Source organism: Rattus norvegicus, chromosome 1 (assembly GCF_036323735.1).
Source record: "Rattus norvegicus strain BN/NHsdMcwi chromosome 1, GRCr8, whole genome shotgun sequence".
NCBI classification, from domain to species: domain Eukaryota; kingdom Metazoa; phylum Chordata; class Mammalia; order Rodentia; family Muridae; genus Rattus; species Rattus norvegicus.
The window spans coordinates 192,701,146-192,845,324 of record NC_086019.1 but is presented as its reverse complement, the minus strand read 5'-3'; the positions used below and the strand labels follow the sequence as shown (position 1 = coordinate 192,845,324).

Sequence of the window (144,179 nt, the reverse complement as noted above, 5' to 3'; positions counted from 1 at the left end):
CATCTTTAGTCATAAGGGAAATGCAAATCAAAACAACCCTGAGATTTCACCTCACACCAGTGAGAATGGCTAAGATCAAAAACTCAGGTGACAGCAGATGCTGGCGAGGATGTGGAGAAAGAGGAACACTCCTCCATTGTTGGTGGGATTGCAGACTGGTAAAACCATTCTGGAAATCAGTCTGGAGGTTCCTCAGAAAATTGGACATTGAACTGCCTGAGGATCCAGCTATACCTCTCTTGGGCATATACCCAAAAGATGCCTCAACATATAAAAGAGACACGTGCTCCACTATGTTCATCGCAGCCTTATTTATAATAGCCAGAAAATGGAAAGAACCGAGATGCCCTTCAACAGAGGAATGGATACAGAAAATGTGGTACATCTACACAATGGAATATTACTCAGCTATCAAAAACAACGAGTCTATGAAATTCGTAGGCAAATGGTTGGAACTGGAAAATATCATCCTGAGTGAGCTAACCCAATCACAGAAAGACATACATGGTATGCACTCATTGATAAGTGGCTATTAGCCCAAATGCTTGAATTACCCTAGATCCCTAGAACAAACGAAACTCAAGACGGATGATCAAAATGTGAATGCTTCACTCCTTCTTTAAATGAGGAAAAAGAATACCCTTGGCTGGGAAGGGAGAGGCAAAGATTAAAACAGAGACTGAAGGAACACCCATTCAGAGCCTGCCCCACAGGTGGCCCATACATATACAGCCACCCAATTGGACAAGATGGATGAAGCAAAGAAGTGCAGACCGACAGGAGCCGGATGTAGATCGCTCCTGAGAGACACAGCCAGAATACAGCAAATACAGAGGCGAATGCCAGCAGCAAACCACTGAGCTGAGAATAGGTCCCCCGTTGAAGGAATCAGAGAAAGAACTGGAAGAGCTTGAAGGGGCTCGAGACCCCAAAAGTACAACAATGTCAAGCAACCAGAGCTTCCAGGGACTAAGCCACTACCTAAAGACTATATATGGACTGACCCTGGACTCTGACCCCATAGGTAGCAATGAATATCCTAGTAAGAGCACCAGTGGAAGGGGAAGCCCTGGGTCCTGCTAAGACTGAACCCCCAGTGAACTAGACTATGGGGGGAGGGCGGCAATGGGGGGAGGGTTGGGAGGGGAACACCCATAAGGAAGGGGAGGGGGGAGGGGGATTTTGCCCGGAAACCGGGAAAGGGAATAACACTTGAAATGTATATAAGAAATACTCAAGTTAATAAAATAAAAAAATAAAAAAAAATAAAAAAAAATTAAAAAAAAAGAAAGATGAAATTGTATCTTTTTTTTAAATATAATCAAATTCATTCTACCATTCAATTTCTGTCTAGTTGCCTATTCACGGGTATCACACTTCAGATATATTATATTTAAACCTACAAAACACACACTTCAGAACAGCTTGCAAGGTCTTGTGTGTTTCCAAGAATATGTGCACATATGTGATGGTGCACACAGATGCCAGAGGTCTCTTCACCTCTTTGAAAGAGACAGGGCTCACTGATTGACTAGGTTTGACTGGCTAATGAACTCCAAGAAGCTGCCAGTCTTCATCTGCCCAGCACTGTGGCTACAGACCAGCACGGCTGTGCCTGGCCTTTACATAAGCAGAGGCCATCCAAACTCATGTTCTTGTACTTGAGCAGCAGGCGAAGTGTCCACCAACAGAGCCGCCTCCCCAGCCCTGATAGACAGCTCCTACTACTGCATCTCAATCCTGCCAAGTGCAGCATCTGCAGATATCACCCTAATGTGAAGAGGCCTCTAGAGCCAAGCACCGGGTCACAGACAGAAGCGGGGAAGTGTGGTCACTGAGAAACACTAATGCTTTACTCGAAAACCCATCAGCAGTAAATTCAGGATCAATTGATCAAACTGCCCCGTCTTCGCCTTTGTGATTTGTTGCTCGGATCGTCCTTGCACTCCCAAAGCAGGCCCATTGCAGACAAAGGCAGAGCCCTCCAGGTCGTGACACAACTGCCTTTGTTAGGAGAAGGATCAGTAGACAGAGGATCATCCCCAGGTCAGGTATTTGGGGTGTGAATCATGCACTCCCTGCCTTGAGTGCCATCTCCTCTTGATGGAGCAGCCTGCTTGTTGACTGCCACCTGTGAGTGGGCACCAATGGCACCCAAGAACCCCTGAGCCTCTGAGCAAACCCAGCACTACCCTTAAACCTTTCATCTTGTTACATCCAAGTTTATGTCCTTGCAGTCTGTTGATTTTTAACTACGCAGATAATCTGTGAGCACGTAAACATTACCTCAGGGCTAAAGTCCAAATCTTCCATTTATCTCTCTCTGTTGTAACAACTTCAGCTACAAGTTCAGTACAGGCCTTTCCAAAAGGTTCTACGTCATCATAAAAGTCATCGCTCCTAGTTAGACGTGGGTCTAAGCCAATGCTTCTCAACCTTCCTGATGCTTTGACCTTTCAACACAGTTCCTTATGTTGTGGCGATCCCCAACCATGAAATTATTTCATTGCCAGTTCCTAACTGTAATTTTGCTACTGTTATGAATTGTAATGTAAATGTCTGATATGCAGGACATCTGATTCACAAACCCCAAAGGGATCTCGACCCATCGGTTGAGAACCACTGGTTAAACACTTTAGACTTAACAACTCTTTATCCTTTTAAAAGCATTCTTAGGAGATGGAGAGAGAGGCCTTGGTGGCTAATAGCATGTACTGCTCTCTGCTCACAGAGAGACAGAGTTCTGTTCCCAGCTCACAGCTCTCTAACTCCAGCTCCAGGGGGTCTCTCTTCTGGCCTCTGAGAGCATTGCATGTGTGTGCACAGCCCCACCCCAACCCCACATACATGCACTCACACATTTTAAATAAATATAAATAATTCTTAAAGCCTTCTAGCAACTGTTTGAGACAGCTACTTTGTGTATCTGTATTTACACATACATTTGCAATATAGAAGGTCTATGGCAACATGCATGTGTTTCTATAAGTACATCCTAATTAGGCCAAGTCCTGAATTGTATTCTGTCCTCCTAATACATCTCCAGAGACATGTCCACGTTTAGATGGTTCTTTTCTGAGGAACAGGAGGTCCTGAATATATGCAACTTTAGCTTTGGGAAGGAAGAAACAGTTGCTGAACGTCTATATAATTTCCCTTGGCTGAGAGTTCTGATTTCTTGATTTCAATTCCTTTTCACTTCTGAGATGCACAAGCAATAAGCCACCAGGTGAAGGGTTAGTTAGTTACACAGCTGGCCAAGCAGAGCCTCCCCGGTGGTGGGGGAACCCTCCAATTCACTCCCATTGGAAACAAGACTGCTCTCCAAATAGAAGAAAGAGAAAACTACTAAGTCCCAATAGGTTACTTTAGAAAGATACTCTTTTAAAAAAAATACATATGAAGAGGCAGAAATTGCAATATGCATATAATTATTCTTTAACTGGAGAAGCCTATGTCATCTGGACTAAATTACTAAAGAGCCAACATGAGTCTCAGCCCTGCCTCCCCCTCTGGCACCTGTGCCAGTTGGCACAGCGATTCTTCCCATTATGAGATGGCAACTGCACTCCAGTGGTCCACCATATTTCCTCCTGCTGCCTGCCCCCACTTGCTTCTCTGCCTCCTAGGCAGATCTGTCCCGAGATGCAGCCTGTTTCACAGTAAAATGCTGTCCAACTGTCCATTTAAACAACTCACTGTTGGGTAAATTGAGACTTCAGGAGACCACCCCATCCTCCTTTTGCATTGCTGCCGACAGGGAAGATACTCTAGCTCATTCATATTTATGAGACATTAAACAAGATGAGACCAGAGCCTGATACAGGAAAGAGTGGAGGATAAATATAAACGCGGTGATCAGCAAGAGGTAATCCAGGTTTCCAGGACCATAAACCTTCCTAACTGGACGTGCAGTGAATTTTAACGAGACCTGGCACCACAATCCTTTCTTCTCGCAGTTTCCTCATAAAGCAGGGTTTGTTTTTAGCAAGCAAGAACACTTTTAGCATCTTCATGGAGAGACTACTTGGGAAAGTTTTAATGCTGACGACTTGGTTATTTGCCCCCTGAATCTCACAGAAGAAATTTGTCTCCATCACCCAGAATCAATTGAAAAGTAAAGTTCCTGAAAACATTACCCACCTAGGATTTCTCTCAGGAACTCTCCATGGTTTCAGGCTTCCTCTTCCTCTAACTGAGACACTTAGAAGCAGTTCTTGGGTAAAGTTCTATCAAGCGAAACACAACAACTGTAAGAGCACTGGGTTCCTGGACAACCCTGCCTAGAATGCCCGTGATGCCCTGCCCCTCCTTTGAGGCTCCTCCCACAGCCTCTGATGCCCCTCCCCTCCCACCAGGCTCCTCCCACAGCCTTTAAAGACTACTCTTCAGGCCAGACTCCTTTCAACACCTTCAATGCTCCTCTCTTCCTAAGAACATTGTGCAGGCTCTGCCTCTGGTATCTCATTGTCCTCTATAGCTCAGGTAAGTATGCTGCAGTCCGCAGTCCGCAGTCCGCAGTCCGCAGTCCACAGTCCACAGTCCACAGTCCACAGTCTGTTGGCAGCCTACAGACTCCAGACATGGGGAAGATATGGAGGGACAACACTCCCTTGTGCTGGAAGATTGGTCTTTCCTGAGCTTCTCCAACAGCAGCTCTTCTCCTCCCAGCAGACACTTCACCAGGTAAGGTGCTGCTTACCTTTGCAGCAGGGCACTCAGGTAACTCCGCCTAACTGTAAGCTCTCCACACAGTGGTCCAAGTTGCTTCCTAAACAGGAGGGAAAAGACTCCAGCCATGACTAGAGGGGAGCAGGAGTGACCTCCTGCCCCTAGGGACAAGGAGATATATGGGTAAGAAAAAAGAAATGGCTAGCCTCCGGTATATTGCCTTTGCATCTGAGTTCTGCCACTCACCTGTTGTGCTCAATTTCCCATTGCTGAGATTGGCGGGACAGCATCCACAGGTGACTTGTAGTTTGTTGTAAGGATCAAGTGAACTGGTGTAGGTGACACTTCTGTGCCTTGTGGATATGCCCTGTTGTCTATCAACACACACTCAAGACTATTTGAAACAACACAAATGCCCAGGAGACCCTACATTCCCAAGACCAGGACAAGAAGCAAACCAAGTCCTTAGCAGATTGCTGGAGACACGGAACTTCAGTTAAGAGCATTTGCTGCTTTCCTGAGGACCCGAATTCACCATAGTCACACAAAAGCAACTCACAACCATCTGTAACTACAGCTCCAGAGGATCTGGTGTCCTCTTGGACTCTGGATAGTTTTGTGGGCAGAGAAAAATAAGTATTTTTTTAACTAGGGGATATGTAGGGAGAACACTCTCATCTTTTTCTCCAGAGTTATTTTTTATCTATCAGCAAAGAACACTGGACCCTGGTGATGGAGAAGGAGATTCCAAAGCCTTTCATTCTGTAACTTATGCTGCCATTGTGTTCGGTCCATGCAGGGGAATGACATCATAAAACACAAGTCAATTCAGGATGAATTCGCATCACATCGGGGAAGTAAACACAGCTACTGCTATCTCCATTAAAAAATTGAATTTCCGTTCAGCCTTTTTACAAGACCTCAGAATGCATTCCTGAAGCCAACGTCTCATTAGCATAGCTTAATAGTACATCCAAAACAACAGTTAACTTTTTGTTTTCAGGGTTTGAAAGTTAGCCCATCTGTCCCGTGAGGTTGAGTTAGAGGGAGCTGAATGTGAGAACTCATCTGACTGGCTCACACATCAAGGCTGCAGTCAAGATAAGGGCTTTGACACTCCAGAGATGATGGGGGGGGGGTGTTTGTTTGTTTGTTTTGTTTTGTTTTTGTTTTCATTTTTGTTTTTTGTGGGGTTTTTTGTTTTTGTTTTTATGTATGAGAAGATAGAGAAAAACCAGGACTAGAGAAGATTCCATGGTTAAGAGCAGCTCATGGGAAATCCCAGTCTCAGGGAATCTGATGCCCTCTTCTGGTTTCCACAGGCACTGCATGCATATGGTGCGCAGACAGGTAACAGGCAAAGCACCCATACACTTAAAAATAAACTTATAAGGAACACACAACAAGGTGGGGTGGTGAAAAAAATCCCTAAACTGTCACATGTTAAAACAGACATTTTCCCAATGCTGAGGTGACACCATCCTACACACTGTATCTCCATGGATACCAGACACTGGAGAGGTGGGATAAAGGAATTTTAACCCTGACCAGCCACCGTTTTTTACTGCCACAGACACGGTTTTGTGCTTGTACTTTCTGATTGTTCCCTTCTGTTCTCCTATATATAAAAGGCTGCTGAATCTGAGGCAGGAAGCCAGGACCAATAGAGAGATCTGGGCATGACCCACCTGCTTAATAAATTTTGCTCTCCCCATTGAAACCAGCTTGGTGACTCAGTTTCCCAGAAATGCCCACCACATTCTGGAGGTCCCAGTGAGATTACACTACAGCATCCCTTGTTGCCTCTAGTGGCAAGAAGAGGGAAGGGTTAGATGACCCCATGGCCCAATAGTTCCTTCCTTAGAGGTCACCTAAACTGCTTTAGGAGTTTCAAGGTACAGATCTCTCTTAACTGCTTTGAGCAGCCAAAGGAGCAATGTAGAAAGAACTGCAGTTTGAATGCCTCAGAGGACCATCCATTTAAAGGACCATGGCAGAGATCCAGAACATAAGTCAGCCATTTGGCGATAACATATATTTTTGGACTGCGTTACATGAGGGAGGTAATAACTGCATGATCTTGTGGGGAACATTAAGAGACAAAGTTAATGAGGAAAGTGTTTTACATCAAGATTAACATAAGTTTTATTTAGTAAGGTTAAATGCAATTACACTGCAGGCTGGACCACGTACCAAGTTCTGTAGAAGGATACAATAACCGTAATTAGCTGTTTGCTACATCGTTCTCTTGCATAAAAACAAGCACCTGGAAACTCTGTAAAAAGAAGTCAGTTTAATTCAGCATCTAAGCGATGATTTAAAAAAGAAACAGAATCCTTTGGAGTTGTTTTCACAGGATTGTCTAGCAGCATTCCGAGAGCACTGCTTGGGTGTACAGAAGAATTTTCCAAAGCTGTGGATTTGATTACCAGGTATCTGGCGGCCTCCTTTAATCAGGGAATGTGGGTGGCTGGAGTGTGGACCCCGGGATTAGAGTTTGCTAAGAGTAAGAATTTAAAACCAGAGTAAAGGACATGGCCAATTGAACTAGTATGCAGATCCCACACCAGTTAGGTACAAGGTGGGCTAGGGACAAGGTCACCCTGCTCAGAGCATCCTCACCCATAAGCTTGGGAGACACTGACGGCAGAGTAATCACTCTTTGCCTCTCTGTTGTTTAAACATTTAGGATATGGGCGCAGACTCTAAGATCCTCCACTGGCCAAGAGAATCCATCCCCCTGTCGTGTGAGATGGGAGGGATTCTTTCCTGTAGATGAGGAGGAGGCTTTCCTGGGTTGGCCCGCACATCAGAGCTGCTTCAACCTGCATAGCTGGAGACAGGAGCAGCAGACTTCTGGCAGGACCTTGTCCCCGAGCACCCTCATCCCGTAGTGAAGCAGGCATGCAATCTGCTCCGGCAGAGTTGTGCCCCACCCGGGGGAAAGGATAGCCCCCGAGCCTGGGAACATTCTGCAATGCAAATGTATTGTAAATTTAACGCGTTTCACTTCAACATTCAATTTTTATACGCAGGGCTTTTTAAAAATGTACCTGGGTTTGAATGCTATTTTACATTAAATAAACTTTAGGTGAACTTTAAACTTGTTTTAAGTTAACTTGCTTCAGGCATAAATCGACAACATATACAGAAGACTGCGTAACGGGACATAAGGGAAGCTATACATTGGTCTCTGTAGATGTAGTTCATCTAACCACGGACATAGTTCTGAGCACACTGAAGGCATTTGAGCATTTGTAAGTGACTGATAATTTTTACATCTTAACTATCTTTAACAATTTTCAACAAATTAGTAACTCTCATAAGATTGGGATTTTACATTTTTATCCCTGTTAAGAATTTGAGCCTTAAAAAAAATTGCAAACTTTAACTGAAGTTCTTTTAGTATCAAAACAAACTGTAAACCATTGATACCGCCCATAGAGAGACTGGAACCTCCTTTTCCTGATCCTTTCGTAGTGTACTTTTATAAAATATTGCAGCCTTTCTTATTACTCAGTTTCTCCACAAAGCTAAAGTTGACAAAGATAGGCTATCAGACACATGTCTTTAAGTGAGCCCTGGTTGACATGAGACTATTAGAACCTTGGGAAATTATAAACATCAAACACATTGTTCTTAAGTCCATCTACAAACTCTGCATAACTTCCTCCGACCCTCTGTGATTCGGTTTTAAGTTTTCATGGTTTTGTCCTGATCTGTTATTTCTTCGTTCTTAGTACAAAACCTCATTTTATGATACAAAAGCCATTCTTATCCAAAATGTCTTTTAACCCACTTTTTTAGCAAAAACATGCAGAAGTCTTTGAGTCATTTCTGTTCCTGTAAGTAAGTCCAATAAAACTCCTTGGTTTGCTAAGCTGAATCTGTACTCTGGTCTGTCCTGTGCTCCCAGTAGACAAGAGTTGTGTTGTGACTCCATAGGAAACACACAGCACCCATGCCCTTGTAGGAATATTCAGAGGGGGTGGGGCTGGGTGTCCTGTTCCATTACTCTTCCCCTCATTCTCTCAAGATGGGGTCTCTCATTGAACCTGGAGCTTCCTGGTGGCCAGCAAGCCCAACCTAGGAATCCTCCTGCCTCCACCAACCACAGTAATGGGTTGGCCTGCATGCCAAGTTGTTGTTGTTGTTGTTGTTGTTTTGTTGTTTTGTTTTGTAACATGGGTACTGATGATTCAGACTCAGGGACTCAGGTCCCAGTGCCTGTGCAGCAAGAGCTCCTAACTTCTCAGCCACCTCCCTAGGAATCTGAATTTAAAAAGACGTGAAAGGCCAGGTGCGCTGGCACATGCATATAATCCTAACACTGAGACAGAGAGCTGTGGGTTTACGATTTGCTCTATATAGCAGATTCTAGGCAAGCCAGAGCGACACAGTGAGAACTGGTCAAAGCGACAACAAAGAGGACGAATGTTCATAAAGGTAGAAGGCGGACTATTGGAGAAGAGGACGGTGAGTGCAAGAAAGGGTGGTGGGGGTGAATATGAGGAAGGAGCATCACATTGTATGAAAATGTCATGGACAGATCCATCACTTTGTGTAATCAATTCCAGTATCTCTGTTCAACCTCTAAACCAACTCCAGGTATCTCTCTTACCGACTCTGCAATTTCTCATCCTCTGGTCTCTAGAACAGCCCTGAAAAGATGGCAGGAGTCCATTTGGGAATTGGACTGTCCCAGGTTAATACGTGCAGAAAGTTTTGGAAACATGTGATGTCATTCAGAGGTCCCTTCCTGACCATACCCAGTGATACCCACGGGTCTGGAGATACTAAGCAATAGTTTCTTGGGAGTTTTCCCAGCAGGGAGGAAAGGGATTTTTCTTCCCATTTTCAAGGTATAAGGGAGTTAATGTGAGCAGCCTTGGAGGGACCACCATGAGGATGCAGGGTTCTTTGGGTTGGGCCTCTTTGTGGACAGCGGGAATAGGGACAGGACCTAGTTGGCACTCCTGGGACCCAGAGACCTTGAGAAGCTCATTTTCATGCCTCAAGGGAGTCCCAAAGTGGGTGTGCAGAAGATGGAGATAGATCCCAGGACCATGAGAAGTGCACAGGACAGGTGCTTCTCTAGACTCCCATTTCCTTGAGTTCCTGGCTCTTTCTCAGGCTTTGGCGAACCATGGATGAAGCCTCAGTGAATGGCAACTACTCCTATTTCTTCTTAATGGCAAATGATTAGCCTGGAGCACATTAGGCTAAACAACTGCTTTCTACCAGATGTCATGGTTTCCCTGAGCCTCGTGTCTGCATGTGCCAAATTTCATATAACCCCTTTTCCCCCTTAAAACCACAGAAAATAGTGGAGGACTTTTAGAGACGTACTTCAAAGTTATATCATAATTTTTAATCCTCCATGAGTGCACATGAGTGACTTACAGAACTAGTAGTATGATCCAGGGTCAGCAATTACTTTACAAATGAAGACAAGGAAATAATATATTACTAACTTTGTTTTACACAAGAGTAAAGTGAAGTGTCAGAACATTCAGAACATAAATAATAACCCCGATAAGAGGTAAGTGAAGTATACATTAAGTACTTAGTATACAAGACACTATTCTGTGTACTGATAAAGTATAGTAAAGCCACTGTGTCTGGCTTTGGGAGAAATGTTTTCCCAAAGCCTTTGCTATGTTTGGGTCAGTCAGTAGAGAGTGAGAAATCGTTTTGAGATTGTTTGACCCTTGAAGAAATGTTGTCTCTAAAGAATCTGCACTTGGCACTGTGTGAGAACTTGCAGTTGCACCAGCCTTGGTCCTAAGACACTCCTGGCAAAGCTGAAGGTCTTACTTTTAATTATGGTAGCCATGGTCAAAAGAGATTGGGATCTATGGAGTTGTCTGCTCTCTTGGTCAGCAAGGTCAAGATAACTTTGGTAGCTGGAACCTTTCCCAGCCCCAATTAACCTTGTATAATGTTTGAATAAAATAACTGGAGTGAGCTACCCTGGGTGTCTTTTCCAAGAAACCTGAACCCCTCTGCTCCGTCAGAAAATGAGTGCTAACATCTCGGTGAGCTTCTACATCTACTGAGCACCTACAACATTAGTCAATAACTGCTCATGCCTTGCAAGTAAAAATGTAAGTGTGAGCTGGGTACACTGACATACACTTATCATCACATCACTTAGATGGCTAAGACAGAAGGATTGCCATCAGTTTGAGCTTAGTCTGGGCTAACACGAGCTTCAGGTCAGTCTGGGCTACAATGTAAGAACATGTCTCAAAACAAAGCAAAAATTATGTATGCGTGTGCATGTATGTCTGTCTGCCTGCCTGTCTGTCTGCCTGTGTGTGTGAGAGAGAGAGGGAGAGAGAGACAGAGACAGAGAGACACAGACATAGAGACACAGAGACAAAGACACAGAGAGACAGAGACAGAGAGAGACAGAGACAGAGAGACAGAGAGAATATTTATACACGCCTGGTACAAAGTAAGCATTGAATGTGTGCTGGTAACAGTACTGCAAGAGCTCCTTCCTCCTTCCTCCTTCCTCCTTCCTCCTTCCTCCTTTCTCCTTCCTCCTTCCTCCTTCCTCCTTCCTCCTTCCTCCTTTCTCCTTCCTCCTTCCTCCTTCCTCCTTCCTCCCAACAGTTTGGTGAAGTGGATACTTTTATTAACCTTATTTCATACATGAAAAAAATCATCTCAGAAAAGTTAAGTATATTGCATCGGTCACATAGTTCCCAAGTGACAGAACACAAAGTCAAACTTGGGGACCTAGCTCGTCGATGGTTTTAATTCTCTATTGAAGGTCACCGCTGGTAAGTAGCTGAAACAGAATTTGACTCCAGAGCCTAACTCTAGAGCCCATGCTCTTGACCACCTTGACAATTTCTGAGGGCCTCAGTTCATGCACTTGAAAGAATCAACCTTATTTCACTTGCTCATTCTGGTTGGAGCTGATCCACACACACCCCAACCATGTGGGGTAATCCTTTTGAAGCCATAGGGAGCAGTGTGACAGATGTCCACACAAAACCAGCTGGGAAGTTGGGGCTTTGTAAATAATATCGGTGTCCATCACACTATCCATTCTCCTCCCTAGAGCACGCTGAATTCTCTCACCCAGTTCTAGTTTTAGTTCTGTTGCTGGGTTAAAGCATCCTGACAAAAATGACTTAGCAGACGAAAGGGTTCATTATACTTAGAATTCCAGGCTGTAGACCGTTGTCCAGATGGGAAGTCAGAGCAGCTAGACACATCACATCCAAGAGCAGAAAGAACAATACATAGATGCTGCTTGCTGGCTTGCCTGTCCTCTCCACCAAGTTCAGGGTCTAGCCCATGAAATGGTGCTGCCCACAGTGGACTATATCTTCCTAAACCAAGTAACAAGGCAATCCCTCAGACAGCAACCTGATCTAGGCACTCCTCCATTCATGCTCTTTCCCCAGGTGACTCAAGGTTCTATCAAATGGACACTTCGAATGAACTGCCACTCTCCGTGAACAGCACACTTCCAGACCCTCAAACCACTGATCAGCCTCCCCTGTAGGACATCTTATATCCTGACTCACACCAGGGTTATCAGAGCCCATTCTTCTACTTAATAGTCTAGAGCTAGTTGGTTGGTTAGAAGACAGATCTCGTCTGCCTGCCTGCCTGTCTGTCTGTCTGTCTGTCTGTCCCGCAACCTGAATTTAATCCCTGAGGCTCACAGGGTTGAAGGAGAACCTGATGCCCAAAACCTGTCCACCAGCCTCCGCACATGCAATGTCATGAGCGTGCGAGCAAACACAGTAAATAAATAAAATGGGGGTTTGGGCTCGTTTTGGTGTTTTGTTTGTTTGTGGGTTGGTTGGGTTTTGGTTTGGTTTGGTTTGGTTTCTTTGTTTTCAAGACAGGGTTTCTCTATGTAGCCCTGGCTCTCCTGGAAATCCCTCTATAGACCAGGTTGACCCCAAACTAAGGGATCCACCTTCTTTTGCCTCCATAAAATGTTTTTAAAGGTGAAAAGACTGTTACTGTCCATGTCGAGGAAGGATGTGATGCTTTTTAGTCAGCTGCATAGAGAGTAACCCTATCTTAGTAAACACATTCAAAGATACCCTCTGCATCATCACATTGAGGTGCAGTACAATGTTTCTCCATTCAGTAACCATGTTAAGATCCCACCATATGCAAAACATGGGTACCTAATCGTCAGAACCCAAGGGAGGTTCTGAACCACTGGGTAAATAAATGGATGTGGCCTTCTTACAGAATTGCAATCTGGATGTAGTAATGAAAACTCTCAGGAAGGCAGATAATTTAAAACGCGAACAAGAGTAATTTCTTCCCATAGAGGGTCACAGATAAAAACAGACATATTTAAAGCCGAATTTTCTGTGGCCTCCTAAAAAATATGGAAAATCAATTATAAAGTAAACAAACAGCCCCGATTCATCAGGCTGTACTGCCACCAGCAGATGTATTAGCGTCTCGGTCCTGGACTTCCATTACAAAAACTTTTTTCTGTCTTTCACTCTGAAATGTATTTTTATTTCTTCCACATGCAAAAAACAAAAACAAGAAATGCCACTTACTGAATTTAAATAGATGCAAGTCAAGTCAAAAAGTGTATTCTTTTTTTGTTTGTTTGGTTGGTTTATGTCTTCTGAAAGATACACGTTGAAAGGATTCAATCTGGAAGCCTGTCAGAGTCCAACTCCAGTTTATTATCATTTATAAATTATACTCAAACCACCTCGTGATTTAATAATGTCGTCAGCTGGGCTGCCACAGACATCACCTCACCTCGGTTCCAAACCCCATTAAGATTTATTTTCCTATGTCACCTCCTACCTCTCCAACCATAAACTAATCCAGTGAATGAGGAACACTAACTAAACCACCCATACCTATGTGCAGAATAACATTAAAGGCAGAGAAAATTAAATCCCAATATTAAAAGATGGAAAGAATTCTGCACTGGATCAAAATACCATACACTGTATTGAACTAAACCGGATGTGGGCATCAGGTCTCACAGAGGCGGGGGTGAGTCTAGAATTTGAACGTTTTGCCCCACATGGTTAACACGTGTTGTTTTTCTCTGAACATGCTGCTGCTGAGAGATCTGACCTAATGTCCGCTGTCTTTCCTTGCTGGGCTTCCATAAACTAAAGCTAGAGTAGCAGCTGTGACCAATCTGGAAGCTTTTTCCTCTTCAACTGCGTGAGACTTAACTAAGTAGAATCATTGGTTCTCAAGAACCAAACCAGATTTTTCCAGCCCAGGCAGAGTCCTCTAGAAGAATTTCACAACTCTTATTTTATGTGACTAAACTGGACCCCCCCCCAAGCTAGTGTATGTAAATACAATGAGTCTACTGCAAAGCAAACAGTTACGATGCTGGAGGTCTTAACTGCCATCAAACCTTTTTGACTATTCATTTAGCATTTTGAGGCTAGGTTTCTTTACGTTCTCTGGCTGGCCTAGAGGTCACCATGTAAACCAGGCGTGCCTCGAACTTGAAATGATCCTTCTCATTGTCTCCCTAATCCTGAGATTGTAGGCATGTGACATCACACTTGGCTTAACTAAGGCATGACTCTAAGTCCTCCGAATGCCATAACATATAGAACGGGATGGTCAAGATGGCTCAGCAGAGAAGAGTGCTTGATGGGCAAGCTTGCCAGCCTCAGCTCAGTCACCAGAACCCACAGAAAAACCAAATGCAGTGGTGAACATCTGCAATTTCAGCACTGGGAAGTTCAGAAGGGGGGATCGCCTGGGGCCTCGTGGGCCATCTAGCCTGGAGTATGCAGTGTAGAAGAATCTAGAGACTCTGATCAGCAAGGTGAAAGACAAGAAGTGACTCCCCAAAAGTGTCCTCTAACCACCACCTTCCCACTACAGCATACGCACACCTGTGCTCACACACGTTATAAGCATATGTATGCACTGCAATAATACATTTTTAATTTATTCATGCAAGTCCCCCACTGATTCCACCTTCACCCTCTGTTTTAAAAAAGGGAAGTTCCCCTCTGGGTGTCACACACACACACTAACACACACCCCTACCCCACCCCATCCCACCCCAATCCCCAAATCAAGCTGCTCCTAGACTAGGCACACCCTCTCCCTTTGAGGGCAGGCATGACAATCTATTTAGGGGCATGGATGGGATCCACAGGCAGTCAGGCAACAGGGACAGCCCCTGCTCCAGTTGTTAGTTTCATCTGACACATATGTGCAGGGAGCCCAGTCCAGCCTATATGCTCTTTGGTTGATGATTCAGTCTCTGGGAGCCCCTAAGTGTCCTAGTTAGTTGACTCTTGGTCTTCCTGTGGAGTTCCTTGATCCTTCCTCCAACTGCTCTGTAAGACTCCCAGAGCTCCATCTAATGTTTGGGTGTGAGTCCCTGCATCTCTTTCCACTGGCTGCTGGGTGGAGCCTCTCAGAGGACAGCTATGCTAGGTCCCTGTCTGCAAGCATAACAGAGTACTATTAATAGTGTCTGAGATTGGTTCGTGTCTGTGGGATGGGTCTCAGTTTGGGGCACTCATTGATTGGTCATTCCCTCAGTCTCTGCTCTATCTTTGTCCCTGTATATCTTGTAGGCAAGACACAATTTTGGGTGAAAGATTTTGTGAGTGGGTTGCCTTCCTTATCCCTACATTGGGAGTCTGCCTGGCTACTATAGGAGGTGACCCCTTAAGGATCCATGTCCCCCACTGCTAGGAGTCCCAGCTAGAGTTGGCCCCCTAGACTCTCTGGTGTCTCCTCCCATCCCAGCCCTAGCATGCCCTAGAGATTGCTCCCCCACCATCGATTTCCCTTCTCTCTGCTCTCCCAACATATGATCTCCGCATGCCCTCCTCCCCTCCCCACCCCCTCTTCTACCCAGTTTCTTCCTTCTATCAGCCTCCAATATCTATTTTGTTTCCTCTTCTGAGAAAAATTTAGCCATCCTTCTTGGAGCCCTCCTTGTTATCTGGCTTCTTTGGGTGTGTTGATTATAGCATGGTTTTCCTGTATTTTATGGCTAATATCCACTTATAAGTGAGTACATATCATGCATGTCTTCTTGATTCTGGGTTACATCATTAACAATATTTTCTAGTTCCATCCATTTGCCTGAAAATGGCATGATGTCCTTGTTTTTAATGGATGAGTAGTATTCCATTGGGTAGAGATAGTGCATTTTCTGTGTCCTTTCTTCAGTTGAGAGACATATAGGTGGTTTCCAGTTTCTGGCTATTTTGAATAAAGTTTCTATAAACATAGTTAAGCAAGTGTTCTTGTAGAATGGTGGAGCATCTTTTGGATATATGCCACGAGTGGAATAGCTGGGTCTTGAGGTAGAACTATTCCCAGTCTTCTGAGAAACCACCCAATTGATTTCCAGAGTGGTCGTACATGTTTGCACTGGCACCAGCAGTGGAGGAGTGCTCCCCGTGCTCCACAACCTCGGCAGGTCCTTTGAGTTTTTTTAACTTAGCCATTCTGACCAGTGTAAGGTAGAATCAGAGTCATTTTGATTTGCATTTCCTGGATGACCAAGGACACTGAACATTGCTATCAGTGCTTTTTGGCCATTCAAGATTCTTCTGTTGAAAGACAGAAAGCTCTGTGCCCCCATTTTCTAACTGGGTTACTTGGGTTGTTGGTTTCTAACTTATTGAGTTCTTTATATATTCTGGATATTAGCCCTCTGTCAGATGTGGGGTTAGTGAAAATCTTTTTTGAGTCTGTAGGCTTTCATTTTGTCCTAATGACAGTGTCCTTTGTCTTATGAAGCCTTTCCGTTTCATAACGTCCCACTTACTAATTCTTGACCTTACAGCCTGAGTCATTGATATTATATTCAGGGAGTTATCTCCTGCATAGATGAGTTCAAAGCTATTCTCCACTTTCTGTTCTATTAGATTAAGTGCATTCTGTTGCTTTTATGTTGAGGTCTTTGATCCATTTGGACTTGAGTTTTGTGCAGAGTGATACATATGGATCTACATGCAGACATTCCATTCTAACAACACCATTTGTTGGAAAATGCTTTCCCTTTTCCAGTGTATGGTTTTGACTTCTTTGTCAAAAAATCAAGTGTCCATAGGTATATGAGTTTATTTCTAGGTCTTCAACTCAATTCCATTGATCAACCTGTCTGTTTCAATACCAATACCTTGCTATTTTTATTACTATTGCTCTGTAGTACAGCTTGAAATCAGGGATAGTGATGCCTCCAGAAGTCCTTTTATTGTTCAGGATCATTTAGCTATCCTGGGTTTAAGAAGTTAAGAATTGCTCTTTTAAGATCTGTGAAGAATTGTGTTGGCATTTTGATGTAGATTGCTTTTGGTGAGATGGTCATTTTTACTATGTTAATTCTACTGACTCATGAGCATAGAAGATCTTTCCATTTCTTAAATCTTACTCAATTTCTTCAGAGATTCGAAGTTCTTGTCATACAGGTCTTTCATTTGCTTGGTTAGAGTTACACCAAGATATTTTATATTTTTGCATCAATGTTTGAAAGGAAAATTGATCTGAAATTCTCTTTGTTGAATCTTTGTTTGGTTTAGATAGAATGTGGCCTCGTAGAATGAGCTCTGCAGTGTACCTTCTGTTTCTACTGTGTGGAATAGTTTGAGAAGTATTGGCATTAGCTCTTCTTTGAACATCTGGTAGAATTCTACACTAAAACCGTGTGGCCGAGGACTTTTCTTGGTTGGGAGAATTTTAATGACTGCTTCTATTTCCTTAGGGTTTATAGAACTATTTGGATAGTTTATCTGGTCTTGATTTAGCTTTGGTAACTGGTATCTGTCTAGAAAATGATCCATTGGGGTTGGGGATTTAGCTCAGTGGTAGAGCGCTTGCCTAGGAAGCGCAAGGCCCTGGGTTCGGTCCCCAGCTCCGAAAAAAAGAACCAAAAAAAAAAAAAAAAGAAAAGAAAATGATCCATTACATTTAGATTTTTCCAATTTCGTGAAGTACAGGCATTTGAAGTAAGACTTAATGATTGTTTTAATTACCCCAGTGTCTGTTGTTATGTCTTTTTTTTTTCCATTTCTGATTTTGTTTATTTGGATATTTTTATTCTGACCTTTTAGTTACTTTGGCTAACAGTTTTTCTATCATAATGATTTTCTGAAAGAACCAGCTCTTGGTTTCATTGATTCTTCATATCGTTCTCTTTGCTTTTAATTGACTGGTTTCAGCCCTGAGTTTGATTATCTCCTGCTGCCTACTCCTCCTGGGTATGTTTGCTTCTTTTTTCTCCTAGAGTCTTCAAATATACTTTTCTTAATATGATGACTCTCCAATTTCTTCACCAGGGTACCTAGTGCTATGAACTTTCCTCCTAGCCCTGTTTTCATAGTGTTCCATAAGTTTGGGTGTGTTGTGCCCTCATTTTCATTAAATTCTAGAAAGTATTTATTTCCTCCCTAATGCTGTGACCATTAAGTAGACAGTTGTTCGGTTTCCATGAACATATGTAGGCTTTCTGATGTTTCTGTTATTGTTGAAGTCCAACTTTAATCCGTGGTGATCTGATAAGATGCATGAGGTTATTTTACATCTTCTTGTATCTGTAGAGGCTTGCTCTGTGACCATTTATGTGGTCAATTTTGGGGAAGATTCCACAAATTACTGGGAAGAAGGTCAGTACTTTTTGTGTTTAGGTGAAATGTTTTATAGATATCTGTTAGATCTATTTGAATCACAACATCTGCTAGTTTCATTATTTCTCTAATGTTCAGTTTCTGTCTTGATGACCTGTCTGTTAAGAGTGAGATGTTAAGACCTACCACTATCAATGTGTGGGGTTCAATGTGTGGTTTAAGCTGTAGAAATGTTTTTTTTAATGTATGTGGATGCTATTGCATTTGGGCCATAGATGTTCAAAATTGAGGTGTCTGCTTAGTAAATTTTTCCTTTGATGAGTATGAAGTGTCCTTTCCTGCCTCTTTTGATTGATTTTGGTTGAAAGTCTATTTTACTGAATATTAGAATGGCTACTCCAGCTTGTTCCTTAGGTCTATTTGCTTGGGAAATCTTTTTCTATTTCTTTATACTGAAATAATAACCATCTGGGCCTTTGAGCTAGGAATCTTCTTCTTCTTCTATTCCTATTATTCTTAGGTTTTGGTTTGTTTTATTTTTTTTCAGAGTGTTCCAAATTTCCTGGCTGACTTGTGTTATGAGCATTTTAGATTTTGCATTTTCTTTGACTGATATATTTATTTCTTCTATCATTTCTTCTACACCTGAGATTCTCTCTTCCAACTTCTGTACTCTGTCGGTGATGCTTACGTTTGTAGTTTTTGTTCTCTTTCCTACGTTTCCATCTGTAGGATTGCCTCAGTTTATGTTTCCTTTATTGCTTCTATTTCCCTCTTCAGGTCTTGGACAGTTTTATTCATATCCTTCACCTGTTGATTGTATTTTCCTCTATTTCTTTATATTCATTTGCTTCCTCTTTTAATGCCCCTACCTTTTAAAAATGTATTTCCTGTATTTCCTTAAGAGATTTATTCATGTCCTTTAAAGGCTTCCATCATCTTTATAATACTGGTTTTTAAATCCTCTTCTTGTGCTTCAGTTTCACTAGGACATCCAGGGTTTGTTGTAGGAGGATAACCAGGCTCTGGTGGTGTCATATTGTCCTGGGTCTTGTTGATTGTGTTTTCAACTCTGTCCTTCAGCCACCTTGTTTTTCCCAGTGTTGTCTTGACAATCCTGATGGCATCAGGACTTCTTAGGAAGGTGGGGGGAGCTGAGGGTCAGACAATAAAGGTGGGGGTAACCAACTCTGCTGTGCTTCAGGCAGACACCACTCTGCAGGTTGTGGCCCAGTCGGACCCAACTGGGATGGTGAACAGATCCAAATAGGATGGGATTGGTGAAACAAGGTTCCAAGATGGTTGGTTTTAGGGTCCTCAAAGGTTTCCATGGGGAGGCAGCATGCTTTTAGGGTCCTTCACTGTTGTTGTAAAAATATAAAAAATAAAAAAAGTATTGTTGTCTTTTACCTCGCTAGATCCAGCACCACGGTGCCCCAAGATATCTGCTTGGTGGAAATACATCCCAACTCCACGGCAGCCCAGTGTCTCCTGCCGCCGCACACTTTGCTACACTCAAATCGTCACATAAAAGAACACACAACACAATAACCTTAGATTCAATTGATAAGATATAATTGCCCACCTAAACATACAAAGCCCAGTACCATCCATCCCTTAAGAACATTTGTAACAACCTGTAAAGGTCCAGCATGGAATCTCTTTTTTTTTTTTTTAAGTACTGTGGTAAAATAATGTTTTGGGGTTTTTTTTTTTCATCTTTATTAACTTGAGTATTTCTTATTTACATTTCAATTGTTATTCCCCTTCCCAGTTTCTGGGCCAACATCCCCCTAACCCCTCCCACTCCCCTTCTATATGGGTGTTCCCCTCCCCACCCTCCCCCCATTACCACCCTCCCCCCAACAATCACATTCACTGGGGGTTCAGTCTTGGCAGGACCAAGGGTTTCCCCTTCCACTGATGCTCTTACTAGGCTATTCATTGCTACCTATGAGGTTGGAGCCCAGGGTCAGTCCATGTATAGTCTTTGGGTAGTGGCTTAGTCCCTGGAAGCTCTGGTTGCTTGGCATTGTTGTTCATATGGGGTCTTGAGCCCCTTCAAGATCTTTCAGTCCTTTCTAAGATTCCTTCAACGAGGGTCCCGTTCTCAGTTCAGTGGTTTAATGATGGCATTCGCCTATGTATTTGCTGTATTCTGGCTGTGTCTCTCAGGAGCGATCTACATCCGGTTCCTGTCAGCCTGCACTTTTTTGCTTCATCCATCTTATCTAGTTTGGTAGCTGTATATGTATGGGCCACATGTGGGGCAGACTCTGAATGTGTGTTCCTTCTGCCTCTGTTCTAAACTTTGCCTCCCTATTCCCTCCCAAGGGTATTCTTGTTCCCCTTTTAAAGAAGGAGTGAAGCATTCGCATTTTGGTCATCCTTCTTGAGTTTCATGTGTTCTGTGCATCTAGGGTAATTCGAGCATTTGGCCGTGGAATCTTAAGGTCACCCACCATATTGTCCTCCATGGCTTCTCTCTCTCCCTCTCCTCCTTTCCATTCCAGTCTCCTCCTCTTCCTTCAAACTTCTCTCCCACCCATCCTTCCTTCTCCTCCAATGACAGGCCTCCTTCTATCCTGTACCTGCCCCTCACCTGTATTTTACAAATTCAATGGGGAGAAGTTTCTGGTGAAGTCACCTGATTCCTGAGTACGTGACTAGGCAGCTGTCCTTGGGGCAGTGGAATTAGCATCAAAATACAGATAACTCCATTAGTGGAGCAAGGTTCCAAGATGGTTAGTTTTAGGGTCCTCAAAGGTTTCCATGGGGAGGACAGCATACTTTTAGCGTCCTTCACAGCTCCTCTTACTGAAGGCCAAGCCCAGAGCTAAACAATGGGTCTCAGGGGACTGCACACCACTCACCTCTCACAATAATACATTTTAATTTAATGTATGGAGTGTTATTTAACACATGGAATGTGCTGGATAGTAGTTCTGTATCAACTTGACATGAGCTAAAGTCATCTGAGAGGAAGGAATCTCAATTAAGGAAATGTCTCCATAAGATCAGGCTGTAGGCAAGTCTGTAGGGCATTTTCATAATTAGTTATTGAGTGGGGAGGACCAAGCCTATTGTGGGTGGTGCCATCCCTGAGCCTGTGATCCTGGGTTCTATAATAAAAGAAGCTAAGCAAGCCAGGGGGAGCAAGCCAGAAAGCAGCATCCCTCCATAGCCTTTACATCAGCTCCAGCCTCCAGATTACTGCCCCATTTGAGTTCCTGTCTTGACTTCTTTCAAGGTAAACAGTGATATGGAATTGTAAGCCAAATAAACCCTTTCCTTCCAAGTCCTAATTTTTCATCATAGCAATAGAAACCCTGAGACATGGTATATGTATTAATTTATTTTGCATATATTAATGGAGTCGCTGTGGTACCAGGCATCATGCAAAGTTTGCAAAAGCAAGCATGGCCCAAGCTTCATAGATCTTTCCATCTACTGGGAAGGAAGAAATCAAATACTTTGGCAAATGAAGAGAAAATTTATTAGTGAATGGAATAAATATTGCAGCCTATATGAAGTCTGGGTCCCTGTCAAAGAAATACAATAAAAGTATCTTCAACACCCGCGGATCCCGGCCCGCAGCAGCTCTCTGCTCCCAAACCCCGTGGGAGAGAGACCTCACCGCCTGGTCAGGTGGGCACTCCTGAGGCTGCAGAGCGGAGGAGACCACCAACACTGCCCACCCCTGCCCACATCCCTGGCCCAAGAGGCAACTGTATAAGGCCTCTGGGTTCCCGTAGGGGAGGGCCCAGGAGCGGCAGGACCCCTGCACCTGAGACACCGCCGGAACCTGAAGGAAACAGACCGGATAAACAGTTCTCTGCACCCAAATCCCGTGGGAGGGAGAGCTAAACCTTCAGAGAGGCAGACACGCTTGGGAAACCAGAAGAGACTGCTCTCTGCACACACATCTCGGACGCCAGAGGAAAACACCAAACGCCATCTGGAACCCTGGTGCACGGAGGCTCCCAGAAAGAGCGGCGCAGATCTTCCCAGTTGCTGCCGCTGCGGAGAGGACTTAGGCAGTACCCCACGAGCAAACTTGAGCCTTGGAACCACAGGTAGGACCAACTTTCCCCCTGCAAGAAACCTGCCTGGTGAACACAAGACACAGGCCCACAGGAACAGCTGAAGACCTGTAGAGAGGAAAAACTACACGCCCGAAAGCAGAACACTCTGTCCCCATAACTGGCTGAAAGAAAACAGGAAAACAGGTCTACAGCACTCCTGACACACAGGCTTATAGGACAGTCTAGCCACTGTCAGAAATAGCAGAACAAAGTAACACTAGAGATAATCTGATGGCGAGAGGCAAGCGCAGGAACCCAAGCAACAGAAACCAAGACTACATGGCATCATCGGAGCCCAATTCTCCCACCAAAATAAACATGGAATATCCAAACACACCAGAAAAGCAAAATCTAGTTTCAAAATCGTATTTGATCATGATGCTGGAGGACTTCAAGAAAGACGTGGAGAACTCCCTTAGAGAACAAGTAGAAGCCTACAGAGAGGAATCACAAAAATGCCTGAAAGAATTCCAGGAAAACATAAATAAACAAGTAGAAACCCATAGAGAGGAGACACAAAAATCCCTGAAAGAATTCCAGGAAAACACAATCAAACAGTTGAAGGAATTAAAAATGGAAATAGAAGCAATCAAGAAAGAACACATGGAAACAACCCTGGACATAGAAAATCAAAAGAAAAGACAAGGAGCTGTAGATACAAGCTTCACCAACAGAATACAAGAGATGGAAGAGAGAATCTCGGGAGCAGAAGATTCCATAGAAATCATTGACTCAACTGTCAAAGATAATGTAAAGCAGAAAAAGCTACTGGGCCAAAACATACAGGAAATCCAGGACTCAATGAGAAGATCAAACCTAAGGATAATAGGTATAGAAGAGAGTGAAGACTCCCAGCTCAAAAGAACAGTAAATATCTTCAACAAAATCATAGAAGAAAACTTCCATAACCTAAAGAAAGAGATGCTTTCCAGATGATGATTGAGAAGCTAATTTAAAAAAAATGGTGCCAGGTACCACAAGAGTAACAGAACTGTGCTGTTTTCTCGGGTTTTGTTTTTTTACTTTTTTTTTTTAATGGAGTGTGCTGGATGTCTCTACAGTTTTGTTCAGATGACTGCAGAACCTGGAAAAGCTGTTGCTGCTGTTGATGCATAACACACTGCTATTATTGGTCTTTTTATATAAATATAAATATATATATACAGATATATAATTTGAATTTTTGGAAACTTTAGCTGTGCTGTCAACTTTGGAAAAAAGTATCCCCGTTTACTGTGTTGAGTTGGCACTGTACAGAAATTAACAGCCATATTGGTCTAGAAATGTTGAACTTAAGTTTTTTCCATTTGTACAGGGGTAACGCACTGTATTAAATATGTAAGGTCTTATCTACGTGGGTTTGATTACAAAAACTAATAAAGTATTCTCTAAATTAAAAAAAAAAGAATAAAAAAAAAGTATCTTCAACACAGATCATACTCTGTCAAGGCCATGATGAACAAGGAGCCACCAAGATACAATTACTACAGACAGGTGATCTTCACTCTCCTTCCTGCCTTCCCATTCCAGTTCCTGAGGCTCATCCCCAGCATTCTTACAGACCACTTGCAGGGCCTGTCCTCCCTCTCTTACTCCACTCCCTGGGACTCCACAAAACCTCATGGAAGACCCACCTTTTCCTTTCTGGGACCTTTTCAACTTCCCCACCTCCTAGCCCATCACCATGCTTTGTGTCAGCCTACAATACCTAGAAATACATTCTACCCAGACTACAGTGGCCACACCTGGAAGAGACTCAGAAGCACTCCCTACCAGGCAATCTGCAGCCACCATACTCTTCTAAAATTCAGAGAGGGCCACAAAAAACAAGGAGTGGAACACCCAACCAACAAAGACTAGACCCAATATTAACATTAGAATCACAATCCCCCAAGCCCTAGATACCTGAACACCAGTGTAAAAACACAATCAACTAAGACAATATGCCTACACCAGAACCCAGCAACCCTACTATAGGAGGCTCTAAGAAATAAAATATAACTGAAGCACAAGACAAAAACTTCAAAATAGCTACTATGAATATGTTCAAAGACCTTAAAAAGGAACAACTCCACTAATGAAATCTATGAAAACATAAACTAACAATGAAACAAAAAAAAAAGGCAGGTCAAAGCACGGAAGCAGAAAGGGGATTATCAAAGAAAACCCAAACAAAACTGGGACTGAAAAGCTTAGGAATGCAAACAAAAACCTCAGAATAAGCCTCCCTAACAGAATACAAGAGATAGAAAAAAGAATGTCAAACATTGAAGATAAGATAGAAGTGGATAAGTTAGTCAAATAAAATGTTGAATCTAAAAAATAAAAATAAAAAATTAGGTACAAAACATCCAGGAAATCTAGGATAACTAGGAAAAGACCAAATCTACACATAATATACTAGAGAGAGAGAAAAAAAGTCAAAGGCACAGAAAATAATTTTAACAAAATCATAGAAGAAAATTTCTTTAACATATGGAAGATGGTTCCTATCAAGGTACAAGAATCATACAGAGCATTAAATAGACAAAACCAGAAAAGAAACCCCACATGACACACAATGATCAAAACACTAAATAAATGAAGAAAAATATGAAAAGCTGCAAGAGAAAAGACTGAGTAACTCTAAAGGCAGACCTATCAAAACAACACTTGACATTTCAATAGAGACTCTAAAAGTCATAAGGCCCTGAACAGTTGTTCCATAAAAATCTAAGAGATCACAGATGCCAGCCTAGACTTCTATACTCAGCAAAGCATTCAATCACAGTAGATGGAGAAAGAAAACATTCCGTGATAAAAAAAAAAATTTAATCAATATCTGTCTATAAATCCAGATCTACAGAAGGTGCTAGAAGGAAAACTTAAACCTGAAGAGGTTGCCCACACCCAAGAAAACAGAAGAAATAAATAATCTCAGGCTAACAAATGAAAAGGTGGGGGAAGCCATGCCACAACAACCAAATATCAGGAATCAACAAACACTGCTCGTCCATAACCCTCATCAGCAATGGTCTCAGTTCCTCAATAAAAAGACACAGACATGGGGCTGGAGAGACGGCTCAGTGGTTAAGAGCACTGACTGCCCTTCCAGAGCCCCTGAGTTCAATTCCCAGCATCCACATGGTGGCTCACAACCATCTGTGATGGGATCTGATTCTGGTGTGTCTGAAGACAGCTACAGTGTACTCACACACATTAAATAAATTAAATAAATAAATAATCACCTCAGGAAAATGAGATATTCCAAGCAAATAGATTCCAGAAGCAACCTGTGTGGCCATTTTTCTATCAAACAAAATAGACTTTAAACCAAAACTAGGTAGAAAAGTACACTATATTCTCATCAAAGGAAAAAAATCTACCAAGAGGATATTGCCATTCTTAACATCTATGTACCAAATAACAGAGCACCCAAGATCATAAAATAAATACTACTATAGCTAAAAATCACACATTGACACTCACACAGTAAAGGTAAGTGGCTTCAATACCTCACTCTGGCCAATAGACAGGTCACCCAGACAAAAGCTAAACAGAGAAATGCTGGAGCTAAATGACACCATAAAGCAAATGGACCCAACATATTTACAGAACATTTCACCCAAACATAAAAGAAAATGCTTTCTCCTTAGCACTCATGGAACTTTCTCCAAAATTGACCACATGCTTGGATATAAAGCAAGTCTCAACAGATACCAGAAAATTGAAATAATGCCCTGCATTTCACATAACTACCACAGATTAAAACTAGATATGAACAACAATAGAAACAACAGAAAGCTTACAAACTTGTGGAAATGGAGCAACTCACTGCCGAGTGAAGAACAAACCAAGACAGAAACTTAAAGCTTTCTGGAATTGAATGAAAAAGAATCCAAAAATACCCAAACCCATGGGACATGATGAAGGCTGTTCTAAAAGACAAGGTCATAGTAGAGGGAGAGAGAGAGAGAGAGAGAGAGAGAGAGAGAGAGAGAGAGAGAGAGAGAGAGAAGAAGAAGAAGAAGAAGAAGAAGAAGAAGAAGAAGAAGAAGAAGAAGAAGAAGAAGAAGAAGAAGAAGAAGAAGAAGAAGAAGGAGGAGAAGGAGGAGGAGGAGGAAGAGGAGGAGGAGGAAAGGGAAGGAGGAGAGGGAGGGAGGGAGGAGAGGGAGGGAGGGAGGAGAGGGAGAGGGAGAGGGAAAGGGAGAGAGATTTCCCATTTTAGCAACTTAATAGCATACCTGAAGTTCTAGAACAAAAGAAAACATACCCAAAGAAATAGACATCAAGAAATAACCATACTCAAGGTTGAAATCAATAAAATAGAAACACACATGTGCATACACGCATGCGCGCGCATGCGCACACACACATAATTGCAAAGAATTAATGAATGGAGTTGGTTCTTTGAGAAGATCAGTAAATTAAATAAATCAAATTTAAGTCAAATTAAAGAAAAGGCAAAGAGAGAGGAGATGCAAATTAAAATTACAGACAAACAGACGTAACAGAAGACACCAACCAGGGAATTCAGACAATGTAAGGTCACACTTTAGAACCTGCATTCCCCCACTCTGGCCATGCCAGCCTGCAGTGGCAGGAGGAGAGACATCCAAACACCTGCTGTGGGCACAAATGGACGAGCGTGAGATGGAGAGATGGGAAAGACAATGGACACGGTGGAAAGATGGCAGAGGAAGCAAAGCTGAAGGAAGGGGTCATATACTGGGGTAAAGTGAAACTGGAGACTCAACAGCAGTGAGGAATAGGCAGATATGAGGTGGCCTGGGCTGCCACCAAGGGCCCTGTCTGGGTCCATAGCTGTGCTGTAACTGAGATGTATGTCAATGTCTATGGCCTGAGTTACTACCAAAGGCCAAGCAGATGTCCTACGGTCTGGGCTGCCACTGAAGACCATGTGGATATCTGAGGGCCATGCTGCCTTGTGGGGAGGGGAAGAGAGACATGCTGATCTGAGTGGCCTGTGCTGCCACCTGAGGCCATAAGGACATCCAGGCCCAGGCTGTTCCTGGGGGGCCATGTCTGGGTCTGTGTTCCAATGGCAACCAGAGTCTGTGTTGATGTCCCAGGTGCAGGTTACCACCAAAGGCCATGCAGATGTCCCTGGTCTGGATTGTCACCTGAGGCACTGTGTAGAACTGGTCCCACCCCTTGTCGACCACCTCACTTGGGTAAATTGGTCCTTCCCCTTGCCTGGGCAATACAGTGGAGCTCACCCTGATGAGGGGAAGAGGATGAGCCAGGTATGAGTGAGGGAGAGCTTGTACCAGTGAATTGTCAATCTGCTCTGAGCTCCCAGCGGAGATCATGCATGTCTGCACCCACCAAGTGCTCTAGATTCAGTAATGAAAGACACACACACCACACACACACACACACACACACACACACACACACACACACACACACACACACAGCTCAATGGTTGGACACTTCCAAACCTCCCCACTGCTAGCACACACTCCCTTCCAGTATTCCTGAGTTAACACTTTCTAAATAAATATTTTATCTTTGCTGCCCTGTTTCCTTCTGGGCAGCCCTCCCATGGGACCGCTTTCTCTTTGCACCTACATTGCTGGATGATTTCTCTCCTGCAGCTCTTAAATCTAATCTCTCTGCTTCTGAGTCATTGTGATTCTATCCTTCTCTCCTCTTGTGTTTCTTGCCTGGGCATCCTAAAAGACCTGCCTCTTTCACCCTGCCCAGCCATTGGCCATTGGCTCTTTATTGATTAATCAAAAACCAATTGGGGACAGGGACGCTCAGCATCTGGACATGGAGAGCCAAATTAAAACAAAGCATTAGAGCCAATCTCCAACAAAGCCAGCCCTGCCCCTGCTGTGGAGTGACTTGGGTGAAGGAGAGATGTTTTCCTTTCTTCTTGCCCCTCACTGGCTGCAATACTCGAAGCCCTGCTGGGCAGCACAGAAAAATCCTGGTGGAAATGCAAACTTCTACAACCACTACAAAAGTCAGTGTGGAGGTTCCTCAGGGAGCTGGAATAGATCTACCTCAAGATCCACTCTTGTGCATGTGCTATATGATCACACTGTGAACCCCAAGATTGTGTTATTTACTGGAAAATCCTATTTTTAGTTGTGTGACTCAGCCCTAGCACACATCTTTGTTCAAGAGCTTTCTCTTTATTGTAAACAGGATTAAGTAAAGTCGACTATGGGACAAGAGTCAGAGCAAGCAATCAGTTGACCTGGAGTGAACATAGGGGAAAAAAAAAGAGAGTAAGAGTAAGTCAGGAGGACAGATAGAGAGACGCACCAGAAGTAGAAGGGAGAGACATTCAGTCTGAAGGGGTTTGAAAACTGCATGGAGGAGGAGACTTTCTTTCTCCTTTTAGGACATCTGCTGATAAGGAAGGTCAGCTGGGTATTCTCTGCCTCTCCAAGCAGGTTTGACCCCAGCATCTGATTCCAGATTCTTCATCACTAAAAATCAAACAATTGAGATTTTGTTAAAAGCAATAGTCATATACCCAAAGGACTACATCCTGCTACAGAGACACTTGTTCAACCATGTTCACTGAAGCTCTATTCATAGTAGACAGAAATTGGAAACAACCTACGTATCCATCAATGCAAGAATAGATAAAGGAATTGTGGTATATTTACTCAATGGAATATTACTCAGCCATTAAACAATGAAATCATAAAACTTGCAAGTTAATGGATGGTGCTAAAACTTCATCCTCAGTGAAGTAACTCATACCAAAAAAAAGATAAATATTACTTTGTATTCGCTTATAGGTAGCTATTAGCTGGTGAGTTTTCCATAAGCAGGCTGCAATCCATATGACCACAGAGCTTAGGTAAAGGACTAGGAGAGGGATCCCCTAGGAGGGGGAATTGAATAGTTACTGGTGGATGAAGGAGGGAGAACTAGAACTAAAACAGGCAGATCAGCTAACCAGGGAGGGAAGAAAGGGCAAGGGAGTGAATATAGATAGAGACACTTACAACTAAGAGCTATTTGAGGGGTCATATGTACAGCAGAAACTACTTAAAGTATATACATATGTGAAAATAATCACCAAACAACAGAAGTGAGTCCCAACTAGACATCTCTCATCACCAAATGGAACCTCCCAGGTCTGGAAATGGATTACATTCAATTGAGTTGTTAGCCAAAGAAGACCTATGGAAATCTCCAAACAACCTGGGCTATTGCCAAGACTAGTGGTTGCTCTTCACAAAATGGTGGTGAGGCCCTATTGTTGAAGACAGCACTTACACAACTCATTGAACACAGAGAAATCCAGCTGGTCCCTACCTAGAGCCTTCATCCCTACTGACAGTGCTCATGATATTAGAAGGAACTCTGCATGCCACCAGAGGAGAAAGGTAAAGACCAACCCAGATACAAATGCTTTGACCTACAATGGTGATCTGTCTACAAGATATGCTAGTGGCAGAAAGCGTGTGGGAGTAACCAACCAATACTTGATTGGACTTAAGGCCCACTTGATGAGAAAGAACCCATGCCTGACACATAGACCAAGGACCTAGGGGAAACCCAAATACCACTGTTCTGCTAACCAAACATAGCAATAAAATGATTCCTAACAACATTCTGTGTTCATAGACCAGTGTCTCACTCAGCCATCGTCAGAGAAGCTTCCTCTTGTGGGAGCCGGGAACTAATGCAGAGATCCACAACAGGACAGTGTACAGAGTGAAAGACCTTGAAATGCTCAATCCTAAATGAGATGTCTCCATCAAGCCCCTGCCCTCAGAGCTTGGGGAAACTTGCTGAAGAGGAGATGGGAAGGTTGTAAGAGCCAAAGTGAGTGGAGAATACGGGGGGGAGGGGGGCTTTCCAAACACAGCAAGACAAATACCAATATGAACTAACAGAGGCTGTGGCAGTACACACAGGGCTGCAGGGGTCTAACCCAGATGGGGTCCCAGCACTGAGAGGGGACAAGCCCCCGATCCTAACCCAGAAGCTCTCTCCAATTGTGTCAACTTGCTCACAAAGGAAAAAATAATTTCCTCTAACAGAATTTCATTGGGTACGCAAACCTCTCTCAAGGACAACTCCCAAGCCCAACAGTAAATGGCCAACCACAAAATGAATTTAGTGGTAATTTGGGGGAGGGGGTTCAGTTCTCTTACATTTCTATTTATCAGTTCACCTTTGACAACAGTCAGGGCAGGAACTCACACAGGGCAAGAACTTGGAGACAGGAGCTGATGCAGAAGCCGTGAAGGGATGCTGCTTACTGGCTTGCTCCTCAGGGCTTGCTCAGCTGCTGTTTTATAGCACACAGGACCACCAGCAAAGGGATGATGCCACCCACAGTGGGCTGGGGCCTCCTACATCAGTCACATTAAGAAAACGTCCTACGGAATTGCCTAGTCTTCTGGAGGTATTTTTTTTTTAAATTGAGGTCCCTTCATCCACATGACTCTAGGCTTTGTCAAACTGATAAAACAAAATTAGCCAGCACACTACCCAAAGCAGTTTTAAATGTGACTCTCTGATAGAATACCTACTTGACTCGTATACAGAATGTGCCAATTTAAAGAAAGCTTCATTGGTTGGGTACATGGCTCAGTCAATAAAGTACTCACTATGCAAGAATAAAAACCTTAATTTGACTCCCAGCACCCACATAAATTGGATGTGGGGACTTTGCATCTATACAGCTCTGGGGAGGGGGACCCCAGAGTTGCTAGCCAGCCAACCTAGCCAAGTCAGTGAGCTCCAGGTAGGGCAATTGAGGAAAACACCATTGCTGACCTCTGGCTTCTACATACTTACACGCATGCGTGCATACACACACACACACACACACACACACACACACACACACACACACACACACATAAACCAAAAAAGTAAAAAGAACCAGCAAATAAATAAATAGAAACTGTCCAAGCCCAAAATAAAAAGAACTGACTTACCTGGTAGCATGAGTCTCCTTCTTATACTTCTTGTCCCCTAAAATGTCTAGTAACTCACGAAGCTTTGTTTATCAGTCTAATTCAAAGAATTCTTTTATTAAGTCTCCGAAAAACAGGTTCTGGTTTTTAATTGGAGTTGCATTGAATTTATAGACTAATTAGGTGAGCCTCAACAGGGTTATAATTGTGTCTTCCCACCCACTGCTCTTCGTTTATTTACATCGTATCCTTCCTTCCATTGGGTTTCACATTTTTCTTCATAAAGGTCTTAAGACTTTTTATTATGTTAATTCCTAGAAAACTTACAGATCTGTTGGGTCTGGGAGCTTTCATGATTTTAATTGGTAATTTATTTTCATGCACATTTTATAATGAGTTATTTCTAGACTGAAAGTTTCTACTAGTATTGGTCTTTTCACCCCCAAATCTTGCTAAAGTTTAATTATCTTATTAATTGTAATGCCTTGTCTACTCTCTCCAGTTTACCATGTAAATTTTCATACTATTTAAAAAGGCATGACAGTTTTGTTTCAATCCTTTATTACATGTGATATAGATTCAGCTGTATATACAAGAGACATAAATAACCATGGCTCCAAGAAGACATAAATTCAACCAGGTAGGGTGGTGCACACCTGTAATCCCAGCATTTGGAAGCCTGCGGCAGAAGGATCAAGAACTAGAGGCCAGCCTGGGCTATTTGGTGAGTTCAAGGCCAGCCTGGGCTATAGAGCAAAACTGTCAACAAATGACATTTATTTTGTTTCCATGTAAGAGTCTGAGTGTAGATTTGGGAGAGTTGATATCCCTGCAGCCATTAGGCTGCTGGCTAGACCACCACTCTTGGATGCAGCCTCACCATCTAGTTGAAGGCTTGGTGTCTTCATACCTTTCATGTTCCCTACAGCAAGGCATAGGGCAGATGGAAGAAGTTACACACACATTCTTACTTCCAACCCACTAGCCAAAACCTAGCTTTAGAGTCTGAAAATCCATTTACTCACTTCGCTCTTCCATAACTTTCTGCTTATCATGAGTTCTTTCAAACTTCCTGAATTTTTTTCCCTTTCCTAGTTATTTGAATCAAAAACTAAGTCCACTTATTATCTCTCTCGCTTGTTTCAAATTACACTTATATCTATGAATTTCTCTCTTAATGTAGTTTTAATTGTATCAGGAAAATATCACCATGTGCCACTTTGGCTCACTAAGTCCTAATAATTCTGCATTTCCCCCCTTGTGACGGGTTCCCCAAGACTAGAGTTCACCAGTGCTCCGTCTTGCTTGCTGCAATGCTATAAGAAACTGGCATCTCTGAAAACCAATGAGGACTAGTTGAGAGGTCAGAATCCTGCCACCAGGAGTCAACCTCAGACCTCCACAAGCATGTGTACGTACACACACACACACACACACACACACACACACACACACACAAACATGTGCCACATATACACATCCCACATAGCCCATACACACACATATACAAATATATACCATACATACACACCACACATAGTACATACGACACACACCACATACCACACAGACACACATAGACGTGCAAACATGTAACACACACACACACACACAGAATCATCTAGGACAGAAAGCTTTGAGTACATGTAAATGTGGGTGGTGCCATTTCATGGGCCTGAATCCCAGACTGATTAAAGAAGCTGGAGCTGGAAACATGGTTAAGTAGTTTAGAGTATGTGCAGCTCTTGCAGAGGTCTCAAGTTCGGTTCCCAGCTCACAACCACCTGAAGCTCCAGGGGATCTGACGCTTTCTTTTGGACCTCACAAGCACCTACACTGACGCATGCACACACACACACACACACACACACACACACACACACACACACACACACATAACCAAAAATACCTTGGGGCTGGAGAGATGGCTCAACAATCAAGAGCAGTTGTCATTCTTACAGAGGACCCCAGTTTGATTCCCAGCATCCACACGGTGATTCACAACCATCTATAACTCCAGTTCCAGAGTGCACATGATACCTAGACATACATTCAAGAAGAAAAACATTCATATACATAGAAAGATAAGTCTACAAATAATTTTAATTAATTTTTTTATGAAAGGAGAGCGCTGTGAGCAGGCACATCACTCACCCACCTCTGCCTCTTGACCGTGTGATGTAACCAGACACCTCAGACCCCTGTGTGATCAGCTGCTTGTGGGCCTTCCCCACCATGGTGGACCGCACCCTCAAAGTGTGAGTCATAAAAAAAAATCCTTCCTAAGGTTACTCTTGTCTGGTATTTCCTCACAGCCACAGTAAGTCCCATACACTCCCACAGCATCATCTGCCCCCATCTGAGAGAGGTTCACCCCCACAGCCACAAGATCCAGGCCCCTCTCCCTTAACCTTGATCTCAGCTGCCAAGTCACCTTACCTTGAGGGACAACACAGTCAGTCTCTGGGGATCTAGGTGTGAATGCCCAAATAAATGTGCAAGCTCTGAGTCCTCCTGCCTCAGGTGACTTGTGATTTTCTTACGTTTCCGACACAATATTCAGAACACACAGAGTCATTTCTCACAAATTTGCTGAGACTCTCTTGGTGGCATTGAACATACATTAATGATTTTATAGCTCTTCTGGGTGTACCCAGAATAATATATTCTGTGTCTAGCCTGTAAAGTTAGATTTACCTCCACTCATTTTAAAGAAGCAATCATGGTGTTAAACCTTTCTCTGTTGGGAGCAGGGAAGTCGGTTTGACTTGTCAGCCGTTGAGTAGTACATGCCAAAATCCCAAGTGTGATCCTTGGCTTCTGTGTCTCCTCCTGTTTCTATTACAGGGGACTTTCAGGATTTCAAGGCTGCGGTGATGGGCCATATGCCAGCGATTACTAGATCTTCTAGGTTTGCTCTTCCTACATCCTCGTGAGACACCTTGCCCTGCCTATCATTTGACTGTCATTTTGCCATAGTTTTATGAGATTGGGTTTGTTTGGGGTAAGGGGTGCTGACCAGTCTTATGTCACCTTACTACAAACTGGAGTCATCAGACAGGAGGGAACCTCAGCTGAGAAAATGACTCCATAAGATCCAATTGTAAGGCATCTTTTAAATGAGCGATCAATAGGAGAGGGCCCAGCTCATCCATGGGCTGCTCATCTTGGATTCTATAAGAAGGCAGGCCAAGCAAGCCATGGGGAGCAAGCCAGTAAGCAGCACTCCTCCATGGCCTCTGCATCAGCTCCTGCCTCCAGGTTCCTGCCCTGTCTAGGTTCCTGTTCTGACTTCCTTCGATGAAGAACAGCAATTACGTAAGCCAAACAAATCCTTTCCTTCCCAGCTTGCCTTTCGGTTATGGTGTTTTGTTACAGCGATAGAAACCCTAACTAAGCCAGGGTTTGGGGGTCTAGTTGTATTACATTGTTGCTGTTTGTGTAGCTCAGAGTAGCCTTGAACTTCTGGTCCTTCACCTTACAAATGCTAGAGCGCAGGCATGTGTTACCATAGCCGATATTATGCAGCGCTGGGGATCCCTCCTAGGGCTTTGTGTTTGCTATGCAAGTAGTCTGCATCCACGGCCCTGGTAAGTATGCTTTGTGTGATGCTGGGCTACTGGGTTCTACTTCATTCATCTTTGGCGGGCGTCTCTTCTCATCTATTCATTCCCATTTAGCTACTGCCTCCTTTCTCAGATGTGCCTACGGAGATAATGTATTGCTGGGTCTGGGATTTGTTCATTCGGCACATCAGAGCCTCTCTGATACTTGGTTGCCATTTTTCTTTCACAGAGTGTCTGCTCTGAAGATATTTAATTATGTCTGACTTGGCCATGACTCCTTTAAGGTACCCTGTCCCGTGGCTAGTGTTGGTTCTGGGATAGACGAGAGTCTAGGTGCTTGAAGAGACATCCCTGCTGACATCCATTCTGCCTTGAGACTCTGCAGTGGTAGCAGTGAAGGTCGTGACCTCAGGAAATGGGCATAAAATCAACGTGAATGCATTTATGTGCTTGTTGACCTGCTGATTGCTGAGCTGTTGTTGATAATGTGTTTATTCCAGTTCTGGGGCCCTGTGTGTCCACTTTGCACCTCACCTCTGGGGTGCTGGGGTGCTGGGGTGCTGAGGTGTGGTCACTTGGGGAGAAGAAATACAGGGGAGCTTTGCTACATTCCTTCCTTGTGGACATTGGGGTGCCAGTCTCATGGCATGCCAACACCAGATCAGAGAGGCAGAACACAGCCTAAAATAAGGGCCTAGCCCATGTCTCTCCGGATGAGAAATGGCATGGACTGGGGCCGAGGCTGTGGTTCCCAAACTCCTGAATACCCAGATGCTGCTGGGAACCTTGAAGAGCTGAGAATGAGGGGACCTGTGGTCCACTGATGAGCCCCTGTCAGGTTGGGTGGAGTGGGGCGAGGGCTTAGCTCAGGGGTGAGTGTCAGGAGTTCAGAGGGACCTTCTGCAGGAGACTCAGGTGGTGCCAATTGGTAACACAGGCTTCCCCCACCTCCGTCCTTGAGGAAAGAGACAGCCCTTGCCTCTCCAAACTGTTTATTCATGGTGAAAAAATAGATACATATAACTTACCCAGGGTGGACCAGAGATTAAATACTAATTGCAGGAAGGAATGTCCAGGAAGGGAAGTTTATTGACTAAACCTTCAGGGTGGTCCATCTAGTTACCTCATTAGCATGGAGAACGCTGGGCTCCGTGCTACAGTGACCAATTACTATGGTCCTCTCGGTGGGGTGCTGTTGTCACATGCTCCAGTACAGGAACTGAGTCAGGAGCAGATTCAAAGACCTTTCATCTCAATTAGGAGAATTGCTGGAGTTCTTTAATCTGCTCCATCTTGTCAGTTTTTCTGTCTGGTGACATGGTTCCACTTGCCCCACAGGTCCCCTGCCCCATACAAGCCAAGGTCTCCTTCTGTACCAAGCAATGCCCTCCTCCTACCAAAGCAATCTGCAGAAAAGGTGGGACCCAAGTAAAACCAGTTCTCACCCCATCCTGCCTTCAGTTTCCTCCTCTACCAACTCCCCATTCCCTGCCCTGCACCAAACAACCCCTTTTCACCAAAGACTTGAGGGCCAGTGGCCAAATGAGACTCGAGCCCCATCACCCACCCTCATCTCTCCTGGGATACCTGCAGAGTGGGGACCAGAAACTGCTAACTTCTTGATCAAACAATAAATTCAGCTTAGCTTATAGCAGATTTGTTCTCCATGTAAAGAAATCATACAGCTGCTTGTGGTCCATAAATCAACCTCATTTATATGTCGAGAATCACCTACAGGGAGGCTGTTGAGAAAATAGAAGCCCTTTTTATTTTTGTTTTCGGTAAGAGATATCGTCACATGATTCAAAATAAGTACATGTATGAAGTGCTGCCGTGAAGTCCCCTCCGTATGTAGCCACTAACACTGGCTCCTCCCTCATCTCTCCTGGGTCTCAGGAGAGGTATACAAACGAGCATGAGGATGAATTAGACGTGCAGGTGTGCAAATGCACCCTTATTTACCTTCCCACACGGGCCTGCGCTCTAGCCACCCTACCCACTGTTTGACCTTTGCTGTAGCTGTCTGCCTGCTTGTCCTCCTCAGGAAGGTTCGTCATTTTTTGCCACAACTGTCTAGGACCCCAGGCACAGAGGGCTGCCGTGTATGTAGCGATCTCTCTCAGGCAGACATCGCAACTGTTTCCAGTCTTCTGCCGTCACAGTGCTCCATGAGATAATAAAGTTTAAACAGTGGGGTGGAGAAGATCTATTAACCAGTCTTGGCATCTTGTTACAGACACATTTGCAGTAACCTCTCTCCCCCACTGTTATTTCCTCCCCCTGTAATTTTTTTATTTTTCTGGATGTCAAATGTTGATGCTTTATTGCAGTTTACCACATCGTTCAGGGTCATTTCAGTGGTTAGACATGCACAATAAAAGAGAAAAATGTGCGTCTGTGGAAGTCTTGAAAGTCAACAACAGAAGCAAATCTCCCATTTGCTGGATGCCTTCGGCAGCCCTGGTGGGAACCAGCAAGGAGACAGGGATTCTGCAAGCTCAACACACAGGGGAACAATCGGACACATATGCCACTCTTTTGCCACAGAAAGCCGTGTCTGCCAGTCAGGCCTCAGTTCACAGAGTTAAGGACACAACAGGATACATAGGAACTTTTTTCTCAATGCACTATAGCTTTCAAAAACCCCATTGCTGCACACTTGTAATGTTCAGAAAACTGAGGCAGGGGCATTGATTATAGGCCACTGTGGGCTACAAAAGGGACCCTGTCTCAAAAAAAATTAAAAATAGATGCCATACTTCTTCAATACCCAAGAGCATTAAAAGCATTCTCTTGTACAGCTGTGCATATGCACACGTGCGTGCACACATACACACAACACAAATGTAATAAAAAGTCAAAAGCTAGACGAAGAAAACAGAACAAAATTTAGTTGGCAGCCCCTTCACTGATGCTGTTCTTCTCAGCGGTAATAAGCACCAAATCACTTTTCTCTATGATCCATTTTGTCACATGTTCATAGGAGTTGAGCAGGAACGACATCATGAGGGTGACATCATCAAGATGACATTACAAGCCGCTTAGCTAGATGCCTGTAGCCTTACTAAAGCACTGGGAGCTGAGCAGCATTTACATTTCACAGATAAAGAAACCAATGTTCCATTGCTCCAAGAACAGCCAACAGTTATGGACACCAATAGGAAGGAGAGAAAATGCAGACTAACAAGCAACCGTGAGGAGCAGTCACACTCTCCTGTGTGCTAACAGTAACTATCTGAATTTTTTCTAATTTGCAATGGGGGCTGGGCATACAGACCTGGTGGCCCAGCAGGTCATTCATCAGTAAACAGGGTCCTAATGGGAAGGTGCCAGGGGATAAGAAAGCTAGAGAAGATACAAGCTGGGTCAGGAGGTCTTGCATAAGCTATGTCTCATGCCAAGGAAGTTTATTAAATATAGTATCTGTCGTGGTTTGAATATGCTTGGCCCAGGGACTGGCACTATTTGGAAGTGTGGCCTTGTTGGAGTATGTGTGTCACTGTGGGTGTGGGCTTAAGACCCTCACCCTGGCTGTCTGGAAATCAGTCTTCCACTAGCATCCACTAGATGAAGATGTTGAACTCTCAGCTCCTCCTGCACCACGCCTGCCTGGATGCTGCCATGCTTCTGCCTTGTGATAATGGACTGAACCTCTGAACCTGTAAGCAGCCCCAGTTAAATGTTGTCCTTTATAAGAGTTGCTTTGGTCATGGTGTCTGTTCACAGCAGTAAACCCTAACTGAGACAGCGTCATGCATCCTGTTTACAGAGGAAGAACGGCCAAGGTCTGCAGAGAGCTAAGTTAGACAGCATTAGCAAAGAGAAGACAGGTTACCTCCGACCAGGACCGATTACCTCAGCCCAGAAGGAAGAGTTAGATCTTCTGAAGCAACAGCAGCATTGACTCCTTCAAGGCACCGGCTCCAGCCTCAGACAGACCCTGCCAAGCCCACTCCTGGACAAGGACAAAGTCCCCTTTGTCCCCCAATCAGAGCCTATGATAAAAAGCATGGGCTGGACTGGCATCCCACAGCAGAGTTCAGTGGGTACATGCACACATCATACACACAAAAAAATAAGAAAAAAATGCTCATGGGTCAAGACACAAAATACTGAACAGGGACTGTCAACATTTACTGAAGAAATATAAACCAAGAGGGGAGAGAGAGAGAAATCACATGAACCCTGGCACTGATCTGTGCAGGTGTGCGCTTCTACAGCAATGGTTTTGCTATATTTAGAACAAAATATCTTAAATAATATTTAAATATCTAAAAATCAGGCTTAAAATGTCCATTCTTTTTTAAAAAAGAGAGACAAGACATGAAATTGGTAGTTGGGGGTTGGGGATGCATGGGTGATTTGGAAAGGGGAAAGACAGTAATGAACTAAACACATTGCATTTATGTATGAAATTAGCAAAAAGCCAAAAGAGCATCTAAAAGTCATGCAGAGAGCAGAGTGGGCAGGAGATCAGTGTGAGCCCAGCGGCCATTGCTTAGGATAAACTTTGGCACACACAGAGTTCTATCCTGAGAGGACAAAATGTATTTGACGACACTCGGAGGTCATAAAAGAGAAAGACTCAATTGGATTGTTAACTTCAGGGTGAGGACACTGGGGGTTTTCTGTTTGCCCCTGCGGAGTTTTCCCTTTTGTCCATGTTTCTGTTAGAGTTTTCTTAGGGCGCACCGTAAAAGCACAGACACAGAAGCCAGTCATCCTGTGGGGACTCAGCGGGCACTAGCCAGCAATCCGCTTACTCCAGTGTGAGCAGTGCTGTGGAGTCTCCCTGTAAGGAACTTTCACAGCCAGAACACCATGAGGCACCAGTAAGCATGCTGGCAGGACACTGCACCCTGTTCTGTTTTTGCTAAAATTCCCTCCCTGGGGGAAACGTAAAGGAACATCACCCTCCTCTCAACAACAGACCAAGCTACCATTCTGTCTAAGTTCTCTTCAGAGTAACAGTGAATTTATTGGGCTCCTTCACGGAGCCTTGCTGTGTAGAAACAGCATGACCTAGGTAACTCTTAGAAGAAAAAAAAAAAGCCTTTAATTGGGGCTTGCTTACAATTTTAGATTAGTCCATGATGATCATGGTAGGAAGCAGATGGGCGTGGCACTGGAGAAGCAGCTGAGAGCTTTACATCCTGATTCACAGGCAGTGGGCAGAGAGAAACTAACATGAGCCTGGTTGGGTTTGTGAAACGTCAAGTCCACCTTGCAGTGACATGTTTCCTCCAGGGTCCCACCTCCTAATCCTTCCCAAACAACTCCACTAACTGGAAACCAAGCATCTATAAACTTATAAGTATAGGTCTCATTCTCATTCAAACTATCATATTCTATCCCCTGGTCCCCATAAGATTGTAGCCATACCAAAAATGCAAAGTGCATTTAGTCCAAGACTCAAAAGACTCCAAAAGTCCCCATAGTCTTTCACAGTCTCGACACTGTTTAAAAGTCCAAAGTCTCTTCTGAGACTCACGACAGTCTCTTAAACCTTAAACCCTTATAGAATCAAAATCAAAACGCAGAGCACATTCTTCCAACATACAATGGCACCAAATATACATCGCCATTCCAAAAAGAAGGAAAGAACCATAGTGAGGAACACTGAACCAAAGCAAGGATGAAAACCAGCAGGTCAGGTTCCAATCTGTGACTCCATGTCTGACGAGAAAGGGTTCATCAGATGGCTCTTCCCTTCCAGCTCTCCTGACTATCACACACTTGTCTCTCTTGGGCCGGCTCCAGACCTGCAACTCTCCTTTATATGTGTCCCACAGCTCTCGTAGATCCGACATCTTGGGGTCTCCAATGCGATCCAGCCTTCAGAGCTTCATGCAATGGTCTCTCCGGGTCTCCATGTAGGGACTCCCCTGCCACATAGCTGGCCTCAGTGGTTTTCCTTCCCCACAGAGGGAGGTTCCACAGCTTCTATCTCGTATGTTTCTTAACTCTAAAGCCAGAAACATGTAGCTGAAGCAGCCAAGTTCTTCCGCTTGCTAGGGCTGGAACCCAGACCCACTCCTTGGATTTCGTATGTTTAAGCAGTCCATTGCCGATGGTTTTCCTTGCTGCTTAAACCTTCCTTTAATCCCGTTGACAAGTTGGGAAGCTTAGCTGGATGAGGTCTTGCCCCAAGGGCACTACTCCCTTTATTCCATTTTGATTCAGGATGGATGGATAATCTCTTGTGTACTAAGTGGAAGCATCACCTGTCAATAAAAACCTAATAGCCAATAAGCTGAGACAGGGTTAGAAGGTGGGACATCTGGCAGAGAGGAGGGAACTCTGGGAAATAGCTAGGCACCCAGACTCAGAGAAGTTGGATATATGAAATTGAAGACAGGTAACCAGCCATGTGGCAGACGTACAATGGTATAAATGGATTAACTGGGCTAGTTGGGGTACAAGCCTAGCTTATGACCTAGGCATCTGTTAATAACTAATATCCTCCAAGTCATTATTCAGAAACTGGGACACAGGTGGAAAGGGCCACACTTACATCAGCCCGTACTTTTACCCCCTTGAGCACAGGACCTGGTTCCAACATTACACTTCCTGCTGTTCTTTTTCTCCTCAAACGGAAGTTTGTATTTCTCTTCACACCACTTGCTCCTTTCTGTTGTAGGCAGGCATTGTAGATAGATCACTAATAACCACATGACACGGTCACCACTGGGCCATCTTAAAAATCTCTGCCAACAATCTTAATGCAAAACTCTTCAATTTAGCCTCAAGCACACTTTTAGGGTAAGGGCAAAAGACAGCCACATTCTTTGTCAAAATATCAAAAAAATGGACTCCAGGCCAGCTAGTAATATTCTTCTCCTCTGCAATCTCTTGAGCTGTGACCTCAGAGTCCACACTGCCCTCAGTACCACTGCCTTCCACACTCCTCCTAAGAAGGTCCATTAAGCCCTGCTCAAAGCATTCAATCTCTTCTCTAGGGCAAAGTCTTTCATATTCCTCCAAACAATAGCATGGCCCTACCTGACAGTCAGTCCCTGGTACCCGAGCCCCTGGTCCCAACTTCTGTCTCTGCTCCTATTCTATTGCTACAAAGACACACCATGGCCAAGGAAGCCTTTAACTGGGGACTTGCTTACCTCAACATCACACTGGTGCATGCTGTCTAAATGCACAGGGAGCTTCTACTTGGTGTTCATCCGAAGGTGTTAAGTGAGACAAGGGTGACTGCCCTTCCTTGATGTTCCCTACACCCAACTCTGTCGTGTAAAATGAAAACTGCCACTAGAAGAAGCTGAGAGGGAGGAGGATGGCCTCAGTGCCAGTCAGGGAATAGTCCTCACTTACCGTTGCTCTAACTACTGGCACTGATGGGTTGGACTCTAAGGACCTTCTTAGGGCAGAGCAACCTTCCCAGCAGCCTCAGCCACCCTAAGACCCTGGATGGTACCATCCTTGGACCAGCACTGGCAAAAGCAACAAGTACCACCATTGGGTTAGAAAAATCCTTTGGGATGGAAGAACCCAATCCAAAAGGCAAAAGTCATTCCAAAAATTTAGCCTCAAGCACACTTTTAGGGCAAGGGCAAAAGTTTTGTTTTGTTTTTAATTAGAACTTTTCCAAATAAAAATTAAAAAGGGATACAGTTACCCCCAGCAGTGTTCCTCATACCCTATGCTGGTTAATAGTGACGAGATGACAAGCTATGAGAATCACTTAGGGGACAGGCCTCGGGGCTTGCCTGTGAGGGGTTATTTAGGTGAGGTTAATTAGAATGGGAAGACACATATTAACTGTGGGTGGCACCACCCCCTGGGCAGGGCACTGGATTAAATATAATGGAGAATGTTTGCACAGATGCAAAGTGACCAGCTGCCTCCTACTTCTGCCCACTTATCATCTTTCCCTCCATCATGGATAAATTCCTTTGCACTCTGTGTTGAAAGAACTCCATCTCCCTTAAATTGATTCTTGACATGTATTTTGGTTACAGTAGCATACATTTAAAGATACATTTTTATTTTTTTAATTGTGCGTGCGTGTGTGTGTGTATGTGTGTGCGTGCGTGCGTGCGCGCGTGCGTGCGTGTGTGTGTGTGTGTGTGTGTGTGTGTGTGTGTGTGTGGCAGGACTTGGAGGCTATGATCCTGTAAGTACTAAAGGTGCCCTTGAAGGACAGAACAGCAGATCTCCTGGAGCTGGAGTTACAGCCAGTTATGAGCAGCCGCACACAGGTCCTGAAAACTAAACTCAGGTCCTCTGCAAAAGCCACACGTGCAGCTGGGAGGTAGTGACCCAGTCCCTTCACTCTGGAGGCAGAGGCAGGCAGATCTCTGAATTCAACGTCAGGCTGGTCTACAGAACAAGTTCCAGGACAGTCAGGACTACACAGAGAAACCCTTTCTTTAAAAACAAACAAACATCCATAACATGCTACAGTGATGAAGGAGTTCTCAGGGCTACCAACCTTACAGTAGAGGTTGAGTAGTAGTATATTTCTCCTACATTGAAAAAAAAAAAACAAACAAACAAACAAACAGAAAGCTCTCAACTGTAGTTAAAGCCATAAAGCCATTTCTTTTTTTTTTTTTCTTTTTTCTTTTTCTTTTTTTTTTCCGGAGCTGGGGACCGAACCCAGGGCCTTGCTAAATCCCCACTGAGCTAAATCCCCAACCCCATAAAGCCATTTCTAAGCTCGTGCTTTTCCCACCCGTTTATTTTGTTTCCCAAAATAACAACCCTGAGACTTCTTATGTATGAATAAGTGCTTAGGCCAATAGCTTTGCCACTAGCTCATATCTCAATAATCCAGTTTATTCTACTGAAAGTGTGCCACATGGCTGGTTTACTTTCTTCTGAGTTTCATGCATCTGTCTTCTTCTCAGAGTTCAGGGCAAGTCTCCCAAGCCTCACTATCTCCCAAAATCCTCTTGGTATACCAGAATCTCCACCTCCCTATTTCCTGCCTCAGCTAATAGGCCAACAGCCTTTTATTGACAGGTGATGCTTCCACACAGTAGAGATTCTCTCTATACTTAGCCACCCCCCTTTTATCTCCTTTTATTCTATCTGGAATCCAAGCCTGTGGGATGGCACTGCCCACATTGGTTAGGTCTTCGGTCCTTGGTTAAACGTATCTGGAAGCAGCATCACCAATACATTCAGACACAAATCTCCTAGATCAGAGGTTCTCAAACCTGTGGGCTGTAATACCTTTAGAGGGTCAAATGATGTTTTTACAGGGGTCACACATCAGATACCCTGCATGTCCGATATTTACAATATGATTCATAACAGTAGCAAAACAGTTATGAAGTAGCAACAAAAATAATTTTATGGTTGTGGGTCATCACAACATGAGGAATTGTATTAAATGTTCATGGCGTTAGGAAGGTTGAGATTCATGGCTCGAGATGGTTCCAAATCCAGTTAAACCGACAAGGAAACTTGATCATCACCCGCTTGGCCTCTCACATTTTGCCTGATTTGTACTCAGCAGAGCAAAGGGCACCAATGTCCCCTGACAGTGCCACATTCTCTTTCCAGACTTTACCATTTAGGCCCCTTGTCCTTGATCCTTTGGTGGTCTCTGTTACCTTCAAACACTGTTTTCTTCCACCTTGGGCTTTTTAGTTGGTTTTAGTGGCGAGCTCACGTACAATAGGCTAGTTCAAGCCCTAGGCTAGTTCACCGGATGTGGAAAGCCCTAGGCTAGTTCACCGGATGTGGAAAGCCCTAGGAGGCACGGAATGGAAACACGCACTAAGTTGGGCTCTCATGTGAATGGGAAAAGGGCAGCAAAGCTGTAACCTGAAAGACAAGATTCTGCAGCAAGGGGGAGCACTGCCTGATTCTGGTCTCTTCCCCGCTCTTAGGTGGATCATTTGAACTTAAGATCTTGTCCAAGGGAAACCGGAAGTTCCGAGCAGATCCGTAGGGAATAATACTGGGCTGGTCACTTTGCTTATCCTGTGACCAAATATTTGTAAGACAACTTAAAGGAGAAACTATTTTGGCTCTCAATTTGAGAACAGTCCATTGTGGTATGGAAGGCAGAGCAGAGGGGGATAACTCAGGGCTGTGGTGAAAAGAGTGCGCAGTGAGGCTGGGGACCAGGAAGATAGAACCAGAAAGGGCTATAAGCCTCAAAGTTGACACTCCTAGGGACCCAGTTCCTGTAGTGATGCCCCAACCTCCCAACGGATCCATAATCTCCCAGAACAATGCCACCAGATACAGACCAAGTACTCCTAAACACTTGAGTCTGTTGGAGAAATTGTACACCCCAAATATGACAAATACCTAGAGCTAGCTAATAATTAGATTTCCCTTTTGATATCTCCTTGTTGCTTGCTTGCTTGTTTTTGAGACAAGGTCTATATGTAGCCCAAGCTATCCCTGAAGTTGTGATCATCCCGCCTCTACTTCCTGATGCCAGGATTCCAGGTGGGAGCTACCATACCCAGTTTTATTATTCAATTTTTCTAAAAGTAAGCTTTGTGTTTGAGAGTGAATTTCATTTGAACATGAGAGGAAATGAATGAAATGCCAGAGATACTGTGAGAATAATTTAAAATATCGCTGGCACTCACTATGTGAATCAGACTGAATCCGAAAGTAAGACACATGCACTGGAACAAAACAAATAAACGTGATATTAATCACAACACAGAAGACACAAGATATTATGATTCAAAACCTCCCAAAACACAAGAGCCTTTCCTAGAGATTCGGAATGGTTCAGAAACAAACCAGTCAAGTTCCCAAGAGCATACATATGACTCATGGGCAGGCCAGTGTGTAAGATCGGCTGTTCCTTTTTAATAAACTCCTCTTGCTGAATCAGACTTGACGGATGCTCCAGTTAGAGTGTTTGCTAATGGTCACTGTGTTCTAGTACACGTTCAGCCTTGCCAAAGACACCTGACTTTTCTTACCCTATTCCTCTACAGCGCAGGCCTGAGCCACCCTCAGGCTGTGATACTCAAATGAAGTTGCTCATGTGATTTGGGCACAAGATGGTCATGAATGGTCTTGTACCCAGAAGATTGTCCCTATGGTCTTGAAACTGGTATATGGTGACCACACCTGCTTCCCTTAATTGCCCAGAACTGTATAGTAAGAATTTTGGTTTCTTTAAAAATAACACAGACATAGAAGAATGGTTTCATTTTAATCCCAGGTGTGGGATATGGGACTGCTTCAGATTGTCCGCAGCGGCTGACTATGATTTGACCCATGCTCTAGCATGGACGTGATTTGGCCAGCTGCAGATAGTTTCTGTGATTGTGTGACTTTAGGAATTCTGGAGACTTTTTAGAGGGTATATAAATCCTAGGGCCCTGAGGTGGGGTGAGGTGGGCTGGGCTGGGCTGGGCTGGGCTGTTGGTAGGGTTTTTTGGGGTTTTGGGTTTTTTTTTTGTTTGTTTGGTTTTTGTTGTTCATTGGTTGCAGTTTGTTAAGTAGCTGTGTGCAAAGAACAAAGAAGAAATTAGATATTCCAGCTGCGAAGATTAAATTTTCCCATGGAACTCCATGCCCCTAATCAGTAGGAAGTAGTCTGATTATAATGTCACCCCCTTTCCTTTCTCAGCAGGAAGTGGTCTACGATGCCATCCCCTTTCTATGCTTTTTTCTCTATCTGCCTACCTAGCATTAGGGGGTGGAGAAGGATTGAAGAAGGCAGGCCCCACACAGTAGCCAAAGACAGCTGCAGACCTGGTTATGAAGACTCCTAGTCCACTTCAGGCTGGAAGTATGCACTGGTCTCCACGGCTGCTTTCCTCCAGGTGACTCTGCCTTGGGATGACTTTGCTTTGCAGTGTTGACTTGTTTTGTTTTGTTATTGTTTGAGCCAGTGTCTCCTGTATCCCAGGCTGACCTCCATCTGGCTATGTAGACTTCAGTGACCTTGGACTTGTGATCCTGCTGCCTCTGCCTCCCAAATGACAGGATTACAGACTTGCACAACCTTGCCAGTTTATTAAATGCTGGAGCTCCATCCCAGGGTCTTGTACATACTGAGCAAATCCCCAGCCCTGGAGTGTGGACTTTAATACAGATCTGGCTGCCAACTGCCATTCACACGAGCAGTCTTGAGCTGTTTCCCTACAGACGTCTCCTGACCTGCCATGGGTTTTTATTGTCTGATGTGACTCCTGTGACCACGTCTAGAAATGTCATTTTAAACTCACTTTCCTCCCCTTCCTCTGATTTCTCTCCAAACTTTTTATTAAGATTTATTTTCTGAGTGCTTTGCAACATGTATACAAGTGTACCGTGTGAGTACCTGGTGCCCACAGAGGTCAGAAGAGGGCATCAGATTCCTCGACACTACAGTCATAGATAGTTAGTTATAAGCCGCTATATGGTTACTGGGAATCGAACCCAGGTCTTCTATAACATGTGCTCCTAACTGCTGAAACATCTCTCCAGCCCCATCTTCCCAGATTCATATTTAACCACTGAATATTTTCTGCCTTTATTTTTAGGTACCGATATGAAGAGTTTTTATTTGTTGTTTTTGACACGAGGTTTCACTGTGTAGTCTTAACTGGCCTGGACCTTACTGCTCAGACAAGGCTGAATTCAAACTCACAGAAATCCACTCACCTCTGCTTCCAGAGCACGGAGATTAAAGGTCGATGCTGCCATGTCTGGCTGTGCATGTTTTTGGTTGTTGTTGTTTTTTTTAAATAGATAACTCTTTAAATTGTATTTAATGAGCTTGAAAAAGGTTTGGCAGTTAAAAGCTTCTGGAAGAGGGTGAGTCCTTTTTCTTTAAGCGTATTGACTGTGGTAAACTGACCACGCTCCAGTGGAAGACCACACAACAGAGGATGTATGAGCAGCACTCATCGGATGTGATGCTGTGAAAGGGGGTGGATGTGGAGAACAGAAAACTGGGTGGACAGGGAAGAGAAACGATCTGAAAGGAGTTTGGAGAGGGGTCAATAAGATCAAAACATCTTACAAAATTCTCAAAGAACTAACAAAAATTTTAAATAAAACATTTAAAAATTTAAAAATCATCTTTATAGTATCACATGTGATATTCCATTCACATACACACCCTACTGCACTTTCTCGTTCTCTACACAACTCCTTCTTTCCCATGAGGTCTCCTCCTCTCCCACTCATCCCCGACCCAGGCCTCATGCAGGCAGTTGAAGCTGCTGTGTATTCAAGATGCAAGCAACAGCACGCCATGGCCGTGAGACGGTACCCACACATTCCGCCCAGCCTTCCCTTCCCACAGCCCTTTTAGCCCATTTTGTGAAGTTCACTGGATCTCAGAGTGATAGAGACACCCCATTTGGGGCCAAGCACCAAGCAACCTTTTTCTCAGGCCTCTGACTAGACACACGTTCCTATTTAGTGACGGCCAATGCTGAAGAGGCTTCTCTAGACTCCTCTGACCAAAGCCAACAGCCACACTAGCCTACGGGTATGAGTATAGATAATTAGAAGGCAGTTTAATGAACATGTCCGTGTGGCAAAACAGCAGAGGAAGTCCTCTTCGGGACTGTGACATCCAGATCACAAGACCAGACAGATGTGCCAGGCATGTGCCCCCCTCACTGAGGGGCCTCAACCCCACCACGCCCCAACTCCTGCCTTAGTTCTATTTTGGATTAAAGCATCATGGCCAAGAACAACTTTGGGATGAAGGGGTGTATTTCAGCTTATAGTTCATAGTTCATTATGGAGGTCAGAGAAGGAACCTGGAGTCAAGAACTGAAGCCGAGGCCATGGAAGAACGGTGCTTATTGTGATGATCAGGAGCAGAAGAAAACAGGGGCGAAGCAAGAATGGAGAACCAACCTTCAGCAGTGACTGCCATGAGCTCAGGGCTGGGGACACAAGGCTAGGGATACCTCCTACACCAGACATAAGTGCATGGCCAAGGTCAGCTTCTGATGGCCTTCCTCATACATACCATCCACCCCATTTTGGGGGGCAGGATCTCTCACCGCCACTCAGGACTCACCAGTTAGGCTATCCTGGTCTTTGCCTGTCCCTACTTCTCCAGTGCTGGAATTCCAAGTATCAAGCCTAGGTTTTCATGTGGGTGCTGAGGATCAAAGTCAAATCCTCATGCTTGCACAGCACTCTAAGGATCTCCCCAGCCCCTTTAAAGAAACTCTTATTAGCATGTATAATGGTACAAAATAGTGGGTTTTGTAGCAGCACGATGCACTTCTAGAATGTGCACCCTACCCCCAATTCTTCTCCTCCTCCTCCTCCTCCCAGCACTGTGGTCTCTGTCTTCTTCTATTTTTTAGGATTCATATTCGTTATGTATGTCTATGTGCAGGTATGATCATGTGAGTGCAGCTGCCCACAGAGATCATAAGAGGGCACTGGATCCCATGGAGAAACGGGTGGTTGTGAAACACATAGTATACATACACTGGGAAATGAATTATGGTCCTCTGCAAAACCAGCCCCAACTCCTACTTTTTAAATTCTAGATTCTGTCTATGGAAGAGAGCATGCAATATTTGTCCAAGTCTGGCTTATTTTATTTATTTTATTTAGCACAGTGAATGACTTCCAGTTCCATCCTGGATGGGTGGACAGTAAAACATTTTATTATGGGAAAGTAAAACTCCATCACACACACACACACACACACACACACACACACACACACACACACACACACACACCACTCATGAATACAGGAATAGTGGAAGTAGTCATAGTAATATATATGTGTATATATATATTATACTTCCTCTACCCCAAAGACAAATAGAACATCTTGTACTTAACCCTCCTCTTCAGTTCAAAGGGTATTTATAGAAACAGCTAAGTATTAGAGAACCATCATTAATACAAGGCTTTAATCTCCATTTTTTAAAAAAGCATTCAAGAATTTGCAAATTGCCTGCTTCGGTTTTTCTAACACCTAGGCAGTCAGAGCCCACTTCTTTCTTCATAAGCAAAAACCTTTTCAAAGGATAACTTTGGAAAAGAATGTTAGATGTGAATTCCAGTCTGCAAACCATTGATCCAGGTGATCCGCAAGGTCTCTTCCAAGTGTTACCTGACTTTACACTTCTAATTCCCCCAGTCAACAAAAGTTTGATAAGCAGAGGCAAGACTCTAAGGCTCAATGTAAACACTGTGCTAACAAGACACAGAAACCAGAGATGGGGCTGAGATGTTTCGCAGCTGGTTCAGCTGGTTCAGTGTTTATCCAGCATCATCAAGGCCTGGGTTTGATGATACTCAGGACGTATAAACCAGGCAGAGAGACACATACCTGTAATCCCAGCATCTGGAAGAGGCAGGGGAATCAGAGGTTCAAGGTCACCTTCAAATACAAATTGAGGTTAAGGCCAGCCTGGGCTACATGAAACAATGTGTTGGGGGAGAGGGGTAAATAGTGATAGAAATGTCTAAAGACAAGTTTACCAAAACAGTCTATTTTATGTTCCCTAACTATTGAAATTAAGTGGCACAAAAGGACATTCAGCTAGCATGGACTTCTTGCTCCAAATGTCCCTCCTCTGCCCAAGGTTTGGAAGACAAAAGCAGAATGATACAACTCAAACTTGTTAAAGTTGAAAAGGCTAAATAGATTTTATTAAAATACACACCAAGAACCACCCTTTCCCCTTATTCTGACAGTATTGGAACTCACATGGGAGCTGGAGTAGAGAAATGAAGGCGGAAGGGAATCAGGAGAACCCACTTGGCTACGTGCCTCCCAGGTGGGGACAGGCATTTAGTGTGGTGTCCTCAGGTAGACAAAGACATGATTGGAAACTCTTGCTAGGAAGAGAGGAAGCTCTAAATCACTGGTTCTCAACTTTCCTAATCCTGCAGCCCTTTAATATAGTTAGTTCACACATTGTGGTGACACCCATCCATAAAATAATTCTTGTTGCTACTTCATAACTGCCATTTTTCTACTCTTAAGAGTTATAATGTAAATATCTGATATGCGACCAGTGCGACCATTCCACAGGTCGAGGACCACTGCTCTGAACCTTCCTGTTATAATTCCATCTGGTGGAGGTCACAGGTTGACAAGGAAACACCTTAAGAAGGGAGAAGACAGGGGTTGGGGATTTAGCTCAGCGGTAGAGCGCTTGCCTAGCAAACGCAAGGCCCTGGGTTCGGTCCCCAGCTCCGAAAAAAAAAAAAAGAAAAAAGGAAAAAAGAAGGGAGAAGACAACAGTTTGCAGCTTTAAAAAGAGCATCAATGTCATTGTTTTATTCACACCAGGTAGAACACATACACAAAAATGTGTATTATAGGTTGCTTTCAAAAAAATTCCATGTTCCATGAGAACTATGTAAACGACATAAAATGTTTCTGCTATGTAACAAGAGAAGGAAGTCAGCATTCCCACTGTCCGTTAGGAAATACTTAGAGAATGAGTTTATAGTAAACAGAATCATCATTACAGAGCAGTCTCAAGCAGCTCTACATCCTTTCAAACACACTGGTGCAAGTCAAACTAAACCCGAACCACAGCCCTTCCACTTTGCTTCTCACGTTAACTGGACCTCGGGCGCCGAGTGCTGGCACGGAAACCTCGGTTCGCTGTGAAGCCTGCTATTTGCTCACCTCCAGGGGATGTGGACATGCCAGGAGAGGTCAGATCATCACAAGAGTTCTGGAAAGTAAAAAGTGCTTCACTCCTGCAACTAGGTTCTCGGTGATGGCATTCGACTTTATGAACGCTGAGATCAGCCCGGGATGAGGAGGCCTTGCCACAAGCAGGAGCGACTCCGCCCCAGGCCAGCCCCAGCTCTGAGCTGTGCACATTCAGGACAGCAGGCGTTTGTCTTTTCGTTTCTTAGGTGGTCTCACTACATAGTCCTGACTGTCCTGAAACCTGTGATACAGACCAGGCCATCTTCCTCTCAGAGATCCACCTGCCTTTGCTTCTTGAGTGCTGGGATTAAAGGCATGTGCCACCATGCCCAGTCTAGCATAAGTTTCTTAAAAATCATGTTACTACAGTTTCTCAAGAAGTCCATATTTAAATAAAAATAACATATTGCATTAATACAAAGAAAAATAAAGTTTAATAGCCCATTGACAATAGTTTTAAGAAATAGAAATAACCATTTGCATGCTACGAATATCTCTTCATTAGTACACACTTAATTTAGATAACTACTTAACTAAACAGATCGAGAATTCCCCACAGCATCATTTCATGGTTGCAGCTCTCCTTCTAGACTGTCCAAATATGATACTGACTTTTCCCAGCATCTTTATGTTCTGTTTTAAAAACCGATCCCTGCATCTGAGAAGTCCTCGTTAGCAGTTGTTGCTGAGTAACGATTCTGTCATCCTTCATCAGCCACCAAGGAGCCTCTGAGCAGTGACACTCAAGCTGGAGCTTCCTGTAAAGACAAGGGAGTCTTTAAAAACAACCCTCAGTGAGTTTCACACACTCTCAGCAACAGTTGTCCCCATCTAGCGTGAAGCCAGCCACATGCTCAGCTTTGTTACCAACACATCAAGCAATGCCAGAGACCAGTCTTCAAGCTCAAGCCTTCACACACCTTCCAAAAGGCTGGGGTAGGCATGGAGTTGTTGGGGAAGTGTGGGGCTTGTGCCAAAGACCAGTTCAGTGAAGAAACACAACCAAGCTGGACGTAGTGGTGCACACCTTTAATACCAGCCCTGGACAGGCAGGCAGATCGCTGAGATCAAGGTTAGCCAGATCTACATGGTCTACATACCCAACGAAGTCCCTACCCCACATCTCCAGAAAATGCAAAAAGATCAAGAGGCAATTAAAAGATGGGAGGAAGGAGGGAGGGAAGAAGGGAACAGGGGTGGGGGAAGAGAGGGAGAGAGAGAGAGAGAACACTCAAGTTCACTAGTAATAGAAATATAACCAAAATGGTGAGTTGACAATTTCTGGTGATTAATTGACCAAAATTTAATAAAAGCAACAACTAGTGTTGACAAAGGGTCAGAAAAACTGGCAATTTACATTAACACTACACATGAAAACTGAGGGGCCTCTCTAAAATGCAACTGAACTACAGCACACCAGAGCTTTCAAAATGTGTAATATTCTAGACTAACAATGCTACTCATGGATTTATCTCAAGTCAGAGACAGGCAAACACATGTACAGCTGCATGTCAAAATTATGTATAATAATGAAATTTGGGAAGGGAAATAATTACCTAATACTAACAATGGAGGATAAATTAATAAATAGAACTATGAAATGGAATGCAATAACTTGTTCAAAAAGGGCCAGTGAGATGGTTCAGAGTGGGTGAAAGTCCTTAGGACACAATTTTACAACCTGAATTCAAGTCCCAGGACCCCATGATATAAAGAAACTATCTACTCCAGCTGGCTCCCACTGGCTTCCACATACACACCATGCATGGCACACACATACACGTAAAATAAACAATAAATGATCATTGAAAAGCTTTCATAAAATTCATTTATAAGGCTGAACATGTAGTGTAGTGGTACAGCATATACAAGGCACTACGTTCCTATAAATATGTCTATATAAATGTACACCCCAACACATACGTGTACGTAGACTGAAGTGGTAAAATCATACACTATCTGACATAGAAAGGACAGACTAGAAGACAGCAAACAAGATGAAATATATATATAGAGAGAAGCTGGGACTTAGATGGACCAGCCACTAAAAGCACTTGCTGCTTTTGCAAAAAACCAGCAGATCTAGTCCCCGCACTCAAGTCAGGGCGCTCACAAGTACCCGTATTTCCAGTTCCAGGGGATCCAACACCCTCATCAGGCACCTATCAGCTCCTGCATGCAAATAACACATACACACACACACACACACACACGCGCGCGCGCATACACACACTCAGGCACACACATTCAGGCACACACACATATACATAAAATAAATCTAAGATAAATGTTTGAGAAAATTGCTTCCAAGTACATGAGGTATTTGTTGAACAAAGTATAACAGCCCCAATGGGCCCTGTCACAGGACAAGCCAGAGCCTCGGCAATCGCTACTCCACACACCATACTCTGTCCTTCACTGGAGGTTAATGTCTCAGGTGACCACATTGTAGGAGTCCACCCCACCAGAACACAAGCTCCCACATCACCCACACTTCTCCTCCCATCCCACCTGCCTATCCCTGGTAAACACAAGGATTTGCTGACTCTAAGCCTTGCTGAGATGACAGAGCGTGGCTAGAGAAGCCCGGCCACTTCACCAAAGCACTTAACTTCACATTTCCCAACAAAGTATCGGTGGGCATCCAAACCTGCAATAAAATCCAATCACACCTGGCTGGTCAAGTCCTTTCTTCCACACTGAGGTACACATCTGCTCTTCAACTCTCCCAGCAGCCCTTGCCTTACTCTTAGCAATGACCTTCCCAGCATCTTCAGAGAAGGCAGAGCCGTCAGAGAACAAACACTTCCCCGTGCCCTGCCAACACAAACCTGCTCCTTTCCTTCAGTTCAGCTCGTGACCACACTTGGCTCTGTCTCTCTGCCTTTCCAAATGTCCACACCCCAGTATTCCCTCCATCCAAAATGACCAGTTCCTCTCCACTCTAGAACATCCCTGCTGACAAACACCTTTCTACCCCACCCATTCCCCACCACCTTACTTGTACTGCTTCATGCCAAAGCGCCTTCTCACTTCTGACTACTGCCATGACATTAAAGTAACTCTCATCAGTCACCTGCCTGAAGCCAAAGGCCAATTCTTGGTTGCACTCTGGCCTGGCCTCAGCAGTAGCAGGCAATGGTTGAACACTGCCTCCCCTGACTTCCCGAGAGCTCAAATCCTAGAATTTTCTTCTACTTCAGGGACTTTCCTCTTCCCCCACATTCCTTCAAAGTGACCTTAACTGAGTCTTTAATGCAAATATATGCCACTGCCTCCAAAGTCATCTTTAGCTCTTTGAGCTTTCTTTTGACCTTCAGACCAGGATTGTCAGCTACTGACTCAAGAAAACAGAACCAACTCCCCATCACTCCCACACCCAAACACCATCTTCCTCACTGTGGCCTGCCAGGAAAACATCAGCACAAACCCAGCAGTTCACGTGGAATCCCACAGGAGTCATCACGGTGACTTCGCCAGACCTCTTCATGACAATCACCTCTCACCAGTCCTGTCCTGTGACCAGTCAACACTGGCCTCTTAAGTCCCTCCCTCCCTCCGTCTTGGTCCCAGTAATTGTCTACCTTCTACCCAGGACCCATGCAGGCTTCTGAAGTAGAAACATTTGGCTAGTTTTATGTCAACTTGATACAATGATACAAGCTAGAGTCATCTGGTAAGAGAGAACCTCAATGGAGAAAATGGTCCAGATAAGCTGGCCAGTGGCAAGCAGCCTGTGGTGCATTTCTTGACTGAGGATTGATGTGGGAAGGTCTGGCCTACTGTGGATGATGCCATCGTAGGTGGGTTGTCCTGGGGCATTTACCACAACAGAAAGCCCAAGTAAGACATAAACTAACTCATGTTACCCCCCTTGTTAAAAGCCTCAGTGTCTTTATGATGCTTAGAGCCAATGTCCTTGTAATAAGAATCCTTGCCTCACTCCATCTCTGACAACTCTGCTTTCTGTCCCTTCACCACAGCAGGGCTGTTCCTGACTGGAACCTCAGCAGCAGCTTTTCCCTCAATACCCACTTGTGCTCATCGACCGAGCCTTCACCAATAAACAACACCCGATACCACGTCACTTCCTGTATAGCTTTCCCATCAAACCTGCCAATACTGGCATTGGCTAATGTCCTGGGGTACAACTTTCCTGCCAATTCCACCCGACGGAAGGGAGGGAACAAATCCCTTGAAGGTGAGGATATTATCCGGTTTACCATTCTCCCCAGCCAAAAACTGGTGTCTGCAGCCACTTAAAATTGTCTAATTGTTCATAACAGTAAACTAGCTAACTAGACTATAGTCAAAGGACTGACTTCTATGTCACTACTAAAAAGAATAAAAAGATCTGCAAGTGCTGATATGAACCCCTGGATATGACTGACTAATATGAACCCCTGGATATGACTGACTGCTGGTTATCCCAATTGCAAATAATGTTGAATGACATTATCTTCATTTTAAAATGTATAAATATCTGCACAGAAAAAATTCTTTAAGGAAATCAATCCCACTACAAATGTTTAGCTTTTTAAAATGAGAAGGGTAGGAAAGACAGCTCAGCGGGTAGGAGCAGAAAGAGCGCAACATGTGTATGCTCTTGCCTCCCGAGTGCTGAAATTTTAGTGCACCGCCACCGCCCAGCCGGGACTTTTCCTCTTATAGTAAAATTGTCCTTGAGCTTCCATTTGAGTCCAATCCTAAGTTCTTTTATTAATGAGTCTAAAATATCCGAAAGAACCTGATTTCCCTCAATCATCTGACAATCACAAAGGGACCCCAAAATTCCAAGAACACAACACGTACACATTAAATAAGGATCAACTCACCTGGTAGAATGCAAGTCTGCTCAGTGTTGGGGCTGCTCTGGACTAATGTTCATTGTCCGATAAATTTCTTTAAGTAACAAGAGGGCAGTATCTTCGGACTCCCTGTCCGAAAGAAAACAACACTTAAACAATTAATTAATGTTACACAAAAGAGGAAAGCCACATCTGCTCTTCTATTATCTCTGAGACAGGGAGAGCAGAGCACAGCAGTGGAGCATGAGCAGTCTGTGGGCTGTATGGACTCAACTCAGTTCCATAACAATCACATGGGAGTGCTCCTTAGTGATGAGCATATACGGAAGAAGGCCTTGTGATGGCCTCACACTCCTGCCAGGACAGGCACAACCTACACACACAGTGTGATACACACAAGTATCAATGGTCTCTGGTCAAAAGCACGTGACACACTGCCACCTTGTGGATAACTTAAATCCTATGCAGTTTTTAGAAAGGTTGTTGGAGTCAGAAATGTAAACAGCTGACCAATCCTTCCTTAGTGTCTCCACCCAGAACGTAAAGCAAACAGACACAGCCTGAGAGGGGAGGGAGTGCTTTTGAATACATGAGTTCATGAGTGGAATCTATTAACAGGCAATTAGTAAAAGACTTTCACCAGGTGACAACACTGTACTAGTCAGACCACTCAGAGAGAACCAGAGTGAAGAACACTTACCAATAGCACAAGTGACTCTGAAGAGCGAAGAGATACTCATTGAAGCTCTCGATTGGCTTCTCTTGAAGAACATAATCAATCCGGCGGCCTCCATTTAACATCCCAACCTTTCCTAAGTAGTCCTCATCCTTGGAAAATTCTGGACTTTCAACAATCTTTTCTGCTAGAATTTAAACCATTTCAATATCAAGGTCAATCACTTAATCATTATCCTCTGACTTTAGCTGACTCGCTGGGTTCAAGGACTACCGCTTGACACATGTAGCAACTGAGGAGCTACTGGGCTCATTCCCCATTCCTCCAGAGAACAGGGGAAGAGGGGCTGGTTCCCCAAGACAGAGGAAAGAGAACCAACAGCTGACAGAAGTTGTGAACGGGTAAGAGAGCATTGCAGAAAAAAAAGAAACAGAATCAGAATCTGAATGTCACGAAGGAGGGTGACCTGACACTGCATGCGAAATTTAGGAACACAGTTCTGCAGGAGCAGGAAGACAGAACCTGGTAGAGTCTTTACAAAGCCTGAACACACACTCAGCTCTCAACTCTACTCCCACCCCAGCCTGAACAATCTAAATAAAATCTTCAAATTGCAGCAAAAAGCCAAGAAATAACAGATAAAACTTAATTAGCAGCTGCAGCTGACATTGCAGGATGTCAGGACACTGTCTCCTTTACAGAATGGGTCTATCCAGTCTGACAGGATCCGGAAAGAAAACCTGTCCAATGACGTACAAGCATTATGCTCTTCAGGCATCATCTGTCCTGGAAAACGCTCCCACTATCAAATTTACCTTCAACTACTTGCTTTTCCTCTTCCTCTTTGATCTGATTGGCCACCTTCTCCAATTCTTCTTGCAGCTGAGTAGAAGAGGTGTGAGCACGTGCGAATTCATTGAGTGTCTGCCAAGCACTTTTCAGAGAGCTGATAAAACCCTGCTTCAAATCAGACCCCATTCGAGAAAGGCTTTCTTTCAACTCTGAAGAAATTCAGATAACATCCCAGGTTACTTAGCCACTACAATTCTGTGCTCCAGAAATTAAAAGTTAACACGCCCCCCAAACAAGCAAGGCTCTGTTCTTCCTCTTCCTCCTCCTCCTCCCACTTAAATACCATAGGGAGCCTCTTGGAGCCAAGAACCCTCAATAGGATAAAGTGTTGACATGGAGTTGAGTCTTTCGAGACACGGTCTCGCTATGTAGGGCTGACCTTAAACTAGGAATCTTCCTGCTTCAGCCTCCAAGTACTAAAATTGTAAGTATGCACTTGCATGCCTGGCTTTTTGCTTGTTCTCTGACACACGGTCTTGCAGCTTCAAGCTTAGGGTGATCCTTATGTCTCGGATTCCTGAGCACTAAGATTACATGATGTGCCGCTTCTTTTTAACAATTTGATCTGTTCCAAACCTACACAATTTTTAAAAAGAAGTTCAAACACCATAACCTAAACATGAGCCTATAAATTTTTATTGAAATTATTAAAACAGGCCTGTAACAGCTGGGTGCTGGGGCATACGTCTTTAAATCCCAGCACTCAGGAGGAAAGGCGCAGATGGATCTCTTGTACGTTCAAGGCCAGGCCTGGCCTACATAGTAAGTTCCAGGACAGCCAGGGCTCTGTAGAGAGAATTGGTTCCTTAAAGCTATCCTTTGGGTTGGGGATTTAGCTCAGTGGTAGAGCGCTTGCCTAGTAAGCCCAAGGCCCTGGGTTCGGTCCTCAGCTCCGAAAAAAAAAAAAAAAAAAAGCTGTCCTCTGCTCCCCACATGTGCACAGTGGCATGCATGTGCCATACACAAAGGTATCACCATGAACTCTTCAAATGTTCATCACTACAGATGGCAGGATACTGTTTTGCTGTGACTTTCAGTCACTCTGCGTCAGGAACTACCGTGAACCCCTGACCTCGGCCTGCTCTGCAGCAAGTGGACACAGCATTGGCTTCTCACCTAAGTGAAGTCTCTTTCTGCCTTTGTGATGTGGAATGAGAACAGCTTTTAAGTCCAAATCTGGAGCAATCATGGGCTCTAATCTGTATGCCACGGGGTCGAGCTGAAGGAAGAGAAGTAGGAACCATAAGTTACTCAGAGGTGCAGGCCACAGTCAGGGAAGCAGACAGCTACTTGGCAAGCCAGAGTGACATTTCTACACCTTCCTCAGCTACTGCTAATTATAAGATTTGTGATTTGTAGGGGAAATTACTTGCAAGCAAAGCAACAAACATTTTTTTTTTCCTTTGAGTAGAAGCTTTGTGGTAGAAATACTTAAGGAAGTGTCCCAGACTCTCAGGGTGGAAGCTGAGCTTTGCGTATCATGACTGTTACTCATTTCTTAGTAAGAACCTAAGAATCTATCTGGATGAAGAGGACAGAACTTTCATCTTTTTAAAGCACAAAATAAATTCAAGCCACTGACCGGATGGTAAATATTGAAGAAGCCTTTGCAGGTAGGGAGGCGATAGCTCTCATCAATCCTGTCCACGCCGCGAATAGTGAGAAACATGCCAATAGGAGAGCCCAAGGCAAAGAAAATCTCTGGTTCAAAGTCTAACGAGCTGTAAGCAACAGAAACCTAGGAAAAAACACGACAATAAAAAATATTTCTACAGACACATAAACAAAACCTTTGAATTTTTAAATGTTCTTGGATCTGCACTGGCTCCCAAGCATCCAAATACAGAGGCCTCTCAGAGATGGCTGCTGGGGAGCTGAAAAGGCTGGAATTTCTCATTAGAACTTCAGAGTGTGCAGCACTCTGCTCTGCTTCTAAGATAACAAACAGCACAGAAGCATGACAGGGACTGTGCTTCAAACTGCAGACCCTAAACTCGCCCTGCTGGGCCTGCTTCAACTCTTCCTCAAGTTTCATGACATCTTGCCTCTGCCAGAGTTATAATATGGGGTCGGATCTTCACAGTACCAAGGCCACAGAAAGCACTTATCAGCACAAAGAGGGGTTCTGGTCTTCAGTATTCTATTAATCCTATTACCACTCTATCTTCTCCTTAAAGACTTGCAGGCAGGAGAATAAGCGCAGGGTCACATTTGGATGCATAGTGATTTAGAAACCAGCCAGGATACACAAGACTCTGCCTCGAAAAAAAAAACCCATTTAAGGCAAATTTTCTGTCAGAAAAGGGATTTGTACGAAGGAGCATTATTTGAGATAGTTTGCATGAAGTCTCTCAAGGGAAAGCACAGACATCTGGGTGGCAGGCAGCACAGTTTATGAAGTTCTTCCTCTTTATTTCAGGGACAGGAAAATGTCTTTTTGGCATGTTGGTGTGAAGTGGAAACTTAAGGGTTCTTTGGAAAGTCAGTTGGATAGTGTTTTGCTAGGGCAAACACGTGAAGGAATGTTTCATTAAAGTGGACACTGGTGTGAAAGGCTAAGGCAGACTTGTGAAGAGACGTTGAACTGAAGCAGACATAGGAGAGAGGCTGTTCTGCTAAAGCAAGCATGGGAAAGGACACGTGATGAAGGAGTCTTTACTAACCACATGTATTGGTCCGCCTTACAGTGTGTAATTGAGCTGCTTTTGTCAGGACTCCATGGGGAGAAACACACCAAAAAACTTCTGGTGGTGAGCTGCAGTCTGCTGCTGTTTCCAAGGACTCGGGCTGACTGGATACATGTGCTGAGGCAAGGCACATGGAGGACACGTGATGTTTGGAGGGTATAAATAGGACTCCACAGAGTGACAGACACAGAGCTTGGCTTGCAACACTTGTGAATCTGTCTTCTCTGATCTTCACTTCCCTGAGAAAGGCACGGCTAAGAAATTCTCCTGGTGTTCCTACTGGTCCCCTCTAGGTCGTGTCACTGCTGTTGCTAACCCGACTCTACTGAACTGCACTGCTGGTGTATCCATGAGGTGTCTGCGAGTGGACTGAGCTGCCACTGCCTGCTGACCTGTGAACTGATCTGCTGATTTCCAGACACAGATGGGAATTGCTCCAAAGAACCTTTCTAAACAGGTCCACTTCCCTGTATCCTTTCTTTTCCACTATCTTTGGAGGGTGGTGGGCTCCAGGCGAGGTTAGTGTTTAAGAACCATCATTAAGCAAACTGAGGAACAGAACTCAAGTGAGCAGCACCGAGACAGAAGTGACTGGGATGAAGACCGCTCCGAGTTCTCCTGTATGACCAGAAGCTTGGGTTCACCTGTGAGCAGGCCCAGGAGCCAAAGCAGCACTTCGAGGGACCCCAACCCTGAGGAGACTTTGGAGGCCTTAGCTGAGGCACTCAAACTGACAAAAGGACACCTTAGGGACTGGGTCTTCAACAAGCGGCTGTCTAAGGACCACAAGAACTGGAAAATGTGCTGTCGCCACTGTACATCAAGAGGGACACCAGGCAGAGCCCCGACAAGTCCTCTCGAAATGACCCTAGACTTCCCACAGCTTTGGAAGCCTTGAAGAGTCTCACACTCTCTTCTGGGTAACAAAGCAGAGACGGCATGTCACAGGATTTCTGATTTTTCAACTTCTTTGTTGGGGCAGGGAGCTGTTGGGATTTATGTCTATAGAAGGAACATTAATAATAAAGCTTGCATTCATAGAGAAAAAAAGAACCGTCATTAAAAATAGGATTTGAAAAAATTAAAGTTACACTGGTGTTTTGGGAACAATATGTTTTGAAAACAAAGAATAATGAATAGCATGGTCCAAAAACAGAGTTCCTCTAACTGAACAGATGGGCAAGACCCATGGCGTCCTCTTCACAGGTAAAACCATGGGACATCTGAGAAGTGACATCACTCACCCGGAGTGCAGTCAGTGACACTATGTAGACGTAGGTGTCTAATTCCAAATCCAACACTCCTACATACACTACTAGGCTGCCCTTCTAAGAGTCTACATTCCATAGCATTTTATCTCTGCCTACACTTGCATTTATCTTTGAAAAGTCAATGGTTTTAACTGGGTACTGGTGGTACATACCTGTTACAGGATATTGGATCGCACTGTGAACCCTGAGATTGTATTTTTTACTGGAAAAACCTGCTTCTAGTTAGAGTGCAGCTCAGCCTTAGTACACACATTTAATCCTAAACAATGTAGGTAAAGTTAGTTTGTAGAAGAAAGCAAGCACCTTACCCTGACAAATAAGAAAAAGATTAGACAGAATAGACTATGCCCAACTCACAGGAGAACAGAGAGGAAAGAGAGGAGACTTGAGAGAGAGCAGTGAGAGAGGGGGATCAGATTTACTGGGACACTTGTACAGAGACAGACTGCAGAGAGAGAACACGCTAGACACAGGTGAAGACAGAACGAGTCAGAGAATGATAATAAGCAGAAAGATTAGAACAGATTGCCAAAGTTAGTATGAAGCCAAGCAGAGCAATTCAGTGAGAAGCCAAGAGAAGCCAGTTTGAAGAAGCATGGAGAGGAATTTTGAGTCAGAAGAGCTAAGTTGAACCAGCCAGGGTTCAGAAAGTTAGAAAGAATGAGATTACTCAGCAGTAAACCTCAGAGGCTGAAAACATTCTAGGCCCAGACGAGATTGTACGGAGGCTAGGAGCTTCCAGGACTAGGCCTAGGTTAGCAGACAGAGGCAGTGACCCTTAGAAACAACAATACATCAGGAGAATAAAGATCCTGTACACACACTTTTAACTTCAGCACTCAGGAGGCAGAAGCACTCAGATCTCTGAGTCTGAGACCAGCCTGGTCTACAGAGCAAGTTCTAGGACAGCCAAGACTACACAGAGAAGCCATGCCTCCAAAAAAAAAAAAAATAGTTTTACTACATCATGAGAAAAAAAAACTTAAAACAAAAATCACAATGTGTAAAACAAACTTTTACAACTTACATAGCAAGGGCCAAACATCCTTAATATTTAAAGATGTCTTATCTTTTATTTCTTTTTTCTTCCTTTTTTCTCTTTTAAGTTATATTCTCACTGTGTACCTCAAGCTGACCTTAAATTACTATGTAGCTCAGGATGGGCTAGAATGGGCAACGCCCTGCCTTAGCCTTCCAAGTGCAGAAAATATAGGCACATAAAGCCATGTCAAGCTGGAGGTTTTTTGTTTGTTTTTGTTTTTGTTTTTGTTTTTGTTTTTGTAAAGAACTGAGTAATTCTATAGAAATCAGATAAAATCAGTACCTTACTGTAGAGAGATCATCTTTGTGTTGTAAGGATGCCTCGCCTGTCAATTAAAGAGCCAATGGCTTATGGCTTAGGCAGGGAATAGAGGATGGACATCTGGGAAGCAGAGAGGATTCTGGGAGGGAAGGAGCCAGGGAAAGGAGCCCAAAAAGATGTGAGAATAAAGCCTAACTATATGGCCAAGGTCTTTGTAAATATAATTTGAGTCTCATTTCTGAGAGCATGGGGCTGGGAAGCAGAACTGGTGCCCAACTTCAATACCTTATGGTGAAAAAAATGCCTTAAGAAATATAAGTGAGGAGGTGTGGGACGGCTTAGTGGGAAACAGCAGTTTCAAGTATAAGAACCTGAGTTTAATCCCTAAACCTAGAGCAAGATGCCAGATGCGGTGGTGCAATGTGAAACCCCAGTGCTGGGAGGTGGAAACAGGAGCCTCCCGGAAGCCTGCTGGCCAGTCTAGTCAAACTGGTGACTTACAGAGCATGAAGAGACCCTGCCTCAAATGAAGCAGTCATTGTTCTTGAGTATCACACCCAAGGTTTTCCTCCAGCCTCCAAACACAACACATTAAAAAGAGAGAGAAAACAGCAAACATCTCAGGTGCTCAAAGAGATATGTGAGTGACACCGTTTTACCATTTTCCTTGAAAGAGCATCAGAAACATAAATGAAATACAAAAAAGGAAAAGAAATTCGATTTATATGTTTAAAAGTTGCTTCTTTAGAACAAAGTTGTAAAAGTGATCACGAAGGCTGGAGAGATGGCTCAGCAGATAAACTCATTTGATGCAGGCCCGGCATGGCAGCACACGCCTTTATTCCCAGCACTCAAGGCACTTCGAGGCCAGCCTGGTCTACAAAGCAGGTCCAGGACAGCCAGGGCTATGATGCAGATAAACCCTATCTCAAAAAAAAAGAAGAAGAAAAACCAAAAAACATATTCTTGCAAAGAATCTGAGTGTGTTTCCCAGAACCACATAGTGGCTCACAACCATCTGTAACTCCTGTAGGACCCAAAGCCCTTCTCTAACCCTCAAGGACACATATACACATGCAAGAAAAATACTCATACACATAAAATGAGTAAATCTAAACAGAAAAAGTTGGTGAGTCACACAGACAAACATGCAGGCAAAACACCAATGCACATAAAACAATTTAAAAAAAAAAAGCCTCCATAAAATGTTCTTTACTAGACCTAAGGAAGTGGATTCCTTTTCTCCTGTGGACCTACCACTCCATGAAGATGAGTCTCACTTCATGGAGTTGGAGAGGTGTGCTGTAAGCATCCAAGGGGCTCAGAGCCCTATGGCACCACCCCACAGGGAGGTTAGGAAGTTTCCTTCTTTGTTAGCACTGGTCTGGTTTGCTCATGATTAAAAAAGAAAAGACTATCATTAGATAGCTCTGGCTGGCCTGGAACTCACTGTGTAAACCAGGCTGGCCTTGAACTCAGAGAATCTTCTGAAGGAATGCTCCACCATACCTGGCAGCATTTTAATACAATGCGAGGTTATCGAGATAGCTCAGCAAGAGTAAAGGTATTTGCTGCTAAACCTAAGGGCCTAGTAAGTTTGAACCCCTGCCACAGATATTAAGAAAGAACTAAGTCTTACAGGCTGTCCACTGACCTCCATATTGAGGGTCATGGTACGCATGCACAAACACAAAGTAAAAAATATGCAATAATAAACTTAATATAGTCTGTGAATTCATGTGTGTACATTTTTCTGTGTAAGTTTAGGCAGATGCTTGCCATGTTGTGTTTGTGTAAGCTACAGGCCAGCCTTGGATGTTAATATGCTCCTTCCTCTTTGTTCGCATCTGCATATGCCGGGCTAGCTCACCTGTAACTCTCTAGGGATTCTCCTGTGTCCACCTCCGTATTCCCCTTAGAACACTGGGACTCCAGAAGTGCCCTGCCATACCCGACTTTTCCAGGCTCTGGAAATCTGAACCCAAGTCTTCATGCTTCCACGACAAGCACTTTTCCCACCGAGCCATATCCCAACACAGAATCTTAGGAAGGAACTGGACTTAAAAGGGTGAAGAGGCCAGATCAAACATCAAGCTTCAAGTCGTACTTTCTGGACGCTCTTAGACTAACAGGTTCCTATATGAACGACGGTAAGTGTACTGAAAGTGACATCATCCCAGAGTAGTTCCACACTCTGTGGAACTGAAAATATTGGATACTCTTATTAAATACAGCACTGTCAATGGCTTGCTCGTTTTTTATAGGAACTCCCCACACATAAACTACAAGAAGTAGTAGGACACATCAATTAAGAGAGTGTGCCAATTCCTCAAGAAATGTTCTGAACTCCAGTCCTTTGTGTTGTTACCAATTATGAGACTTAATGCTACAAAATTGTGAACAGTGGAAAGATTAAAGGACAGTTACAGAACTTAGATGACATGCTCTGAATATATGGCATCTCTTGAGCATTACCAAAGAGCATAAAATGTTAACTAAGAGAAAATCAGTTTTCTGTGTACAGCTCCAAATGTATGCTCCATAGCTATTTCCAAACATATAAAATGATAAATGTGAATTTCCGACCTAAAATGCTAGCCGCATTAGCACACACTTACCTGTCCTGTGCCAACTTCAAAAGATTCATAATCGACACGTACAGACGACACATAAGCCCCAACTGAGAGCTTCCTCTTGGACTCGTTTGATTCTGAAGATGGAGAGGCCATTTCCTTAGTTTTTGGAGCACTCTCACCTTGTCCTTTTGTCAAAGCAGCCAGCGCTGCCTTCTTTTCTGATGCTGCTTTTTTCTGCTCCTATAAAACACCACAACAGTATGAGACGATCTTGAGGAAAGTCCAGTTCTTAGATACCACAAGATATACTGCCATGCAATTAAGAAATTCTTAGTGATTTAGGCATAGCAATAATACTGGGATTATTGGGGAAAGGTACTTTTAGGAAATATTTATTTTTTGAGCTGGGCATAGTAGGCTAACACCTTTCATCTCTGAGTTCGAGCCAGCCTGCTCTACAGGGTGAGTTCTAGGACAGTCAGGCCACTTTTACTTATGTGTTATCTGTCTATACACTGCTGTATGAGTAGATGCCAAGGGTATGTTGGTTGCCATGAAGGCCGGAGAAGGGCACTATTTCCCTTGGAGCTGGAGTGAGGGCAAGTGCAGCCAGCACGAAGGTGCCAGGAACCTGGCCTAGCTCCTTCTACAAGAGCAGCAAGTTCCCTTAGCTGCTGAGCAATCTCTCCAGACTCCCAGAAAAAGTACACTTTTCAGAGACACGTACTATCATCAGGAAAGACATGCTGTCATAGATATAATAAACTATACAATTCTTATAAAAATAAAGATTACAAAAGACAAGATGCAGTAAAACAGCTAAAATTCAATCTAACATAAAACTCAAAATTATTAAGTATAGGAGGGCAAACACAAAAGTAATACACTCTACTGATTCTACTTACATGATTTAGGCAGAAACATTTTTGTAATAAAAGAAATCACCAGGCACTCAGTGAGAGGGAAGAGTTACTAGGAAGCACAGTGATGTCGAGAGACACATTTTGTTTGTTTCTTAGCTGGACCCAGAACACTTTAAGAGCTATGCATTTCCACACAGCAAACAGCAAAAACTATGGGGCAACTATATAAAAGACGCCAACGCTGATAAGACAAAGCCCATTTCCAATGGTTGGTAAGTACGCCTTGACTGCACCTCTATCTACCTCATCAGAGCTCCCTAGGCTGGGAAGGGTTAGGTTAGTTTCTGCTTAACAGCAGCTAAACTAAACAGTTGACCAACTGTTCTTTTCTATTGATTAATTCCAAAATACTAACAAAAGAGGAAAGCAGTCCAACCGGTTAATATGAAGGACAATAAGGTCAAAGACAGCTCAGTCAGCAGCATGGGTAACTCACTCCACCCCTGGTATTTTGGACAGCTTTGTTATCTCAACCCTTGTCTGTGAGGTGGCATAATCTGAAACCTAAAATCAAAAATTCTAAGGGTTCTGCTATTTACTTTCTCATTCAGCATTACCTTTTACTATATTGAGAGTTTAACATTCTAAATGGTAAGAGAGCAACCTAAAGAAATCGTGCACTGGGGCTAGAGAGATGGCTCAGCAGTTACGAGCACTGGCTGCTTCCAGAGAACTCAGATTCAATTCTCAGCACCCACATAGCAGCTCAAAACTCTCCATTTCCAGGTAATCCCACACTCTCACAGTGATATACATTTAAGCAAAAACTCCAATGTACATCAAATTTAAAAAGAAAAAAGAAATCATGCACTGGTAATATTCCCAATCCTACAAACCACTGCTTTTCAAATGAAAATGACAAAGATGGTTTACAGAGGAGAAAGAACCCAGATCATGCATATTTGATATCCTTGCTAAAAAGAAAAAAAAAAAAAGGCTACATTTAATCCCATCTTTTCAGTGATACAAAAGTCACTAAGACACAGTATTATCTTCACCTGTCAACCATTCACCTGTGAATGATACAGAGCAATCAAAGCAAAGCGCCTGGCAAAGTCTTGTGGCTCATCTGAAAGCAGTTACATTTGAATTTAAAAAATGAGATTGTACTATCGATCCTTAATCACTTCCAAACATGCTTAAAATTCTACAGCTTAGATTTCCAAGTCACTGCAATCTATAAAACAGGTTCCTTCTGAAAAGTTTTTCAAAGAACTTTTCTTTTTGTTTCACGTACACTTTCACTATCTTAAAACACACCAGAAGTGGACATCAGATCCCACAGATGGTTGTGAGCCACCATGTGGTTGCTGGGAATTGAACTCAGGACCTCTGGAAGAGCAGTCAGTGCTCTTAGCCACTAAGCCATCTCTCAGCTCATGAAATATATTTTAAACTTTTTAGTTTTTTTAAAAGCTATGGGAATGTAGCTGAGGTGGCAGACTACTTGTCTAGCATACACAAGGCCCTGCCTGTGATCCCAGTACTGCATTACACCGGGCGTGGTGGGACATGACGGTAACCCCAGCACAGGGGACTGCAGGAGGGTCAGAAGTCAAGGTCACCCTCATCCTCAGCTACACAGTGAGTCTCAGGCCAGCCTAGAACACATGAGACTGTCTCATGTCTCACTATATTTTATAAAAATGTAAACTTATCGACAAGATAGAAGAATATGTGCTAACCTGTAACCTGGCAGGGTAACACACAAGTCATGTACACTATTCATACTCATTCACCTATGGCTGAAAGAGTACAGCTCCCATTTTAACCGCGTCATCATCTGTGTGTGTGTACATGTGTGGGAAAGAGATGGGCATGGGCATGCCACAGTTTGCACATGGAGGTCAGAGAACTTGCCAGATCAAACTCAGGAAGTAAAGCCTAGTGACAGTTGCCTTTATTTGCTTAGCAATCTTGCCAGCATGTGGGCCCCATGTTAGTGATGAAAAAAACCAACAAAATCAAGGATCAGAGAAATCAAGTCAGTGCTCATAAATGTGCTGTTGCTAAGTAGCTTCCCCGGGAGCCAGGGCCTCTCTCATTCATTGTCAAGAACCTCACAAGTTTTTGCACCTGGAAATCCTCAAATATCAGTTTTAAAGACAAAGCTGGAGCTGGGGAGATGGATTAGCAGTTAAGAACGCCTGTTCTTGCAGAGGACTCAGGTTCAATTCCCAGGAATCGCATGGTAGTTCACAACCACCTGTAACTCCAGTTCCAAGGGATCCGACACCGTCTTCCGACTTCTATGAACGCCAGGCACGCATATACTGCACATACATACATATAGGAAGACAAACTTCCATACACATAAGATAAATCTTTTAAAGAATATTTACATAAACTAGTGAAAATGAAAAGTCCTTTGTCCTGGGAACTCCCTGTCCCAGGAACACCAAGAGGTTCATCTAGTGCAATGTGACTACAGTCCAGCCCCAACTGACTCTGGAGCCGGGGCTTCCATTATTATAATCCTGGGGGTAAGTAAAATAGTCTGCCCAACCAAAGGGGTATTGCAAGCTTCTAAAACAAAAATGAGAGCCAGGCACAGTGACTCACACTGTGAATTCTAGGAAGTTGAAGAGGCTGAAGCAAAAGAACCATGCTACACAGTGAGTTCTATAGCATGGGCTATAGCATAAAACCCTGCCTTAAAACACACACACACACACACACACACACACACACACACACACACACACACCACAAAGGTCAGGTTACAAAATGTGTTACTTCCTCTGGGGCAGAGACGAGTCTTACCAGTTTGGCTGCTTTAAGTTTTACAAAATTGGCTATCTTCTTTCTGGGCCCAAGGGGAATCCCCATCTCCTTCAGGTCATCAACTGTACACATAAGCTTTAAAGGGAAGCAAAGAACATGTTAATTAACCAATCTAGAGACAGATGAGTTCAAATGATACATAAAAAATATTAAAAGAATCAACTTCAAGAAGCTTGGGCTTTTGTTTTAAGCAATAAATTATTTTAAACTTTACCATGTTTGCAGAGCATTTGCATAGCGCATGTGAGGCCCTGACTTCAATAATCTAGCTCTACAAAAAAATTGTTTCAATTAGCCTCTTCATTAAAAATTCTATTATTGGGAGCTGGAGCGATGGCTCAGTGGTTAAGAGCACTGACTGCTCTTCCAGAGGTCCTGAGTTCAAATCCCAGCAATCACATGGTGGCTCACAACCATCTGTAATGAGTGAGATCCGATGCCCTCTTCTGGTGTGTCTGAAGACAGCTATAGTGTACTCACATACATAAAATAAATAAATCCTAAAAAGATTTTTTAAAAAATTCTATTATTTTTAATAGAAAATATGTTTATGTCATGTAAAATTTTAAAAACATACAACAAATCTTTCCCCTCAAATCTTTCCTGTCCATTCTAGTCCCAACTATCCAATTCTTTCAGGGACAACTGTAGCAATCTGCCCTCTCTGAAGAAATCCCTCAGGTACACATGACATCGACGTCCTCTTCTCTGTCTCTGTCTCTGTCTCTCTGTGTGTTGGGGGGTGGGGGCCCTCAAGCTTTTTCTCTTTTCACTGGAGTGCCTTAACAGATCAAAATCCATGATGACATAGGTCATTCGCCTGCTGCAGTCCTACTGCAGGGCTGGACAAGCGAATCCACCAGCACCCTGTCTGTGTGCACTGTGGCTGCACAGGTCCCACAGTGTTAAAGCAGTGTGCAGTGGACGTCCTGTAGTCTTCACAGGCATTCAGACTTGTTCCACCGAGGCACGAGGCCGCCTGTTACATTCTTTCCTATGAGCCATGCTCTTGGTTACACTGCCCGTGTGCCTGCTGCTTATCCTTAGTCTGGTACAGGCAGGCCCTGACTATAAAGCCCTGTCTGTCTGGGTCCATGTGCTTTACCTAATCTGTCTCTGGCCATTAGATACTGTCATACCGTGCACTACAGTGAAAGTCTTGTCCACATACAGTACTGGGTTTTGTCTCATGCCTGAAAAAAGCTTCACACATTTTTCCCCTCAAATTTTAAAATAACTATTTTTTATGTATATGTATGTTATCCTGGGTCTGGGTGTGTGTGTGTGTGTGTGTGTGTGTGTGTGTGTGTGTGTACATGAGCATGTGTACATGAGCATGCGTGTGAAAGAGGGTACTTGATCTTGGAAATGGAGGTAATAGTTGTGAGTTACAATGTGGATGCTAGAAACCCAAGCCCAGTCCTCTATAAGAGCATCAAGCATTCTTAACCACTGAGCCATCTCTCTCTCCCCAGCCCCCTTCTTAATCTATTTTTTTTTAAACATTTAAGTTTTGGCTTATATGGAATAAATTCTGATATAAAAGTGCTTAAAACTTTCTTCAATTTTCAAGCTTACACAAAGGAAAAATAATTTTAAACAAAATAAATCAGGCTATTATCAGTACCAGAGATTCCATATCAATCTTTTCCTTTTCAAAAGTGCTAATGTAATCAAACAGGCTGAGTGCTTCCAGGGTTCCATGCAAAGTTAGGGGTTCTTCATCTTCAACATCAAGGTCACATGACTCGTCTGACATCAGCTTTGACTCTTCGGAGACCTTAATACAAAGGAAGAAAACAATGCAAAGCTCAGGCAAAACTCCCATAACAAGTCTCCTGATCTGCATGAAATCTGAAATAATTTGCTGTACAAATGAACTATAGTTTTAGCACTCTTTCACCTGAATTATAAAATATATACATTTAATAAATCATTCATGCTCCCATTTCCTATAATAACTTACTTTTAGAAATCCTAAGCCTTCACATTAACTTTATAATCCATAAGGAAAAGAGAGAGAACCTCCTATTTTTAGAGATGGCATCTTCTGTATTGCTCCGGCTGGCTTTGAACTCATCACCCTCCCACCTCAGCCAGGACTGCAGGTGTGTAGGTCAGCTCTTCTACTGTACCTCTCACACTATCTTAACAACTGGGAACAGTTACAGGGAACAGTTCAGGTGTTGGAGAAGAGCTCAGCTCCAGCTTTACCTCTCAATGTCAACAGGGTAACTACAAACTTACCTGCTTTTCCTGAAAATTCGAATGTTTCGTAACTCCATTAGAAACAGCCACAGATCCTGGAGACTTAGAGATACTCATATCTTTCTGATTAGACAATATGTCAAACAGTATCAAAGAGCCTAAGAAAAAGATATTGTACTTTATAACAAAGTTAACCCAAGTATTTTTCAACACTAAATAAACTCTCCTGCTTTTTTTTAAAAGTCATACAAAGATGAGCTTCTGATTAAAACCTGATAATCAAAGCCAGCAAGATAGCACGGCCAATGCAGAATCAGCGACCTGAATTGGATCTCCAGTTAGAGTTATGAGAAACAGGAGCCCTCCACTGAGAAACACCCTATCACTGGTAAAGACCCATGCGGAAAGGCCCGTCTTAGCAGGTAATGCTGAGAGTGCTAAGCAAGCCAGGAAGAACAAGCCAGTAAAGAGCTTTCTTCCACGGCCTCTGCTTCCAGCTACCCTGTACTCAGGAAGTCCTGCCCTGAACTCCCTTCGGGATGGACTGCAACTATAAACTAAAAAAAGCCCTCTCCTACACACACTGCTCTCGATCACAGTGTTTATCAAAGCAATAGGATCCAAACTAAGATACAATGTAAAGCTGAAAGGAAACTGACCCTACCAATGGCTCTACAGGGTGCTCGAGTACACACGTCCATGCGTGTACATGTGTGAGTCTTGTATACGCTCTAAGTTTTGCAGCCAAGAAAACAAACTGAACAAATAAAAGCATCTGAACAAACCAAACAAGCAAATCCACACTACATGGGGTGCTACCTATACATTTCTTTAAAGAGCAACAATATTCCTATTTCGTCTAATGACAAAAAACCACACACAGCCTACCAGCCAGATGACAGCTCAGGGGTGAGTGCACACTGTTCTTCCAGAGGACCTAAGCTCGGTCCCTAGCACCCACATCTAACCCTTTACAAGCACCCATAACTCCAGCTCCAGAGATAAGAGATAAGATCTCCTCTTCTGACCTCCAAGGTCGGGCGGGCGGGCGGGCGCACGCACGCGCGCACACACACACACACACACACACACACACACACACACACACACACGGCATGCATTCAACAGACTAACAGACTCTAACTTATACACACACAAATAAAAGAGCAACCACAAAGCCCACAGCCTGCCTCCTCTGCTACTGCATTTGAGAGCAAAGGCAATCTCAACTGCAAATATTGTCCTCTGTTCACAAACCAGAGCTTCCCAAGTCTTTAAAGGAGACAGGCAAAGTACTACATCTGAACCAACCAACAGCACATCTGGGACTGTGGGAAGCTTTACCTAAGCTGTGACCAGCGACCGAGACCTTCCCTTTGAAGTTTGGGTTCCGACTCATAAAAAGCGAGTGTAGCCGGTTTATCTCCACTCCCACTTTCTCCACAATTGACTGACAGTAGGTAGGGCTGTTGTAAAACAACACATCCAGCAGAGTTTCATTGGTAAAGTGCCGGAACCGACCAATACTTGGCAAAGTAATTTTCTTGATGTTCCTGTTTTAAAAGAAAAAAAAGAAGTTACTGTCAGTGTGTACCTTGAACTTTTGAAATTTTAACTTTAAATTTTTATTTATTAAAAAGGAGTACTTTTTTAATAAAATATTTTAATAAAGAGTATTTATTAAAAAGAGTATTTATTAAATAAGAGTACAAGGTATAGATTATACATTAATTAGTACAATCAACCTTAGATATCACAGGCTAGCTATGTGCTGATTCTATTGGCAGAATAATTCATAAATAGTTAAGGTAAGACAGTTCCGTGTGCCACAGTGCACTCTGAATTTGAGACTTCTACCACGGGCTGCTGTAAAACATGGCCTAAGTGAAGACTTTACTTCCATGTTTAAATGGACAAGCCCACTATCCCACTTTTCTCACGAACTGAAAATCTGGATGCCTGACAAAACTGTGGCAGGCAGAGATAAGAGGCTGTCACACTTACAATATGAAAGAAGTTACCAGAAATAAAAATTCTCTAAGGGCAGCTTGTGAGCGTTCACAGAGGGAAGGGAGCACCTCACAGCACAGCACAATGCGGCCAGAACACGGTCTGCAGGATTAGCTTCAGAAAGCACGGGCCCCATCACATCACAATGTCAGCAGCTACAAACATGCTATCAGCCGTGTGTGGCAGCATAAATACTGTCTGGACCTGTGGCTTTGAAACGGGCGCATCCAAAGCTGAAGGGGGGAATTTCTGCCACAGTGCCTGGTAAATGCTGTTAACATTCAGTGGCATCAGTAAATGGCCTACAGTTTAATAATTTTATGTATTCCCCACCAAGAAACTAAAAATATAAGTCTCAAAGAGGGGTGATTTTCACCGCATGAGGAAATTCGACACAATCTGAGCATGCTTGCTATCACATGGAGAAGATCTGTTTGACTGTCAACTAGACAAGGGTGCTGCTGGGCATTCTAGAACATTCTCCACAGCCCCCTAACCCATAGCAGCTCAGCTGTTTTAAAGCCAGCCTCAGAACATTAGGGTGTATTCATCACATCCGGGAATCTGAGTTCAATTTCCAGCATCCAAAACAAACTGTCTAAAATTTCCTAGATCCTTAAATATTTACACTAGGAATACACAGGAACAGTGAGATAGTAAAAGGCTGTTATTTGCCTATGTTGGAATAAGCCATTTTGTATTACAATTTAAACTTGCCTCTAATTTCAGCTACTGTGAAAAACAAGTCATCAAAATCTACAAACCTGTCAACACCCGTGGCGTGCCCACCCAAGGCGCTGTGCCAGTGAACTGGCAGGAACTCCACTCTGCTGACTTTCCCTTCATCTACAGACTTCTTGAAGTGTGTCTGCAGCAACTTGAGAGAAACCACCCTAAAATCATCCACTTTAAAAAAAAAAAGAGTAAATTATCTTACCATTGTAGCTAATTAACTAAAATCTGCTGGCTTTTTACAAAAAGATAGATGTTTTTAAAAAGATGAAAAAATAGTAAATGAACAAACACTGACTGATCAGAAGTACGTCTTAAGTTATATTGTATTTAAGGCCTTAAAAAACTTAGTTTAACTTCCTCAAACTCCCTCCTCAGCACCAGGTTCCAGAACCGACGTGACCCTGGCACACTAACTCAGCCAGGGCCTCTCCTCTCCTAGCACTGGCAGTAGCAGTGACACACCCACACCTGAAGGTGTATCTGAGAGGCTGAGGACAACACACGTGCTGGGAGCACTGAGTCCTCAGTAAGCTCAGACAGTTACTACAGACAAAGCCCTAAGCAGCTTCTCGGAGGACTCCCTCTGTAGCAGCTCAGTACACAGGAGCTCTATGCTGCTCCGAGGGCTCAGCCAGGTTGGCTGTTGGCCAAAACGGTGAAATCATTACCCAGATGCCTTCTAATTCTTCAGAATCCAGGAGTGTATGCAATAAGAGCAGATCAAACACAGATCAATACTTCCTATTGACCACAGAAATCTCCACTCACAGTCCCCAGCCACAAGTACATAGCTAGCAACTACCATAACAATGAACACTAAAGAGCCCCTCTACCAGCAATCGGAGGTGTCTATAAACCAAGATGTGGCGTGCACTTACCACATTCAATAATGCTTCTAAAGCGCAAGTCACACACTGGCCCAATGCCATGCACCATGAACACCAAATGGTCAACTTGAGGCATTTCCCCTGGTAAAAACAAATAAATTATCATTATCATAAAACACACATATACACAAAGCTGAGTACTTGGTATTGTTAATTAAATTGCTAAATTCTTGATATTCTTATTATCATAAACTAGTCAAAGAAATCCATTACCCTCCCAAGCAAATATCTCTCATTTCCTCATATTAAATTAGAATAATTTGTCTAGTTTGGCAAATAATGGCACACTAAATGGAGAGGTTAAGAAAACATCAGTTCAGGCTGGAGAGATGGCTCAGCGGTTAAGAGCACCCGACTACTCTTCCAGAGGTCCTGAATTCAATTCCCAGCAGCCACATGGTGGCTCACAACCATCTGTAAAGAGATTTGATGCCCTCTTCTGGTGTGTCTGAAGACAGCTACAGTGTACTTATATAAATAAATGAATAAATCTTTAAAAAAAAAAAGAAAAGAAAACATCAGTTCTTCACAGACCTACTGACCCTCATAATGTATATTTTTTTTTTTCAGAACTCCACATAACTGGGATGAAACTGTAGCTGTGTGGAATAAAGTGTGTACATGGCCCTGAGCTCAATCCCCTACACCAAACAAACAAGCAAAACCAAACATCCTTCATAGAACTCTAAGCCCAACATGGACACACAATCTGACAATATAAAACTTTAAAGTCTTTATTCCCAAAGTCCCTCCCCTTAATTCAAAAGCATTCTAAGACAGCCAGCCAAGGTCCTGGGACCTCCCTCTGGAGAGAGAGGCAGGTAAATCTCTGTGAGCTGGAGGCTAGCATGGTCTACAAAGCAAGTTCCAGGCCAATCAGAGCTATACACTGTAACCCTATCTCCAAACAGAACAAAAACCAATAGGAGTATGGTTGAGTAAGAATGGACACCATAGGCTCATATATGAATGCTTAGTCGCTAGGGAATGGAACTGTTTGGGAAGGACTGGGAGGTGTGGCCTTAGAGGGGTTATGTCATGAAGTGGGCTTTGATGTTTCAAAAGCATAAACCAGGCCCAGTCACTCTCTTTGCCTTCAGAACAGAATCTAAAGCTCTCAGCTCTTTCTCCAGCCCCATGCCTGCTTGCTTGCACGCCTGCCTGCTGCCATGTTTCCTACCATGATAATAGTAAAAATTGAAAGCAAGCCCCCCAATTAAATGCTTCCTTTTCTAAGAGTTGCCTTGGTCTTGGTGTCTCATCATAATAACAGACCGGTAACAAGACAAGATATATCTCAAAGTTCAATCTATTTTCCTACACTATTTCATCCGGATCTCATAACACCTATTTATCTTATCTTATTAGACAATGAAATGTCTAGTATCAAAATAAAATATGTTCTTCAATGGCAGAAAAGAGGAAAACCAAGTGTGGAGGTATACATCTGTCACGCCAGCTCTTGGGATGCTGAGACAGAAGAACTGCTGTAGGTCAACTTTGACTACATAGTGAAAGGCTGTCTCAAAAAGGTTGGGGACAGGGTTGCTGGCAAGATGGGTCAGAAGTTAAGAACATTTACTCCTCCTTCTAGAGGACCCAACTTTAGTTTCTAGCACCTACGTCATGTGGTCACAATTGCCTATACCTCCCTGCCCTTTCAGAAGACATGATACCTTCCTTTGGCTTCCTCAAGCATTTGCACATACACATGAATGAAGAAATAGTAATAAATCTTTCAAAAAGCCAAGTTTGGTAGCTCATAGAATAATCACATCACTTAGAAAGCTAAAGCAGGAAGATCTCTGTAATATAAGGCAAATCTGTTCTAAATAGCAAATTCTAAGCCACTCAATGCTACACAGTGAGGGCCTATATCAAAATAAATATAAATAAATAAAACACCCCTCTAAAAAACACAGGGTATTATGACTCATGAGTATAACCTCAGTGCTTGGGAGACAGAGGCAAAAGAATCAGGAAAGAGTTCAAGGTCAGCCTCGGCTGCACATCAGTTTAAGACTAGCTTGGGCTACATGAAACCCTATCTCAAAAGAAAAGGTATAAAGATTTAATAGGGGAAACTACATATACATTATTTCACAGGATTGGCAAGCTAAGACCCATGAGCCAAATCCTGACCACCACCTATCTTTACAAAGTGTTTCACAGAAACACAAACACAGAGGTAGGCCTGGGTACATAAGAAAGCTGGCTGAGCATACACCAGAGAGCAAGCCAGGAAGCAGAATTCTACTATAGTTTCTGCTTCAAGCTCTTGCCCTGACTTGTATCAGTGATGGACTACGAACTGTCAGATGAAATAAACCTTTCCCTTTCCAGTGGATTTTGGTCATGGTACTTATCACAGCAACAGATCAAACTAGAACATCTGAAGCCTCTGAAACACTTCCTGTCTCTTCAGAGACAAGCTTGCCAGCTCCCACAGAGTAATTTGGACAAGCATGGCTTACAAACACAACTCCAGGGCCTTGAGATGGCTCAGTGTTGAGTATTGGCTTCTTTTCTAAGTCCAAAATTCAATTGCCAGCACACACACAGTGGGTGACAACCATCTGATCTGTAATAGGATCTGATGCTGCTTCTGATGTGTGCGTACATACATACAAAGCAACTATGTGCACAAAATACACAAATAAACCTTTAAAAACACTATAACTCCACATTCCCCCAAACTGGCAAAGCACATATATACATATTATAGACTCTGGTCTGTGTATTGTAACAGAATTCCAAACACAAAGACAAAAAGTAATACAACTGTGTTGTGAGGTGTGCGGTGATTCTAACACTTGGGAGGCGGAGGCAGGGGCAGGCAGATCTCTGAGTTCCAGGACTGCCAGGACTACATAGTGAGACCCTATTTCAAAACAAAAGAAATGCAGAACTGATGGCTCAGTGGGTCAGAGTGCTTATCGTCCTGGCAGAGGACCCGGGTTCAGTTCCCAGCACCCACAAGGTAGCTCACAACCATCACTAACTCCCAGGGGATCTGAATCCCTCTCTGATCTCTGTTGGCACCAAACACACACAAGGTGCATATATGCATTATGCAGGCAAAACACATCCCTACACATTTTAATTAATTAATCTAAAACTTAAAAAGGAAAACAGTAAGTTAAAAAGACAGAACCGTGGGGTTGGGGATTTAGCTCAGTGGTAGAGCGCTTACCTAGGAAGCGCAAGGCCCTGGGTTCGGTCCCCAGCTCCGAAAAAAAGAACTAAAAAAAAAAAAAAAAAAAAAAAAAAGACAGAACCGTGACCAGCACATGGCTAAATTCCGAGCACTGTGGAAGCAGTTCTAGTAACTGTGTCTGTCTTCATAGTGAAGGGTGACACTAACGGAGCAGCACAGGGGACTTTTCTCTCAAGCAAACTAAACATACCGTCAGGAATTTCATCAAGGTTGTCGTCAATTCCACGCTTTACAACTCTGGGCCTCGTCTGTCCATCTTGTGTTGTCCCCCACTCATCTGGTACTGAAGAAGGCTGGAACTGCACAATAACCTTCAAGACACAAGGTTATGACAGGCTCTTTAGCAAAATTATTTCCCACTATAGGTTAAGCAACATTTGGGGGAGGTGTTTAGTTGGTTCTTAAGAAGAGGTCTTAATACACATCCCCAGATTGGCTTGGATCTCGTCTAAATAAAGTTAGACCAGAATCTCCAGCCATCCTCCTGCCTCTGCCTCCCATAGTTTTGGACTACAGGAATATACCACTAAGCCTACTTGAAAGTAATGTGTTTACTATAAAAGCCCTATGCTTCCCAATACAGATGTTATAAATGAAGTAGAACCGCGCCCAAGCAAATTCCATAAAGGTCCTGCTACCATCAACCATCGAGACAGCCTATCATTACTTCCCATGCTTATGCTGGAAAGGCACACACCCAAACCAAAAGTAGTCTATACTGGCTTTTCCCAACTCTCAGCACTACAAGGGTAGGAGAGTAGGAGGAGTGGGAGGGGAGGGGTGTGGATGAGTAAGTGTATGTGTGTGTGTGTGTGTGTGTGTGTGTGTGTGTGTGTGTGTGTGTGTACGTGTATAGATACAAGAATTTAAAAACTGAGGTAAATTCCAGGTTTGTACAAGTTACCTGTAAGAATCTTTGTCTTACAAATATATCTAAGCAAAAAAAAAAAAAAAATCCCCTTTAAATGACAAAATTCCCAGTTAATTTACAAATTCAGTTTCAGTGACAAAAATTGAATGATAAAAACAAAACACTACCTTTTGTGGTTTGTTTGTTTTGTTTTTAGAGACAGGGTCTCACTATGTAGCCCTAGCTAGCCTGAAACTTACTATGTAGACCAGGCTGGCCTCAAACTCACAGAGATCTGAATGCCTCGGCCTCCAAGTGCTGGGACTAAATGCAGGCAATACCACATTCAGTGAGGGAGGGCTTTTATTTTTCCTTTGTTACCTTTTCATACTAATCACACTTTTATTTCAATATCAGTAAGGATTACACACTACACTGAGTTTTGTTTTGTTTTGTACCTTTTTTTTTTTCTTCTTCTTCTTCTTCTTCTTTTTTTCGGAGCTGGGGACCGAACCCAGGGCCTTGCGCTTGCTAGGCAAGCGCTCTACCACTGAGCTAAATCCCCAACCCCTGTTTTGTACCTTTTAATAGTTTTCTTGAACATGAACAAGTGCATGTCTAGCCCGAGTGATAGCAGCATGCCTTTGACCTTTGATCCCAGCACTTGGGAGGCAGAGACAGGCAGATCTTTGAGTTCAAGGCCAGCCTGGTCTATAGAGGGAATTCAATAACAGCCAGGGCTACAGAGAGAAACTGTCTAAAAAAAAAAAAAAAAAGAAGAAGAAGAAAACATATAAAATAATAAGTTATTATTATTAATTTTCTATATACCCATTGATTTGCAAATTGTCGCCCCACTGATGTTCTCATAATACGAGCGAGGGCAGAGCTGGGAGCTCAACGGAGAGTAGACACCCTGAATATCTTCTCCAGACCTTTGTAGAAAGAGGGCTCCATCAAACCAAGTAAAAAAAATCTACTAAACTTCTTCTAAGATAATACTTAGTATCAGTTAATGTGTCACCCAAACAGAAACTGTGAAAAAAAGTTGAATTTCCATGATTGATAAATTATTTCAAAATACACTTGCCAGGTGTGGTATTTTGGACCTTTTGAGGCAGAGGCAGGTGGATGTCTGTGAGTTCAAAACCGGGCTGATCTGCAAAGTGAGTTCCAGGACATCAGAGCTAAATAGAGAAGCCCTGTCTTGATTGACTGACTGACTGATTTAAAAGTAACACATTTATTGTAAATAAACCACTGCCAAAACCAGTAGAAATGAAACATTATCACACATACAGCAACTCACCTTTGGGTTGTGCATCACGATAGTCTCTCCACTTGGAAACTCTAGCCTGCGGTGCCACTGGTTTGTGGTCACAGCTTTTTTATACTCGGCCTGCAAAGACAGAACACACAATACAGCACAGTCGACCTGAGTCATGCCAACGGGCTGGAAGGCCATCAGGACTACGCTGGCAGCACAGCAGTAACTAACGGTAGGTCTGGTTTACTGGTTTACTGTCCTGACATCTGACTATCTGACATAAATTACTCAGTGTTTGCTCTCACATGCTCCTAAGTAATATCTCCATTCCATGGAGAAAACAATGGCAGCTTAGACAGTACATCAGTTTCTTAGGGCTAAACAAGCTGAGTATAGTTGTAAAATTAATTGATTGTCTCAAGTTCCTGAGGCTACCACTCCAAAATCAAGGTGACAGCTGGACAGCAATCCTATGAAATCTACATGGAGAGCCCCAACTACCCTTGGCCTGCTACAATCAAGGCCATTCAGTGCTCTAAACCTGACTCCCACCTCTGCCTTTATCAAAGCACAGCATTCTGTCTTTCTGAACAAGTCTGTCTTAGTGTTTACTATACATAATGACACTAGCTACAGAGGCCTCGAGACCATCCTACTCGAGTAACTACATCTCGAATGATTTTACCTGCGACACCCTTGCTCCACACAAAGTGGCATTTGTGGGTACTAGGGACTAGTACTTCACCAGCACTCTGGGGACAGCGCTGAGGCTGAGTCTGCACATACACACACACAGGAGTTAGCGCCACTCCTGAGTCACTGGCTGCTTTTTAACATGTGTGAGTGAGTGCTCTGCCAACATGTATGTATTATGTACCATGTGCACACCTGGTGTCCTAAGAAGTCAGAAAAGGGTGTTAGATCCCCTGGAACTGGAGTCACCAATAGCTATTAGCTGCGCCTGCTGAAAATCAACCCTGAGCCCTCTGTAAGAGCACTCAGTGCTTTTGGGGTTGTTTTTCCAGACAGGGTTTCTCTGTGTAGCTCTGGTTGTCTTGGAACCCACTCTGTAAACCATACTGGTCTTAACTTGGAGATTTGTCTGCCTCTGCCTCTGCGCCTCTCTGCCTCTCTCTGCCTCTCTCTGTCTCTCTCTGCCTCTCTCTGCCTCTCTGCCTCTGCCTCTGCCTCTGCTTCTCCTGTGGTGGGATTAAAGGTATATACCACCACTGCCCAACTTTTTTTTTTTTTTTAGACAGTGTCTCAAGCTTGCTATATAGACCAGGCTGGCCTCTCACTCAGTGATCTACCTGCCTCTGCCTCCAGCTGACTTAGATTAAAGCACATGTTACTGTACCTGGTCACTTTTATACTTTTACCTGGTGGGGTAATAATCTTGCTCTATAGCCTTGAATAGTTGGGCCTAGAGGCTCATTTTGCTGTGCCCAGCTTATGCAAATCTTTCTTCCCCTCAAAGTATGGACATTAAACCCAGAGGCTTGTGCACACTGGGTAGACATTTGCCACTCAACTACAAGCCCTAGCCCTCATGCATGCCTTTTATTGAAGTTTTCTACAAACTCTCAGCTCTTATACTGAGCTAATGGTGTTTATTTCTAAAGGTTCGCCTGGTTTTCTATGGAGATAATTGTGTCATTATAAAATTAAAAGCATTTTCAAATCAAAATCACTTCTGCTCTTTGTCCTGGTAGACAGGATCAACCACACACCAATCATGGGCATCATCTGTTTCTCACTTCCCACCCTCCACTGAGGCAGTGGGTTTCTTAGAAAGCTGGGCAGGAGTTTGGGCCTCATGCCGATGCAATGGGCAAGACTTGGCTTGCTAGTCCAGCCTAGAGCTGTGTTACCCACACACAATATTATCATTACAGTTAAAAGAAAATGCTTGCTGTGGCTGGAAATGGCTCAATGGTTAAGAACATTGGCAGAAGTCCTGAACTCAACTCCCAGCAACCACATGGTGGCTCACAACCATCTATAATGGGATCCGATGCCCTCTTCTGGTGTGTCTGAAGACACCAACAGTGCAACAGTATATTCATATACATAAAATAATGTTTAAAATAAAAGTGCTTGCTCTGTTTCAGAGACTCACACATGAACACTGCACTTTTAGCTTCAAAATACTAAGCCTACAATGTTGGACTCTGGGATACTACAGCTACAGCACGACCCTGCCTAACCCACCAACAATTCCAGTGTATCCTTAGTGACTTGCTTATCTAGATTAAGCTCTAGGGATTAGCACCTTTGATATATTTCCCTACTGAGCTAACTAAATTATGCTTTAAGGGCCAGTGTCAGAGCGCTCAGTGGGCAAAGACACTTGCTGCCAAACATAAATACCTAATTTTCACCCCCAGGGCCCACACAGTAGAAGGAAAAGAACCAATTCTGGAATGTTCTCTTACCTCTAGTCATGCAACATGTGCACATGTAAGAGCACACACAAATAAATGCCATAAAATTTTTAAAAATTATGCTTTAAGAAATTGTTTTAGCGCACGCCCTTAATCCCAGCACTCAGGAAGCAGAGGCAGGTGGACCTCTGTGAATTCGAAGCCAGCCTAGACTACAGAGTGAGTTCCAGGACAGTCAGGGCTACACAGAGAAATCCTGTCTCAAAAGAGAGGGTAGAGGGAGACAGGGAGGGAGGAGGAAAGGGAGAGAGAAATGAGGGGGAGGAGGAGAGAAAGACTGACTGTTTTTATAAACTGGTTCCTCTATTAGCCCACGGCAGTCCCCAAACTCATGATACTCTGCCTTGGCCTCATGAATGCTAAGATTACAAGCAAGTGCTATCATGCCTAGTTTCTACCTAAATTTGCTCAAAGGTCTAATATGAATACCTTAGCAGATGTGGAATGTGCCCCTTCCAAAACATACAGTCTTATCTTGAGACACAGGGCTGTTACCTGCAGCACTTCCTGAAGGACAATGCCACTTAAAAATCGATCTCCATTGTGACAGGATCAACACAGGCCACCTTGTATATAAAGCCATCTCCACTGTGAGTGGCACCACAGAAGCCTGTCTTGCATACATGCCTTTGTTGTGTAAAGAAAAGTATAAAGAAAAAACATTCATACCTCTAGTTTTTCACTGAACTCCTCTGTATAGGGAATAAATCTGCTATCTGTGTCCCCCTTGTAAAACCAAGTACAGCGTCTCACTTCAGCCGGCTCCTCTTCCCAGTACACAGACTTCCTCATGCGGTCATAAAGGTACACATCATAGCGTCCGCCATCCGTGCCTAGAACCACATTCTCAGGATCTGGCTGCACTAGAAACCAAGAGGACATTTTCTCATTACCAGGCACATTTGAAAATACAAATAACATTAACGATAATTCATTACGCTACTAGTCAAAGACAGACAATTAAGCTTTTGTCTGATTTGAAAACACAAGATAATTTGTATTGCTCAAAATCATGACATTTGTTTGCTTGTTTGCTTGCGAAGCAGAGTCTCACTCTGTGGCTGGCCTCAACCTCCCAGCAGTCTTCCTGTCCTCCTGTCATGACTGACATCACCGCTCTGCAGCATAACTTTTCTTGAGAAGAAACAAGGAGCCGGGGCAAGTTAAAACAGCAATCACGAAACAACTGAAATAGTTGATGAGTTTTTAAGTAGTAATATCAAACCAGATGCATACACCTGTAACTCCAGCACTTGAGAGATGGAGTCAGGAGGATCAGGAGTTACTGGATAATTATAGCTACCTGGTGAGGTAGAAGCCAGCCTGGGCTACTTGAGACCCCATTTAGAAAGTAAAATGGAACAATAGCATCAATGTACCAAAATGTTCCAGGAAATGTGCTGGCGAATACTGACTGATATTTAAGTTTCATAATCAGATAATATCAAGATAAAAAATCATATTGGTATGCTGCAAGACTACTCAGAGCCTTACGATATACCTGTGTGGCATCTCTCTCAAAAGGTACACATGAGAATAATTATTTCCAAAACTCATCTGACCTCAGAACACTTTTTTCACATAGCATTCCACAAAAGAGTTCCACAGGAAATCCTTCATGCCCGTTAACCCCAAATGAGTAAGAGATAAAGGAAACTAAAACCTGGATTATGTAACAACTCTACCTCTCTGATTTAAAACAACTCTTTTGGTTATATCTTGTTTTACTGAGGCAGCGTCTACCTATGTGGCCTTGGCTGGCCTGGAGCTCACTTGGTTGGCTTTAAACTCACAGGTCTGCCTATGCTCGGATGCAAAGGTGGCACTGTAACCAGCTAAGACAAAGAAATTACTAAACTATTTCTGTGAACATTTTGCTAAGTAACTAGGGATGCATTAATTAGTACCTACCATCTTAAAGCAGGATCTGGAGGCTAACCAGACTAAGGAGTCTGACAGTTGAAGAAGACCATAGACAAATACCCTTCAATTTATCGCTGTCGCAAATGAGACGGAATAACGCAAGATGAACACTTACCTGAATTATAGATCTCTTCAAGATTCAGAGAGTCAAGCACACTGAAAGGCATCCACAGTTGTTTATATTCCACCTCCTTGCAGTAAAACCAGTGTGGCTGGACAGGTTCATACTGGTTCTGAAGTACAAAAGGAGATGGCCCCTGTACAAGGGGTCCTGCAGGTCTGGCTGGGACTTGTTGCTGCGCTGGTGATTGCACTGCTGTAGGAAGCTGAAGAAAATTAAGACTGTCACAAGTGTCCAAAAGAAATTCCGTAACCACTTCAAAATCAAATTGCTCTCAGTAATAATTATCCTACATGTATTTCCAGGTAACCACTTAATATCGTAACTAGTGGGGTTGGGGATTTAGCTCAGTGGTAGAGCGCTTGCCTAGGAAGCGCAAGGCCCTGGGTTCGGTCCCCAGCTCCGGGGGGGGGGGGGGGGAAATCGTAACTAGTATACTAGAACTTCACATCAGTTGCAAAGTGAACTAGACTTCTGCATGCTAATGGCAAACTGACACCCAGCAATGTCTCCCATAATTTTAAAATTGTTAATATATTTATTTTTAAGTGTTTCATACAATATAATTTGGTCATATTCTTTCCCTTCCCCTGACCCCTCCCAGTCTACACTCACTCAATTTCTTGCTTTTTTTCTCTCTTAAAAGCAAAAACAAAAACCCAAATAACAAAGGAACAAACAGACAGCACGCACACGACAGACCTCATCTTGTGCTGGCCGACCCTCCTGGGCATGAGCTGCCCTGGAGTGTGGTGGACACACCACGTCACTCCACAGAACACAACTGCTTCCCCTCTCCCAGCCACTGCCATGCATTAGCAGCCTCTTGGTTAGGCGGGAACTCTGTGCCCACTCCTCCTCAGTGCTGAGACTCTATATGGCCGGAACTTGTGCTCCATGCACACAATCTGTACAGGTTCCATCATTCTTTTTTTTTTTTTTTTTTTTTTTTTCCCTGAGCTGGAGACCGAACCCAGGGCCTTGCGCTTGCTAGGCAAGCGCTCTACCGCTGAGCTAAATCCCCAACCCCAGGTTCCATCATTCTTAAAATCTTTAGAACACCCATACTTTTTGATCCAGCCATTCCATTTCTAAGAACGTAAATATTTAAATGTCAATCTAACTAACACAAACATACAGAGAGAAGAATTTCCATTAATATTAACAAATTAGTAGAAAGCTGGGCAGTGGTGGCACAAGCCTTTAATCCCACAACTCTGAAGGCAGAGGCAGGCAGATCTCTGAGTTTGAGGCCAGCCTGGTCTACAGAATGAGTTCCAGGACAGCCAGGGCTACACAGTGAAACCCTGTCTCAAACAAACAAAAACTTAGTGGAGAGGTCTATTTCAGCCGCTGTAATTGGGCATTTTCACTAACTAGTACAATTAAGATGAGAAGCTGGCAGTCAATGCTGCCTCAGTTCTCCCACGCCCTTAGGTAACACTCATTACTGATATTCTACACCAATATCAGAGACGATCATTGAGTACCTCAGCAATTAAAATCAAGTATTACTCCAGTAAATAGGTGTTGTAAATTTGAATATGAACACATTTTATATTTATACATTTGTTTGCTTGCTTCTTTGGGTGGGCATGCTTGTGCCATAGCCAAGTGTGGAAGTCAGGGGACAATTTGTAGGACCAGTTCTCTCTTTGCATTGTATGAGCCCTGGGGTTCTAAATCTGATCCTCAGGTTTGGGGCAAGTGCCTTTACTCTGCACCATCTTGCTGGCCTCTAATTAGCTCCTTCTAGAAGAATGTTTACTTCAAAGCATAGTTTACAAAGAACACCCTTTGTGTCATGTACACATAATACCAATTACTTGAGACTGAGGCAAGAAAGAGTTTGAGGCCAAACAAAGCAATTTAGCAAGATCCTGTCCCAAAATTAAAAGGTGAGCCAGGGGTACAGCCTAGTGGAAGTGTCTACCTATCACATTTAACACCCTGGTATGACCAGTAACACACCACACTCCTCTGTAAACATTTTGTCCTGGTGCTGGAGAAATGGCCCACTGGTTAAAATTACTTGCTGTGCTTGCAGAAAACCTAGATTCAGTTTCTAGAATCCAAATGGTAACTAACACTCACAACCATCTATAACTCCAGTTCTAGAGACTATGACCACCCTTTCTGGCATTCTGAGGCACTAGGCACACATACGGTGTACAGAAACGCATTCAGGTAAAACACTTGTATATATAAAATAAAAAAATGTTTTATCTGGGCTGGAGAGAAGGCTCACAGGTTAAGAGCACTGGCTGCTCTTCCAGAGGTCCTGAGTTCAATCCCCAGCAACCACATGGTGGCTCACAACAATCTGTAGTGGGATCCGATGCCCTCTTCGGTGTGTCTCATATACATAAAATAAATAAATAAATCTTTTTAAATACAGTGTACTCGTATACATAAAATAAATAAATAAATCTTTTAAAAAATGTTTTATCCTCATGTGCATGTTAAAATGCATAAAGCTGAGCTAGAGAGATTGTTCAGCAGTTAAGGACCCAGGTACAAATCCTAGCACCCACATGGTGGCTAACACGTGTAGCTCCAGTTCCAGGGGATCTCATGCCTCCTTCTTGCCAAGGTCATTGCATGTACATGGTACACAGACACACATGCTGACAACAATACATGTGACATAAAAAGAAATCTCAAAATGTTTTTTTTAAGTATACAATTTTTTTTAAAAACTTTCACTAAGGTGAGAGAGAAAAGCAGTATGGCATTCACGTACCGGTGGCAATGGTCCTGGCGGCATTTGGTATGTCTGCACTGGGGGTGCAGAGGGTGGAGGGTAGGAGGGGTGGCCCGGCGTCTGACACTGCTGTAGTTGTGGAGGTGTTATATAGGGATTTGCCCGGCTGCTGACAGGAGTGTGGCGATACGGGTTATGTCCTTGTTGAGGAATCCCTTGGGGTGGGCTCCCAAAATTTGGAGGGAGACTACTTGGCTGAGAAGGCAAATAGGTGCTTGCTCCCATCTGTGAGGAAGGCGCAGCACCATAGGGAGCCTTGGAAACAGAGGGTGGAAATGCATTCAGCATGTCTTGGGATCCAGTTGTAAAAGGGAGTGTGGCTGGGGGCTTGGGAAGTGCTGACTGTCCAGCCGACATTGCTGTGGTCGCTAAGGGCGACTGTCCAATGTTCCCAAATGGATCACTACTGCTTGATACCTGAGAGAAGTAACTGAATGTCTGTGGGGTGGATGTGTGAGTTGAAGTCTGACCAAGGAAGCTATCCTCCTCACCAACATCTGTGGAGTCTTCTGCAACAGAAGAGGAGAGCAATGGTTTAAGAGCGATATCACTCTCTTAGGCTCTGTAAGGAAGACCTAGCAGTTAGGCCTCTGACTACACTCTTCTAACCTGTATTTCTCCACTACAGAAAAACAAGCAGAATTTTCCTTCAAGACTTTTCTCCTAAAAAATTTTATTTGAATATGCTATAAAATGAGCCAAACATGGTGGCACACGCCTTTAAATCCCAGTACTGAGGGCAGAGGCAGTAGGATCTCTGTGAGTTTGAGTCCAGCCTGGTCTACAATGAGAGTTCCAGGACAACCAGGACTACACAAAAAACCCTATCTCGGGGTTGGGGATTTAGCTCAGTGGTAGAGCGCTTGCCTAGGAAGCGCAAGGCCCTGGGTTCGGTCCCCAGCTCCAAAAAAAAGAACAAAAAAAAAAAAAAAAAAAAAAAACCCTATCTCAAAGTAAAAAAAAGAAGAAGGAGAAAGAAAGGAAAAGAGAAAACAGTTTTTGCCCTTCTTACTTTCTATATAAATATTTATTTTATTATGTGTTAAAGGATTTTTAAAAGAAATTAATTTGTACCTTTTTTATATTTTGAACTTATTTTATATAATTCAAATGTTACCATATATCTAAACATGTAATTTAATTTCTACAATAAGAAGAAGAAACTAAAGTCCAGGCATTAGCTCTGTAGACAAGTATGAAATGGGGTCTTACAAATGAGCATCTGTGTTGCCAATGTCGGTTACCCACTAACTGCAACCCGTAACCAGTAATCACAATCCCATGTTCACACATAGACACCAGGTCACGCTGGCAAGACGGCTCAGCAGGAAAAGCTGAATGCCCCAGAACCAACAGGATAGAATGAGAGAACCAACTCCCACAAACTGTCCTCTGACCCTCCACACATGGCACACACAATAAATGAATGAAAAATGCTTTAAAAGAAATATGGTAAGTCATTAGCAATCTCATTTTTCTAGGAGAAGAGCTCCTCACTTCTCCTTGGCCAGCATCGTCTTCACTGAATTCTCTGTTGAAACAGTAATTTCCAAGGGATCACTTTCCCACGAACTAGACCTTCACCCCTCTCTTCCCTGCTCTACTTTTACAAACAGCTTTCAGCTTCGCCCTCCTAATCTTCCCTCCCCTAGCTCTGGCCGTGCTTATCTGCTGGAGGGCTACAGTCCATCAGCTGTGTGGGGCCACTCCCGCACAACAGGCACACTTGTGGCCCTGCCCCTGGAGAACTGCCAAGCTCTGGGCTCTCTGTGACCTCACAGGGATCCTGCTTCACGGCTTCCAGGTTGTCCCAGATGCACTTCACATACCAAATCAGTGAATGGCTCCTCTCCACAGGTTTGGCCATAACACCCAAAACACAATTCCAATCAAAATACGGTATCTAAGGCTGTCCTTCTGAACTATGAAAACTATTCATAAAGACATGTCTACAGTTGCAGTTTTCTCCAGACTGAGGCAGGCAGAACACTTAAAGCCAATCTTAAAAAAAATAATTTTTGGGGTTGGGGATTTAGTTCAGTGGTAGAGCGCTTGCCTAGGAAGCGCAAGGCCCTGGGTTCGGTCCCCAGCTCCGAAAAAAAAAGAACCAAATAATAATAATAATAATAATAATAATAATAATAATAATAATAATAATAATAATAATTTTGTTTTAATTTTTTTTCAAGACGGAGGGCTTCACTATGCAGCCCTGACTGTCCCGGAACTCACTCTGTAGACCAAGATGGCTTTGAACTCAGAGATCCACCTGCCTCTGCTTCCAAAGTACTAGGATCAAACAAAGGTATGTACCACCATAGCCAGAATTTAAAAAAAAAAAAAATTAAAAGTGGGAGAAGAAAAAGATTCTCATCAGCAGTTTCTTCATTACTGAAGAGAGAACACTTCTTGCCCAGGGCCTCCCTCTGCTTCAGCCTTCTACTATTCTAATAGGTCCTCCATCATTCTCTAGTCTTGTGACCCTCACTAGACTGTGTTCATCCCCAACAATGAAGAGCCTTTTGTGGAATCTCTCACCCAGTAAGAGAACTTCAGACTGACTTGGTCCAGGAAACATTTTTCAAACTAGCACCAATCATAAATAAAATACTGACCTCAACACACTACAAGCTTCCCCCTAGGAGCACTTCCTAATTCCGTACTTCTAGGCCAGTCAGAGCTGCATAGTGAGACCCTCATCAACAGAAAACTTAGAAGGCTCCCCACAGCGTTCACACCTTTTAGGACAGTCTATGAGGCCCACAGACACCTAGGCCAATGCCCGCTAGGCATGATCTACTTGAAGACAAGTTAAGGGTGGAAGGACAGGATGCAGAGGAGAGAAAAGAGGTCCATTCTGCCCCATATAGAAGAGGGCCAAGCCTGCAGATTGTTCCTCATCTCCAGATTCCTCTATGGATCCTTCAAACCCTACTCAGAGACGCTGAGGCCTTAAGGGACATCATGCCTGCACACCATCAGCTGAGACAGGACCACAGCAGCCGACCCATCCCATCTCCAGCTGTGTTTAACCTGTACTACTACAGCTTCTGAAAGCCAGTGCCTGTGTTTATTTACAAAGGCAGAACTGTCTGTTCCATGCCACCTGGACATCTACCACAGGGCCTGACAGAGTCAAGCAGTTCGGCTCACTTCTGCTCCCCATGTGTCTCCACCACTGATGCGACTGTTGCTTTCAAGGAGATGGGATCTCGTCTGGCTCTGGGAGTGCGCTAAGAGATCTCTGACTAAGACACCTTTAAGTATAGAAAATACTTGTTATGCACTCAGGAGGCGGAGGAACGTGGATCACTATAAGTTCAAGATCAGCCTGGTTTACACAGAGAGTTCTGAGACAGCCAGAACTACTTAACAGAGAGATCCTGACTCAAAAGAAGAAGAAGAAGAAGAAGAAGAAGAAGAAGAAGAAGAAGAAGAAGAGGAGGAGGAGGAGGAGGAGGAGGAGGAGGAGGAGGAGGAGGAGGAGGAGGAAGAGGAGGAGGAGGAAGAAGAAGAGGAGGAGGAGGAGGAGGAAGAGGAGGAAGAGGAGGAGGAGGAAGAAGAAGAGGAAGAAGAGGAAGAAGAGGAAGAAAAGAAAATGCTTGTTATGGAATGGTGGTGGAATGGTAGTTCTTTTTTTTTTTTTTTTTTTTTTTTTTTTGGTTCTTTTTTTCGGAGTTGGGGACCGAACCCAGGGCCTTGCGCTTCCTAGGTAGGCGCTCTACCACTGAGCTAAATCCCCAGCCCCTGGAATGGTAGTTCTAAAACCTACTTATGCTCTCATAAAAAATAAGTTTGCATCTAAGAAGCAACAGTTTTCAAGCTGGGGTTGGAAAGTTAGCTCAGGGATTACGAGCATGTGCTGCTCTTGCAGAGGACCCTAATTTGTTTCCCAGCACCCAGATCAGGTAGCTCACATCCACCCGTAACTCTAGCTCCAGGGAGAGCCAAAGTCTCTGGCCTCTGAGAGCAGAGACACAAAGACAGATACACCCAAGTACACATTTTTAAAAATAGTAAAAATGAACTTTAAAGGAACGGTGGACCATGCCTGTAGTCACAGCACCTGAGAGACCACGACAAGAGGCCTGCCACAAGTTCCAGGTTAACCTGGGCTACAAAAATGACATCATGTCTCAAAAGGTAATTAACAAATGAATAAATCTAAAGATCTATATACTTATCTTAAAACTGAGAATAAAAATGTTGAGCTGGAGAGATGGCTCAGTAGTTAGGAGCACTGGCTGCTCTTTCAGAAGACCTGGGTTCAATTCCCAGCACCCACATGGCAGCTCACAACTGTCTGTAACTTCCAGCTCCAAGGAGTCCAATACCCCCACATGGACACAAAGGCAGGCAGAACACCAATCAATGCACATAAAATTACAGAAATGCCACGCACTGACAATAACACATTAAATATTATACATCAAGGAAAACGAGTACAAATCAAACAACACTCGGGAGGCCGAGAACGATCTGAAAAACTCAAGGCTCAACCTTGATTTCTAGATCCTTCCACACTACTCTGCTCCAGCCACAATCTTCACCGAAGAAAGTACATGAGGCAGAGGCACTCTTGGAATCCATGCCCCCACTCGCTCATCAAACACCCACCAGACATTCTGTATGCTTCATTCTATGCACATGTCGGACAGTTACAAGAAGAAACACCAGAAAGGAGGGCCTTCACACACACATGCTTCCATTTGTCTTTCTTTCCTTCCCAGGAAACTCCCCTTAGCCTTCCAAGCAGGAGTTATTTAGTGGGAAAAGTTCAGCACTTATCAAGGACCTATGTGCCAGGCACTAAACAAGATCCTGAATATGGAAGAGGTAAGAAGTTCACAGTCCACATGGAGAGGCAGAGGTACTTGGCTCGCAAGTATTTACACAACAATATGTGTGGGACACTACATTTAGAACTCTACAAAATGAGACCGGGCGGGGCTGGGGATTTAGCTCAGTGGTAGAGCGCTTACCTAGGAAGCGCAAGGCCCTGGGTTCGGTCCCCAGCTCCGAAAAAAAGAACCAAAAAAAAAAAAAAAAAAAAAAATGAGACCGGGCATAGTGAAGAACGCCTTTAATCCCAGCACTCAGACGCAGAGGCAGGTGGATCCTTTAAGTCTGAGGCCAGCCTGGTCTATACCGTGAGTTCCAGGACAGCCGGTACTACAGAGAGACCCTGCTATCAAACCGGGGTATAGGGGCTGAAAACAAGAAATCTTAGGCAGACAGGTCAAATGTCATGCCTGAGGCCATACAGCAAGTTAGTGGCAGGGTCAGGTCTGAACATAGTCTGTGTTCCTAATCACCAGTTTGTTTAAAAAAAAAAAAATCAGTCTTCCCAGATAATACACAGAGCTTAATCAAAAGCAGGAGGTGAAAGCAGGTGTAGGGCCTAAGAGAACAAGGAAAAACTCAAAGGAAGTGGTACCTTGAAAAAGGAGGACTGCATTCTGTAGCTGTACATCAGACATTACATAGCAAAGCTAGTAGAATGCGCTTCTATCCTGGCAGGCGTCCTTCTGGAACTGAGGGTCTTTTACGAGGAGAGAGTTTAGAGTACTCTACAAGAGAGGCACTGTCTCCTCTGGAGATAACTTACTGTCTCCTGGGTGATGTCCTGCCCTACCACCGGTGTTTCTCAGTAGGAGGACAGCTTACGGTATTCCAGCAAAGGGCAACTGTCTAATTTAGCTGCGTTTTCGGCCAGCACCAGCACACCAGTGGGTGGTCAACAAACAGTTGCGCAATGACAGGAGTTCCGAGCCTCATCGCCTGGGCCCCTCCTCCAGGATCCTCCAGTCCCTGGCCTCTGGAAGCTGGTCACTGCTGACCCTGGCAAGCGGCTCAGAAAAGGCGACGCTCCTGTCCCACCCACCTCCCAGGACACACACCGGCCCCCAAGTGCCCTCGGCTCACTACCTCCGGGTAAGAGCAGGGAAGCCGGGGAGGCGGCGGCCTGCGTGACGGGGATGAAGGGCACGTTGAAACTGAACTCCGTGGCCGAGGAGGAGAAGAGTAAGTTAGTGCCTGACGAGGAGGCGGACGCTCCGCCACCGTTAGCCTTCCTATCCGCCATGGTTGCAGACCCCCGTCCGTTACGTGGCTCTGCGAGCCCGGTGCCTCACACAGACCGGAAACCGGTCCTGAGCATGCCACCGCACTTCCGCACCTGCGCACGGTGACCACAGGACAGCGACTAAGGGACCGATTTTCTTCCGGAAGCTGACGTCGCCCAAAATCAATAAGGTGGAATCGGCTTCAGACCCAAGCCTATCACGTGACACCCTCGGCCTCGCGATACTAGGCCAGCCGCTGGAATCACAACATAGAGGGGTGTGGCCGATGAGGGTTCTGAATCCTAGAGCTATTTGACGCTCGAAATCGCAGATTCTGAGTTGTTCCGGACGCACTTGAGTTTCTCATGGGGTATGTTTTTGGTTGGTTGGTTGATTTGCTTGCTTGCGAGGCAGGATCTCGCTATGCGGTCCAGACTGGCCTTTATCCTCCTGCCAGTTCTACCAGTTCTGAGATTAATACCACCACACACAGCAATTCTTAAATCTTTATGACAAGCAGTAATAAGAATTGGGAGTAAGAAATTTCTATTGGCTGGATTTTTTTTTTATTTGAGCTAGGTTCCATTAAGTTGCCTAGAACTCTCAAGAGGTCTGACTGCCTCTTCTTCCCAGGTGCTTAAAAGGGAGTGAGTGTTCGGCCACGCCAGGCTACTATCTCCTTCAATGTATGCATCAACAAAAAGTGTCTTTGGTAAGCAATTCTAAGTGGTAGACGATTTATGTTTCAAAGGGGCAGAGAAAAGATGTATAATTGCAACATTCTAGAGGAACTCCTCTAATCTAGGGTTCAAGGACCTATCTGCCTACTACCAGGTTTTGGCTTGAATAAAAACAGTAAATTCTTGCAGGGTTGAATTTCCTTTGACACGCATTTTTACGGAACCAAGGGGTACCGGGGGTAGTAGTGGGGACACTACTGGTGAGTCATATAACATGGCCTTAAACTGCTAGGAACCATGCTAGACTAGAAGTTGGTCAGGAAAATTATCTTGTCTTTATTATAAATAAGCAAGGCTGAGAACCGTATACCAGAGAGTGATGTATGAAACAGACCCGAAATCCTTCCCTTCGGGAGTTTACAATCTGGCAAAACAATCAACTAAACAAAGTAATAATAAACTGCAAGCTTTCCTTAAATGTGCTTCCTAGAATACTGACTTCAGAGGACAGAGATCTAAACATTCTAGGAGAGGGAGCATGTAGCTCTTCATCAGATCATTAGCAAAAAATAAAAAATAAAAAACCCTAATAAAAAGATTCCCTGAAAAGGAAAACTAAAACTGAAGCCTGAAAACTAGTACCTCAAGCCTCCTGAGTGCAGGGATCCCAGAGGTCCAGCCCTGCTGTGCTGTCACACGTCTTTAATCCCAGCACATGGCAGAGGCAGGCAGATCTCTGTGAGTTTGAGCCTGGTCTACAGAGTGGGCTCCAGGACAGCCAGAGCTATACAATAAGAAACCCTGTCTCTACAAAACAAAAAACAAACAAACAAAATTCATAAGCACAGGGATCTATTTCCTGATGACTCCCCTTATACATGATTACCTCAGAAAAACCTGAATTCCAAAACAATCACTTTGCATAATTAACATCAAAAATGATTTTTTTTATTTTAGACCACAACAGGAAGAAAAAAACCTAATTATCAAGAAGAGAAAAAGGACAGAAAAGGGCACAGAATGAGATATACCTTTTAAGGGGATGCTCTGAGTGACCTTCTTCTAATCAGGTCCCTTCATGACTACACTCTTCTCAATTAAGGATCCATTGATGGGCACTGGAGATGTAGCTCAGCCTGGGCTACATAGTCAGTTCCAAGGAAACCTGGGATAGATGATAGATAGATAGATAGATAGATAGATAGATAGATAGATAGATAGAATCTCAGCACATAGATTTAATTTGTATATTATAAGGCACAGAGCTAAAATACGAAATTTCCCTCATTCAATTCCAAGAACATGGCTACTTTCTCTACTGAAAGAATGGATGAATAAAGTGGAAATACCATCTCTCATAGTTACTTTTCTTCTGTTGTGATACAATACTATGACAAGAAAACTTACAAAGATTTTAATTGGGTTTATGATTTTACAGGGTTAGAGTCTATGATGGCAGGGCAAAGGCCTGGTGACAGAACAGCTGACATCTCATGATCTGAAAACAGAAGGCAGAGAGTGCACACTGGGAGTGGTGGGAGGTTTCTGAAGCTAAGTCTGCCGCCATGACACATCTCCCCCCCCCCCAACAAGCCACACCTTTTAATCCTTCCTGAACAGTTCTACCAACTGGGAATCAAGTATTCAAACATTTGAGCCTATGGGGACTATTCTCATTGAAACAACTACATTGTCCTAGCCTTGTTAGCTTTCTCAACTCACAAAGCCAGACGTAAAGTCAGATTGAAATGCCAAGTCCAAATTACCTCTTTCATCCCAAAGCAAACCAGGGTGTCATTCCAAATCATGCTACTTTGGCATAAAGATTATCTTGAGCGAAGGCAACTGAACAGAACCACATATAAGAAAATCTCCTGCCTTCCCACTGTTTGTACAAAAGCAGGATATAGGGTTTCAAGGCTTCCTCCCTCCCTTTCTACCAGAAAAGACAGAAGCTAATCACCTGGAAGAACTTATATAAGATTTTATATACTATGTTAACCATGAAACTCTCATGTTTTGATTTCCTGCAACTTGTTGCCTTTGGGAACTAAGAACTACCTTCTTCTGTCATTTCTCTACAATGTTATTGTTCTTTGTGGATGATTGCTGTATAACCTCGAATTCTAAGATATTAAATTACTTTTTCCCAGTTGTTCATAAACTTGTGGCACACATGTTCATGAACTTAATTTTTTTTTTCAAGACAGGGTATCTCTGTGTAGCCCTGGCTGTCCTAAAACTCACTCTATAGACCAGGCTGGCATCAAACTCAGATTCACCTGCCTCTGCCTCCTGCGTCCTAGGATTAAAGGTGTGTGCCACCACTGCTTGGCTCTTAATATTTATTTATTTGTTTGTTTGCTTTTGAGACAGGGTCCTATGTAGCTCAGGCTGGCCTCAAATTGGGTATGTGGCCAAGGCTGTCTGTGAACTCCTGACCTTCCTTGCCTATATCCCAAATGCTATAATTTAAAGATAAGTTCATTCCAGGGGACCAAGAAAGGCAGAGGGGCAGGTTTGGTACCCTTTCCCTTCTGCCCTAGAGATTCCTGGGTTCAGTCAAAGCTGCCTCTGTTCATCTATTGCCATCTCTCCCTCTTTTATCCCTTGCTAGGGATTAAATCCAGGTGCCTCTGGCATACCAGGCAAGTGCTCTGCCACTGAGAAGTTCTTATTCTTCAGCTATCTAGATGCTATTCAGATCACCGCTACCTTTTTAAAGCCAAGTAGGTATAGATGGTGAAACCAGGGTTTTCTGAGGTACATCCCATACACAGGGAAAATGTCTTCTTTATGAAAACTTGACAGTTCCTAAGTTCTCTAGACTACAGGTTACAGTGGAGCTGCCCTTCTGCGTCGCCCTGTAAGAGTATTCTGATCTGTATGCTGTACAGGTATCTTGCCATAGCTCCCTAGTTGTCAGGTTGGAAGCAGAAGGGCTCTGGGTGTTTTTGAGGTTAGAAACTAAAGGCTGGGCTAGGAGAAAGTTCTGAGTGCTTGCCAGCTCCTTGGCCATATTGAGAAGCCCACAAGGCTACAAAGCCTCCTTGATTAAATCGTTCAGGAAGAACTCACTGAGCTGGGGGCAAGTTCTTTTACAGGATTTTGTGCAGGGCACCTTAGAAGAGTTCTACCACCAGAGTCACAAAGAGATCCGATGATCAGACACCGAATGGCGTTTCAACCCCTAATTTTGCTCAGAGATGACTCTTGAGGTTGGCTGAACTTGTGGCTTTTGGTCCGTGTGCAAGGTCTCAAACTTTGAGCCAATGAGGCACCCTGATGGAGTTTGCCTCCAACGCGCGAACACGGTGACCACTATACTCAAGCACAGTAGCCTTCCTCTGCCCGTCTCCAAGATGGCGGCCCCGGGATTGCCCTATCTCTACCCGTCTCCAAAATGGCCGCCCGCCCCGCCCACTCCCTCCCCTCCGGGAGTGCGCAGCACGCTCCCGCCGCCCCTCCTTCTTGAGCTCCACCCAGGTCTCTGGTAGCGCGGTCGGTGGCCGCGATTTCCCGCCATTGTGAGAAGTGGAGGCTGGGACGATCTCCCCTCCTCCGGTCGCTGGACAGCAGCTCTGAGACACTCGTCACCGTCGCCGCAACCACCTCTCCTTGAGACGCGCGGAGGCCCGTGGCTCGCGACGCCCGGCGCGTGGGAGGGCGCGGACGAGGAGCGGCTGAGCCCCCGAGGAGAAGCCGGGCTCCGAGCGCGCTCGCCCGGCAGAGAAGCGCCGCGCGGGCCGCGCTGGCCCCAGCCCTCAGCGCCATGCCCTGTGGAGAAGACTGGCTGAGCCACCCGCTCGGGATCGTGCAAGGCTTCTTCGGTGAGTGGCGCGTGGCGAGCAGGGCCGGGAGGGGAGCGGAGTTTGCGGGACCAGGCCTGCCGCGCGGCCACACTCGGGACGGCGGTCCGGGAGAATCACTGCCGAGGGCTCGCGTGGCCCCGGGCCTGGCAGCCAAGCAGAAGCAGCGGACTCGGGCCGCGGACGCAGGTGCCACCACCTCCCGTCACCTGCCCGCTGCCGGGCTCTGGCTCGCTGGCGGCGTGGACCCAGCTGCGAGCGCTGGCAGTGATTGACGGCCTGGCTCCCGGCTGGTGGCCTACCTAGCCCGGGTCCTGCAGACACGAGAGGTCCCCTTGCCCACGGAGGGCCCTCAGAGCGGTCGCGAAGAGAAGCCACTGCCTGTGGGAGCCTGCGGGATATTTCAAAACTTCCGGGGTGTGTGTAGGGGAGTGCTGGATCCTTCGCACAGAAGTTCATTCTGTTTCCACGTCTCCCTTGACATCCGAGAGAATGCTTCATTTTTTACCCCTGCTCTGTTGACTTAAAAACCCGTCAGCTCTGTTATTAGTTCCTGTACCAGGGCTAGCTAGAAATGCTCAGCTACTTAGATGAGTTGATACAGAACGAGAGCCGAGAGTGCTGTAGGCAAGCTGAGTAAATTTTAGTTGTAATTGTCATGGTTACTTTTTTTTTTTTTTTTTTTTTTTTTTTTTTTGCTTTACTGGACCTCCAATTCCCATTCGAATCCCTGATTTCGGTGCGCTTAATGACTGGCCGGAGCCACCAGTCTCCGTGGAATGTGTTTTCTGTACTAATGCTCCCACAGGATCCGATTCATTTTACCTAGAATTCTAACTACTCAGGTAGTTTCCCAGGGTGAAACTAAACCCGGTAGATAAAAGGACTGGGTAGACCTTAAGATTATAGCCAGTGAACACACAGTCTGATAAAGAGGAGCAGGGATGTGCAAGCCCACGAAAGAGTAAAACATGGGCTTGGGATATTATAGCTCAGTAGTAGAATGCATGCCTGGCCTGATGATGGTCTGAGTGTAGTGCAGGTGGAGAGAAGCTAGATCCATACCTAGCAATCTAGGGTGGTTTTCAAGGGGTGTGTGTGTATAAGCAGCTTACCTGTCATTCTGTCACCTGGAAGACAGCTCTGTCTCTAAAAAGAGAAAAAGGGTCCTATGTCCCTTCACCAAGTGCTAGTAATTGAAGTTCAGAATACTGCAGTCAACAGTTGAGACTAATAACAGATTAGCCCAGCCAAGATTCAGTTCTGGACTGGCTGAAAGTGCAAATGTGTAGATACATTCGAAGGAAAAGCTCCCCGTAGTTAAAGGTTTGGGACTTACAGGGTAAAGTTCCAATGACCGACCCCCAGAATTCCTTATCCTTTACTTTGAGGCAGATCTCTAACCTGATCTGGTCTCATGGAAGTCCTCCTGCCTCATCCTTTGGAGTGTGCCTGTGCCACTTGCCCAGCCAGAATCTCCATTTGTGAGAAATATCCCAGTACCCTGGTCTTGCTGTAGGAATGACGTGGTTTTAAATGCAATACAGATTGGATATATCGTTGTCGCGTTTCGTTCCTTAAGTGTGATCCTAAGGTATCACACCTCTTTATTGTACAGGAAAACACAGAACTTGATTACAAGTACTGTAGTATTTTCTAAATCTTGTGGAATGTTGTGGAAAGGTCATTGTTGCCCTCTGAATGGCTCTTAAGTGTAATCTGCCCTGCTCTGTATTTCCACTGTGTTTTCCTGTGGCTGTCATTCCGTTGGGCACCTTTATGATAAGAGTATTGAAGTTGCTGTATGAAAAGTTGGAGACTTTGGTCTGTGTTTGATTTTCGGTTTTGGTACTGGGGATTGAACCCAGTACAGGCAGGCAGGTACATAGTCCATCCCTGAAGATGGTCTTACTGGCTCCACACCAAGCGTCCCTCCAAGTGTTGCATCGGCTTCAGATATTAAATATCTCTTGACCCTGTCAGATATCTTCATCTTCAACACTGCTGCCATAGCCCAGGACCTTGTAGTCATGTTTTAGACTTCTGCAACAGCTTCCAAGTCTCTTGCACTTATATGCTACAACCAGTGGCTTCCGGCTGCTTCTAGAGACTTTCCCTGTTTGGGTTTTAATTTTATAAGTAACCCCAGGTTGCCCTTGAATTCTCCATTTTCCACCTCAGCCTCTTGGTGTGTGGAGATTACTAGTAAATATCACTGTAGTTGTGTTGACCTGAGTATGTTATGACCTCAGTACCTGACCTACACCTTTTTCCTCCTCTGATGCCCTGTACACTGTATAGCCCAGGCTGGGCTTGAGCCTCTAAATTCTGGGATTACAGGCATGTACTGTCTCTTCTGGCTTTCATCGGTATGTCTTCTGAGGTGTTTTTATATCTACTTGTGCTTTTCTCTGAGGATACATGGACATGGACAGGGGCCCTTGGATACCAGAAGTTATAGGCCCTTGTGAGCTCTTTTCCTGTGGGTGCTAGGATACACTTTTTACTCTTAATTTTCCTCTTATTTTCGTTTGTTTCCTTGTTTGGCTGAGACTGTTTGATGTGGCTCAGGTTGGCCTCCAGCTCCCTAATCAAACATGCCCCTACTTTCCAAGTGCTGGGCTCACATCCACGTCTCACTGTGCTTACCCCCACCCCATATGAATAATTTGAATTACTACCCACTTTGACTTAAGCTCTTGTCATTTTACCTAGGCTGGCATCCACCACTTCCTGGGTTCAAGTGACCCTCCTTTAGCTTCTAAGTAGCTGGGACCACCAGTAGGAGATGGGCCACTAGTCGTACCCATAACAAACAACACACACACACACACACACACACACACACACACACACACACACACACACACACACACGCCTGCTCGCTCGCTCTCTCACTCAGCCGTCCCACTGGCCACGTAACTGCTCTTGATTCCAGGTAGCTTGTAACAGCTGCCTCTTCATTTTAGGTGTTTCAGTTTTGGCTTAGTTGGGTTCCTTGGTTCATTCTAATGGATGAGGCTGGCCAGCGTCTGAAGGAGGAAGTCTGAGACTAATCACTAGTGTTTTCAAAAGTTCAAAGCAGTAATGAGATCAGCGGAAGCTGCTCTGTTCTTGTCATCAGTCCACTGTCTTGTGTGCACCCAGTGTGGAGCTCTTCACCTACTGCCCGGCTCTTGATAGGTGCTAAAGAGTAATTTATGGTAAGACTAGAGCCCAGGGAAAGGGCCTGGGTGTTTTGAGGAACTGCGTTCTAGGACTAAGAGAAGCAGGAGGACACTCGGCTCTGTGTGTTAACTTGCAGTTTTTCTCTTCCGTATCAAACTCACTTGTCCTCAGTGCCAGCACATACCTCATCCCAAATTCTAGGGGTAGAAAATCTACTGTCATCTCATGATTAGCTACCTCTGATGGCCATGAGGGTTGTTGTGTAGGACAGTCATGGCCATTGAGGAGGTTTTCAAAGAAACCTGAATTGAACAGCCATGGCAAAATGTGTGAGTATTTAAGCTATAAATAAGAACTAACATGTGGTTACAAGGCCAATACAGATCTGCTAAGTTAGTTATTATATGTTCTCCCGTTGAATGAAACTCCTTTTGTTTGATTTTTCTATTTTTTTAAGACAGGATCTCACTATGGAGACCAGGCTGGCCTCAAACTTACATCTATCCACTTGCCTCTGCCTCTGCCTCTGGTGTGCTGGGATTAAAGCCGTGTGGCACCAAGCCTTGCTCAGCTGTTCCTACTTTCCAGTGGTTTGTGTGTGGCTTTCTGGGGTGGCGAAACATTCTTATTCAGATATAATTCACATAAAACTTATAACAGGAATGTATATTTGATCTTGTAAAGCAAGCCTGTAGCCACAGGTACTTGGGAGGTTGAGGCAGGAGGATTGAGTTGAAGGCCTGCCTGGGCAACTAATGAAAATCTGTCTCAAAATAAAAAGGCACAAAAGCAACATAACTGAGTGTTACTGGGTATTATAGGTGGCACTTTAGGTTTAAGGCTACTAAATCCTATAAATAAATATTCAATGGTTTTTGCTATCTTTAAATTACATTTAGTGTGAGAGAGAATGAATGAGGGCACAGGAGTGCCACACACAGCTCATGTGTGGAGGTCAGAGGACAACTTGTAGGAATTGCTTCTTTTCTCTCTATTGTGTGGGTCTGCAGAGATCAGACTCGGGTCATCAGGTTTCTCAGCAAACAGCCTTCATCACAGAGCCATCTCTCTAGCCATTTTTTGTTTGTTTGTTTGTTTGTTTGGGTTTTTTGTTTTGGGGTATTTTTATAATGTACAACACCATTATCATTTCCATCACACCTGAAAGAAACCCCAAGACTCTTAGCACTCATCCCCCATCCTCCACACCGCCCCCAGTGCTCTAGCCACAACTACCCTAAACCTGTTGTTGTATTTAAGTAGTCATATGACTCGAGCCATGAGGGGCTGCATTCTTTCATGGAGTATGTTTTCAGGCTTCATCCGTGTTGCAGTGTGCACCTATACTGCGCTGCTTTTCATGGCTAAGCATAATATTTCTGTGTGTAATTGTAAATACCTGGTTTAGGGACTGGTGACTGCATGCTCTTCCTGAAGACCAGGGTTGGATTCGCAGCACAAATGTGGCAGTTTGCACCTGTGTGTAACTACAGTTCCTGGGGATATGATGCCCTCCTCTGCAGACACTAGCCACATTCGTGGTGCACAGACGTACCTGCAGGCACCCATGTACATAAAAAACTGAAAAGTAATTCTTAAGATTTATGTTTTCCCTTCGTGCCTTCATGGCCTTTGCATCATTTCCCGCCTTGAGTCTCTGCTCTGACATCCCTGAATGATGGACTGCAGTCAGTAAGACGATTAAACAAGCCCCTTCTCCCCAAGTTGCTTTTGGTCATAGTGTTTTACCACAGCAATGGAAACTCTAACCAAGACAGATCTTTTCTTTAAATATGGAACACGTAACAAATTTGCGTTGTTATCCTTGTACAGGGACCGTGCTAATCTCTCTATTCCAGTTTTAGTGCATGTACTGCTGGGATCTTATTTTAATTTCACTAATAACAAATAACATCTGGTATATTTACACTTGGGTATTCTCTTTGAAGACCTGTCTGTGAAAATATGTGCGTAATCTCAGCACTTGGAAGGGAAGGGAGAAAGTTTGGTTTGCTGCAGGTCGTTCTGACCAACCTGAACCAGGTAGCATAGTGCATTCCTAGACCATGTGTTCAAGCCCTTTGCAATCAGTGGGGAGGCAGTATTTCGTGTATCCCAGGCTGGCTGGGTACATGCTGAGCAGCCGCTCGCTCTACCAAAGGAGCTGTGTCCCAGCCTACTTCTTTCTTAAACCAAGTATCATGTATTCTTGGCCAACCCCAGACTCACTATGTAGGCAAGGCATTTGTTTTGTTTTGTAGTCAGGGTTTCTCTATGTAACAGCTCTGGTTGTCCTGGAACTTGCTTTGTAGACCAGGCTGGCCTCGAACTCACAGAGACCCACCTGCCTCTGCCTTCCAGTGCTGGAATTAAAGGTATGTGTTACAGGCTGGAGAGATGGCTCAGTGGTTAAGGGTACTGACTGCTCTTCCAGAGGTCCTGGGTTTAATTCCCAGCAACCACATGGTGGCTCACAACCATCTGTAATGAGATCTGCTGCCCTCCTCTAGTGTGTCTGAAGACAGTGACAGTGTACTCACATAAATAAAATAAATAAATCTTTTTTAAAAAAGTATGTGTCACTGCCTTCAGCAAAGGTTTTAGTTATCTTTTTTCTTGTTGAATTGTAAAATTTTGTTTTCTTCTTTCTAGTCTACACGCATAGCCAAGGATTGAACCTAAGTCTTTGATATAGATAATTTTCTTCCCCCTCAGCAATGTGACCATGAATTTTTAACTTTGATAAAGTCTCATTTATTCTCCAAAGTGTTGAGTTCAGTTCAGGGCAATTTCCCTGTTCTGTTAATTAAACTTTGGGACATTGAAATTGGCTGAGGGAAATAACTGAATAGAGAATATTACTCTATTCATATACTTCTAGCCTACACAAATAAAAGGAAAAAAAGAAAAAGAAAAAAAGTCTCATTTATTTTCCTTTTTCTTAATTTTTGGGTGTCTATGTATTTGCCCATTCTGCTGTGGTTTTCTTGTGGTTTTGTAATATAGTGTGAGGTCGGGTCTGAGGTCATTCTTTTCCATATGGCCGTCTGTCTTTCCCTGTCTATTTGCTGAAGAGACTATCTCTTCCTTACTATAGTTTTGGCACATTTGTTGAAAACCAAATTGATGGTAAACTATGTGGTTTTATTCCATTTCCACGCAGTGGTCAGTGTCATCTCTCCTCATGCCAGAACTGTCGTAGTCTTGACTGCTGTGACTTGTCTGTTTTATTGTTGAGGATGGGATGTGTGTGTGTGTGTGTGTGTGTGTGTGTATCTATCTGTCTGTCTGTCTGATTGTGTGTATACACCTAGAATAGACAACAAAGGATGACATTAGGTATCCTGCTCTATCAAGTCATTCTCCATCTTCCCCTCTTGAGGCAGGGTCTCTCACTAGACCCCTCTTGAGGCAGGGTCTCTCACTAGACCCCTCTTGAGGCAGGGTCTCTCACTAGACCCCTCTTGAGGCAGGGTCTCTCACTAGACCCCTCTTGAGGCAGGGTCTCTCACTAGACCCCTCTTGAGGCAGGGTCTCTCACTAGACCCCTCTTGAGGCAGGGTTTCTCACTAGACCCCTCTTGAGGCAGGGTCTCTCACTAGACCCCAAGTTTGGCAGCTTTGGCTAGAGGGGCTAGCTAACCAGTCCCTAGAATCTACCTGTCTCCACCCCCTGCTGGGATTACAGGCTCCCATGACTATACCTAGTTTGTATGTGTGTGCTTGTATTTGAATTCTGGCCTGGCTTACGTGGTGAACTCCGGGTCAGCAGGAGTCCCTGTTTCAAAAGACAGCTGTCAAAAAATGACACCCATTGTCAAATGGGTCATACACATATATCCGGAATCCACTCGAGACGGAAGCAGGAAGACTGCTAATTCCAAGGCCAGCCGGGGCTACATAGTGAGACTGGTTTTATTTTTAAATAAGCAAAACTGTGGTTGAGAGAGGGTGGGGTCCCAGGCAGTAGCCTCATGATGGAGTATGTGCTCCGTGTTTGAGACCTACCATCGTCTCTCTCTAGCATTATTATCTCTAAGACCTAGTATCGTCTCTAGCATTGTGGGAAGCCAAACATGAACTATTACTGTTTAGAACCTAGAACACTAGTATTTTAAACAGTATTTGATTTTTACAGTCATCTGAGACTTTTATATCCATTTTAATTTTTGTTGCTTTTATATTCTTTGAGCAATTTATTTAAAATTGTCTTTAAGTGAGTGAAAGGTAAAGATTTTTTATGTAACATCTCCACTTCCTCCATATGGTAACGTTTATTTGTCACAATTAGGAAATCCTCACTGAGCTGAGGCGGCTCAGTGTGCTTGCTAACCTGATGACCTGAATTTGATCTCTAGAACCCATGTCTGAAGTGGAAGGAAAATGAGATACAGAGTTGTCCTCTGGACCCAGATTAGATTCACAGTAACTACATGGTAACTGTAACTGTCTGTAACCAGTTCATGGGCTCTAATGAACTCTTCTGATCTCTGTCAGCTCCATGTCCACATGGTATATATATGTATTTTCAGATACCACATCTCCGTATAAAATAACATGAATGATTATTTAAAAAGTTGTTAATGTTGTCCTATGACCTCTGTTCACAAAGCCCTACCCCAAATGTATGTATTTTTTAAATAAACAGGCATTAGCACGTTATCATCCGAAGTCCCTAGTATGCATTGCTCGGATAGTGTGATAGAACGAGTATGTTGAGCTTAGTGACAAACCGCCAGGCTGGTTCCGCCCTCCAGCAGCAGTGAATGGAAATTGCTGTGTTAGCAACTCCGACTGCCAGGTCCCAGCTCTGCTCATCGGCATCCCTGGTTACCTTTTGGGTTTCTTGGTTTGTTAGGTTTGGTTTGGTTTGGTTTTTCCAGGCAAGGTTTCTCTGTGTAGCACTGGCTGTTCTGGAACTCACAGAGTTCCTGCCTCAGTCTCCTAGTCATGCAGTTAAAGGTCTAATCCATCACGGAACGGCTGGGGTTTGTTTCGTTAAAGATCAGTTTGGACACTTACTCATCTGCGTGTAGTGTGGTTAGTGTTCTGTCTGTATTTTCATCACTCTATAGTGAGTGAGTGAGTGAGTGAGTGTGTGTGTGTGTGTGTGTGTGTGTGGTCGTCTGCCTGTCTGTGTTTGCTTTTCTTTTCTTTTTTTTTTTTTTTTTTTTTTTTTTTTGACAGTTTCCTTCATGTAACAGTAGTGTAGTTAAGTCTAGCTTATTTTCTTTTGTGGAATGCGTCATTGGTATTTTATTTAAACAGTTTTAGCCAAACATCTAGGTTTTCTTCTGTGTTTTCTTCTGAATTTTATGATGTTACTTTTGTTTGTTTAGTTCTGTGATCCATTTTAAGTTAATTTGTGACAGATTTGAGGTTCGATTCTAGGTTATAATTTTTGCAGTGTCACTCGTTTTTTCTCACATTGTTTCTTAGGGTTCTTTCTCCATTGTATATTGTACATTGCTATATTGGTTTTGCTCCTTTGACAGTTCAGTTGGCTGCATTGATGTTGATAAACTTACAGGCTGTTTATTTTGTTTCCTCAGTCTGTCCTTTTGCCAATACTTGGAGTTTGTTGTTTTGTTTTTGTTTTGAGTCAGGGTATTATGTAGTGTGAACTTGCTTTGAACTTGCTAATAGCCAAGAGTGACTGAATTTGATCCCCATCTCTGCCTACTGCTGTGATTACGGCTGTGTACCACCACTCCTTGTTTTCTGAAGCATTGGAAGTCCAACCAAGGCTTCATGCATGCTAGGCAAGCGCTTTCCCACCACAGCCACATCCCCAACACCTGGGGTTTTGTTTGCAGTTTTTCCCCTCCTGAACGGCTTCCTAGAAATTTTGTCTTATTTTCATTTTCTTTTTGTCTCTCTCTTTTTTTCTGTTTCCTCCCCACCCCAACCCTTTTCTAGTCTTATGTAGCCTAGGCTGGCTTTGAACTCCTTTCCTTCTGCCTCCACCTTCTAGGTACTAGGACTATGAATGTGAACTGTCCCACCCAGGAATTTGTGTTTTCATATTAGTCGTTTGTGTTGATGTTTTCATTTCCGTTCCTTGATGCTTGCCCTTAGTTTTACTGCTTTTCTAATTGCACGTGTTGATTAGTAGACTATTTTATGTCTGTTTTTTTCTTGGTATTTGATAGACATTTCAAACTTATTTTTTCCTCGAAACCCCACTTTAGTATTCCACAAACACTACACAGATTAATCTGTAATTCATCGGAGAAAATTTGGAACTATCCTCAAATTCCCAAATTAGTAGTGTGGGTTTATTTGGGGAAGGAGGTTCATGGTAAGTGAATTGTGGTTTCAGAATTTTCTTTCTGTTTTTCTTTTCCTGTGCATTCCTTTTGGTCAGTGAGCATAATGATACATCTGATTTCCATTGAGTTTAACCTAAAACATACATTTTGGGAATTTGTTATACTCACTTAAGAAGGAAAGGTCTGTTTGCACTACTAAGAAAGGGAGAATTTCTTCTTCCCCAATCTGTAAAAGTCAAGTTTTCCTCCTGGCCCCAGGCTTCAAGAATAACGACTCTGAAACTCAAATATATTTACAAATACCTCTGCCATAAGCTTTGGCTGTTCCTAGAGAAGTTCTGCCACATGGCTGGTCACCTCTGCTTAGCTCCCATGCTTCTGATCTCCATGTTCCTGGGCCAGTCCTCCTGGACCTGGCTCTATCCCAGAATCCTCTCTGTCCACCTTCAGTTTGCTGCTTCAGCTATAGGTCAGTCAGCTTTAACTGACAGGTGTTGGATCCATTCAGTACACAAGAGATTTCTCTACACCAATCCCAGGTGGTCAGCCTTAAAAATAATAGAAATAAGCAAGGGTAAACGGACTCAATAGGTTGTACTTATATATCTATCAACAATATATCTAACAATAATAGTTAAAGAGTACAAAGTCATGAATTTGAAAGAGAGTTGGCTGAGAGGGATAGCAGGGCGTGGGTGATGGACAGAGAGAGTGTTGTAATATTGGGTGTTGTTTGCTTGCTTGTTTTTTGAGGTGGGTTTTTTTTTTTGTTTGTTTGTTTGTTTGTTTGTTTTTGGTCTTGCCCTGGCTAGAAATTACTCTGTAGACCAAGCTAGCCTCCAACCTGGAGATCCACCTGTCTCTGCCTTCCAAGGGCTGGGATTAAAGGTATGCACCACCATTACCTGGATAGCCCCAAGTTTTAAAATAAGTTTTTAAAGCTGTCCCAAGAAGAAAATAAGAGACACATAGGTTTGCTGTAGGTCTTGTCATAAAAAGATGACGTCCATGCACCAGCTGCAGAGCTTCAAGCTGCCTCCAGACACTGGTGAGCTGAGAGTGGACAAGTGTGCAGCCACAGTTGCAGGGCCTGCTGCTGCGTTGCGTAGTTGGAAAAGTGTAGTCTCTTAAAGCGATGAGCGCACCAGCCAAGCAGGCTCATTTAGGATACTCACCTCCCCCTCCCAGAACACGCACTGTCCAAGCACGTGAGGAACTTGGGGTAAGATAAATCATTCTGAGTTATGAACAAGTATCAGCAGACTTCAAAGAAGGGAAATCATTGTGTGTGTTCTGTCTGTAATAAGAGGGAATCGGAAATCCGAAAGCTGACAGAAAACTTTAGATTTGTAGAAGACTTATAAACAGTCAGTAGATCAGAAAGCAGTCCCTATGAAACTTAAAATTGTTCCCAGGTACACACAAATGGAAATGTAAGAACATCCTCTAAGCACAGCCAGAGACCGTGCTGTATGTATATTGTATGTATATTTGAAAAGAAGGCTTCAAGCATTGTGTCCATATATGAAATCAGAAATGAATACTAAAACCCAAGTCACACAAAGAAAAGAAAAGGAAATAATGAAGGAAGAACAGAAATTAAGGGTTGGAAACGAGAAAACAGCAAATCAGTGAGACTTGAGACAGTCTTATGTAATACAGGCTGCCTTAGAACTCGGTAGTGTGTGAAGGTGGTCTTAAACTTTCTTACAGCTTTCTACTTACTACATTGCTGGAAGTTGCTACACATTGGGAACAGTGTGCATGTGGAGGTCAGAATGACAGACCACTTTTGCTAGGTTCTCTCCTCCTCAAGGGACTGAACTCAGAGGATCCTTTGGTAGCCTGTGTCTCTACTCAGTGGCCATTAGCTTGAACTTGCTGATCTTCCTGCCTCCATCTCCTGGGTGTAGGCATGCACCACTACACCTGCTTTATGCGGATGAGCCAGGGCCTCATCTTGCTAGACACTACCATCTGAGCTACGAGTGCAGCTAGCTCCCTCTTTGTTTCTTCTTTAAGTGTGTTTAGGGTGTGTGTGTGTGTGTGTGTGTGTGTGTGTGTGTGTGTGTGTGTGTGTGTGTAGGGAGTGTGATTGGGGATTGAATCACTGAACTAAATCCCTAATCTTTTATTTCCTTTGTTAGACCCCTAGCTAGACTAGTAAAGAAAAAAGAAAACAAATTACCCATACCAGGAATAAAGAGGAAATGCCACTGTGTACTAACTGGACGGATAGAAGAAAAGACTTGGATACATATATTCGGAGATTTATGTAACTTCCTGTTCCAACAGTAACTTACACCAAACACAGTGGCTTGAAACAATATAGATTCATTACATTACAGCTCTAGAAGCCAGAGTGTGACACTGAGATAAAAACCAAGTTGTCAGCAGGGTTTGCATCCCTACCTGGAGGTTCTAAGAACAAATCTAATTCCTTGTCTTTTCTGAGCTTTAAAGAGTCTGGCTACCAGAATGGGAAACAGTTCAGTTAGTAAAATGCATGGCTTGCAAGCATGTTGACCTGAGTTTAGTCCCTAGAATTTACATATAAAAGCTCAGCCTGGAATGCATGCCCTTAATCCCGGCACCTAGAGAGGTGGACATAGGCACATCCCTGTGGTTTTTGGCTAGCCAGCCTCCTACTTGGCAAGTCCAGGTCAGTGAGAAATTCTTTCCAAAAAAATGAATGAATGAATGAATGAATGAATGAATGAATGAATAATGCCAGACAACACCCTAGTTGTTCTTTGTCCCTTACATGCGCGCACGCGCGCACACGCACACACCTGCCCCAATAACCAACAAATTATTTTCCTATCATTCAGACTTATTTGTCATGGGTTGTTAGTGTGTGGTCTGGGCTGCTCTGGAACTCAGATGCCTCCTTACCTAACTTGACACCTAGGTTGTCCCACATTTTCTTCTCAGTCTCCCTTCCACAGTGAGCCCTCCTAGATGATTTTCTTGTTTTAAGGTTACTAGTTTTGAACTCAGTTATGGGAAGTAAGCCCCACTGGGGCATTCTTTGTACCGTATTCACAAACTGTCCAACTTGCCTTCCCTCCAGCCTCTCCCATGATGCCTTTATGAACTGGCCTAGTTTAGTTCCCATACTAAGTAGACCGATCCTTTCTATCCTTCTGTGTGGTTAAGTCTTCCTTTAGCAGGCTCTATTGCTGTTACTCTTCACTTTTCTTTCTTTCTTTTTTAATCAAAGGACACAAGGTAACCCAGTAGTAAAGGAAGTTCTTTAAAATATAACTAAACACTTATATACAAAAAAATAGAAATCTCGACCTAAACCTCATACTTTCCAAAGAAACTAATTCAGTTGGTTATAGATCTAAAAACAATACCTTAAGTATGGCACTAAGACTGTTTCGTTCTTCATTTTTAAATAATTAAATAATTAAATTCGTTTAAATAATTGAATTAATTAATTCATATAAATGTGGGTGGTGCACATGTGGAGGTCAGAAGACAACTTGGGGAATCAATTCTCTCCTTCCACCCTGTGGATCCTGAAGATTCACCTAAGGTCATCAAGCTTGGTCCAGTTAGGGAAATGTTTGAGCACTGCTACAGCAGGGTTGAGTGTTTCTGACAGGCTCCGCTACATCACGGTTAGAAACAAATCCCCCTTATTCGCCATCTGCTTAAGGCAGCCATGTGATAAACATGAAGACGTGTGGACATGTCTGCTGGGGGTTTAGTCCACAGAATCTGTGTTCTGTGGGTTACTCCCTCTTTGGTCCTCCTTTTCACCTCCTGTGAGTCACTCCTGTAGGTTGCTTCTTCATTATGAGGACAGGATAATACTGTATGTATAGTGGAGAACTGGTTGCCACTTTGGGAGATGGGCCTCTCTGATAGAAGGACAGACATACTGTCTCTATATATAGCACTAGAAGCCTAGAACATCACTTACATAGCAGCATGATTGGTGTTGAAGGACAGAATTACAATTCAAACTTTTTTCTGTCTGCTTTTATTTTGTTTGAGATGATTCGTGTAGCTCAGGCTCCTATGTAGCTGCAGAACCCGGGACTTCTGATCCTCCTGACAGGCCCTGACCGACCCGAGTTAGATTCCCAAGAGCCAACTCCTGCACGCTGCTCTCTGGCCTCTGTACACCAAACAACAAACAGCTGTGACTAAAAGTCTCCAGCTTCCGTCTCACCGTGTATTACTGTATATGAAAGTCTCCTGAGCAGTGAAGCTCCTTGGATGCCTGTGACTGTCCCAGCTGCACATTTGCTTTGTGTTAACCATGCAGCTTACATGTTACTAACGTGAACATAATCTGTTGGCCTATGCCGGGTGTTGATGACCATATTTCTCTTTCAGCACAAAATGGAGTTACTCCTGACTGGGAGAAGAAAGTTATTGACTACTTCAAGGAGAAGCTGAAGGAAAATAATGCTCCTAAATGGGTGAGCTTACTGTTGTTGTAGGAGGTGGCTGGCTGTGGTTTCTCTCAGCAGAGTAGATGCCCCACTGTCCTTGTGACTACAAGTGGAGAAGTGAGTGCATACAACTCTTCGAATGTGAAAATAAAAGGGCTTTGGTCTGATGCTTCTGTGTCGCGCCTCTAGGTGGCAGCAAATGGCTGTTCTGAAGAAAGAGTAAATTGTGATTCTGACAGTGGTTGTCACCTTTGTTTTGTTCCTTCCTAAAAGAATTGGCATGTGAATGTTCAGAAGACCTCGTCAAAGCATGTGCTTTTCTGCTGACTTCAAGGGTTCAGCAGTCCCTCATGACAGTCGATGTTTGCAGTATGGGGGCTTAGGAGGCTGACACAGGAGGATCATGACAAGTTTGGGGCTAGACTGGGCTACTAAGGAATTCCAAACTATACTGAACTACAAAGTGAAACTGTCTCAAAAGAAAGGAAACAAGGGGGCTGGAGAGATGGCTCAGTGGTTAAGAACACTGGCTGCTCTTGCAGAGGTCTTAAGTTCAGTTCCCAACATTGACCTGGCTTTTCACAACCATCTGTAATGAGATCAGATGTCCTCTCTGGCACACAGAGTATTCATGTACATGTACATACATAAACAGATCTTTAAAGAAAGAAAACAAAGACAAAACAAGAACAAGAAAACAACAAAACTGGACCAAAAGGCAGGCAGGGAGGTGTTACACATATTACAGATGCTTTTAGAAGGAAAAGCATCCTGTTATAGTGGTGTTGTCACGCGAACTTGTAAGAATTCTGAGGACAGTTCTTTGCCCAGCACATGTTATGTTGAACTGTGAAAGCATACAGCTGGATAGGGCTAAATTTTGAAAATGTGTCTAACATTTTACAGAAACAACGTTGCTGAATTGCTTGCTTCTTTCTATCTGAAGGTACCATCGTTGAATGAAGTCCCCCTTCATTATCTGAAGCCTAACAGCTTTGTCAAGTTCCGTTGCATGATTCAGGATATGTTTGACCCCGAGTTTTACATGGGCGTTTATGAAACCGTTAACCAGAACACAAAAGCACGGGTATGTATCGCGTTCTCCCTGAGCCATGCTAGCTATGATTTGTAATATGAATTGCATTGATACATACTTTGCCTTTTATTTTGGTCACAGGTTCTTCATTTTGGAAAATACAGAGATGTAGCAGAATGTGGGGTATGTATCCTTTGCGTATTTGAGGCTTTTTAGCATGATTTTTCCACCTAAAAAGAGAATTTGTCTTTTCTTTGGTTGGTTGTCTTGTATGTGAATGAGTTCTAAAAAAATCTGGCAGAATTTTTTTTTATTTGTCTTTAAGAATTTTTCTGGCATTTTCTTATTTATCTTTTAAAGATTTCTGGCAAGATTATAAATGACAGGATTCTTCCTTAGTATCTGTGACTAAAAGCACAGTGAGTGTTTCTTTAAACAAAAGTGAAAGGTTAACTTAGACTTAGCACTTTCTCAGTTAGGTGTAATCAGACATTTGCTTGCTTGTTTTGTAAGGCAAGGACATTCATGTGAGTCCTGGGGCTCAAACTCAGGGAGGGCATCAGGATTGACAGAAAATGCCTTTGCCCACTGAACTACCTTATCTCTCCTTCAGTTAATACTGTTAAATCTCACTGTTTTTCTAGGGAAAGTTGTGGGAGTGGGTGTCAGAGATTTAAAAAGCATATTTACCATTGAACCCTACCTCCAACTTAACAATATGCCCGTTCTGAGGGAGGTCTTACTGTGTGGCCTGACTGTCCTGACTTGAGCTTGTGTCTGTCCTGCTGCTCCCCACCAGGTGTTGGGATTGTGCCTGACTTTACACACAGGCTTTAAAACAGTGTCCATTGACAGAAGGAAGTGATGAAAGCACGGCGTACAAGTCCCTGCTGCTCTCTGAGGGGGCGGGCGCTCTGCTGCACATAGGGTTCCATAGTGCTAGGCCCCAAGGGACAGGGTCAAGTAGAAATGTACTCAAAGACATTTGTAAAGGACCTCTAAACTGTCTGCCTTCTGTTTCTTCCCTTGCATTGCTTTTCTGATAATAGGAGGAAAAGATTGCCCTTTGACTCCTGTTTAGCGTATGGTGCTTAGCTGGGCCTATAAAAAGCTTATTTTTATTTTAATATAAAAGAGACCATTAGCATGTCTGAATAGACCAGATAGCTAGTAATGTCTTCTGTCGTTTGCTTTATGGTTTTCATGTGTTTTCTACTAAAACACAGACTTTAATTGTTCATTTTGGGGAAGAAAATGAGAATTATATTTGTGGTTAACCAAGCAGGTCAGTATGAAGGTGAGGCCTCTGCCATTACCTTTTCCGGGTCTAGCTCTCTGCTTTGTGCACCAAGAACCTGTCAGCTCTTACTCAGACTTCCTGAGAGTTGATTGATAGATAACCCTATTAATACCAGCTACAATTACGAGATTCAGAAGAGTCAGTTCTAGTTGAAGGAAGTGCTCTGGTTTAGTGGTTCACAGAACAAAACACCAGCTTTAACTGTGAATTCTGACAATGACGTAGAGTAGTGGGCTCATTTAAAGATGGGTTTCCCCTGTCTCACACTGCTTCAGACTCTTGTTGTCATGTCTTTTTTCCATAAGACAAATGGGATACCAGGTTAATGGATAGACTAGCTTCTTTAAAACGTTATAATGCATTGGTGATTATATTACTATTTAAGGTTTCCTCCTCCCTGTACAGTAGCATAAATTACAAGTTGGTAATCTTGACATAACACTGCCATGGGCTCAGAGACAGTTTGTGTGTCTGCAAAAAAAAAAAAAAAAAGTGGGATGGTGGGGTACATGCTTTTAATCCCAGTACTTGGGAGGCAGAGACGGGCAGGATTTGAGGCCAGCCTGGTCTACAAAGTGAATTGTAGCACAGGCAAGACCACACAGAGAAACCTTGTCCCAAAAAAAAAGCAAAACCAAAAAAATCTTAAATGAAAGCCCCATTCCAATGAAAGGAACCTTGCTCCTAGAGGGGAAAAATAGGCAAGAAATATAGTTTGAAGGTGGAGAATATAACACGCTTGCCCAGCATGCATGAGGCTTTGGGTTCAATCTCAGCGCTTGGGAAGTGGATCAGACGTTCAAGGTCATCCTCAGTACATGGTGAGTTTGAAGCCAGCCTGGTATACATCAGACCTTGTTTCAAAAACAAAACAAAAAATCATTTTCCAGCTTAAATAGGAATAAAGCACATGTTACATGTATGAAAATGATGGAACGAAGTTGGTGATTTTATGTGTGTGTTAACATGAAGGACCGGTTGGTTTGGTAGGTTAGGTTGGTTAGTTGGGTTGGTTGGTTGGTTGGTTTGGTTTGGTTTGGTTTGGTAGGTTAGGTTGGTTGGGTTGGTTGGTTGGTTTGGTTTGGTTTGGTTTGGTAGGTTAGGTTGGTTGGGTTGGTTGGTTGGTTGGGTTGGGTTGGTTGGTTGGTAGGTTGGTTGGTTTTTTTGAGACAGGGCTTCTCTATGTAGCCCTAGCTATTGTGGAACTCACTCTGTAGACCAGGCTGGCCTCAGAATTAGTGACCCACCTGCCCCTCCCTCCCACATGCTAGGGTTGAAGTCGTGTGATGCCACCATTGGCAGGCAGGGCTTTGTTGTTTTTAATGGTAGCTTGGAGACTGATGAGATGACTCGGTGGATAAGAGCAACTGCTGCCAAGCCCGATGACCTAAGTTCAGTCCCTGAAACCCACTCGGTAGAAGGAGAGCACAGCTCCTGCTGTGTCCTTGCACTTGCATGTGTAAGCCTTGGCATGTACACTCAGAAAGGTGGGGGAAGTAAGCTGGTGGGGGAAGTAAGCTGGTGGGGGAAGTAAGCTGGTGGGGGGAAGTAAGCTGGTGGGGGGAAGTAAGCTGGATGCAGTGGCTTATTTTTATAACCCCAGAGAGGCTGCTGCAGGAGGATTGCCAAACATTAGAGCTACAGGGTGAGACACCTTCCTCCCTTTGCCCCCCAAAAATAACAAAGGGAGAAAAGAAGGTAGTTTTGGAAGCAGAGTGTGTCATGGTGGCAGCATGTGCCTTACGATGCTTCCCAGTATTTGGGAGTCTGAGACAGGAGGATCGCAAGTTTCGTTTTAGCCAGAGCTACGTTAGGAGATGCTTCTTTACTTAATTGCTCATTATTTGCATTAACTTGAGGTAACATTTATTATGATTTTATAATGTGAAAATGGGTTTTTTAACAAAAATTTAAAATTATTTTTCTGAATATTACAGCCTCAACAAGAACTTGACTTAAACTCTCCACGGTCAACCACTTCGGAAAGACAGACCTTTTACTGCGTCCCAGTGCCTGGGGAATCTTTGTGGGTCAAAGAGATATCCTTTATGTGAACCTTACTGTCTGCTGCGTGGCTCTTTTTTTTTTTTTTTTTTAATTTAGAGGATTAAAATTTACGTTTTAGATTTGTAGTTTTTTTTACCTTGGCAACATTAGCTAGGGAAATGTATCCATATATAAGTATGTTTTTAGTAAGACATAGTAATCAGAGAGCAATACCTAAATTATGATATATCCCTGTAGCAAAATATTATTAAAGTAGGTTGAGATAGATTTATAGGTAGTTAAATAGTATCACAATGATAAACAAGTACAGTTTCAGATTAGAATGGTTTTTATATATAATTTTTATTGTTTATGTGCATTGGTGTTTTGCCTGCATGTCCGACTAGTGAGGACATCAGAAGCCCTGGAACTGGAGGTACAAACAGATGTGAACTGCCATGTGAGTTCCAGGAATTGAACTCAGGTCCTCTGGAACAGGTTCTCTTGACTGCTGAGCTATATCCAGCCCCACATTCTCAGTTTTTTAAAGATTAGTTTTTAAAGTGTGTGTGTGTGTGTGTGTGTGTTTGTGTGTTTTCGTTCTCATGGACACTACATGCTCAGAGGAGCTTATGGGGAAGCTGAAAGAGGGTTTCACATCCTTTTGAACTGGAGTTACATTGGTTTATATGGGTGCTGGGAACAGAACCTGGATCCTCTACAAGAGCAGCCATTGTTCTTAACCACTGAGCCATCACTTCAGCTCCAGTCATGAGTCTTTGAAAATTTGTTTCAGTCATTTATTTGAAACTTGAGTTTTGGCAGTGGTTGGTTGGTTTTTGGCAGTGGTTGGTTGGTTGGTTTGGTTTTGGCAGTGGTTGGTTGGTTGGTTTGGTTTTGGCAGTGATTGGTTGGTTGTTTGGTTTTGGCAGTGATTGGTTGGTTTGGTTTTGGCAGTGGTTGGTTGGTTAGTTTGGTTTTGGCAGTGGTTGGTTTGGTTTTGGCAGTGATTGGTTGGCTTTTGGCAGTGGTTGGTTTGGTTTTGGCAGTGGTTGGTTGTTTGGTTTTGGCAGTGATTGGTTGGTTGGTTTGGTTTTGGCAGTGGTTGGTTGGTTTTAGCATTGATTGGTTGGTTTGGTTTTGGCAGTGGTTGGTTGGTTTTGGCATTGATTGGTTGGTTTGGTTTTGGCAGTGGTTGTATTTTATGTGAGGTCTCATATGGCTCATGCAGCGTCAGGTCAGATCCTCCTCCAGATGCTGGGATGACAGGTACCCCCCAGCCTGGCCAAGCTTTGACCTTTAACCCTTTTTGACCTTTAACCCTTTTTCATGGTATCCCATCCCCTTCAGTGGGGTGGGTTCTCTAGCTTTGCTCCTTTACTTTGTTTCCCTGCCTTGATCTGTTGCCAGTTTGTCACATGCCCTGTCTACTGTTCTCTGCTTCCTTTTATTTTACTTTGTCTGGGTTTAGCTTTTCCACCTTTTTCTTTTTACAGAGCTCAGGTTTAAACCCAGTCCTTTTGCATGCTAGCTAGGTAAGCACTCTGCCCCTGACCTACATTTTCAGAGTTTGGTATTTCTGGGTTTTTTTTTTTTTTACCGAGACATTCAGTTATTGATTTCAGATTTTCTCGTATTGGCAGTTAAAATAAATAAATTCTTCTCTTAAGATTAGAGCAGCAAATCTCTCTCTAACCACTGCTTTGGTTTCTGTCCTTCCTGTGATCTCTTTGATCTCTGATTGTCTCAGCACTGTCATTCTCCCTCCTTTCTTTATGTTACTGGCATCATGTATTTCATTTGTATGTAAACTATACATAGAGCCTGTGTTATTCGTATTTATTTGTTTATGTACATGTTGTTGTTTTTGACTGAATGTATGCCTGTGCACCAAGGGTATATCTGATGCCCTTGGAGGCTAGAGAGAGTATTAGATCTCCTTGGAGTTGGAGTTAAAAACTGTTATTACCTCTCTCTGGGTGCCTGGGATGGAATTAAGGCCCTTATGAAGCCAGTGCTCTTAGCCACAGAGCCAGCTATCTTTCTAGCTCTATTTAACCAGTCAATCAATTGATCTGTTTGTTTCTTTACTTTAAGATAGATCTAGAAGAAGGGCATGGGCTACTCTGAACCTCGTGTTGCAGGTACTTGTAAGTCCTAGGAACTGAACTCTGGCCCTCTGGCTCTTGACTGCTGAGCTAATCCTGGACCCTTGTGTGCTTTCACTGTCACTTGTCTTCTCCGTAAACCAAGGGAGAACCCACATCACTTACACTTTATTCACTATCTCCAGTTCTCTTTGTTCTTTGTGTTTATGTGAAATGATTTCCCTTAGATATCGCCCCCCCCCCAAAAAAGAACAGGTCTTAGGTTGGTGAATTCCTTCATGAAAGTTCAACTGAAAGTCTCCTTCAGCTTCATTTTGAATGACATTTCCACTAGATGTAGAGTTGGTGATTGACATATACTCCTCTTTGCTAGTGCGGTAATGATACAGTGCCATTGTCTCTGCCTCCATTCCTCTCTGATGAAAGGTTAGCTATCAGTCTTCTTCCTCTTACATAATATGTCCTTTGTACTCTTCTGCTACTTCTGAAATATTCTTTCTCTTGCTTTCAGCCTTTTACCGTGGTGTCCCTGGGTGTGGATTTCGGGCTTAGGGGTGTCCCTCTGCCCTTTTCTTTTGAAATCTACTTTTCTTTTTTTTTTTTTTTTTTTTTTTTTTTGGTTCTTTTTTTCGGAGCTGGGGATCGAACCCAGGGCCCTGCGCTTCCTAGGTAAGCGCTCTACCACTGAGCTAAATCCCCAGCCCCGAAATCTACTTTTCTTAATTGGGTTTTGTTGAACCTTCCAGTCATGGATATTTTTCAGAAACAATTCTCGTCATTTTTTTCAACTATTTTTTCTGTCCCAATCTCAGTATGTAAAACACAGTGTGAACCCTGTCGAGTGTGTGTGTGCCCAGCTGGGGTTGTGCTTTGTTGTTTGCTCATGCACACTTTTAGGAGGCCAGCACTTTAGTGACTGAGCTGTCTGCCCAGCCCTTTTTTGGAATGTGATCTTTTCTTTTGATAGCCTAGGCTGTGCTCAATTTCTTTTCTCCATCCCTAATCTATTAACAAACCTCTGTGTGTGTGTGTGTGTGTGTGTGCGTGTGTGCGTGTGTGTGTTTGGGGTTGGGGTAGGGTCAGCAGAGATTGTGTGGGTCTTTGTTGTTTCCCTCGTTTTCTGTCTTTTATTTTCAGACCTGGTTGTCCATCTGGTTCTTTCAGTTTGCTTCTCTCTGAGTATTCCTCAGCTGTTTCCTCATCCTCTTTCTGTTGTTGAGATCGTAGCCTAGCCTGGGCTGGGCTTGGATTACGGATCATCATCCTACCTTCACCTGCAGAGCTGCAGGGGTCGCAGGCATGCGCCCACAGGTGGTTTATGCTGCCTGCCGGGATTAAGGGCTTTGTGCATGCTAGGCAGCCATTCTGCCACCGGACTACATCTTCAGCTCTGTCATCCTCAGTATTGCCAGTTAACTTTGTGTCTTCAATTCCTACCCACTAATTCCAGAGTCTGTTATCTCGGGGCTTGTTTGTATTGATTTTTAAATCTGATAATAGGTCAATTTTTCTGTTTCTTCACTTAATTGTTTTACTATCTGCTAAAGCAACATCGTAGTAGGAAATTGAATTTTCTGTCTTCAGAAGGGTTGAATTTGGTTTTGGCAGTTGGTATGTTGGATCCTGTTGCTCTTATCAAGGAGTGGTTTGAAAATTTATCAAGATTATATAATTACTCCTGTTCCCAAAGGCATGGCTCCTAAACAACAAAGCGGGCTATGTTTAGCTCTTGATGCCTGGTGTTCTTCCTGTCCATGCACAGGCTCCGTTTAAGATCTGCTAGGCCGGCAGAAGCGACAGAACTTGAGGTGTTAATCTTCTGACCACATATGGTTCTTCCTTCTGGATATCCTTCTGCAAATTGCAGTCTCTTCTATAGCCCTGAGCTCTATGGGCTCGGTTTTCTCCGGTCAGCAAGAGATGGGCCTCTATTCATACTTGCTAAAGTTTAAAGGGGCCTGCTGCAACCAGAAGGATGTGAGGTCTCCTTGGGTTCCATCTCCTTATTCAAGGATCATCACCTATCGTTACTGTGAGCCAGTGCCTACAGACGTTTGCCTCATCTGTGCAGCTCTGTTCAGGTGGGGCACGGAATAAACTCTTACATTCATAACTATGCTCTGAACAGGTATGGCCTCCATAGACTCAGGTATTTGAATAGGGAATGGCACAAGTAGGAAGTATGACCCTGTTGGAATAGGTGTTGTCTTGTTTGCTGGAGTAAGAATGTCACTGTCGGGGCAAGCTTTGAGGTCTGCCATGTTTAAGCTATGCCCAGTGTGGAATAGTCTTCTGCCTTTGGATCAAGATGTAGACCTCTCAGGTCCTTCTCCAGTAACGTGTCTGCCTGCCTGCTGCCATGCTTCCTGCCTTCATGATTATGGACTGAACTCTGAAACTGTAAGCCAGCCCCAGTTAAATGTAGCTCTTGTTGCCTTGGCCATGGTGTCTCTTCGCAGCAATAAAACCCAAACTAAGACAGTGACCAAACCCGGAAGTCTAGTCTTCTTTCAAAAATATTATAGGAGCTGAAGGGACAGCTTAGCTATTAAGGATACTGGTTGCTGTTGCAGAGACCTAGGTTTAGTTTCCAGTATCCACATGACTGCTCAAAATGGTCTGCAGTTCCAGGTACAGAGAAAATGACACCCACCTCGGGCCTCCAAAGGTAATGCCTGTATGTGTTACACATAAACATAAAACAAAAATAAATCTTAAAAACATACTTCCTCTTAACTGAATTGTCAGATCGGTGATTTATAGCCCTGCAATTATCCTAATTTAGGACGATTTGGTTCAAGGTGATTTTTTTCTCTTAACCTTTCATTTAACGCCTATGTCAATGCAAACCAAGCTCGAGTCAGCCCTTCGACTTCTTACACTCCCAGTAGACACAAGAGGAGTTATGAAGATGATGAAGATATGGACCTACAGCCCAATAAACAGAAAGACCAACATTCAGGTGCCCGGCAAGCAGGTAATGTGCACTCCCAGCTTCCTCCAGACAGCAAGCTTTGTTTCTAGGATTGTTCTGGATCTGGAAACCGACATGGCATGATAACCTCATTTCACCTTCCTCATAACTGGTTGGTGTTGGTCGTGGTGAAGCTCAGTAGTAGAACTTTGGCCTTGTGAAGGAGGCTCTGATTCCAAGGGCAACAGCTGGGGTGGGTGCAGACACTTTTGAGCATTTTCCAGTGAGTACTCTTTGGAAAGCTGCTCAGATAGATGCTGTTAGTCTTGAGTGGCCGTCTGGAAAAGAGATCTTTTCCTATCTTCATAATTGATAGTCGTTGTCCTGACTCTTGAACAATAAGAAGCATGTAAGTCATACTTTACCCTAAAAACGACTCACCTGAAAACATCCTTTCTTGCTTTCTTTTTGAAATCATGGTATTTCTGTTGAATTTTGCAAGTTCAGAAATAGCAAAGGAAAATATGCAAAATTGCAGGATGAATTGTGATTTTTTTTTCCTTGAGTATAGCTGATTCTTTCACTTTGTAGTCCAGGCTGGCCCCAGACTCCGAGATGAACCACCTGCCTGTGCTTCCTGAGCGCTGGGCTAGCGGGGTGCAGCACCACGCCAGGATCCAGTACAGGTCCTGATGTACTGGACCTCAGGGTGATGGGTGACACAGAGAGAGGTTTCCTAGATGCAGGTTGAGAGCACACTTACCTGTGAAAGGGTAACTCAGAGACTGCTGTTGGGGATCATAGTTAGTAAAGCAGTGGTTATGGATTCTCTTCCAATAATCACGGCTTCACTGACACTGAGCAGTTAGCGATGTTCCCAGGACTGGCCATGGCTGCCTCTTGTTGAGTGAGCCTTAAGTCCAATTAGAGAGCTACAGGTTATTGCTAAGGTACATGTGCCACTACAGAACCCTTCGGGTTAGTGTGCTGTCCTGACGGTTGATTGGGTTCATAAGTGTCATAGCTGGATAGGATGAAATGAACTTTTAAAAGTACTTATGTGTGTTAGGCATCGTGACTTAACATCTACGAGCCTAATACTGAGGATTAAGACAGAGGGTGACCTGGAGCTCAGTGCCAGCCTGTACTACAGAGTGAGACCCTGTCTCAAAAGAAACAAAATACTGGAGTTGGGGATTTAGCTCAGTGGTAGAGCACTAGGAAGCACAAGGCCCTGGGTTTGGTCCTCAGTCTGGGGAGGGGTGGAGGGTGGGGTGAAGACGACACAAAATACCTCCATTATGTTTGGTGGAATAGTGGAGTAGTTTGTTGCCATTTCCTAATGGAGGAATTAAATATTTTAGGTATGATCTATCTTTGTTCTGGTATGTCAAACAATATTATTAACTGGACATTGGCCTTTTCAGACTCATAAACATGATTTATGTCAAACTTGGAAAGCTCTTTTGGAATGTTCTTTTCTTTGGGCTTAGAAGTGACTGCATGCACTACTGTTTAATCTAGGAGGCCTCGGGGGCCTTCACTGGCGCGGAGAGCCAAAACGCTTAGAGACTGAAGCTTCCTCTGGGCAGCAGCTGAACTCCTTGAACCTCTCTTCCCCATTTGATCTGAACTTTCCTCTGCCTGGAGAAAAAGGCCCTGCCTGCCTTGTTAAGGTACAGCCTTTCCTAGCTCTATCCACAGAGGTTACTGTCTCAGAAATACAGCAGTAGAAAAGCCTCAGCCTTTGCCTGAATTTTGTTTTGCCACAATAACAAATCATTTCAGATTTAGAAATTTACAACGATAAGCTATTTTTCAGGCTTAGGCCCTAAGTTTGGCATGAGAACTGTTAAAATCAGGGTGTCTGAGGTATGCTGACTCCAGAGGCTCTAGAAGAATGGTAGGGAGGACAGGGTATGGCTTGTTTGGTCTTCTGCCTCATTCAGCTTTAAGAGGCTGCCTGCATTCCTTGGCTTGTGGCTTCTCCATCTTTAAGACAGCAATACATCTTTCTGACCATATATTTTTACTGTCACATTTCCATCAGAAAAGGTTCTCCTTGACACTGATCCCCACGTAGATCTTTCAGGGTGTCACTACCTCAGGGTCCGTAGGCACCCTTGCAAGTTCCTCTGAGTTGTGAATAACATGCGTGGCATTCCAGCGGTTGGGCTGCAACCATCTGTTAGGGCTCCTTATTTTGGTTACAACATTCTTAAAGAATCAGCCAGTCCGGAACTTAGTGTGGTGGCATATGCTTGTAATCCAAGTGCTCAGGGAATAGAGAGTTCAAACCCAGCCTTAGCTGCATGAGACCCGGAGTCTTGACCAGGGTTACTATTGCTTTGATGAAACACCAGGACCAGACTAGTTGGGGTGGGAGGGTTTATCTAGCTTATCCTTCCACATTAGGTCATCACCAAAGGCAGTTGGGACAGGAACTTAAGTGGGGCAGAAACCTGGAAGCAAAAGGCTGATGCAGAGGGATGCTGCTTACTGGCTTGCTCCTTAAGGCTTGCTCAGTCTCCTTTCTTAGCGAACCCAGGCCCACCAGCCTAGGGATGGTCCAACCCACAATAGCTGGGCCCTCTTACATCAGTCACTAATAGCCAGAGGGGAAAGGTCATATTCAGAAGTGGAACAGCTTTTACATTCATGCCCACTTCCTTTCTGTGTCATTTCTAACTTCATGTTTTATTTCTGCTGTCTTATATTTCTTTTCAAAACCCAATTCTCGGTTGTTTTTAAAATGAAATATTGAGTGTGGCATTATATGCCCATAATCCCACCATTCTAGAGGCTGGGATAGGAAGGTTAAGAATCCAAGGCTAGCCTGAGCTACAGTGGTGTGACTGAAGCAAGAAAATAAGTTAAACTAATTGTGGTGTCTTATACCAGCAGTTGGGAGGCAGAGGCCTGAGGATTGCTTTGAGCCCAGGTCAGTGTGGGCCACACAGGAAGGATCAGACCAGCCAGGCAGACCCTGTAGACACACATACCTGGCTCTGGTTTAGCTTTTGACTGTCCGCCAGTCTCTGTGGGAGTGTGGTTGTTCATGTGCTTGCTGATTGAGTCGTCTAGCTAGCAAGGACGTGACTGCTCTTGGTAGGTCATTCAAGGTTAACCTGGTTTTCTGTTCTCGTCAGGTCTATGAAGATTGGGATTGCTTCAAAGTCAACGATGTTCTTGAGTTGTATGGTGTGCTCTCTGTGGACCCTATCCTGAGCATACTGAATAATGAAGAAAGGTGAGTCGTTTGGTAGGTTTTTCTCTTGTTACTTTTTCACTGGATATAATTTTAGAACAGTGGCAGATAGTTATGAAGAACTTCCCCTCCTGTCTTCAGATTTACCAGTTGCTGTTGTTATAAAAGGGCTGTTTTCTACCCCGCTAGGTCCACCACCACAGTGCCCCAAGCTATCTGATAGATATCTTGCTAGAAACACACATCCCAACTCCATGGCGGCCCAGTGTCTCTGCCGCCACACACTCTCCCAAACTAAATTCTCCACAAGAAAGAATACAACACGGGCTGGAGAGATGGCTCAGTGGTTAAGAGCACCCGACTACTCTTCCAGAGGTCCTGAGTTCAATTCCCAGCAACCACATGGTGGCTCACAACCATCTGTAAAGAGATCCGATGCTCTCTTCTGGTGTATCTGAAGACAGCAACAGTGTGCTTTATATATAATAAATGAATAAACCTTTAAAAAAAAAAAGAAAGAACACAATAACTTCTGATCCAGTTGATAAGATATAATTGCCCACCTAAACATACAAAGCCCTATACACGTCCATACCTTAAAAATATAACAACCTGTAAATACACAGAGTGGAATCTTTACATCCATGTTCTCTCAGCAGCTTCTCTCCTAGTCTCCTCCAGTCTCCGTCCTTTCCGTTCCAGTCTCCTCCTCTTCCCTCAAACTTTTCTCCCACCCATCCTTCCTTCTCGTCCAGTGACAGGCCTCATTCTATCTTTTACCTGCCTCACCTGTATGACATCATCCATATTTCACCGTTTTTGTCTAATTAAAAAAAAAACTTTTCTCTCAAATATAAGTTGAGTACAACTATTATCATTTTATAATTAAAAGCATAAAATATGTCAAATACCCAGTCCAACACTTTATCAGTTAAACAGAATATTTAGTTATCCATTCCAGCTTAAGGAAGGTTTAAAATCTGTTATATCCTGGCTAGCTTGTATACTATCTGATAACTATCTAATAAAATATGTATTTTCAAAGTTTAACAGCCTAATAGGCTATGGGACTATAATCAGTCTTCAACCCCGTCAGAAATCTGAGAACGATTAATATTACCTGAAAATACAAGAAGCGTAAAACATAGCTTCCAAACTTAGCCAATGTATAGAGACCACTGATCACCTGGACAGTCCCCTATTCCTCGAAATGTTGGAGCATCAGTCTTCAGCCTTCTGGCACAGGATTATCTAACAGACCTTTGTAATGCAGATTTTTTAAGGGCTGATCACCCTGTCTTGGCAGAGCTTATCAGTCAGCTATTTTGCATAATACTGTCCTTCTCTGGACAGTATTTTGTCTGTAGATGAATTGAAGCAATTTTGCCTAGTGGCTGTCTCACCACAATTGGAGCAACTCCATTGATGCTCAGTTTCTTCTTAGAATCTAAGAAGGGGTCCTGTCAGGAGCAGACATGTCTCAACAAAAGATAAATAACTTTACATCTCATATTTTGTGAATTTCTGACAGTTTTGAAAATCATCTATCTATATAAGGTAATCTGGACTGTTGTCTTTATATCTTAAATATTACCTTGAAAGTACTGTCAGAAACTCAGAGCCAGGAATTTGCTATTTGGCCCTTACCTCACAGGTGTAATCAACTCAGAAGTTTGTAATGACATCAATAGAAGGACTGGCTCTAAACCTTGTACTTTTAAATTTTTTTAACAAATAAATTCTATACCAAAGCAAAGATATGATTTTAGCTTAGTTACCAAATGAGATTATGACTGTACAACTCAATCTAGCTAACTCCTCCCTGTTAAGTTACAACCATTTCTAGATTTCTCATAAAACAACCTTAGAATAACCACTTTCAGTCCCCCAAGAGTCTAGGGAATTGGGGCAACAACTCTTCTATAATTTCTTCAAGCTGTACATGGGCATTGAGATATCCTTGGGGGTAGGAGGTAGGAAGAATGAAGCAAATGCTGTAGCGGATGTGTCCTGACTGGACCCAGCTGAAAGAGCTTGAGACCAGGAATCCCAGTAGGCACACTCCGCAAAATACAACTCTCAAGACAAAAGTTTAGAATCCAGATATCCTTTTGTTTAATTCTCCTAAATCTAGTTTTTCAGGCGGTCTCCCTCTCTCAATTCTGATCAGTATGACTCTGTGAGGTTTCCAGAGCCTAATCACACTTTTTTTTTTTTTTTTTTTGGTTCTTTTTTTCGGAGCTGGGGACCGAACCCAGGACCTTGCGCTTCCTAGGTAAGCGCTCTACCACTGAGCTAAATCCCCAGCCCCCCCACACTTTTTAAAAACACAAAGACTTTCTTTAAAAACACAAAAATCTTTCTTCCAAAATACTGTGTTCCTTATTCTGTAACCAGAAAAGCTTGTATCTTGCACTCTCTCCCAGAGTAATAATATAACCATAAAACTCAAAGTCACACCCATTATGAAGATTAAACAATTTTAAAAAAGGAAGTAAGCTAAACAATGAGCCTGATAGGCTTCTGTACTCTGTGATATCAGGAAATTAACCCAAAATTCCTGTGGAGCCCACGTTAAGAGAATCTGAGTTTCCTGTTGTGGTAAATATCAAAAATAACCACAAACCCTCCCTAGCCGGCATCAACGAGCCATATGGCCTTTAGCAGATTAATTCATAAAACAAACTAAACACGTATCAACTCTAATATCAATAAGCAACTTATCAAACTAGGACTTTAGCCCAAACTATATCCATCTGTTAAGCTGTCTACCCAGAGCCACAGATTTTTATTTAACCTTAATAACTTGTAAATATCACAATACTCTACTTGGAGTCAGGACTAATTTTTCCCTAACTAAGTTCTGAACCATGGATGAAAATCCCCACGTGATAGGATAATCTCTGTACTCTCCTTAAAACAAACTGAATCACCTTCAGATAACACCTGTCTTTAAGAAGTAGCTTGTCTAACTTAGGATTTCAACTCAAAATTCCCGCGGAGCCCATGCTATAAGGAATATGAGTATCCTGAAAGACTTTCTTTACAACTTTCTTTAAAAAGCAGCTTTTAATCTCTAACTCTCTGAGCTGCCATTACTTATCACATAACAGGGAACCTATTAGGCCTTTCCTTTGTTTAAGGTTCCTGCGTTTGGGCCATCATGTGATTCAACATGTCGCTGGTCCCCTCTTACTTAGAAAATAAAACTTTCAACTCTTAGGATTACTAGTGGATTCTCGGCAATCACGCTGGTTCGCCATCTGTTGTTGTAAAATTGTAAAAGAGCTGTTTTTTACCCCACTAGGTCTGTCACCACAGTGCCCCAAGATATCTGATAGATATCTTGCTGGAAACACACATCCCAACTCCATGGTGGCCCAGTGTCTCTGCCACCACACACTCTCCCAAACTAAATTCTCCACAAGAAAGAACACAACATAATAACCTCTGATCCAATTGATAAGATATAATTGCCCACCTAAACATACAAAGCCCTATACACATCTATCCCTTAAAAATATTCATAACAACCTGTAAATACACAGAGTGGAATCTTTACATCCATGTTCTCTCAGCAGCTTCTCTTCCAGTCTCCTCCAGTCTCCGTCCTTTCCGTTCCAGTCTCCTCCTCTTCCCTCAAACTTTTCTCCTGCCCATCCTCTATTTCTATATTTTCTGTAAGAAACTATGAATTTGCACACACATAATCTCAGCACTTAGACGGTTGAGGCAGAAAAAATTGAGCCTGGGCTGTGTAATGTAGGAGGACCTTCTCAAAAAAGAAAAAGCCCTGAGTTCACACACATTCAATACAAGCTGTCGTTCTAATTTCTTCCTACTGTAGTTGCCCACCTGTCGCCCTTGGTGTGTTCTACAGTGCACACAGAAGGGACTTAAAGGCCAGCAGTGCCACCATCGAAAGAGCCTCATCCTTAGAAGCTCTGTGTGCCCAGTGTCTTTGTTTTCCTTTTTCGTCTTCTCAGACAGCGTGTTACTATGTGCATCAGGCTGGCCGCAAACGTGTCAGTTCTCCTGCCTCTGCCTGCAGCATGCCAGGACTACAGGTCTACACCGGCATCCAGTACCCCATTTTTTAGAGTGAGGCTTTGTATGCAGAGTGCTGCCCTCCACAATGGCCCCTTTTGATTCTGGTATTCCTTTTGTGTAGGTCATTTGTGTAGTCACATTTCACTTCCCAGCTCTTCTGTATCCCTGCCTCATGACTATGCGATTCCAGAAGTGCCCAAGAATCGTCTTTGTGTGTTCCACAGCTCTTTTGGTCTCTCACTGCTGGGACCCAGCTTCCTAGTCTCTGGCTGTCCCTCCTGTGTTTGTACATAGCTGTCCATGTATGTTCATCACAGTCCTTTTTCCTTCAGGAGGGTATTGTGTATTTGTGTGGTCTGGACCAGACGTGGTGACGTAGACCTTGCTCCATCTTTCCTTTTGCCAAAGGGAAGGAAGGTGCCACCAGCTCACTTACAGCAGGCCTGTCATCGGCCTTCTACATACAGAGCAAAAGGGAAGGAAGGTGCCACCAGCTCACTTACAGCAGGCCCGTCATCAGCCTTCTACATACAGAGCAAAAGGGAAGGAAGGTGCCACCAGCTCACTTACAGCAGGCCCATCATCGGCCTTCTACATACAGAGCAAGAGCCCAATAATCTTCATACTTAAAAATACTGGGAAAGCCAGGCATGGTTGCATGAGCCTTAACTATCAGCTCTCCAGAGGCATAGGCAGGCAGACCTATGAGTTAAGGCTAGCCTGTTCTGCATAGTGAATTCCAGGATGGTCAGGACTGCATAGTGAGACCCTATCTCATAAACAGAAGAAAGAAAAAGAAAAAAAGGAAACAACCACAACACCAAAATGTTGGCAAATATTTTCTTGTTGTCTCAAGTGTAGCCATGGCTAGCCTGGAATTCACTCTGTAGCCCAGTCTGGCCTCTGCCTCCCTAATGCTAGGGTCGTAAAGGTGTGTGTCATCACAACCAACAGTTTGCCTTGTAAATTACTTGACCACTGAGGCCTCTTGGCTCAGAGGGGAAGGGCACAGACTGGGGCAGATTTGGGAGCAAATTTGTGAACTTGTCTCGTGAGATCTGACAGTTTGTATAGTGTTGAAGACTTCGCACACTTTAGTCATTTGTGCAGTGACTCCAGAATGAGTATCATGTTTGTTGATTAGCAAGCCTGAATGTTCACACTCTTCTAATCACTTGCTCACACTTTCAAGAAGTATCACATCAGAATAAAGTTACGCAAAGACCATTAGCAAGATAAAAGTGAGTGGTCTCCACACTAAGTAATAAAGACCTGTGGATTTTGGAGAAAAAGATCCCAGTGTCGTTACCTGCTGAGAATGCAAGGAGCATCTGCTTTGACATGGTCTTCTGAGTGACATCCTCTGTCATGTACACGGCACCACCCATGGCAGTAAGTCAGACACCCAGTCTTGGCAGTAGAATAAACCCAGTGACTGTACGCTGACCTGGCAGGTGTGAGTGATAAAAGCACTTTAGAGTGAGGGACAGAGAACCCCTCGAATAGGATTCTGAGTTGTCTACAGAGTGCATTTACTTTTACACTTTTGCTAGTTGACATCTCTAAACCAATGTATCCCTCTCTCCCCAGGGATGCCTCTGCACTGCTGGACCCCATGGAATGCACGGACATGGCCGAAGAGCAGAGAGTGCATAGCCCTCCCGCTTCACTAGTGCCAAGAATTCACGTGATTTTAGCCCAGAAGCTGCAGCACATCAATCCATTGTTACCCACTTGCCTTAACAAGGAGGAGAGCAGAACCTGTCAGTGTGAGTGTTGGGGCCTACCGATGGCAGGTTCCCTGTGTGAACTGCAGTCCCTGCTCAGCACAGGGAGTTTTCTAGTCATGTCTGTGGGAGATGAGACCTAAACGACGAAGGGTATAGATTGTCTTTGTTCTCACGTCTATGTCACTTTCTAATTTTTTTAAATTTTATTTAATCTTTTTTTTTACACTCCAGATTTTATCCCCCCTCCTCATTTACCCTCTGACTGGTGCACATCGAATACCCCCCAAACCTCTCCCCCTCACGTCTCCATGAAGATGTCCCCATCCCACCCCCTACCCCACCAGACCAACCCCACTCTCCCTGGAGCCTCCAGTTTCTTGAGGCTTAGGTGCATCTTCTCTGATTGAACCCAGACTGGCAGTCCTCTGCTGTACATGTGTCGGAGGCCTCATCTCAGCTGGTCTGTGCTGCCTGGTTGGTGGTCCAGTGTCTGAGAGATCTCAGGGGTCCAACTTAATTGAAACTGCAGGTGCTCCTACAGGGTTACCCTCCTCCTCAGCTTCCTCCAGCTTTTTCCTAATTCTACCACAGGGGTCAGCAGCTTCTGTCCATTGTTGGGTGTAAATATCTGCATCTGACTCTTTCAGCTGCTTGTTGGGTCTTTCAGAGGACAGTCATGATAGGTCCTTTTTTGTGAGCATCCCATAGTCTCAGTAATAGCGTCAGGCCTTGGTGCCTCTCCTTGATCTAGATTCTACTTTGGGCCTGTTGCTGGACCTCCTTTTCCTCAGGCTTTTCCCCATTTTTGTCCCTGTAGATTTTTCAGACAGGAACAATTATGAGTCAAGAGTTTTTGACTGGGATGCCAACCCCATCCCACTTGATGTCCTGTCTTTCTGCTGGAGGTGACTGTACAAGTTCTCTCTCCCCACTGTAGGGCATTTATTTCATCTCAGGTCCCTTCCTTTAAATCCTGAGAGTCTCTTACCTCCTAGATCTCTGGCATATTCTGGAGGGTCCTCCCACTGAGGAAGAGTAGAATATGCGTGTGTCAGGGCACAGATGTGGAGGTAAAAGAAAAACTTAGAAAATCCACCTCTCCTGCTGCTGTATGGGTCCTGGGGATCAAGCTTAGGTCATCAGACTTGGTGGCAAATGCCTTTACCCTCTGAGCCATCTTGCCTTACCCTAATGGCATCATTGTCTCAAGAATTGTAGTACTCCCTCCTGCTCTTGTACGTGCACACTCTCATTGGCCATTCCTTCCTTCTGCAGTTGTGTCCAATTTCATGTCCGAGTTGTCTCCAGTCAGAGCAGAGCTGCTTGGATTCCTCACTCATGCACTCTTGGGAGACAGTTTGGCTGCTGAATACCTTATATTGCATCTCATCTCCACCGTGTAAGTCTGTGCTCTTCCTGGGAACTGGGGTGTGGGAGAAAGAAGGGAACAGCCGTGATGTTTGTTTGTGTCTTTTAGTAAATCAGCTTTGTCTTCAAGTGGGTTTTTACAAATGCTGCACCAAACACAGACTCCTTTCCCCACTTTACTTCGTTTCACATAACGCATTTGTTTCCGTCTCCAGATGGGATGTGACTGATGAGTAAGACGAACTGTTGGTTTCTCTGCACTCGTTTTATTTTTTATTTTGTATATACTTCAAATGTTGTATCTCCTGGTCTCCTCCCTATACCCTGTTTGCTTGTTTATGTGTGTATACTTCTCCAGGCTCTGCTTATAAAACAATGAAGTCTGTCTTTGTGTACATTTAGTTTGTGTATTGACTTTAATGCTTCCACCCTGTTTTGGTTCAATTTTTTATTTTGTTTTTGTTTGTTTGTTTTTGTTTTGAGACATGTTTTTTGTTTGTTTTGTTTTTGGCTTGTTTGTTTGTTTGTTTGTTTAGCCTTGCTCGTCTTTAGCTCTGTAGACTAGACTAACGTCGAACTCACAGGTCTCTTCCAGCCTCTGCCTCAAGTGCTGGAATTAGAAGTGCACACCACACACCCAGCTAGGGCCTGGCCTTTCACTCCACCATATTGGGTTTTTGGGTTGGTTTGGGATTTGTTTTTGTTTTTGTTTTGTTTTTTGTTTTTTTGTTTTTTGTTTTGTTTTTTTTTGTTGTTGTTGTTGTTGTTGAGACAGGGTGTCTTGGAGCTGTCTTGGAACTCACTCTGTAGACCAGGCTTCCCTTGAACTCAGAGATCCGTCCACCTGCCTCTGCCTCCTGAGTGCTGAGATTAAAGCACCACTACCTGGCAGGTTTTTTGGTTTTTTTTCCCCCCCAAAAAGAAAAGCAAGAAGAAAATTATCTTTCACGTGGGCAACAGTTTTCCCATCTAATACTCGAGCATATTCTTTGGTTTATGTTGTAATGTGGGCCCATCAGTTGTGGTTGAAGCACACACATCCTTACCTGCTTTTTAGATTTAATATTTAGTTAGCCTATCACAATACTTTTTTTTTTTTTCTCTCTTTGAGATAGGTTTTGTTATGTAGTCCTGGCCTAGAATGTTCTATGTAGACCAGGCTGGCCTGGAACTACATCAAGATCCTTCAGCTTCTGTCTCCTGGGTGCTAGGATTAAGGGCATGCCACCATAGTCAGCCTTCTTCCTAAGCTTTCTAATGACCTGATGTTCTCTCATTATAGATTTGTGCCATACTGTAACCATTTCCCAAAACATTAGGATTTTGTACTTTTTTTAATAAATGCTGTGATAGAAAGCATCTTATCTCCTGTCCCCTGGTGGCAGCTAAGATGGCGGGTAATGCTCAGGGTCACATCAGAGCTCTGTCTTGGCTTGACTAGACATCCCTCATGGAAAAGCACGGAACTCAGGAAGTCTGCCGTGCCTGCGTCATAGGCACACTGTTGAAGTGAGATGGTGAGGCAGTGACCACCAGCTCATGTCAGCCAGGCCTAGCCAGTAAATCTGCAAATGTTGTAAAGCACTTCAGGTCTCAGCATTTTGGATAAGGGATGCTCTCCCCATTCCTCAAAGTGGCTATTATTTAACTGCCGTTCTGATAGATAAAAAATGTCTATTTTTACCTTATATGTATGGCTATTTTGTCTGCATATCTGTGCATGCAGTGCCTGTAGAAGTCAGAAGACGGCATCTTCCTAGAACTGGAGTTACAGGCGGTTGTGAGCTATTCCGTGGGCCTGGGACTTGAACCCTGGTCCTCTGGAAGAGCAGCCAGTGCTCTAACTACTAAGCCATCTCTCTGCTTCTGCAAACTTTATAATGATGGCGTCTCAGTATCTTACCCTTGGTTTTGTGTTCTTTCCCTTCTCCTAGGTATACAAGAAGAGATGTACTTCCACTGGGAAAATTTACAGTTAACCTGAGTGGTTGCCCACAGAACAGCACCTTCACGGAACACCTATATCGGATCATCCAACATCTTGTTCCAGCAGTAAGATAATATTATGAAGGCTTATGAGTGGGACAAACCCAATTGTTTTCCACTCACCTTGAGTATTAACTTTATGTTCCTAGTGGGTCTCATTTACAAAGGACAAGACCTGCCAATTGACATAATTTAAAATGCACCCAGCATTCACTGATTGACCCAGCACAAATCTGTAATCTAAAAATTAACGCAGTGGCAGTGACTCCCTTAGAATTACGTTTCCAGTCTGTGTGAGTTTGTTCCTTTGTGTGCATATTATGAAGTGTAAAGAAGCTTTAAATCATAGGAGCCTGGTTCTCTCAGCTGAGGTAATAAAGTGGCCCATCTCCACGCCCCAGGGCTTGTTGCTATCTGGAAGCATCTGGAATGCACATTTGTGTCAGGATCTCAAGGACCGGATTTACTCTGATAACTAAAAATTTTGGCCACTTTGGGACTTAAGAAGTGAAGCCAGGTCCTTCTGAACAGCCTGTCGAGTCTGCACTTCAAGCCCTGCAGAAGCAGCAGAGTCCTGAGGATTTTGAGCCTCTTATTCAGTGGGCTGTGCTTTCACTAATGTCTGACATTAGTAATTAAGACTGAAGACATGTTGAGTAATTCATTAGGAAATAGTGGTAAAACTGACAGTGTCTTGCATTTTGCCGTGCTCTTGAGTGTCTAAATTAATAGACTATTTTGGTTAAAAAAAAAAAAAAAGAGGGGGAATTATTTTATCCCACGCTAGCCGGACCGTAGGACCACATGGCACCTGCAGGATATTCTCATCTCAGTCAGCAAGGGGTCTCGCCCGCTAAGCTCCATCCCATCTCACACTGCCGAGGCTACTCTGAGCCTGGCAGCAGTCTCTCTACCATCTAGTTCCCAAGGCGAGTCTCTGCCATGCCAGTTTCATGCAGAGACCGCCTGTCTCGCAGCTCTCTTCCTGTGGACTCTGCTCACATTCCCAGCATCCACCCCCTGGTCCCAGCAGCAGCTATCCTCTGGTAACGCTCGGCCACTGCTCTGTTTACGTTCCCAACATCTGCCCCCTAATAGTTATGATATAAACTCCCAACCACCCCTTAAAATCAAGACTCAACAAACTGCAACCCAACATCAGATTTATATCTCAGTCCATAATACAATAAACTCACAACCAATTGATAAGGATATAAACTGCCCAACTAGATAAGATAAATTTGCCTACAGAAACCCATCCCAACTCCCTTAGCAATTCAGGACCACCGGGATCTGGGTCATCCTCTGTCTCCATCTTGATTCTCCCTCCTTCTCCTTCTGTCCTGCCTTACAAAAGCTTTGTCCCCACCTTATATTTTACTGTCCAATCGTGGCCTTGACCTAACTGGTGCTGTCCCTCACCTGCATGTAGACATCAACCTACAGGAGACCCCTAGGTTTTCTGTTCTGCTTCCACATTTGCCCCTGCGGTGCTGTTTTTATCTGGTCTGTTTCTTAGCTGAGGTGCATGATCTGAAAGCCTGTCTGTCAGTGGAGTTTGCACATCTCTGTGGTAAAGCCTGTTCTGTCTGTAAACGTGACTCATTCATAGACCCGGAAATAGGATCTTAGCGGTTCCCTAGGCCATGTCTCCTGAGATTGCTTCTCTGTCCTCAGAACTTCCTGGTTTTGAGGTATAAAATCAAATTGCTGGTGTGTGCTTTAAATATTCTCAGCAGAACAGTGAAGCCCTGGAAATGGGATAGCAGACACTGGCATAAGACATATGCCCATCTCTCCAATAGGGTCTGAGACTCAGTCTGGAGCAGAACTGGTGACTGCCTGGGGGGTCATGTCCTCCTACATAGAAAACAGGCAATCTAAGGAGCAGCATGGGCCTGTGTAAGGGATGCCAGCAGAGGCTGGTGCAGTACCACTCTCAGACACAAGATGGCGCCAGAGACCATCTATGTCTCAGCTGTGCAGCCAGGATTACATCTTTACCTGGGGGAGGGAGGGTGGAGGAAAGGGCTTAGAGGGTCTCTTTTCCTTATTTTGCATTTCATTGACTGTCTGCCCTTTCGTCACTCTTAGCACACTGGCCCCAGCCCTTCTCAGTGCTTTTCTCTCTGGAATGGAACATTCAGCTTCTACTGCTTATTACATGTGTCCTGCTTGTGGTTCTGTGGCAAAGCCAACCTCAGCCCCAACACATGGTCACTTTTTAAAATTTGTATATGAGTGTCTGGCTTGCATGTATGTCTGTGCAACGTACATGTCTAGTGCCTGTGACATTGGGTCCCCTGGAACTGGATTTATGGATTGTTGTGAGCCACCATATAAGTGCTGGGAATAGAACCCATGTCCCTACACAAGAACAAGTGTTCTCAACCAATGGGCTGCCAGCCACCTTTTTTGACAAGCTCTGCTTCTGGGATTTCATTCGTATCTGTAAAGAACCACTGCCCTCCTTTCTCAGAATAATTGAGCCAAAGTACAAAATTCTCTAAATTCTAGTTCTCTCTCTTCCCTCTTCTCTTGCTGCATGCTTTCCTGAAGGCTGGAACATGCTTGAGTTCCATGTGTCTAGAGCAGACAGAAGGAGCTGAGTGTGGTGGGGGCTGGAGGCAGGGTGTGGAGGGTCCCTACGTTGGGCTGAAGTGTTGGTAATGAGTCGAGCCATGGTCTGTTTTAATGTACAGAGCCTGTGTTCTTGCCTCAGCAACTAGACGTCACTCACAGTCTTCACATTTTACTAGCTCCTGTCCCTTAATGAAGTTTAACTTCTGGCTGTCTGATGTTTGGCTATCACAGCTGTCTACCATTTTGTATCCCTGGCTGCCCTTACCTCTCCAGCGTGCACTGTGTCAGCTGAAATGTGGGACATAAGCAGCTAGAAGAGGTGTGGCTCGGAGTGTGGCCACAGATAGTTCCTAAGAGTTGCAGAGACCATCTGTCTCCGTTTTAGAAATGATATCATTCCATGTGAAACAAAGGCGTTCTCTCTCTAAACACACGCCTGTGGGTGTGGGTTTTTTAATAGAGAAACTTGCTTATTACAGCTTCTGTCTCAGTCTTTCCGTCTACAGATGACAATAGAAAACATGAACCAGTTGAAACTCATTCCCCACAAAGACTATACAGCCAACCGACTGGTCAGCGGCCTCCTTCAGCTGCCCAACAACACTTCCCTGGTCATTGATGAGACTCTTCTGGAGCAAGGGCAATTGGACACGCCAGGTATGTGCATGGATACTTGCTGTCCTCTTCTGGTTTTGCTCCATTTAACCAGATCTGGCGATGACTTCTAAGGCAAACAACATTTAACAAGTATTTTTTAAATACGCATGTGACTAAAGCATGTAGCACACATTGGACACCAGTTGTTTTGTTCTGACATTCTGCTGGCTGCCCATTAGCTCAAGAAAGGACAGAAGAGATTTAATGTAAAGAGATTTAATGTTTTGTACATCCTGTGGTAACTTTCTTAACAGTTTACATAGTTTCTGGGGGAAAAGTCGATCATAAGGTTTAAACTAACTACAGTTGTGGAACTTGTTAAAAAAATAACAAGAGCGTGTTAGATCACTCCACATACAGAGTGCGGGTTACACTGTAGCACGCTGAGGCACACACGCGCACGCGCGCGCACGCACACACACACACACATACACACACACACACACACACACACACACACACACACACACCTACACACATACACACACGGAAGATGGGAAAATAGTGAAGACCGGGTAAGCTAAAGAGGAACATGAAATCAGGAAATTCTAGCCAGGGGTGGTGGCACCCACCTGCAATCCTGTCACTTGGAAGGCAGAGGCAGGAGAACCAAGAGTTCAAGGCAGCCACCTAGGCTTCATCAAATCCTGTCTCAGAAATGTGTAAATTGAGAAAGTCCAACAACTTTCCTTTCTAAAGAAGTAGTTTTCCCATCTCACTATAGCCATGGCCTAGGAAGTCATGAACTCAGCAGAGCCCCACTTTGTCTGGCATTACATTGGGTGAGTTTTGGCACCCAGACAGTTTCAATTGGCCTGCTACTGTCTGTGGGGTTTGTTATGCAGTTAACATTAGATTTACTGGCATTCAGCTTAATTGATAAAATCACATCACTGGCAGTAACGGTCTCCCCTCTCCAGGTGTTCATAACGTAGCCGCCCTGAGCAATCTCATAACCTGGCAGAAGGTGGACTATGACTTCAGTTACCACCAGATGGAGTTCCCATGTAACATCAACGTTCTCATCACATCCGAGGGGAGGTCACTACTTCCGGTATGATGGCTGAGGGTTAAGTGGAGGGAGGTTACACTGTAAAGATTATTGTTGTCCCTTTGTCCTCTTTTACGCTTTATATTGTTTGTGTGTGCAGGTGCATTTGTGCACATGTATGTCACGGCCAGGGGTCACCCTTGGGAACCATACAACCTGTATTTTGAGACAGAGTCTCCTGCTGGCTTGGACTGGCCAAGAGTGAGCATAGCTCAGTGGTGGAACATTTGTCTATCTTGTGTAGGGCTTTGGATTCCATCCATAGATTTCAAAAGGGAGATCGTAGCTGCTAATTATTATGAACAAGGGAATCTGGTAGTTTCATTTTACCTCCATGTAAAAATTTTTAACAGAAGCTACTGGCAGAGGCACCTCTCATATCTAGAAATAGAAGTGTGGGATGATGGCACACACCTTTAATCTCAGCACTCAGGAAGCAGAGGCAGGCAGATCTCTTGAGTTCAGTGTTTACTGAGTGAATTACAGGACCGCCAGGGCTGCACAGAGAAACTCTGTCTTTGAAAAGCAAACAAACAAAAAGGAGTAGAACTAATTCCCCTTAATAATTCAAACTACTGCTCTTACTTTGTCCATCTGTCCCTGTTCCCCAGATCCCCCAAATTCTATAGTGTTCTGTAAGTTAGCATAAAAATTGATTCCCGGGGTTGGGGATTTAGCTCAGTGGTAGAGCGCTTGCCTAGCAAGTGCAAGGCCCTGAGTTCGGTCCTCAGGTCTGGGGGAAATTGATTCCCTTTGGGCCTGTTGCATGCCTCTAATCCCAGTACTGTGAAAGCTGAGGCCTGGCCAGTCTCAAGTTGGAGGCCATCATGAGTTCCATAGTAAATTTATAGTTTTAATGTTTTCCTCTTTTCGTTCATTGTTTGGGGTTAGGGTACGTGTGCACCAGCTGCTGCGTAAAGGTTGGAGGACAACTTGCAGGAGTTGGTTCTTTCCATTCATGTGGATCCTCGGAATTAAGCCCAAAATCACATTGCAATGGTTTCGTGACTTAGGATCCAGACAGATTGAGCACACTAAGATTTAAAAAATATCCCCTTCCTCAAATTGTGTTTCCTAATTCCCTTCCAAGCTGAGGGCTGCCTCCTCTGAAGTGTAGGCAGTTGTAGGAACTTGGGAATCAGTTGATCTTTCTCTTTCCAGGCAGACTGCCAGATTCACTTACAGCCCCAGCTGATACCACCCAATATGGAGGAATACATGAACGGCCTGCTCTCAGCTGTGCTGCCGTCCGTGCTCAACAAGTTCCGAATCTACCTGACTTTGCTGAGATTCCTGGATTACAACTTATCAGACGACATAACCAAGGTAAGCTCTAGTCACGCAAGAAATCCTGTTATGCTCCGGGGTTCACGCAGTCACTGCAGTCACTACAGTCACTACAGTCACTCGTTAGGCAGGTTAGCGCTGGGTGACTCCAGTCTCAGTGTGGTCTTGTTTAGAAGAGAGTTCATTTTCTCTCCTTTTTCTTAGCAGCCTCCTTTCTTTCTGCATTTCAGTTGTTTTTGTGTGGTTGAAGTATTTTCAGCACTGGGAATCAAGCCAGCTCCTTTCTGTCAGTGCAGCCAGCGCTCTTTCTCACACCTCTAGCTCCTACCTCAAGTTAGTTTCTGAGCCTTGTGATGTCCTTTACTCAGGATTGACAGATGGTTTAACTACATTAATACAAAAAGTGTGCTCCGTTCTAGTCTGTCCTTCATCCCCCATTCACAGTGTTATTTCACAGTTTAGCCTGTGTCATAAATCCACAGTACAGTTAGTCATCATCTTACTAATTATCACTTTGTGATATGCTCTTGTCTTTCAAACCAGAGGGGAATGATGTTGAATGATGCTGGGTTTCAAACCGAGGGCTAAGCATGTGCCACAGATCTCAGTCTCTCTCTCTCTCTCTCTCTCTCTCTCTCTCTCTCTCTCCCCCTCCCTCTCTCCCTCTTTCCCTCACCCCACCCCCACCCCTCAGATATAATCCCATTATGTAGACCAGGCTGGCCTCCAAAACCCAGAGGGGTTGTCAGTCTGGGTTTCTACTGTCTGTCCTGCTGTGGTTTGCTGTGTGTCTTACTGTGTACATTATTTTGGTCAAGTCTTTACCACCCTGTTGTAGAAATTTTTATTCCTAATCCTGGGTTAACCATTTAGTTCCCAATAAAAGACACACACAACCATTATATTTATAATAAGCCTTAAGTAGCACAGGAGCTGGGCCGATATCTAGTCTCTGTGCTATTAGAATCTACTTTCCTATTGATAACCCTGAGTTATTACTGTGTTTCATCTGGGCTGCTCCAGTGGCCAGCCCCGGGGCCACGTTTTCATGACTCACCTAATCCATGGTGGCTTCGCCTTCATTCACCTCCTTTTCTCCCTCCTGGTTCTTCTCTGACCCCCAGGCCCAGGAACCCTAAAACCCTGCCTATGCCTCTTTTGCCCAGCTATTGGCTGTGGGCATCTTTATTCACCAATCAGAAATAACTTGGGGCAAGGTCACATAGTCACTTGGGGCTGTGTGCTTGGACTCTGGGGCAACCACATCCTGAGGACCCAGTATTAGCATATAATACAAGCAGCACCAAGCCAGCCCACTGTAGCACCCTCCAAGGTTTTAGGGGCCAGTGATTTTGTTTGTCTTTTTTAGTCCTTGATGCTCTCTCAACCACTGGCCAGCATCACACTTATGTCAGTGCATTTGGTGGTGAACAGCGGATCTTTGAAGCTTTAGTCATTTTCCTTATTGTTCTTTCTGCTTCAGTCTAAAGAGCCTTTGGTCACCTATCTGAAGTCTGACTAATTTTTGTGCCTGCTTGAATTTTCCACAATCACTGCTGTTATTGCCTTACCTTTTATTTATAGAATTTTCTTCTTTGCTTCTTTTTAAACATTACCATTGATGGTCTCTGCTTGATGAGGCATTGTTCACAAATCCTCCACTAGTTCTTTATGCAGTCCTCCCCCCTTTCCAAGAGTGATGCATGCTTGAGCCCCAGTAACTGGAGCTAGTACCTGGTCTCACATGCACTGTGTAAGGGAAACATAATGTGTGTGTATAAATAATCCGTTCCTAGAGCTTCATTTATATAGAAAGGTAGGAGTAGTAACCACAGTAGAAAGCTGTAACAGGCTTCAAGTTCGATCAGTAAGGACAGCCTTGCAGAGCAGAGCATCAGTGAAGGAACTCCAGCCCTGCCAAAGCCATCACCTGAGGTGGGCATTGGGTGTGAAAACAAAGCAAGCTCAAATGTCACAGACTCAACGTTCTTACCAAGAGCCACTTGTGTTCTTGCATAAATGGTACCCAAGTTACTGGAAATTCCATGGATTTAACAGAATTGACTCCAGCCGTTGTACTCTGCTGTATTAGACCCAGGCAGGCCTGTAACCTGTGGTGCTTCTCCCTCAGCTTCCTCAGTGCTGGGATTCCAGGTGTGCAGCATCACACTGGAGTGGATGCTGGCTTCTGTGCTTGTTTGGCATCCCTAACGGGGCTAGGCTGGACGTAGAATGTCTTCCATGCTGCATTTTGTAATGGGGCTTAAGTTTTGGTGTTTCTTCTCTTTATCTATCTTAACCCCATTTGCCCACCATTACTTTACCTCAGTCAAGGACCATGTTTCTTTTTCTCTATAAAAAGTAAGGAAATTGTTTTGAAATGCACTTAGGAGGTTCTGAAGGAATACTTTTACAGGTGTATTATTACTCTTGATATAGGCAGTTGAAGATGATTTTGTGGAAATGCGTAAAAATGACCCTCAGAGTATCACGGCTGATGATCTCCACCAGTTGCTTGTGGTGGCTCGGTAAGTGTACTCGTCCAGATCACCTTGGCTGTGTGCACTTCTGACTTACTCAGCAGTATCTGAGGCACAATTCTAAAAACGAAGGGACTTTTCCTTTCAAAGACATCTAGGGTTGAACAAATGGACAAAGCTTTTGTCTGAAGATTGAAGTTCAGATCCTGCTTTAAATCTGTGTATGTGTGGCCACAGCCATGAGGAATCCAGAGCAAACTGGCTAGCCTAGTCACGACAGCCAGCCTGAGCTCAACAAAGAAGGAAGAGAGTTGTTGAGAAAGACTCCTGATGTCAGACTTGGTCCACCATAAAAGCGCAGACATGAAAAAGTTAAATGAAAAGCCCCGCCCAGTGAAAGTGTTTATTAAGGGTGACTTAGCAGGACCTCAGCAGTAGGGCAGCCTTGCTCTCTACGCTCCGAAGAGCGAGCCTCCTCTAATTCTGGTTCTTTAGGGGTTTCTTTGTGAGGTCACACTCGGCCTTTGCATATGTGCCCCAGCAGTAGACTCATGCCTCCCGATAGGCCTCCAAAGGTTTCCTGATTCTAAGAGGGGGGTGGGTAGGGGAGTGAGAAGAGAAAGGGGGCACACACCGGCATGCTTTCCTAGTTATAAGCTAATCATCCTAACTCTAGGTAACTTTTAAATTTCAAACCAGGTTTCTGTCTCTGAGCGCGGGTCAGACAACACTCTCCAGAGAGCGATGGCTCAGAGCAAAGCAGCTGGAGCACTCCAGGAGAAGCAGGCTCCAGCAGCAGAAGAGCGTGAATGGGAACGAGCTTTAGAGCTCTGAACTGGAAGTGAGTGGCAGGCTCCAGCCTTCATGCTGGGTAACCCAGAGTCCTTTATACCACATTGTTTTATAGATCATTTGTATCCAAAAGAACAAGGACTTTCCCTGAAATCAAGTCTAGTGACACCTAAAGTTTATATGATTCTCTGTAAGGGCTTTCACCTTACTGGTTTTATGGAGTTTTGGAGTTTGTTTTATAACTAGTTATGATGTATAAAATGTATTTGATATTAAAAGTTTAACAATGCTAATGTTGCTGATCACACCATTTCCTTAGCCACGGCTACATCTTAGGCCAGACTGAAGTGCCAGCGTCCTCTGCAGAGCTGTGTGAAGAGTGTGTTAATTCAGAACTGGTCTGAGTGTCAAGTCCAGGTGTGACTTCTCTCGTGTCATTTTCTATACACTGGCCACAGAAGCGGTTTCCCACTTCCCAGCTCTGACAGTCCACAGAACTAGGCTTTCCCACGGCAGTGCTTCCCGGCTATCAGATTTCCAGACGAGTAACACCTCCAAAGCTCTCTGGGGTAGGGTTGCCAAATGATTTTGCCAAGTCATTTGAAAGAAGGAACGAAAACAAAACACTGTGATCACTATTTTGTCTTCATAAAGGACATTCTCAGAACACGAGAATCTTTTAATGGAATAAATGCAGCTTTGTGACGATCACTACATTGTCCTTAACTCTCTCACCTCCTGCATCTGCAGCTGTCTTCTGTGGGACTGAAGGGAGTACTGCTCCCATAGAACACTGTGCAAACATGAAAGACGCTACTGGACAGTGAAGATTGAGGGGAAGGTAATCTTTTTGGTGCTGTGTGGAACCCTAGCTTCTCATACACACTAGAGAAGTGTGGTGTCCATTGAGCTACATCCCCGGCCTGTGGGGGCAGGGACTTCTTCATTTTCCTCATTTTGTAGCTGATTTGATGAATGTACTGGATTCTGAGCTTTTAATATATAAGTAACATCGTTTACCACTGCAGTAAAGGCCATGCAGTTATAGGTAGGTTTTCCTTAGACCAATTCGTTTTGATGTACATATTTTCAAATGAACAAAAATTAGTACTTATAATTTGCAAGTAAATGTAGTATAATGGCAGTTTTGGCAGCAAGAATCTTCAGGAAAGTTAGAGCCATGTTAACCTCATCTGCCGTGTATATGAAGAGGAATTCAGTTGGGAAGATGAAGGCAATGGCCCCTCAGTTTTTCTTCCTGCTAAAAAAAGGCTTACATTGATACTGCTAACCAAGGAAACAGGGTCGGCCTCCATAAATCAAGGGATTAACCTAAAAAAAGGAAGTACAAACTACTAGTTGTTAACCATTCATTTCTGAACCTCAAATCTATTTTTATAAGTTAATGTAAATAATTTTCATACTAGAATTCTAACTGGTTTTCATTTTTATAATTGGTAGGCAAGATCTTCCTTAAACTTTTGAAAATCAAGTGTTCACAGAGACTTTTGAGAATGCATTTCCTTTGTC

At 43.8% G+C, this 144,179-nt stretch overlaps 2 protein-coding genes and 2 non-coding genes across 6 annotated transcripts; 3 read left to right on the top strand and 1 right to left on the bottom strand.

Annotated features, from left to right (window-relative positions):
- Positions 1–43,171: 43,171 nt before the first annotated feature.
- On the top strand, positions 43,172–43,296 carry LOC120100487 (small nucleolar RNA U109). Its single transcript, XR_005500221.1, has one exon. It is a non-coding gene; the product is annotated as a small nucleolar RNA U109 (small nucleolar RNA).
- Positions 43,297–50,979: 7,683 nt separating this feature from the next.
- On the bottom strand, positions 50,980–93,946 carry Sec23ip (SEC23 interacting protein). Of its 2 annotated transcripts, none has more exons than XM_006230387.4 (19): positions 93,637–93,946; positions 87,688–88,217; positions 84,939–85,149; positions 83,570–83,763; positions 80,499–80,588; positions 78,530–78,650; positions 75,114–75,203; positions 74,265–74,406; positions 72,835–73,043; positions 71,530–71,648; positions 70,910–71,062; positions 69,262–69,357; positions 65,618–65,815; positions 59,321–59,476; positions 58,855–58,957; positions 57,702–57,887; positions 56,911–57,070; positions 56,238–56,339; positions 50,980–52,160 (listed from the first exon to the last, which is right to left on the bottom strand). In XM_006230387.4, exons 1-18 carry the CDS (start codon positions 93,791–93,793, stop codon positions 56,258–56,260), a joined length of 2,997 nt encoding a protein of 998 aa, XP_006230449.1. In that variant the 5' UTR covers positions 93,794–93,946; the 3' UTR covers positions 50,980–52,160; positions 56,238–56,257. The 2 variants fall into 2 exon arrangements, with proteins under 2 accessions (XP_006230449.1, NP_001128331.1); NM_001134859.1 differs by having other exon boundaries at positions 51,635–52,160; positions 56,911–57,073; positions 93,637–93,944.
- Positions 93,947–97,943: 3,997 nt separating this feature from the next.
- Positions 97,944–142,942, top strand: Mcmbp (minichromosome maintenance complex binding protein). Of its 2 annotated transcripts, NM_001039608.2 has the most exons (16): positions 97,944–98,283; positions 112,055–112,140; positions 113,060–113,200; positions 113,291–113,332; positions 116,387–116,488; positions 121,376–121,520; positions 122,982–123,133; positions 124,607–124,707; positions 130,306–130,484; positions 131,721–131,844; positions 133,748–133,865; positions 136,874–137,039; positions 137,960–138,093; positions 139,252–139,416; positions 141,817–141,905; positions 142,557–142,942. In NM_001039608.2, exons 1-16 carry the CDS (start codon positions 98,226–98,228, stop codon positions 142,681–142,683), a joined length of 1,929 nt encoding a protein of 642 aa, NP_001034697.2. In that variant the 5' UTR covers positions 97,944–98,225; the 3' UTR covers positions 142,684–142,942. The 2 variants fall into 2 exon arrangements, with proteins under 2 accessions (NP_001034697.2, XP_038934426.1); XM_039078498.2 differs by lacking the exons at positions 97,944–98,283; positions 112,055–112,140; positions 113,060–113,200; ... (3 more) ...; positions 122,982–123,133; positions 124,607–124,707 and adding an exon at positions 124,747–126,940.
- LOC120100354 (small nucleolar RNA SNORA36 family) lies at positions 104,190–104,320 on the top strand. Its single transcript, XR_005500122.1, has one exon. It is a non-coding gene; the product is annotated as a small nucleolar RNA SNORA36 family (small nucleolar RNA).
- Positions 142,943–144,179: the final 1,237 nt, after the last annotated feature.

What these genes read in the sequence shown, in the direction of transcription:
- Sec23ip (NM_001134859.1), bottom strand. Translation starts at nt 93,793, where the DNA reads ATGGCGGATAGGAAGGCTAACGGTGGCGGAGCGTCCGCCTCCTCGTCA. An exon ending in TCGTGATGCACAACCCAAAG is followed by an intron (nt 78,651 to 80,498) that starts GTGAGTTGCTGT and finishes TGTGTCTTGAAG; the next exon opens with GTTATTGTGCAGTTCCAGCC. An exon ending in CCTTGATGAAATTCCTGACG is followed by an intron (nt 75,204 to 78,529) that starts GTATGTTTAGTT and finishes TGTTTTTACCAG; the next exon opens with GGGAAATGCCTCAAGTTGAC.
- Mcmbp (NM_001039608.2), top strand. Translation starts at nt 98,226, where the DNA reads ATGCCCTGTGGAGAAGACTGGCTGAGCCACCCGCTCGGGATCGTGCAA. An exon ending in AATCTTTGTGGGTCAAAGAG is followed by an intron (nt 116,489 to 121,375) that starts ATATCCTTTATG and finishes CTTTCATTTAAC; the next exon opens with GCCTATGTCAATGCAAACCA. An exon ending in TTGCATCTCATCTCCACCGT is followed by an intron (nt 131,845 to 133,747) that starts GTAAGTCTGTGC and finishes CCCTTCTCCTAG; the next exon opens with GTATACAAGAAGAGATGTAC.